At 54.1% G+C, this 124,950-nt stretch overlaps 5 protein-coding genes across 8 annotated transcripts; 2 read left to right on the plus strand and 3 right to left on the minus strand.

Annotated features, from left to right (window-relative positions):
- The first annotated feature begins 8,508 nt into the window (after positions 1–8,508).
- On the plus strand, positions 8,509–46,707 carry EDRF1 (erythroid differentiation regulatory factor 1). Of its 2 annotated transcripts, none has more exons than XM_058671408.1 (25): positions 8,509–9,006; positions 9,969–10,177; positions 11,136–11,202; positions 11,770–11,895; positions 14,290–14,414; positions 14,659–14,815; positions 17,597–17,698; positions 17,925–18,046; positions 19,156–19,267; positions 22,738–22,885; positions 23,202–23,310; positions 23,605–23,716; positions 25,966–26,241; positions 28,291–28,362; positions 28,622–28,772; positions 29,829–30,017; positions 30,185–30,385; positions 32,620–32,838; positions 35,116–35,339; positions 35,993–36,151; positions 36,310–36,459; positions 37,554–37,707; positions 39,560–39,687; positions 40,861–41,012; positions 46,550–46,707. In XM_058671408.1, exons 1-25 carry the CDS (start codon positions 8,662–8,664, stop codon positions 46,704–46,706), a joined length of 3,966 nt encoding a protein of 1,321 aa, XP_058527391.1. In that variant the 5' UTR covers positions 8,509–8,661; the 3' UTR covers position 46,707. The 2 variants fall into 2 exon arrangements, with proteins under 2 accessions (XP_058527391.1, XP_004580241.2); XM_004580184.2 differs by having other exon boundaries at positions 8,510–9,006; positions 46,547–46,707.
- A 1,856-nt stretch (positions 46,708–48,563) lies between these two features.
- On the minus strand, positions 48,564–54,954 carry MMP21 (matrix metallopeptidase 21). Its single transcript, XM_004579745.2, has 7 exons — positions 54,788–54,954; positions 53,750–54,311; positions 52,942–53,081; positions 52,546–52,687; positions 51,224–51,481; positions 49,647–49,819; positions 48,564–48,863 (listed from the first exon to the last, which is right to left on the minus strand). Exons 1-7 carry the CDS (start codon positions 54,947–54,949, stop codon positions 48,564–48,566), a joined length of 1,737 nt encoding a protein of 578 aa, XP_004579802.2. The 5' UTR covers positions 54,950–54,954.
- A 3,828-nt stretch (positions 54,955–58,782) lies between these two features.
- Positions 58,783–71,573, minus strand: UROS (uroporphyrinogen III synthase). 2 transcript variants are annotated; one of them, XM_004580183.2, is made up of 10 exons: positions 71,449–71,573; positions 68,872–68,959; positions 68,672–68,755; positions 67,718–67,814; positions 66,252–66,326; positions 63,622–63,696; positions 61,814–61,894; positions 61,286–61,371; positions 60,383–60,481; positions 58,783–59,004 (listed from the first exon to the last, which is right to left on the minus strand). In XM_004580183.2, the coding sequence occupies exons 2-10, from the start codon at positions 68,932–68,934 to the stop codon at positions 58,867–58,869; spliced, it is 798 nt and encodes a 265-aa protein (XP_004580240.2). In that variant the 5' UTR covers positions 68,935–68,959; positions 71,449–71,573; the 3' UTR covers positions 58,783–58,866. The 2 variants fall into 2 exon arrangements, with proteins under 2 accessions (XP_004580240.2, XP_058527652.1); XM_058671669.1 differs by lacking the exon at positions 63,622–63,696.
- Positions 71,574–71,895: 322 nt separating this feature from the next.
- On the plus strand, positions 71,896–85,773 carry BCCIP (BRCA2 and CDKN1A interacting protein). 2 transcript variants are annotated; one of them, XM_004579744.3, is made up of 7 exons: positions 71,896–72,068; positions 75,482–75,556; positions 79,518–79,598; positions 81,846–81,935; positions 82,487–82,674; positions 84,282–84,456; positions 85,508–85,773. In XM_004579744.3, the coding sequence occupies exons 1-7, from the start codon at positions 71,910–71,912 to the stop codon at positions 85,676–85,678; spliced, it is 939 nt and encodes a 312-aa protein (XP_004579801.2). In that variant the 5' UTR covers positions 71,896–71,909; the 3' UTR covers positions 85,679–85,773. The 2 variants fall into 2 exon arrangements, with proteins under 2 accessions (XP_004579801.2, XP_012780941.2); XM_012925487.2 differs by having other exon boundaries at positions 85,511–85,773.
- DHX32 (DEAH-box helicase 32 (putative)) lies at positions 85,738–120,990 on the minus strand. The gene is made up of 11 exons (XM_004580182.2): positions 120,628–120,990; positions 109,869–110,062; positions 105,432–105,804; positions 98,255–98,500; positions 97,071–97,170; positions 96,816–96,974; positions 90,483–90,674; positions 88,874–89,023; positions 87,729–87,916; positions 86,691–86,872; positions 85,738–86,213 (listed from the first exon to the last, which is right to left on the minus strand). The coding sequence occupies exons 1-11, from the start codon at positions 120,904–120,906 to the stop codon at positions 86,054–86,056; spliced, it is 2,223 nt and encodes a 740-aa protein (XP_004580239.2). The 5' UTR covers positions 120,907–120,990; the 3' UTR covers positions 85,738–86,053.
- Positions 120,991–124,950: the final 3,960 nt, after the last annotated feature.

The raw sequence follows: 124,950 nt of genomic DNA on the forward strand, positions 1-124,950 counted from the left end.
CAAAACAATTCATAACACCCACCCTGAAGTCCAGCAAACATGAGCCCTCCCAACCAACCCCCCACGAGAGAAGGTTCTCGCATAGGGGCACACACGGCCTGTCTCTTCCCTACCTGCAGACCATTAAAAGAATGAGATTTGTAATGTAGATGAGGCCGGTACTTTGGCCCAGTGTTGGCAGACAAGGGGAAGATTCCAGGGAGAAATGCCATAGCAGCAAATGAATATAAATGATGCTTTTCCACTTGTGCGCTTACAAAACGCCTTTTGTACCAGGATCTCAAAGCCGCTCCAGGAAGCCCGGTTTTGACCAGCGTTTTCACGCAGGGGCAAGCGGGAATAGTCAGTCGGAGCTTGCCTTGTCGTCTGTGATAAGCAAGAACCCAAAGTCTGGGGCTGTTTGAAAATGCCGTGCTCTTGCCTTCTGGGGAGCGAACAAACGTGCGCAGATGGGTACTGACATCTGTGGGTTCCGGCTCCACTTCCTGGCAAGAGAAAAATGTAAATAAATATGTAAAATATGTCGTGTGTGGCTAACACCCGTGGTCTAGCCGGTGGGCACCACCGCCCCGCCCAGCGCTCACAGTGGTGGCTTCTGCCCCCAGAAACTTGTGACAGCAGCTCACCCAGGCAGTGGCTGTCCCAGAGGAGGTGCCAGAGCCATGCCCAGGAGAGTAGCCTGCTGGGCAGCTTGGATGTGTTCCCTCTGTTCTCGCCATCCTGCATGAACTTCCTTGTAAAGATTAATGCTAAGTGGTGGGACTCTGCACAGGCCTGGCCTTGTCTGGGAAGGCAGAGGGAGCCCTCCGGCAGGGTCCCATGGCAGACTGGTCTGAAGGTTCCTACAGGGACTGCTTTCCTCGTCACCCTAAGCTTAAGGAGCAAAGCAGCACCCGGGCTCCGGCCATTCAAAAGGCAGATGCTGGGGACTTGGGAGGCTCCTGGGGTTCTCCAGACCAGCTTCCCACAATGAGACGCGTAATGTTTCTGCGGAGCAGTGATCCCTTACAGAGGGCCTGGCCCTGTTCCACTCACAAAGGGCTTATGGAGGAATCAGAGTTTATCATGTGCCCGGAAAGGAAACCGCCCTATGCAGGCGAAATGATTCCCAAACAGCTTCAAATACCTTGCCTAAACGTTATTACCCCTCAAACAGTGATGACTCATAATTGGCCAATAAACAAGGCTGCGGAGAGTGGTGGCCAAGAGTCTTGCTATGACATTAGGAAAGTGCAAGCGTTTGGCCTTGACCGATGTATCCAGGGGTCTCTACTCTCGTGATGTTCAGGTACAGCCAGCTAATTTGTTCACTGACACCTCACTGACGCTGACTTAGAGACTGCCACTATGTGAAACAGCCTTTCTAACAGTGGTGGCCTATAAAAACTTTACAACTCAACACCATCAAAAATATTTCTAGGGCCCAGCACGGTAGCCTATTGGCTGAAGTCCTCACCTACACGCACCAGGATCCCATATGGGTGCTGGTTCAAAGCCCCACTTCCCATCCAGCTCCCTGCTTGTGGCCCGGAAAAGCAGTCGAGGATGGCCCAAAGCCTTGGAACTCTGCACCCATGTGGGAGACCCGGGGAGGCTCCTGGCTCCTGGCTTCGGACAGGCACAGCTCCAGCCATTGTGGCCACTTGGGGAGTTAGCTAGTGGATGGAAGAGCTTCCTCTCTGTCTCTCCTCTCTGTATATCTGACTTTCCAGTAAAAATAAATAAATCATATATATATATATATATATACACACACACATACATATTTAATCTTTCTGAACAGGTAACCCCAACACATTTATTTTTGATGTACTAACACATTGATGTAAAGCACCAAAGTAAAACAACCTTAATATGAAGCAAACAATATTTTAAAATATTTTCACTTCTTGAATACAAGCTAATTCTGTTCTCCCTATTATTTTTTCTTAAAAGATTTATTTTATTTTTACTGCAAAGTCAGACATACGGAGAGGAGGAGAGAGAGAGAAAGCTCTTCTGTCCAATGATTCACTCCCCAAGCAACCGCAATGGCCGGTGCTGCGTCGATCCAAAGCCAGGAGCCAGGAACTTCCTCCAGGTTTCCCACACAGGTGCAGGGTTACAGAGACCAAGAGCTACACAGGGAGATGCTCCATCCTCTAGTTCAGTGTCTAAACAGCCACAGTAGCTGGGCTGGGCCAGGCTAAAGCCTGGAGCATTGTCTGGGTCTCCCACGTTGGTGCAGAGGCCCAAGGACATGGGCCACCTTTTACTGCTTCCCCAGACACGTTAACAGGCAGATTCGGAGCAAGGTCCATCTGGGACACTCGCACTGCAGGTGGCGGGTTAATCCGTTACACCACATCACTGTTCCTCCCTCATGCTTTTCAAAAGAAAGTAAAGAGTTGAATAGATTTTTATTCTTTAGACTCTCAGTGGCACACTTTGTGATATAAAGATTTGAAGTTTGTTTCCAAGTTAAACTTTACACTTGATTTTAACGGCTCCCATAATTAATTCATAAAGATTAAAAAGAATTGGAAATGTTCCATGGCTTCAGGGCTTAGCAAGCGAAGCTTCTCCTTTCATTTGTGCCTGTGAAGGATGCAAAGATTTTAATTGAAATCTGGGTCCATTTCCCTGCTCTCGCAGCCCGTCAGCCTCTCAGAAGACAATTCAAAACCGCAGTGAGCAAAGCGGTCCTGAGCTGCTTGTTCCACATGCGATTTGTTTTCTCAGACGTGAAGAGGAGAGGTCGATAGACTGTTGTCATGGAACTAAATTGAAGACAGGATGTGTAACAGATAGGAGCCAGGAACCACCCTGCTGGCAGCTGGGAATAACAGTGAGTCCTGCAGGCCTCCTTGGCGGTCAACAAATCCCCTGGCAGTTGGCAAAGGGGTCAGTCTGGGCACGCTGCACAGGCCAAGCAGTGGGATCCAAGGACACAGCCAAACGCAGGCAGGATTTGCCCCCGACCCTGCCAGGGTGGCCACTGTGGCCAGGGCTATACCGCCTCGGCCCTCCCTGCAGCCTCCCCGGCCAACCCCAACTCGCACCATCGCTCACTGGAAACTCCTCAATACACACACACACACACACACACACACACACACACACATACGCAACACACATTTGGCAATAAAAAAAAAATCTCAAAACGTTGGAACGATTTCCAAGCATCTATTTCCAAATAAGCTTGCTGCGCGGGGTAAGATTCTCTTGAGAATCAGGTCCTTCCTGCTCATTGCCAGCACACCACCTTCAACTGGAAGGAAAGGATTAAGTCTGTTTCTGTGGCACTTGCTTCTAAGTAGCATCCTAATGACAGCTACTTGTCATCACAGCAAGATGAGAAAAACGTGTGAAAATGCTCTTTTAGCAGAAAACCCAGCCACTCATTTGTACTGGATTCTTGTGAGAGCTTTGACACAGAGGGTCTGTGCTCTTGGGGCGGGGGTGGCAGTCAGATGTTTCTAGATCATTCCAAAAGAGATTCTCCAACGGCCTTGCTCTTAGTCTTCACGTGTCACCACGGGCCTGGCACGCAGCAGTAGCCTGTCTGGGCCGCTAGTCGCAGGCGCTGGACTACACAGTGGTCAAGGCAAGCAGGCCCTCCTCAGGTACTCACCCCTTCATCTCTGATCCCAAGTGTGCCCATAAAAGGCGGCAGTGATGCTTGCCAGCTGATTCACAGTTCATCACCATGCCAACTGGCAGTGTGTCCAGGGCGGCTGCTTTACCAGCCAGTGTCTCTAGTAAAGACGGCATGGGCTACTCTTGAACGGGACATGCACGCATCGGAGACATTCTCGTTTATGTTTCCACGAGACCCTGGTTTAACCTAGCGTCCTGTACTTTACCTGGTAGGCCTAGGTGCAAAGCTCTGAAATCTGGGCCACAGAACTCAATGAGCACGCCTCAGCAGGAGGGCTGGCATCCCTCTGCATACTGAGTTAGTAACACTAATTGCCTTTTGCAGATTTTAAAAAGGAAACAGCAGCTCCAGCTCCTCCCATAGCCCCTAAAGGATTCTCTCCGGAGACCGCTGGCCCAGGGTGTGTGAGGGACGCACTGTGACTAGCAGGCCGGGCGCCTGGGCACTGCTTCAGGATGCCGCGTGTCTGGAGGTGGCAGAGGAGCTGCTTCCCCCAGTTCCAGGTGAGCCGGAGCTTTCATAAGCCACCCACGTCGGAGACCTGGCCACCAGCCCCAGCTTTGCTACCTGCTGGCTTTTTTGTTTAAGAACTTATTTTTATTTGAAAGGCAGATTTTACAGAGAGGAGGAGAGGGATCTTTTATTCGCTGGTTTGCTCTCCAAATGGCTGCCGCTGCCAGAGCTGAGCCAGGGACTTCTGCTGGGTCTCCCACACAGGTACAGGGGACCGAGACCTTGAGCCATCAACCACGGCTTTCCCAGGACATACGCTGGATCAGGACTGGAACTGGCACCCACATGGGCCACCAGCGGGGCAGATAAGAATCAGCCTGCCACAGCGCCACCATGCCAGCCCCTCCCTACCAGCTGTAACGGTGTTCAACAAGTCGCTCCAGTTCTTTGTTGAACTGTGTTACTCTGAACTAAAGAGGAGGGGAGTGGCTCCAAAAGTCTCAAATCCCTTTGCCAGCTCCGAGTCCTGGAGCAGGAATCTGAATCTGAGACTCTGCCAGGGCGCAGCAAGATGACAAACAGGGCTGGGTAGGTGGGAGACATTTGTTTGGGGTCCGAACTACAGTGCATCAGAGACACCAGACCCCAGAGGCTGCCTGAGCTCAGAGGGGCAGAGCCGGAGCAACTGTGGGTGCACTGGACACCCCGACTCTGAGCATTTATGCAGTGCATTAACCTCACCCACGTTTGGCTGACAGGCTCTCAAATGCTGCTCTTTGAATGAACTCCAGGTCGGCTGGGGGCTCATGGAAATCCTGCTGCGTGCTGGGGGGAGTTTTGCAACCTGAGAATGTTTCACCCAGGAATTGCTTTAGAACAAACTCTGTGTCAGCACCGACTTCAATCATTAGTGACGTAGACACTGCAGGATGGAGTCACTTCATCAAACGTGTTTAGCTTTGATTTTGGAGATTAAATTTTTTGGAGTCTACGACGCCATCTTGTGTCTCAAAAGCCTGAAAGGCAATTTGAGAAGCCCATCAGCCTGTCGTCCTCCCCACACGGGAGGACTCCCCACGCTGCGCTGGGTCGGCTGGCGTGTGCCTGTGCAGACAAGGCAGGGAGATAACCACAGGTGATCCTCCCGTAATGTGACAAGAGCATGATCAGGACGCACATGCTGGGGAAGAAAGGTGGGGGGCCGTAGGATAAGCAAGGGGAGGGGTCAGGAGACAGCACCCTGAGAGGTGGGCAGGAAGACCTCAGGGGAGGAGCGGAAATGCATTCTGGGTAGAAGGAACACACCAGCGAGGACGCACTCAAGGAGCAGGTTGCCGGAGTGGGAAAACCATGAGGTCACTGAGCAATCCCTTAACAGAGCATAGGCCGCTGGGGAGGCAGGCATCACGTGGCACTATCTGGGACCAGGGCCAGGATCACTGTCCCAAGGGGCCCCCCGGCCAGTGGTGACGGGCTACACCGAGTGCAGTCTAGGGATGGCGGCAGGAGCAGGCTGGCAGACACTGGCACAGTGTAAGATTGAACACAAGTGTCTTACAACCTAGAATTCTGAAATTATCCATGTTTTCCCACAACATATTTCAATCACTTAAATGAGAACAATAATACTTTTTTGAAAAGCTCATGGCATTTAAAGTGTTTCAACAGAGAAAAAGAAGAAAAAGTAGAAGTGTTTAGAGCTAGAAGTTTGTATCAACGCTATAGAGCCCAGATGTGCCCAGCCTCTCGGCCCTGGAGGATCAGGCCCCTTTCCTAGCTAAGCTGCTTCGGTGCCAGCCCTGCCCGTGGCCAGACACCTGCTGGGGTCCCACCTACAACCCTGGGGGAGGGGAGTCCTCTCGTGGTGTGGAGTCCCTATACCTTTTCCTTAAGCCTTGTCACAGGCTGTCCCCAGCATGGCTGTTCACCGGGCATCCTCTTCACAGCACTGGGCACCTCCTGGCGCAATGCTTTCCCGTGCTGAGCTGGACAGAAGCTGTCTCCAGCACCCCTATTCTCTCTCTCCTGGGGCGCTGGGAGGGAGGGGCTTTCTGGGACATTCTCTTATTTAGAAGTAATAGGCTCAACCTGGTGCAATAGCCTAGTGGCTAAATCCTCTCCTTGCATGTGCCAGGCTCCCACATGGGTGCGCGTTCATATCCCGGTGGCCCCACTTCCCATCCAGCTCCCTGCTGTGGCTTGGGAAAGCAATGGAGGACGGCCCAAAGTCTTGGGACCCTGCACCCACATGGCGGACCCAGAAGAGGCTCCTGGCTCCTGATCAGCTTAGCTGCAGCAGCTTGGGGAGTGAACCAGTGCACGGATCTCTCTCTGTATATCCGCCTTTCCAACAAAATTAAGTAGTAGAGTCCTGCAGACTGGACCACAGTGATGTTTAAATCCTCCTGTTGAAACTGCACCAGCCAGGCTAGAGTAGAAGAGACAGACATCCACCAGAGCCCCCGAGTTCTCCCGGCTCACGTGCTGGCGCTCCCCACAGCCTGCCGGCAGCCCCCACCAGAGGCAGGCGCACTGAACACTCAGCCACCGCCTGCCAAGCCTCCCTCGCAGGGGACTCCTGCGCAGGTGCACGAGCGGCCCGCTGGCGCCCCCCACCCCCGTGGCCATGACCCTGTGTGCACACAGCTCCTGGGGGGCAGCTCCTAACGCCCCAGCAATCCCAAGAAGTCTACTGCTGCAGGAAGTGAATTTTTTTTTAAGATTTTATTGTTATTGGAAAGCCGGATATACAGAGAGGAGGAGAGACAGAGAGAAAGATCTTCCATCCGATGTTTCACTCCCTGAGTGAGCTGCAACGGGCCGGTGCGCGCCAATCCGATTAGGGACCAGGAACCTCTTCCGGATCTCCCACATGGGTGCTGGGTCCGAAAGCTTTGGGCTGTCCTCGACTGGTTTCCCAGGCCACAAGCAGGGAGCTGGATGGGAAGTGGAGCTGCCGGGATTAGAACTGGCGCCCATATGGGATCCCGGGGCTTTCAAGGCGAGGACTTTAGCAGCTAGGCCACGCCACAGGGCCCAGGAAGTGGATTCTTACGTCACAATCCAATAACAGAATTACATTGTGTCACATTTTACCACATTACATTTTATTATAATAACCAAAAAACACAAAAATTAGAGAAACCCTTAATGAATAAATCTTCAAGTGCTTCATCCTGAGATGTTTTTGTAGACCTGGAATTGCTTTTAAAACTGGGGTGTTAGGGCCTGACGTGGTAGCCTAGTGGCTGAAGCCCCTGCCTTGCACGCACAGGGATCCATATGGGTGCCGGTTCATGTCCCAGCTGCTCCATTTCCCTTCCAGCTTCCTGTTTGTGGCCTGGGAAAGCAGTCACGGACGGCCCAAAGCCCGTGTAGCCGACCCAGAAGCTCCTGGCTCTTGGCTTCAGGTCGGCGGCACAGCTCCAGCTGTTGCGGCCACCTGGGGAGTGAACCAGCAGACAGAAGACCTTTCTGTTTCTGCTTCTCTCTGCAAATCTGCTTTTCTGATAAAAATAAGCAAATCTCTTTAAAAGTCTTTTACTTAACTGGTTTATCATTTTTTACTCTTTCATATCCTCAGTAAAATTTTTAAAAAGATGTTCTCACTCTGAAGACAATTATCTAAAACATGTATACACAGATTTTTTTTAATTTTGAAAAAAACTGGGCTGTTACAATATTTGGCTTGAAAAACTTATCATTTACTATACAACACACCAAGTTTAAATATTCTTGAATATTCCTGGGAAATGAGTTAACGGGTTTGTGCTGCCCCAAGACCAGATCTTGGGACAAATTCTTCAAAACAATAACAAGGCATTCTTGGAAACAATTGGTTGAAAAACACAAAAATCGTAAACACCAGTACAGGAACTGTACAGGACGCTGCCCTCCGCGGGTCACTGCCGCACTGATTCAGGGCACACCGCACCTCTGCAGGCAAGCCCACGCGGGCTCGGAGCGCACCCTCCCCGGGAGCCCTGCACACACACCCCGGCCAAAAGCTACCCAGGCAAAACGCACTCTCACAAAAAACCTCTCGCATCTTAACGCACAGCCAACGCTTCCCAAAAACCAGACGTTTTGGGGTGAGGCGGCTGGTTCGGTGGGGCTGCAGCGGGAGCCCCGCATTTCCCGATATCCAGCAAGCAGGCCAGCTCCCCGGGCCACCTCACGCCGCCAGACGCCGGGACCCCCGACCCCACAGACACCCCCAGCGCCGTCCTCAACCCCACAGACACCACAGACACCCCGAGCGCCGTCCTCAACCCCACAGACACCCCGAGCGCCGTCCCCGACCCCACGGACACCCCGAGCGCCGTCCCCGAAGCCCCCGACCCCAGAGACTCCCGGGGCCGCATCGCCATTGTGAGGCCGCGAGGGGGCGCCCACGTGAGCTGGAACCACGGCCCCGCCCCTGGGAACGCCTCTCGTTCCCGGGGCCCCGGAAGGCCGGCCAGGAGGGCTGTGAACATCTCGTTAACGCGCAGAGCGGAAGTCCGAGCGCCCCGAGTTAGCCTCCCGGGCTCTATAACCCAGGCACCCACAGCCACCTGCCCCTCACGATGAGTGACGTGGAGGGGGTGGAGCTTGGGTGTCAGATACCGCGAGAAGGAGTCCCCAGACGCGGCCCTGAGTGGCGCAGACGCACTACAGCTCCCGCCCGGGAGGTGGTGGGGGCGGGACCGCTCGAGCAAAACTCGCGAGGTTGGGCGGCTTGCGAGCCCTTCCTGTCAGGGAGCGGAAGTGCGGCGCGGGGCGTGTGTGGGCCCCAGTGGCCGTCGCGGTCCTCGGCACCGGCCATGGGGGACCCCAAGGAGGCCGGAGCCGAGGCTCCGCCGCCCGGGGCCGCCGCCCGAGGAGGACTTGGCGTCTTGTCCCAGGGAGAGTCCGAGGAGCCTTGTTCCCAGGTAAGCCCTGCGTGGGGCGGGGCGCGGTGTCAGGGTCCCGGTGCGCCCCGGAGCCCTCGGAGCAGGTGCTGGCTGCGGCCGTAACAGGTGTCCGCGCCCGTGCCGGGCTCCGAGGGCAGCAGGCAAAGACTCGAGCCTTCCCAGGCCGCGGAGGGGACGGCGCGAGAGACCCCCCGGGAGACTTAGAACAGTGACCCCGGGCCTCGGTGCGGGGGGCGCCGCGACTGCGAGCTGGCCTGGGGGTGCGGGGAGGCTGTCGGTGTTCCCGGGGCTGCGAGCTGGCCTGGGGGTGCCGGGGAGGCTGTCGGGGATCCCGGGGCTGCGAGCTGGCCTGGGGGTGCGGGGAGGCTGTCGGGGTTCCCGGGGCTGCGAGCTGGCCTGGGGGTGCGGGGAGGCTGTCGGGGTTCCCGGAGCTGCGAGCTGGCCTGGGGGTGCCGGGGAGGCTGTCGGGGATCCCAGGGCTGCGAGCTGGCCTGGGGGTGCGGGGAGGCTGTCGGGGATCCCAGGGCTCCAAGCTAGTCTGGGGGTGCGGGGGAAGCTGTCGGAGGGGCCCTCGGGGCTCCCCGCAATGCGCAGCCTTCAGGGCCCTCCGAGCCTGCTGGGGGGTCGGGAGTCTGTGGACACGGCGCTGTGGCTCTCTGACACCTGCAGGCAAGTCCTGGAATGCTGGACGGCTGGTTGGGTTCCTGACAGTACGGGGCCTCCTGACCCGCCCGCACCCTCCCCGGGCTGGGCTGCAGGCAGGTGGCGCGGGCTGGCCGAGTCCCGGGGCCGGCCATCGCCCTCACGTTCCTTAACTTGCTTTTCTAAGTCCCGGGAGGAGACCGGTCATATCCCAGTTGAGTCAGACACGGGTCGGTCGGCGACTTGTAGCATATGCTTCCGGCAAAGCCTGGTGCGTGGGCTCTGGTTGTCTTTTTATAAAGGTGATACATTTTTCTTTCATTCACCATGGTAATTAGGGAGCAGCTTTGCTGCTTGGAGGCAACGAAGTGAAGAGCCGGGCGGTGGTGAAGTACTCCTCCGCCCCTCCACGGCCAGCCTTCGCGCGCCTGGAGGAGAAGACAGACCTGAAGCTGCCCCCTGCCAACTGGCTGCGGGAGAGCGCCCAGCTGGGGCCCGCGGGCACCGCCGTCCTCGGCCACAGCAAGAAAAGCAAGCCCTTCTCCAGGTAAGCCGGACGCTGGCCTGTTCTCGCTGCCCGCGCTCAACCCCGGCTTTCCCTTGGAGTTGTGATGCACGCTGCCTTGGTGAGATGTGTTTAGACTGTTTCTCCAAGTCCCTGTTTCCCTGGTGTGAGGACTGTGTTAAGCTGTGAAGGCCTCAGTTGTACACGTTTCTTTGAGTGTAGCTGGTTAGTGTGCTTGTGGCAGGAGCCTGCAAGAGCAAACCAGCCCCCCATCTGTCCTGGGGGTCCCTCCTGGCCCTGGAAAGTACAGCCTGGTGGCTGGGCCCTCCAGGGAGGTGTTAATGGGTGTGTTCATACAGGCCATTTAAGGCACCGGGCAGGCCGCCGGCGATTCACCTTCAGATGTTTCTGTAGAACTCAGAGGAGCTACAGGTGTGGACGTCACCCTAAGTTATGTGTGCTGCTTGTTTGTAGCTTTATTTGTAGTTTTTAAAAATAGAAACAACCCCAAATATCTTTTCAGATTAGTACGATTAAATGTTATGAGGTGATGTGCATGATAATTCCATTGGCTTGCCACGAACACCTTGCTGAGTATGTTATATGTTAATTTCTCACCTGTTAATTGCTTCCCAAGTGAGAAAAACAAGCTGAGCAAGATCAACTGCTTGCTTGTGGCTGGGGCTTCCCAGTGAGGCCTGCCGGAGCGTCCTGGCTGGAAAGGAGCTGCAGAGCAGGGGAACCTTGTGTGTGGCCTCCTCGGGCGGGCTGCCACGCATCTCTGCGAACGCTGTCCAGGACCGAGTGCTGCAGAAGGAAAGAATGAGATAGAATAAAGCGCTGCTCTTCTTGGGGAGATGTTTTGGGTTTTGATGATGACTTTTAAAATGTCGTAATGTTTTCTTCTCATGATCTGTTTTATCGGAGCTGGGAGCCACTGAGCCTTCCTGACTCAGGTGCTAAGACGCTCTGTGTCCTGTGGACCTTTTCTCTCCGCTAGCTTTGGCATGGCGTACGACTTCATCGACTCCGTAGGCAACGACGTGGACGTGGTCTCCGACTCGGAAGTAAGTGGCTGCTCGGCTGCAGTGCAGCCTGGGGTGCTGCTGTGCTGGGCATTTCATATCAAGCTCTGTTTTGCAGAGTTGAGAAATGACGTGTTAAGGAAAGTTGTGCCTCCATAGGAGGCACTGTGCCCAGTACTGCATGGTCGTGGGAGTGAGTGCTGGCGGTTCTGGCTCAGTGACAGTGAGTGACGTAGCTTCTGGGAGTTTCTGCATGTGTTACAGCTGAAAAATAAAAATGGCATTTCCAGTAAAGTCTGTTGGTCTTAGTGGTTGCTTTAATCTGATAGGTTGGCAGGGTAGGTCAGTGTAGCAGTGTGACCTCCACACACGTCACTTGAGACAGTTCTGTTGTGTAGGAATCAGTGTTTCACGGCCTTTCATGTGACCATAAGATGACTCAAAGTCATCATGGTTCCGTGTGTGTGCTGTCTGCATGAAGCTCTCAGTGAGAGGGACTATGTGTGTAACCAGAAGGCAATAAAATTGTGCTTGAAGTTGAATGGAGTAGAATTTGAAAGCTTCCACATCACACTAAAAATGTCTTTCGGACCCTTTTTTTTTCTGCAGAACATCAAAAAGCTGCTGAAGATTCCCTACAGCAAGTCCCACGTGAGCTTGGCTGTGCACCGCGTCGGGAGAACCCTCCTGCTGGACGAACTGGACATCCAGGAGCTCTTCATGAGGTCATCACAGGTGGTAACCAGAGTGGACGTGTCCTCAGAGCACGCTGCTAGCACTCCAGGACAGCGGGGGTAAAGGCTGGCTTGACAGAAAGGCCTGAGGAGCAGTGTAGTTGAGGACTCCCGTAAAGGAGAAATGAGACCCGGGGCTGGCGTTGTGGGGCCGTGGGTTCTGCCGCCGCCTGGCACTCCTGCCTGCCGTGTTGGAGTGCAGGGGGCGAGTCGCTGCCCTGTGGCTTCTGGCTGAGGCACACTTGGGAAGCAGCAGGCAGAGGTGCCGTCCTGGGTCCCTGTCAGCTGTGTGGCAGATTCCCAGCTCCTGGCTGCGGCAGGGCATCCTCACTTCTGCCTTTTCTGCACCGCATCTCTGTGCTTTTCAAATAAAAATAAACTGTAGTGACAACTTGTACTGAAATTTTAAAAATAGCTTTAATGAAGGAAAGATGAGAAAGAGAATGGGGAAGAAAACTCTTATGAGCTTTCTTTTTTTTTTTTTTTTAAGATTTATTTTTATTATTACAAAGTCAGATATACAGAGAAGAGGAGAGACAGAGAGGAAGATCTTCCGTCCGATGATTCACTCCCCAAGTGAGCCGCAACGGGCCAGTGCGCACCGATCTGATGCCGGGAACCAGGAACCTCTTCCGGGTCTCCCACGCGGGTGCAGTGTCCCAAGGTGTTGGGCCGTCCTCAACTGCTTTCCCAGGCCACAAGCAGGGAGCTGGATGGGAAGTGGAGCTGCCAGGATTAGAACCGGCGCCCATATGGGATCCCGGGGCGTTCAAGGCGAGGACTTTAGCTGCTAGGCCACGCCGCGGGGCCCCTTATGAGCTTTCTTAAGGAAAATAACGAAACCAGTGGAGAAGCCTGTTAACTTTAAAATTAGTAGTTTAAGTTTTTAATGAATTTTTGATGTCTCCATTGTAGATTATGAAAAAGTGGTTACCAGGAAATCTGAAAAATGTTAACTTTCTATTAGTAGATAATTGGAATTAATTGATTTCTCTTTTAAAAAAAAGTTTTATTTGAAAGAATTACAGAGAGAGCTGGAGAGACTGAAATCTTGCATTGCTGAGTCACTCCCCAAATGGCCTCAGTGGCAGAGCTGCAGCAGGCTGAGCCGTGACTGGGACACAGGCGCCCTGACACTCCAGCAGGGGCCGGCCAGGCTGAGCCAGGACTGGGACACAGGCGCCCTGACACTCCAGCAGGGGCCGGCCAGGCTGAGCCAGGACTGGGACACAGGCGCCCTGACACTCCAGCAGGGGCCGGCCAGGCTGAGCCAGGAGCCTGGGACACAGGCGCCCTGACACTCCAGCAGGGGCCGGCCGGGCTGAGCCAGGACTGGGACAGCCGTTCATGTGGGATGCTGATGTTTCACCTGCTATACTACAATGCCAGTCCCCGATTCTCTAAAAGCCTGACTTTTCCAACCAATTATCTCTAAACAAGCGTTTCCCCTCACGTTCCCCCGATGGAGACTTACCACTGTATTTCTCCAGGCTTACTCTTCATGGCTACATTTCATTTTATGAACTGATGACCAGTAGAGTTCATAGTTCTGCCAGTGCATGAACTGTTCCAAAGTGTTCAACAAAGGGAAATAAGTGAACTAGATTGAGCTGTGGCAGGATGGACTCCCTTTGGGGACCGCAGTTCAGCCTGTGCTCAGACAGTGTGTGCTGGACACGGTCTCGGGACTTGCTGCTTTGCATTTCCCGGTTGGGAGTTAAACACGCCCCGGAGCAGGCGTTTGGTGCCGCGGTGAGGGCGCTGCTTCTCATGGCCACGTTCAGTGTCAGAGTGTCCGAGCTAGTCCTGGCTCTTATGAGGCCCGTGAGATACAGCAGGCCGTGGCCACGTGCCTCGGTCCTGCCACCTACACCGCCCTCAGTCCCGGCCTCGTCTAGCCTCGTGCTGCTGGTTGGGAAGTAAACTGTCTCTGCCTTTGAAATTAACAACCACCACCACAAAAATCAGTCACCCAGATGATCTCGATGTAGTGTGCAAAGCAAGGCTTGCTGCAGCCTCAGAGGCGTGTCAGAAAGAGGCCCCGGGCATCTCTGTTCACCAGCGCAGGCCGAGGAGGGAGGACCTGCCTTGCTAACGAGCGGCTGTGTGAGGGGTGAGAGACTCGGAGGATTGTGGCAGACTGGCACGTGTGGTGACGCAGCCCACGTTCACTTCATTCCCTAATGCCAGGCGCTTCGACGTGTGTGTGTCTGGTGATTTTGTTTTTTGTAAGAGTTGGTGGTATCATTTTATAAGCATGTAAACTGATGTTTGTGAAAGGCAGATGTTTTCCTGTGGTTAAACAGCTGGGCGACCAGGTGCGGCTGAGGTGGGATGGGTTACAGATACCCTGCCTGCACGTGCACTGCCCTGAACAGCCGCCCGTGTTTTTCAGACTGGTGACTGGACGTGGCTGAAGGAGTTCTACCAGAGGCTGATCGATCAGAAGTGGCAGCGGAAGAAGAAGAGCAAGGAGCACTGGTACCAAAAGGCCATTCTGTCCAAGTTTTTATATTACAGGTATTGGGCTCTTGTTTATCTGTGTGAAGAAGAAAAATGCACTTGCCGCCTGAAGTGTGCTGTAGAGCTAGCAAAAGTAATAATTCCGGTCTCACCAATGTGCTGTAGTTAATGTTCATCTTTATCCCTTTTGTGCAGAACACATGTGTGCTTGCTTAACTGTGTAGTTCCGTGTGCACAGGTGGCTAACCACGAAGCCCTGGCAGTTTCCTAACACGGAGGTTTCTTTTTCTGACCTGGCCAGTATCAATGGGGATGGAGCCGCCCAGCCTGTCCCACCTGCCACGGAGCAGCAGGAGTCGTCCAGCGCTGACCAGACGCAGGACCCGGAAGGGGCTTCATGGCCTGCGCCCTTTGAGATGCCTGCCTCAGTTTCTGAAGACCCCAGTGCTTCCCGCCAGGTTGGTTATTGAGTAAGCGCGCGGAGGAAGACAAGCCCCTTCACTTCTTTTAAAAACAGTAGATGAACAGAAACTTACCAGCTTCAGGCTCCCAGGAAGGGTTGTTTGTCTGTTTCTTACTTTCTTGCAGAGTTTTTAAAGTATTTTCACATAGCTTAGCAATGTTTCTCAATATTGGTTTTGCAGTTGCTAGAGTAGTACAGTGTGTTTTGAGCTTTACGTAAGGAGTGAGTTTTTGTGAGAGGTTGAGATCGTAGAGCTTTAGTCGCCTGAGAACTGCTGTGTTTAGCTCACAGTCGCTCACATGCCTGGAGTGCTCAGGTGTTCTGGATGGATGAGACTGCGGTCAAGCCTACCTGTGTGTTGTCTGTGGCGTGGCTTTTTCTTCTTGCTTGTTTTTGCTCTTAGTGCTTCTGCCGTAGAATAGTAACTGGGTGTACATGATGGCCTGTTTCAGGGGAAACCTAAAGGAGATGAGAATAAAGTTCTGAACTTGGTGAGTCACATTTTCTCTTGTTGCTGTGTGTTCCCACATGGTGAACACTGGTCGTGAAGGTCGTCTCCACAAATTACACACGTTTAACTTGATTTTAGTGGACTTGGAAATAGTTAAAATTTTTCACAAAACTACGTAATTTTGAAATTTTTGAAGTGAGAAAACTACGAAAAAGGAAAAGTCGCATACAGTGGTCAGCAACAAGAGATGGGCTGTTCTGTGATTGAGAAGGGCGTGGCGGGTCTGGGCGCTAACACTGTCCTGTGTCATGACTGGAGTAATTTGTTATCAGTCATTATACCATATCAGTCGTTTATGCCCCTTTTATGTGTGCTTCTATCTACGAGTTTTTGTTTTTTTTTTAATTCATTTAGTATTTCCTGATTTGAACCCCTCAACTTCCTTCCAAATGACACGGAGCAGGAACACTGCTGTCCCCCCAGCTCCCTGCTGCAGCCTCTGCCCTGCCCTTGCCTTGCTAACGAGCGGCTGTGTGAGGGGTGAGAGACTCGGAGGATTGTGGCAGACTGGCACGTGTGGTGACGCAGCCCACGTTCACTTCATTCCCTAATGCCAGGCGCTTCGACGTGTGTGTGTCTGGTGATTTTGTTTTTTGTAAGAGTTGGTGGTATCATTTTATAAGCATGTAAACTGATGTTTGTGAAAGGCAGATGTTTTCCTGTGGTTAAACAGCTGGGCGAGTTCACGTGAGGGTGTAAGTTGAGATCTCTGACGTGGGGGCTTGTACTGTGCAGTGCTCCCTGGGTCCAGCTGTAGGAAGGCCTGTTTATATTTGCAAGCTATCATCTCATTCATTCTTACTCTTTAAACTGACAATACTGGACTGAGGACCCCTCCCCCCCCAATGAAGCAGTAATGGAGATGAAGCTGGTGCCTGCGGTCCAGCCTTGAAACCAGACCCTTCTTGAGAGCATTGTACCTAGAGCCCAGGCCCCACTGCAGAGGGAACTGGAGCTGCAGTTCCTGGGAAGGGGTCCATAGGCTGAGTTCTTGTCTGAGTAAATACATACAAGAAGAGATTGGAGTTCTCTTCAGACTCCCGAGGGAGAACCAGACCCCGCCGAGATGCCGAAGGCTCCTGGGAGCTTGTCATCGCACATGCGTACCTTGGGGCTTGACATTCAAGATGTAAAGACGTGTTTCTTAATGGTTGGACAATGTAGTAATAGATTTGAGTTTACCCAGCATCCAGAGGAGTGCTTTCTGGAATGTATTGCCCAGAAAGCAAATGGCACAGTGCCCTGAGATGATGATCTAGGGGGCACAGTGTGATGTAGGCTTTCTGCTGCAGGACCATCATGGCAGCGAATGCCAGTGCTCTACAAACAAGTGTGTGGTAAGCAGCGTTTTCAAACTCGACTGAAAAGTTTTCACTGAGTCTCACAGAAACTAGTTTTCTGAGAAGCACATATTAGGAAATGCCAACTGGAGGCTGCTGAGGGGAAGGATCGCTCAAACGGTGGCCAAGGTTTTATAAGAATTTTTTTAATATTTTAATTTTTATTGGAAATGCAGATATACAGAAAGGAGGACAGACAGAGAGGAAGATCTGTCCGATGGTTCACTCCCCAAGCGGCCGCAACTGCTGGAGCTAAGCCAGTCCAAAGCCAGCAGCCAGGAGCTTCTTCCAGGTCTCCAACGCGGGTGCAGGGTCCCAAGGCTTTGGGCCGTCCTCTGCCGCCTTCCCAGGCCACGTGCAGGGAGCTGGATGGAAAGTGGGGCTGCAGGGATTAGAACTGGCGCCCATATGGGATCCTAGCACATTCAAGACCTTAGCTGCTAGGTTATCATGCCGCACCCAGAATTTTTGAATTCAGTAGTGGTGAGATAGGCTGAAAGACTGAGGGATGATCAGATTCACCAAAAAAGGGAATTGAAAGCTTCATTGCCCTTTAAGGTCTCAGGGCGGTGAGGTGCCTGGTAGCTGTGGTAACTGCACGCTGACGCGAGCGCCGTGTGGGCTCGATGCTGGCCTGACTCCCAGGCGCAGGGCAGGCATGTGCATCAGTGTGGATGTGATCCTGCTGGACCAGGTCAGCTGCAAGGGTCAGTGTGGGCTCGATGCTGGCCTGACTCCCAGGCGCAGGGCAGGCATGTGCATCAGTGTGGATGTGATCCTGCTGGACCGGGTCAGCTGCAAGGGTCAGTGTGGGCTCGATGCTGGCCTGACTCCCAGGCGCAGGGCAGGCGTGTGCGTCTGTGGATGTGATCCTGCTGGACCGGGTCAGCTGTAATAGTCACTCCTTTCCTTGCGCTTTTCACAGGGAGCTGAGCCTCTTGAGCCCTCATGCGTAGTGGGGCATGTGGCCTCAGCGCCCAAAGAACAAAACCTGACTACTTTGTTCAGTGATGGGGAGAACGGTCAGGTATGCTCTCCACAGCGCCCCCAGGCCACCGGTCACATGGAGCCTCGCCTGGGGGGACGGGCAGGGCAGCCGTCCCGGGCAGCCGTCCCTGGGCATCCCTGCGGTCTCACTCCCCTTTCACTCGCGCTGCCTGTGCTCTCTTCTCGCTTTTCTAGTGTTTCTGTGGATGCGGGGAGGGGCTTTTGCATCTGCTGTTCATTATAATCTTTCCTGTTTTAAATCACAGGGCCTTAAAAATGACTTTGTGCGAAATATCCTGTGGACGTTTGAAGACATCCACATGCTGGTTGGCTCCAACATGCCCATCTTTGGAGGTGGCCGGTACCCAGCGGTCAGCCTGCGCCTCAGGTGAGCATCTGCCGCTGCGGCCTGGGGCGTCACTGTTTCCCCGGCTTCCGCTTTTCTAGTCGGACACGCTCTTCTTTTTCTAGATGTTTTGTTTGTTTTTTTAACCTTCTCTCCCCTGCCAATTGAAATGGCCACAATAAGGAAGAAGCCACTGATGCGGGGGTGGGTAAATTCTGTCAAATTAAACTGCAGAACCACCTGGAAAGTGCAAGATCTGGGAGTGGGAGTGAGCCCCGTAGGGAAATAGTGGGCACCTCGCTCTTGGGTTGCCACTCTAACTGGTGAGCATGAGAACCAGGACTGGGGCAGGCATGGCTAGACAGTGGGACTTCCTGGCACGTACATGTGTGGGCTGGATAGTGGGGCTGGTTGGGTCGAACTAAGTAAGCTTCAGTGCCCATTGACATGATGAGAGCTGAATGGGATGTGGGATAGCTGGACCAGTCTGCTGTACATACTGGCAAGCACGGGAACCAGGGCAGGGGGTGGGCCTGGTGGAGGTTATTGTGAGTCCCTGACTAGACGGCCGCCCCCATTGGTGTACCTGAAGGTCAAGTGTGTGGTGGGTGGGATCGGGCTGGGCTGCAACACCCATTGGTTTGTGTAGAAGACAGGGCTGGAGGCAGAACTGACCCAGCAATTGCATTTGTGGCTTCTCCCCTTATCCCTGCCCTTCTTCCAGATACACGAAGGGGAAAAAAAAGAGAGAGAATGTGGAAATGATGGTCTCACCCACCTTCCTGTGGCCTCGACCCTTACCACCCTAATTAACTATGTAAAATCGTCAAAGATTATGTGAATGTGGGGAAGGCGCCACTGTCAGCAGGTGTTGAAGTCTCTGAGCTGTCTAGACTGGATTGGGGAAGCTCTTTGTCTGCCATGGGCTATTTGGGCATTTATAATGGATATTCATAGGCCATACAAAGTTACCAGCTTGGGGCTGGTACTGTGGCATAGCGGATAAGGCCACCACCTGCGTGCCAACATGCCGTGCGTTCCATAGTGCTGGCTCCTGTTAGCAAAAACAGATCAAGCTTAGGAAGGAAGGCTGATCATTGATTTCAGAACTTCCTAATTAAGCCAATAACACTAGATGTGCTTATTTGTAGGGATAACAACAAACCAATTAATGTGCTCACTGGGATCGACTATTGGCTGGACAACTTGATCTGCAACGTCCCAGAGCTTGTGATGTGTTTTCATGTGAACGGAATTGTCCAGGTAAGAGACTCTGACTCTTCCATTGTTGCAGCAAGTACTTCCGCCTTCAATGCGGAAGTGTATTTTGCAGAGATAGCTCTGAATAAACTGAAATCTCGGTATCCTGATGCTTACGTGGGAAACATCAGAATTCTAGTTGCCACAAGAATAGAGCTTTACACGTAGATTATATGTAAATATACACAGACATGCCCATATACGCACACAAAGGAAACCTACGTTTGTAATCATAGGACTATAGTTTTAGTTCCAAGCAGCCATAGCTGTTATCTAGGGCATGTATTTGGTCAGTTTGGTCGCATTTTGATGGGAAGTGACTGCAGAAGACACTGGGGGCAGGAGGTGGGGGTGAGAAGGGCAGCTCCCGCAGAAGGCTGGGGAGTCGGCAGGGCTGGAATGCTGCCTGACATCTGGAGGTGGGAGCTGGATTGTAAAGGCACGGTGTGAGCAGACGCGATGCAGGGCTGCAGTGGGCAAGCACATCACGGGGGGCACTGGAGTCAGGGTGGCAGTGTCCGGACCGTCTGATGTGCGCAGGTAAGGACTTGGACTCGGGTCACATGGTGCAGTGAAGACTTTGCCTCTGCAAGGTGGGATCTGTTCTGTTGGATTTTTTTTTTTTCTTTTAAAGATTGATTTATTTATTTGAAAGGTAGAGTTAAAGATATCTTCCATTCTCTGCTTTACTCCCCAAATAGCCATGACACTTAGAGTGGAGCCAGGGCAAAGCCATGAGCCAGGAGCTTTTCCAGGTCTCCGTGCGAGTGCAGGGCCCAAGCCCCCGTGCCTTCCTCCGCTGCTTTCCCAGGTGCAGTGGTGGGAAATGGAGCAACTGGGACTCAAACAGGTGCCCTTGTGGGATGCCAACATGAGTTTTACCCACTGTGCCACAGTGCCAGCCCTGTTTAGTTGGATATTAATCCAGAGCTCACAGACGGGACAGGCAGACCAGTGGGTCGTTGGACTGTGAATGGGGCACTGCACTACAGAGGAAGCATTCATGATTAGCCTTGCTAATAGGAGCTGGCACTTGTTGTTTGTTTCATTTCAGACAGACTGCTATATGTTTACATGCATTAGCTTTTTTATAAAAAGATGTGTTTGGGTTGACGGTTTTTGTGGGTTTTTTTAAGATTTATTTATGGTCTGGCGCAGTGACTCAGTTGGCTAATCCTACAAGTGCCGCTATCCCATATCCACACTGGCTCATGTCCCAGCTGCTTCACTTCCCATTCAGTTCCCTGTCTGGGAAAGTGGTTGGAAATAGCCTAAAGCCTTGGGCCCCTGCACTCATGTGGGAGACCCTGAGGAAGCTCCTGGCTCCTGGCTTCAGATAGGCTGAGCTCTGTTGCAGCCAAAACCAGCTAAAGGTTTGTTTGTTTGAAAAGCACAAGTGGTCTATGGCCATACTACCCTGAACGCACTAGCTCTCATCTGAGAGGCACGAGTGGGGTGGGGCAGAGGCTAATCCTCCACCCTGTGGTGCCAGCATCCCAATGGGCACCAGCTCGTATCCTGGCTGCTGCACTTCCTCTCCAGCTCCCTGCTTGCTGCCTGTGAAAGCAGCGGAAGTGGTCCCAGGCCTTGGGACCCTGCACCCCACATGGAAGACTAGGAAAAAGCTCCTGGCTGCTGGCTTTGGATTGGCTCAGCTGTAGCTGTTGGTGGCCATTTGAGGAGTGAAGCAGTGAATGGAAGACCTTCTGTGTATCACTACTTTTTTATGTAAACTCTGCTTTTCAAATAAAAGTAAGTCTTACTTTAAAGAAAAGAAAACACAATGACAGCAGGGCTGGAGGAGGGGCGGGGAGGCGAGCAGGAGAGACACCTGCGTTCCGGTTCAGTCCCCAGCGGCTGCAGCAGCTGTGACGGGACCACATTACAGCCAGGAGCCACGGGCACCACGGGCTGCCACGGGCTGCCACCGGCGTGGCCAGGCTAAAGTGCTTGGGTCTTCTCCCCTGTTCCCTGGCACGCTAGAGTACTGGATCCAAAATGGAGCACTTGAAGTGGTATCCCAGGTGGGACCTAACCTGCTGGACCACCGTGCGTTGTCTGGTCTGGTCTTCTTGGCCTCTGTTGTACTGTTACTTCCATTTGATGGAGAGAGAAGCTGAGCGTCCGGGCGACAGTCGCACTGCGGCATCAGGACTGCCAGAGTACAGCTTGTGTCTGGGGCCAGGCTTCTAACTGCGCTTCCCCCTGCGATTCTTGCACCTGCAGTGTGGCCTCTGAAATAAAAACACACCTGTTTGGGCATCTGTGCACCGTTCTTTTCAGAAACTTTGTGCTTGATTCTGACTTGCAGTCTTTATTGAGAACACTGCTAGACTTTGCCATAAATGGCAGTGCTGGGGGGGCTAGGTAACGTGTGAGTAGTGGGAGTGGGCTGCAGAGACAAAGGGCGGCCATTAGAGAAATGCAGCTGGAAATTACCTGAAGCTTCACCTGCCTGTGTCCTGTTGAGTCCCATCACGCAGGGAGGTGTTAGACTCAAACATCGGAGGCTTCCCCTGGCTAGGGGCAAGGGAAGGAGTGTGGAGAAGGGGCCAGGTCAGCCGCAGTGTGCGGTGTGGGGGAGCTAATCCTGGGGCTCTCCATGGCCAAGATGGAGTAAAGCGCACTTAGGGACATGTACATAGAGACAAGCCGAGCAAGCCAGCGGCGTGACTGGGCAGCCTTTACTTCTGTTATCACAGCTACCTGCTAGGCCACACCTCTCCCCCCCAGAGAAGTGCTGTCCTTAGCCCAGGAGGGGACAAGTGCCTTCTGGAAAAGTGTCCCAAGTGAGTGTCAGCCCTGACTTGTGTCAGGACGGAGAACAGCCAGACACACAGGAAGTCTTTTTTTTCTTTTTTTAATTTCTTTTTATTGGAAAGTCAGATATACAGAGAAGAGGAGAGACAGATCTTCCTTCTGATGATTCAGTCCCCAGCGGCCACAACAGCTGGAGCTGACCCAATCCGAAGCTAGGAACCAGGAGTTTCCTCCGGGTCTCCCAAACAGGTGCAGAGTCCCAGGGCTTAGGCCATCCTCATCTGCTTTCCCAGGCCACAAGCAGGGAGCTGGATGGAAGCAGGGCCACCAGAGTTGGAACCAGCACCCATGTGGGAACCCAGTGCGTTCAAAGCAAGGACCTCAGTTGCTAGGCTACTGTGCCGGGCTGTACATGAGGTCTTAAGGTTTGCTCTGTGCGGTCTACCTTCACTTGCCGTCTTTGAAACCCTTGGGGTGGAGAAGCAAGCCTTGAACACACTTGGTGCCTAGCCTGCGCACTCCCTGAGGGTTGCTCCTGCAGCGTGGCACCGGCGCAGTGGGGGTGCTCCGATTGCTGGGGGGCGTGGGCGCAGGTCGCGGACTGAGGAGCTTGGGCTAGGGCTCTGCCGCGTTTATCTGCTTGGTGGCTTTGTAATAAGCAGAACATTGCTTTCTCGATAACCTGTTCAACTGCCTTCCATATGTGTTCACAGAAATATGAAATGATAAAAACAGAAGAGATTCCCAATTTGGAAAACTCTAATTTTTCTACAAAAGTCATTAAAGATATCGCACAGAATATTTTATCATTTCTGAAATCTAATTGCACTAAGGAAGGACACACCTACTGGCTCTTTAAAGGTAAGCGGGTTCCTGAGTGGGCGGCGAGGGCCCCGGCGGCACCCACGCAGGGCCACCCACACAGTGAGGTGTGCCTGTGGGTGGCGAGGGCCCCAGTGGTGCCCACGCAGGGCACCTACACAGTGAGCTGTGCCTGTGGGCAGTGAGAGCCCCGGCAGCGCCTACATAGGGAGGTGTGCCTGTGGGTGGCGAGGGCCCCGGTGGTGCCCACACAGCAGGGTGTGCCTGTGGACTGTGACGCCCCAGCGCCCACGCAGCAGGGTGTGCCTGTGGCCTGTGACGCCCGGCGCCCACGCAAGCTGTGCCTGTGTTTCAGCCAGCGGCAGTGACATCGTGAAACTCTATGACCTCACCACCCTGTGTGAAGAAACTGAGGACAAATACCAGAACCCGTTCACCATGCCGGTGGCCGTTCTGCTGTATAAGTGAGTCGGGAGATGTGGACATGGCCTTGCGGGATTGATGGCGTGCGTCCCCTCACTGGCCAAGCCAAGTCGTTTGAATCTGCTGTCATGGCAGTAGGGAAGGAGTATAGATACACAGACCAGACAACACTCAGCTTTTTTGGTAGAAACTGATTGGGGGAGGGAGGGATAAAATTTAATTTTCGTTTTTTCTTGTAGCCTTTTTCTGTTGAAAGAAGCAAAAGCATGCTTAGGCTTGAGTCTTGGCAGAGAATGAAGAGCAGAGAGTCAGTTTGATGTGAAAATATCTTTTAGGGTTGCTTGTAACATGATGATGAAGAAGAACCAAAATAAGAAACACTACGGGACCATCAGAACATTGCTTCTCAACTGTGTGAAGCTGCTGGACAAAAGCAGGCATCCTCAGGTAAGGTGGGTTCGCGCACTGAGGGCGGGAACTGGGCCTCCTGCTACCGAGGTGAGGCAGCCCTGTGTGCCCAGGAGGCCTGCCGTGGGGAGGATGGTGAGGCGGCCCTGCTCGCCCAGGAGGGCTGCCGTGGGGAGGACGGTGAGGCGGCCCTGTGCTCTGAGGAGGCCTGCCGTGGGGAGGACGGTGAGGCGGCCCTGCTCGCCCAGGAGGCCTGCCGTGGGGAGGACGGTGAGGCGGTCCTGTGCTCTGAGGAGGCCTGCCGTGGGGAGGATGGTGAGGCGGCCCTGCTCGCCCAGGAGGCCTGCCGTGGGGAGGACGGTGAAGCGGCCCTGCTCGCCCAGGAGGCCTGCCATGGGGAGGACGGTGAGGCGGCCCTGCTCGCCCAGGAGGCCTGCCGTGGGGAGGATGGTGAGGCGGCCCTGCTCGCCCAGGAGGCCTGCCGTGGGGAGGATGGTGAGGCGGTCCTGTGCTCTGAGGAGGCCTGCCGTGGGGAGGACGGAGCTCACGGAGGCAGTGAACCCTCCTAATGTGTTTTCTCTGCCATTTCTGCCGGGGAAGCCACCGGAGCTGCCAACACTTAAAATGTGTGTCCTCTGGGTGGAGACGAGAAGGTGGTGTGTGTGTGAATGCTGTTCTAGAATTTGTACAGTGATAACAGCAGAGCTCTTTTGGATAGTAGGAAACAGCATATCCTCTAAAGATCCATTGACTTGAACAGGCCTTGTTATTGATTTTTAAATATAAATAAACCTCATATGCCCTACTTTAAAAGCATCTTTTTTTATTAATTAATTTATTAGATTTATATATTTTATTGGAAGTCAGATATACAGAGGAAGAGAGACAGACAGGAAGATCTTCCATTCACTAGTTCACTCCCCAAGTGGCCAAAGCTGAGCTCATCCAAACCAGGAGCTGGGAACTTCTTCCGGGTCTCCCACGCAGGTGCAGGGTCCCAAGGCTTTGGGCCATCTTCTGCTTTCCCAGGCCACAAGCAGGCAGCTGGATGGGAAGTGGAGCATCTAGGACACAAACCAGTGCCCATGTGGGCTCCCGGCACATTCAAGACGAGGTTTTAGCCACTGAGCCGTTGCGCCGGGCCCTGCAAGTAAAAGCATCTTACAGAATATCCCTGGGGGCAGGTGCAGAGCCCCACAGTGAAGACATCTTCCTCCCAGGCTGGAGGGCCTGGGCTGAGTGTGGGCTCTAGGGGACAGTGGGATGGCTCGGGCAGCCGGCTCCCTGGCAGCGTGTCGGGGACCTGGATTGACGTAGAGCTCCCAGCTGCCTTCGGCTCAGCTTCCGGCCGGGCTGCTGTTGGAAGAGAAGCTCTCGCGCTCATGTCATGGTCTGTTGAGCGTTTCCTCCTCAGTCATGTTCCCCCTAGTTTTGTACCGTTACAACCCCCGGTTGTCTCAATTTGATAATGGCAGTTTTTATATAGCTATTGTTTTCTTAGGTGAATTGGAAAAAATTACATAGGATATGCAACTTGAGAGAGGTAAATTTTAATTGTCACTCTATCTAGTTTGAAAACAAAGTTCATCCTAGAGATCGAACTTGGAAAAATAAACATTTTCCCAAAAATGGTAGACCAGTTTCTGCTTTGAATTTCTGATTGCTGGCTGAGGGGTGGTGCTTTATAGAGCTTGTGTGGTGTGTGTTGAAGGGGGAGGGCTGTGAGGACTGGGCGTCAGGACAGGTGGCTGCTGACGGCACGTGTCACGCCTTCACAGCTACCGGAATGGGCTTCGGGGAGCTAGCACAGCTTCCGCCCTGCCATCTGACATGGAATAAGGAATGGTTGCCTGTATAAATTCACCATCCAAAAAGGTGAATGTGCCAGTGTTGTGACGTAGCACGGGAAGCAGCCATCTGCAGTGCTGGCATCCCTCGCAGGGGCCCGTGCAAGTCTGGCTGCTCCCCTTCTGACTCGGCTCCCTGCTGACGCACCTGGACAAAGCTCGGGAGGAAGGCAGTTACTCAGGCTCTTGGCACCATGTGGGAGACCTGGCTGAAGCTCCTGGCTTTGGCCTGGCTCAGCCTGGCTACCTCAGCCTTCTGGGATGAGCTAGTGGATGGCACAGTTGCTGGTGCTGAGTACTCCCAGGTGTCAGTCATGAATCTTTGTAGTAGAAGCAGCATGTTTGCAGATCTCTTTCTGAAATTTGTTGATAAAATCAGTTCACTTGAAATGGTTACAGAAGTGTTGCTTATGCATGCTTCTTTTTTTTTCTTTTTCTCAGATAATTGCTTCAGCCAATTACATGCTTTCAGAACTTTTTCAGTTGGATGAACCTAAAAAGGAAGAAAGTTCAGAATCCCCATTAAATGAGAATTCTGATGAAAGTTACAGTGAGGAGGAGGAGGAGGAGGAGGAAGAAGAGCTGCCGGACAGCGATGAGAACGGATCCTACAACAGCAGCGCGGACCCATCTCATGATAATAAAGCGGTAGCCATCATTAAATCTGTGGGAGAATTGTCAGTGCCAGAAAAGTACAAATCCATCCATCAAATCAGAGTAAGCACCTTGGGGTTTGCGTTTAAGTCATGTCCTTGGAAAACCAAGCAATTGCTAATTGAATATATTAGCTTCTCCGACAACGGCACTCCTTCAGCCGTGAGCTCTTGGTGGCCCGGCATGTGGGCACTGTTGGGCAGTGTTCTGAGCCTTGTTCAGAGTTGGCCCCGTGCAGCTGGCTCACGAGAGCCAAGGCTTCAGTGGGCAGCTGTGTGAGCTGCTGTCCGGCCGTGAATCTCCACGCAGGGAGTTTCCAGTTAGGTGTCTCCATCAGGGCATTTCTCGGCAGTGTCTGGGTTGCTGGGAACCTGTGGAAGTTGTTGGGGAATCTAGAGTGGAGTGGCGGAGCCGACGGTGTCCGGTGCTGGACAAGGTAGTGCTCCCTCTGAGCGCGGGCATGTTTGCCCCATGTCGTTAGTCACTGGCTCCCTGAGATGAGCTCCAGGTCAGCAGTCCACAGTTCTGACATCCTCCAGAAGGGACGTGCAGCGTGTTGACAGGTTCCCCCTCACAGAAGCTGCCGGAGCCTGGCTCTGGGGTGGGGGACTGTCTTCTAGCTAGTTTTGACAGGACATTTCTGTTACCCAAACAGTGCCTGTCTCAGCTTTCTGCCTTCACTTTCTGCTTTGATTGGCTGGCATGCCCATGTGAGCACCTGCGTGTTTGCTGTTGGCCTCTGCATGGGAGACTTCTGCCCCCGTATCTTGTTGGCCTCTGCATGGGAGACTTCTGCCCTCATATCTTGTTGGGCCACTTTTTGCTTTCTCTTTTTTAAAGTGTCATTTATTTAGAGTTACAGAAGACTCCGCGATGGCCGCAGCTTAGCCAGGCTGAAACCGGGAGCTTCAGCTGGGTCTCAGGTGTGGGTGGCAGGGACCCACCCACTTGGGACATCCTCCACTGCTTTTCCCAGGCCATTGACAGGGAGTAAATCAGAAGTGGAGTCCAGGACATGGATCGTCCCCTCCCCCCTCCCCCCCAGTGGGATGCTGGCATCGCAGGTAGTGGCCGTGCCTGCTGAGTCATAGCACCGTCCCCAAGAGGACCTTTTTGTAGCCTCGAAACTTGAGTAAGATGCTGCCTCCTCAAGAAGGCTTGCTGACCACGCTGCCCATGCATGCTCTGTTGTCTCCTTGAGGAGCCGTCTGTCCCAGGGTCTCTTGCCGGAGCATTTTGGGTCTCCTGTGGATCGGGTCTCTCCTTCACCCCCCACCCCCATATCCTGGAGCGTGTGCTCAGGAAATGATAGAGTGCCTGTAGGAAGAAGTTGGCAACTGTCCAGCTAAGTGGACAGTTCTCTTGAAGCTTAAATCCTACTGCAGAGCGAAGTTTATCTTGCCCAAAGTGTCAAGGACACAAGTGATACGTATTTGGGAAGCTGCCCTGTGATGTGGGCCCTCCGCTGGGGCTTTCCACAGCTCACAGGTGGAAGGCCAGTGTGTGGGTCAGGTAGCATCGCTCCGCTCAGGCAGCGCTCACTGTCAACAGTGCAGCTGCTGTCGCCACAGAAACGAGTCTTTGGTCAGCATTTCCGTGTCCAGGGTGGGTAAGGTGCTGTGCAGGCAGTCAGCAGAGTTCCTGGAGTGCCAGTTATGCTGCGCTGGCCACTGCCGCATGTGCCCGGCCGCCTGTCGGCTCCTCTGGCAGGAGAGTGCCCCACAGAGGCCCTTACACGGAATCCTGCTTGGTGGATGGATCATTGACTGCTTTGCTCCTTCTTACTGAAGCAGGTGCATTGTAGTGAGATCACGGGTGATGTGTGTTAACCTACACTAAATTGGTGACACTGATAACTGTTACCAGGTATCGGGGCTAGTTAGAGGAGTTGCTCTGACCAGTTAGCTTGGAATAATACATTTGGTTAAAGCATTGCTACTCTAATTGCTGCTCTTTGCCGTCCTGCATGCTGGGTCAGGTACAGCAGGAGGACCCTTGACCCTCCCGTCAGGCCTGTCCTGAGCGCATCTCACCGCTGGGGCTTGCGGGTTGGGCTCTGGTGGACGGGCGAGCGGGGGGCACACTAAGCATTGTCAGTGTTTGTTTCTGAAGCCCAGCTGCACGTTCCCGGTCTGCCATGACACAGAAGAGCGCTGCAGGCTCGTGCTTAGCTACGTCCTGGAGGTGAGTCTGGCTGCTCCTGGTACGCACGTTACCCTGTGGCGTTTGGCGGTTATTCTGCCATGATTCCTTTTGTTGAAACGTAAACCAGAAATCAAATTAATTTGTCACAGACATTTCTGATCAAATGTTCTTTTAAAATGTTTGTTTCCAGAATGAAAATTCTCTTAAATGTACTCCCTTGTCCAGATACTTCCTTATTTTACTTCTCAGTGCATCTTCATTGAAGGGTATAGTAAATGGTTTTCCTTTTTTTAAAAAGGGTTTAAAATCTGTAGATAGCAGCATCAAAAAAGAAAGTGACCTTCCGGCAGCTGACCCCAGCACCCCAATCCCACTGAAATATGAAGATGAATCCACGAGGGGGGGTCCTGAGGGGCTGGAGAAGCAGATGGCCTTGTTTCTGGATAAAGGTGAGTTGAGTGGACGTGCACGTGAGGCCTTCGTTAGAGTAGCACGCTGATGCTCAGCCACAGCCGACTTCACCTGAGCCAAGGCATCAGTGACATTGAAGAGGGACATTATTGAGTGAGCAGGAGAGGGGAGAGTCGTTCACAGTGCAAGACAGTGGACAGAGGCCACGGCCTTCGCATCGCTGTTTCTGTGCCTGGCTGAGTCCTTGGCCCTTGAGAGCACATGTGATGGAAAAAGCCATGATGGGTTGGTTTTTTTTTTTTTTTTAAGATGTTCTCTTTTTTTTGCAAGATTTATTTATTTTTATTGGAAAGGCAGATATACAGAGAGGAGGAGAGACAGGAAGATCTTCTGTCCGATGGTTCACTCCTCAAGTGAGCGCAACAGCTGGAGCTGAGCCAATCTGAAGCCAGGAGCCAGAAGCTCCTCTGGGTCTCCCACGTGGGTGCAGGGTCCCTAGGCTTTGGGCCGTCCTCAGCTGCTTTCCCAGGCCACAAGCAGGGAGCTGGATGGGAAACAGGGCCACCGGGATTAGAACCTGCAACCATATGGGATCCTGGCGTGTGCATGTGAGGACTTTAACCACTATGCTATCGCGCCGGGGCCGATGGGTTGGTTTTTAGGTAGAGGGTTCCTGCAAGAGGAGACAGCGGCCATGAGAGAGGAGAGCAGGGGTCTGTAAAGAGCCAGTAGCAGCTTGAGCTGCGAGGCAGCAAGGAAACAGGGAAGATGACGCAGTGTGGCACAGGGATAAGGCTAAGAAGCTTTGCATGAGGTGGGGAGAAGCCGTCCTCTTCTGAGGAGGCTGGTGCTCCCCAGGGAGCTGGGCCCGTGTCGGCTGGTGGCAGTCCCGTATTCGCCCGTGGTGGGGAGCGCAAGGGGACATGAGGCTGCGGGGGTTCCGAGCAGGCCCCGGAAGCAGTGCCGTGTTCCTCCGCCGTGTCAGACTGCTGAAGGGTCGTGTGTGGCAGGGTCCCTAAGTGTGACGTGTTCTGTGGAGTTGCGATCTTGGGAGGCCTGTTTAAGCCACAGCGTCTCTTCTCTCCCCGTTGCAGTGGGCTCCCTGCAGAAGGGCGGCTGCTCCAGTCAGTCTGGGATGATCCCTGGCTCTTGGCAACATAAAATGAAGCTGCAGCTTATTCTCAAGTCTTCCAAGGCCTACTACGTGTTGTCTGATGCTGCCATGAGTCTTCACAAGTACGGAAGGGCGCTCCGCTACATCAAGCTGGCCTTGCAGAGCCATGGTAGGCACCGCCTGGAGGAGGGGGCGGCGGGCACTGAACCCGCGGGCCTGAAGGTGTTATCACACTTCATTTGAAAAAGACTCCCTAATTGTCTGCTGCCGGTATTCCCGCTTGGGCGTGCGTCCTGTCCGAACGGCCCTGTGCTGTCTCCCCGCCCCGCCCCACAGATACGTACTGCTGCCTCTGCACCAACGTGCTCTCCGAAGTGCTGCTCTTCCTCTCGCAGTACCTGACGCTCTGCGGGGACATCCAGCTGATGCTGGCCCAGAACGCGAGTAACCGAGCCGCCCACCTGGAGGAGTTTAACTACCAGACCAAGGAAGACCAGGAGATACTGCACAGCCTCCACAGAGAGTCCAGCTGTCAGGGTAGGCCCGAGAGCATGGCGTGGGCAGGCTGGTGCCCAGGGAGCTGCACCGTGTGCCTGTGTGTGTTGGTGTGTGGCGTACACGGGCTGAGACCCAGGGAGCCGAACAGCATGCATACATGTGTTGGTGTGTGGCGTGGGCTGGCATGGCCCAGGGAGCCGCACAGGGGTGGGTGGGTATGTGCGTACATGCTGCTGTGTGGCGTGGGCTGGCATGGCCCAGGGAGAGGCACAGGGGTGTGTGTGTGTGTGTCTGTGTGTCCACGCGCGCTGCTGTGTGGCGTGGGCTGGCATGGCCTAGCGAGAGGCACAGCATGCATGTGTTGGTGCTTGCTGGTGACCTCGAACTGAAGATCAGATCGGGTTTGAAGACAGTTGTGTATATCTGCTCTCTTCCTTAACTTTTTCTAGATAACATTTTAGTCAGTTACCCGAACCATGGGTTTATCTCACTGTTTGAAACCGAACAAAGGCAGTTTGGTCCAGCGTGTCACTCCGTGCCCAGGCAGTGAGGGCAGTGAAGGAGACGACGCTCCTGTGGGATTTGAGGACTTGCTGTATTTCCTTCCACTGTCGAGGCACTAGGTGTCCGCCTCCTGAGAACCGTGGCTGGTCCTTGGCTGGAGGAGCGAGGAGGCAGGAGGGGGACCATGTTGCTTTAGTCGTGCCCTGCTCCTCTTGGTTAAATGATTGCTTGAAAACAACTTTATATCTTATTGATGCATCCGAAAGCCAGAGCTAGAAACTGGTCACTGCCCGGATGGCCACAGCGCTGGGCTGTGCGAGGCCAAAGCCAGGGTCCGCCAGGTCTCCCCCAGGGTGACAGGGCCTAACCACTGCGCCATGCTCTGCGCTTCCCAGGCCGCTAGCAGGGAGTGAGGTAAGAGAATCTGAGACTTGAACTGGCACCCGTACGGGATGGCAGCATGGCCCACATCAGCTTTAGCTGTTGTGAATACACCGGCCATTTTTTAACCTTTCCTTCTTTCTTTTTTTAAAGATTTATTTTTATTGGAAAGGTAGATTTCTAGAGAGAAGGAGAGACAAAGATTTTGCATCTGCTGGTTCACTCCCCCAAGTGGCTTCTTTGCATCTAGGCCATTACTCAGAGCCTTAACCTTTTTTTATCATACTAATTTCAATTAAAATATTTTGTGAGGGCCCGGCACAATGGCCTAGCGGCTAATGTCCTCACCTTGCACACACCGGGATCCCATATGGTCGCAGGTTCTAATCCCAGCAGCTCCGCTTCCCATCCAGCTCCCTGCTTGTGGCCTGGGAAAGCAGTCGAGGACGGCCCAAAGCCTAGGACCCTGCACCCACTTGGGAGACCGGAAGAGGCTCCTGGCTGCTGGCTTCGGATTGGCTCAGCTCCAGCTGATGCAGCTGCTTGGGGAATTGATCAATGGACAGAAGATCTTCCTGTCTGTCTTTCCTCCTCTCTGTATATCTGACTTTCCAATAAAAATAAAATAATCTTTAAAATATCTTATGAATGCTGATATATGAGTGAAATTCTCTGTGTTTGAATGTTACCAGTGAAGAGTCGGATCCCCCTCCCTGGCTGTGCATCAGCTCCCTGCGGTCTCCACTAGGTGGCAGCTTCGAGGCTTGGAGGCCTTGGCAGCTTCTTCAGTGACTTCAACTGAAGCTTGGCACTTTTATTTCCAGAATTTTTTACATTCACTTTGGGGCAGATGTTTAACCACCAGTTGGGACACCTGCACTCCCTAGTCTAGCTTCTGTTTATGTCAGCAGGTTATGGTCAAGGGCCCTGCCGCCCCATGGGAGGGGGACCTGATTGAGTGTAGCTCCTGAGCTTGGCCTGGGTCAGCTGAAAAGTCTGTAGCAATAAACAAGTGTACTTGGGCAAATCTGTGTCCTGGGATGGTTTCATATTCATAGAAAGGAAAATACTGTCTTTAATCAAATGTTCACACCCCAAACAAGGCCGTTTGGCAAGTAGGGATTGTGGTGGCCTCTGTGTGTTTGCAATGCCTGGTCTTTTCGGTTGCCTGACTTCTGAGTGCCAGTGTCACGTGACCTGTGCTCGCTGACTTCTGAGCGCCAGTGTCACGTGACCTGTGCGCACTGACTTCTGAGTGCCAGTGTCACGTGACCTGTGCGCACTGACTTCTGAGTGCCAGTGTCACGTGACGTGTGCTCGCTGACTTCTGAGCACCAGTGTCACGTGACCTGTGCTCATGCTGCTTGCTTGCTTTTTTTCTCTGACAGGATTTGCATGGGCAACTGATTTGTCCACAGACTTGGAAAGTCAGCTTTCGGTTAGTTGTAAATGTTACGAAGCTGCTAATGAAATTTTGCAGTTTAGTGACTTAAAAAGCCAAAATCCAGAACACTACGTACAAGTATTGAAGAGAATGGGAAACATCAGAAATGAAATAGGGGTGTTCTACATGAACCAGGCTGCTGCGTTACAGAGCGAAAGACTGGGTGAGTATGCTGTTGTATTCTTCCCTTTTCTAATCTGTTTGATTAGAAAATTATGTTGATTTTGTACAGGTTAAACAAGGAACAGGTGACCCTTTTGGGGCAGGGTGGGCCTTAGAACTCACTATTAAATTCTCAAGAAATAAAATTAGAGGAAAAATCAGTTCTTTTTCCCTTGGGATCCATCACATCAGTGTCTCCCCTTCCCACGTTGGCCCTTCACCGGGTCAGTCAAGCAGATGGGACCACCAGCCACTGCAGGGTTGGCTGGAGAAGAGAGAGGATGAGGCGTGGTCCCACTGCGCGGGGAAGCCAGGGCTCTGGGACACTGAGGAGTCCCCATGTGACACAGCAGGCGAGTTGGGAGGGCTTTTCTCTGCGTGTTCCTGGTGTTTTTCCCTCTTAGAGCCTCAGTCATGTAGGACTCTGACAGCGTCACCTGAGCTTAGTCACTGGCTGCCCTTGAGGCGCAGAGCATTGCGCCATGTCTTGTGTTGCCGGCATCCCATGAGTGCGAGTGTGGTCCCGCTGCTCCATCCAGTCCAGCTCCCTGCTAATGTACCTGGGAAATAAGTGGATGGTGGTCCTGTCTTTGCACCTGCAGGGGAGCCCCAGCGGGAGCTCCTGGCTCCTGGCTGTGGCCTGGTCCAACCCAGGCAGTTGGATTATTTAGGAAGTCAACCAGTGCAGGAAGATGTCTCTCTGCCACTGTACCTTTTTTTTTTTTTAAATATACTTGTAATTTTTATAATTTTTGGTTTTGGTGGTGTTTACACAGTTAGGGATGCATGCCCATGTGGACCACCAGTTAGGTTGGGGAGGATCGAGGAATGGAGGAAAGTGGATGAGACAAGTTTCCAGTGTCCTTTTGTTCATGTATCTGGTGAAATGGGAAGAGGGGTGCGCTCAGCAGCCCAACCACATCACTGCCCTGGGATGGGGACAGCCACCTGGTGTCCCGGGGTCCCCATGGGTGTGAGATGCTGTTGATTTTGTTGCTCCAAGGCTGAGCAGGTCCTTCTAAGGTCCACTGGCTGACCCAGTCCACCTTAGAGTCAGTTTGCCCAGCTACTCGCTGTGCAAGCTTGGCTGGGAAAGCTGTCCAGTTTGCTCTGCCCTCCATGGTACTAAACGTCCTGTGCAGGCCTCAGTGAGCTGGTTGTCATGTCCCCCAAGTTCCTCTGCACGGTCAGCAGCAACCAAGGAGACGCAGTTCAGCATATGCACTCCACAGTCAGATGACAGGTCCTGTCATAGATGGAGTTTTGAGGCCAGTGGTCCAAGCCCGTGTCTGCCCTCCTTATCTTCAAAAAAAAAAGGCAGCTGTGTTGGCATACTGGTATAAGTAACTGAGATTTGGCATTACCCAGACCCAGAATGCCCATCAGTTATTAGCCGATTTTCTTTTTTTCTTTTTCTTATACATTTTATTTTATTTTATTGGATTACATTGCATTATGTGACACGGTTTTATAGGCACTGCGATTACCCCCTCCCCATGGTGGGTTCCTCCACCTTGTTGCATTACCACAGTTCAAATTCAGTTGAGATTCTTTCATTGCAAGCATCTACCAGGCAAAAAGTAAGGCATCTTATTGTCCAGATAAGTTCATCAGTTTCTTGGGAAGACCGTCTCTGGTCTGAAGGTAGAGCCGGCAGAGTGGTTTTGATAGTTCCACAGAACTGTATTGCTGCCACTCTCACCACTCCAGGCACGATGCGGTCGTTGGAGAATCCACTGATTGATATGGCCCATCATATAGTCTCCAGTTGCCCAGTCTTTTCATTGCCAACATATAGCTGAGGTGGTTGATTGACTTGTTCTGTCCTGTCATTTGATGTTTAGTGTTCAGAGACTGAAAGCTCGATTGGGGGATCCCAGTAGAAACTGTGTGAGGTGTTCCCAGACCAGATTCTTGTATGTGCTAGCAAGCACAGGGCCCTATTAGCCGATTTTCTTCCAGCGGTGTAACACTTGCGTAGATAAAAGCAACCGAGACAGTTGCCCACATCTGGTGTCATTCTGCCTTTTTTTTTTTAAACAAATAAACAGTTAAAAATAAAAGAAAGTGGGATTTCATTAGCTCCTTAAGGTCCCATTCTAAACCAGCCACCCGCTAGGTGCAGGGGTTGAGCCTGGACAGCCCTTGGAGGGCCTGTGCTGCTCTCTGTACCCGCAGGTCGGCCGGGGTGGCGCCGCCGTCCCGCTGCGTCCCCTGGAGTGGTGGCGGGCCCACGGATGGCTGCTTACGTCATTGTTTCCTTTCTTTCTTTGTGAAGTGAGCAAATCTGTGTCTGCTGCCGAGCAACAGTTGTGGAAAAAAAGCTTTTCTTGTTTTGAAAAGGGAATTCACAACTTTGAGTCAATCCACGATGCCACCAACGCTGCCCTCCTGTTATGCAACACAGGAAGACTCATGCGCATCTGTGCCCAGGCGCACTGCGGCGCCGGGGGCGAGTGCCAGCGCGAGTTCTCGCCGGAAGAAGGCTTGTATTACAACAAGGTAACGTGCTGGTGCCTCTTGGCCAGCCCTGCACCCGGCTCTAGGAAACTGGAATTGATTCAGTCATGGTGATCGGCTTGAGCGATTGCTAAGGCATCCAGAAATGGGCCGGCGAATGGAAGGAGGGGCTGGTGGAGAGGCCGGAAGGAGTGGTTAGGAAGATGTTTCAGTAAACTGTATGTCGGACCCGGGTCGGTGTGAAGCACATGAAGGCTGATGAGTGGAAAGCGCACCTGCAGGGATGAACGTGTGAGGAAGAATTCCTGAGACTCACGGTGGCTTAGCACATTACGCTTCTGCCTGTGCTGCTGGCATCCCATGTGGGCACAGTTCAGCTCTACTCATGTACCTAGGAAAGCAGCGGAAGATGGTCTGGGTGCTTTTGGACCCTTGCACCCATGGGGTGGGGCAGACAGGGAAGGAGGAGGGGGAGGGAAAACCTCCTATACCTACAGAGAAAAATGCACCTGTATGCATTGTTGGCATGGCTCAGAGGACGTTAGCCAGGGCTGGGCTTGCCCAGGCTCCGATGGGAGCGTGCAGCGGCTGCCAGGCTGTCGTGGCGCTGTAATGCTCCCGTCGGTCACCTGCCTCGCAGCACTGTCCTTCAGTGGGCGCACCCACAGTCACTCACCCTCGGTGCTCTCTCGCAGGCTGTGGATTACTACCTGAAGGCGCTGAGGTCGCTGGGCACGCGGGACACTCACCCCGCCGTCTGGGACTCGGTCAACTGGGAGCTGTCCACCACCTACTTCACCATGGCGACTCTGCAGCAGGATTACGCTCCTTTGTCGAGAAAAGCCCAGGAGCAGGTAATAGACCGGCTCACTCCAGAACAGGGCCTCGCTTCACACTCCCTTAGCAAACACTGAACAGCCGTCACCGTGTGCGCTTGAGCAGTATTTAAATATTCAGAGAATTCTTAGAGTCATTTATTTATTTTATTTCTCCCCCTGGGAAAAAAATAAAGATTGAGAAGGAAGTCAGCGAGGCTATGATGAAGTCGCTGAAGCACTGTGACCTGGACTCGCTGTCGGCGCGGCAGCCGCTCTGCCAGTACCGAGCGGCCACCATCCACCACCGGCTGGCCTCCATGTACCACAGCTGTCTGCGGAACCAGGTACGGCCGCCCACCGCGGCCCAGGGGCTGGGGCTGCTGCCATCTGCACGTGTGTCCCGGGCTGCCCTTCACACGAGCAGGCTGATGGGTTCTTTCTGCTGTCACCTACGTATGTTAATGCTCAGCTTGCAAGTTAGCATTGCTTGAATGGGTTGTTTGGACCTCTTACAATGAAAGCTGCACATAAAAACAGAAGACACATCCCCCACCAAACGGAGCAACTAGGGAACCCCGTGTTCCTTCCTGGACGCCCATCCATGTGAACTGCGGTCCTGAATTTTCCAGGGGCTGAGCGTTTGTGTGTGTGTGTGTTACCAATAAAATAACGTGGAAGTTGTGTCTGCGTTTGTGCTTTGTGGCTTGGACTATCTTGTTCGTGCTGGTGTGCTTACCACCTGCCACATGACACAGTTTTTGGATTCATCCATGTTGGCACACAAAGCTATTTTCTGGGCTCAGTGGTGTTTGTTAAGTGAATATATCATGTTTGTTTAATTATTTTGTGATTACCAAGATTCTGGGCAATTCCAAAATTGACCTTGTTAGAAGTAATCCAGCGTCTACGTTACAGCTGAGTCCTGGGGTCAGGGCTGGAGGGCTTGGCGTCGGAGAGCTTTGTTAGCCTCTGCTGGGAGTCGTCAGCTGTCCCTCAGTGCTGTGTTTGTTCTTGGCCCCTTTCTTGGTTGGTGCCAGAGGGGCTTCATTTACTTGTCAGTTGCCCGTTTGCCGAGTGTGGTGGCCTGTGACATCCAGCTTCCTCTGGAGAGAATTTATCCCCTCGTGCCAGAGGTCTCCCCTCCAGAATTCAAGTTTGCCCAGATGGCCTGATCCCCGCTGGCAAAGGGAAACCTTAGAGAGCCATTGCAGCTCAGTGGGAAAAAGCTTCTGGCCGGTGACGCGGGGACAATTGGATATGCGTGTGCGGAGGGTGGAGTTGGACTCCTGCCCCATGCAGTGGCCAAAGAATTCACTGAGAGCTGATCTAAGACCTAAACGTAAGAGCTGAGGCAGAGACGCGCGTGCCCGCTCCTGTGCTGCGACCCTCTGGGTGTCTCGGGGCTGCTGGGGAGTCGCTCACTGTGTTTTGGCTCCAGGTTGGCGATGAGCACCTGCGGAAGCAGCACCGCGTGCTGGCGGAGCTTCATTACGGCAAGGCTGTCAAGCTCTTCCAGCTTCTCAGAGACGCTCCCTGCGAGCTGCTTAGAGTGCAGTTGGAAAGAGTCGCATTTGCAGAATTCCAGATGACCAGTAAGTCTGCTTTTTATCCCTCGGGCTTAGTGTTGGACTGTCTTAGTGAGGCAGACCTGAGGTACTCTGGGATGTAAGTAGGACTGGCTTTTTGTTGTTTCCAGTTAAACCATAGTTAATTTCCTTGGATGGGACCAGAATTTCTGCACATTTTAGATTTTTTATAGTTTTACTTTACTTGAAAGCCACGTTTACAGAGAGAAGGAGACAGAGAAAGATATCTTCCATTTTCTGGTTCACTCGGCCAGTACTGGCCAATCTGAAGCTGGGAGTCAGGAGCTTTCTCTGGGTCTCTCCCATGGGTGTAGGGATCCAGGGCCTCAGACCATCTTCTACTGCTTTCTCAGGCCACCGGCAGAGAGCTGGATCGGAGGTGGAGAGCTAAGACTTAAACCAGTGCCCATGTGGGATGCTGGTGCCAGAGCCTGAGGACCAAAGCGCTTTTAAAAGTTAGAGAAATGTACTGGATGATGAGTCACCAGAAGTGCTGGATTGTGTGTGTGTCCCCTTATTTGGAAACAACTTTGGGGTCCAGTACCATGGCATAGTAAGCTAAGCTTCCTGCTATGGTGCCAGCATCCCACATGGGCACCCATTCAAGTCCTGGTTACTCCCCGCCCCCGTCTGCCTCCTGCTTGTTGCCGTGGATAATCGCCAAACAGTGTCTGGGGGCCAGCCAAGAGCTGTCTTTGTCTCATTGCAGTTTGGAATTTTTCTACTGTATTTGTGCTCCTTAGAGAAGCCGTCATTGCAAAGAAATGAAATGCTAGGAATAAAAATATTGATTATTAGCATCTTGGAAAAATAATGTGACTGTTCAAGGGGTTTAGCTGCGGGGGCTGAGGGCCTTGTAAGCCACGCTAAAGATGCCTGCATCCTGGTACCTTCTGCGACGTTTGGTCCAGTTGTTCTCCAGTCTGTGTGTGACCGGGCCAATCTCCCCAGCGCCCGCATGGCCGCTCTAACACAAGGCACATGGACAGTCAAAGCTTGTTTTCTGGATGCCAGTCTATACTCAAGTCTTACTCAGCAATGACAGTCAAGATAACAGGTTGTTCTGAAAGTTGGGATTGTGCTGTAAAGGAGGTAGCAGTTACTGCCTGCCCACCTACAGAGGCCAAGGTTGGGGTCCCCAAGGACACCCCGAGGTTTGATGGTTCATGAGGAGGACTCTCACCCAGGCTATTCTTGCCATGGCACTTTTCACCAGGAAAGAACAGAGATGTTAGTTGGCCAGGGAAGAGGCAGGATGGGTGCCAGGGGTCCTCTTGCACTAGTCATGGACAGCACCCCTCCCCCCAGCAGTACGGGACCATGATCCTCCAGTGCGTCAAGGCTCACACGAGCTTTGGTGTCCCGAGTTTATGTGGAGACTTGGTCCCAAACGTGGCTGACTGCCCACAGGGCAGATGAAGTCTTGCTGTTCTCATGAGACTCGCCACGAGAAGATCTCAGAGATGACCCGTGTGCCCCAGAGCCAGACCTGTGGGCAGAGCACACAGCTGGCCGCAGCCGTGGAGGCCCGAGGAGGTCAGGGGCACGGGGCTTTGCAGCAGTGGCAGCTGTGGGTGAGGAATGCCAGGAAAGCGTGGTCATCTGTCCTGTGCACAGCTGGGAGAAGTGATTGTCGGCTATGGTGGGTGGGCTGCAGGCTGCAGACTCCACTCCAGCCCCTCTAACCCGGAGCTGCAGACTCGGGCTCCATCCAGACAGCTTGTCTTTTCTCCCTCCATCGCGCCGTCTAGACTGTGCGTGTACCTCAGGACAGTCGTCAGCAGACTGGACTTGAGGAGGACTCGGTGCCCTCGTGAACGCCCTCTGAGAAATGATGCTTCTGTGTCTGATGTGTTAGGTCAGAATAGCAATGTTGGAAAGTTGAAAACGCTGTCTGGAGCTCTGGACACGATGGTGAGGACGGAACCCGCGCTGCAGCTGCTGCGGGAGGAGCTGCGGGAGGAGCTGCGGGAGGAGCTGGAGCAGGTGAGGCGGCGCCCTGGCCTGTGCTCCGCGTGGCTTGGGCTGTGTGCGGATGGGGTGTGCGGATGGACACGCTTGTGTATGTACTCCACGTAGAAACGTTAATAGTGACTTGTTAATTTGCATAGTGAAGTTATTAAACGCCTTTCATTGTTGTTAAGATTTATTTATTTTTGGGCCCGGCGGCGTGGCCTAGTGGCTAAAGTCCTCGCCTTGAACGCCCCTGGATCCATATGGGCGCCAGTTCTAGTCCCGGCAGCTCCACTTCCCATCCAGCTCCCTGCTTGTGGCCTGGGAAAGCAGTTGAGGACGGCCCAATGCATTGGGACCCTGCAGCCGCATGGGAATCCCTGAGGAGGTTCCTGGTTCCTGGCTTCGGATCGGCGCACACCGGCCCGTTGCGGTTCACTTGGGGAGTGAAACATCGGACGGAAGATCTTCCTCTCTGTCTCTCCTCCTCTCTGTATATCTGACTTTGTAATAAAGTAAATAAATCTTAAAAAAAATAAATAAATAAAAATAAAAACAGGAAGAATCCATCTTTCTGGGTCTTCCTACTCCTTTAAAAAAAAAAGATTTATTTATTTTTATTGGTAAGGCAGGTATACAGAGAAAAGGAGATACAGAGAGAGACAGAGATCTTTTGTCCACTGGTTCACTTCCCAAATGGTCACAGAATGACTGGAGCTGACCCGATCTGAAGCCAGGACCTTCCTCCAGGTCCCCTACGCTGTGCAGGGTCCCAAGGCTTTACGCCATGCTCAACTGCTTTCCCAGGCCACAGAGAGCTGGATGGGAAGTAAGCAGCCGGGACTCAAACCGGTGAAAGGCCAGGACTTTAGCCAGTAGCCTTCTGCACCAGGCCCAGAACGTAGGTTGCTTTTTTTTTTTTGCAAGATGGAAGAGGTCCAGGCCCTTTGATCATTTTCACTGAACTTGGTAGCAGCAGGGTGCATGGTGAGTGGGCTTCGGCAGGCTCCGAGTCAGGACATTGTCCTTCGGGAGGCACCGTGTTGCTTTGTTTTGAATATAAATGGCTGTTAGGTGTGAGCATTCTTGCCATGTGCTGGTCAATCCAAGTGGTCTTACATGAGCTGTCTGTGAGAAGTTGGCCGTGGGCGGGACTGTGTGCTGCACTAGACCGTGGTTCCATGACTCGGCACCTGCCGTCTGCAGCCCAGGCCCGAGGAGACGGCGCCCGCTGCCGAGGCGGCCCCTGCGCTCCGGCGGGAGGAGGTGACGAAGCTCCTCAGTATATTCGAGTCTCGGTTGTCGTTCCTTCTGCTTCAGTCCATCAAGCTGCTGTCTTCAACGAAAAAGAAAACAAGGTAAATTTAGTAATTATCTGTGGATCTTATTTTAGAAAGGGTTATGTATTTAAAAGGCAGAATATCAGGTATCTTCATCTGTTGGTTCACTTCCCAAGGGAATACAACGACCAGGGCTTGGCCAGGCAGAAGCCAGGGAGCCACCCTCATGTCCCAGGTGGGTGGCGGGGCCCAGGCACTTGGACCAGCAGCAGGGGTTCGGGCTGGCACTCGGCCTTGGGGTGCCGACATCCCATGCAGTTGCGCCTCATCCATTGTAGCACACAATGTAGGCCCCGGATGGAAATTTCTTTCCTAGCATCATACCTTGAAAACACGCCAGGATCTGTACCGACAAGTAAAGATGGGCTGTAGTCTCTCCGTAAGGGCACGATTAAGGATTTAAAGTGTGAGGCTTGACGTGGTGGGACTCGTGTCCATGGAGCTTGCTGCATTACTGGGGCTCCAGATACTCCGGACACGCAGTGCTGCCTGAGGGGAGTGCCCTACTGCTTGAAGAGGTGAGTGAGCCTGGGCTGAAGGTCCTACAAGTTTCCAGGAGCACTCTGAACCTTGTCTTTATTTTTGAAAGGGAGAAACATAAACACACACAAAGAGCTCGCATTTGCTGGTTCATTCCTGACGTCTACAGTGTTAGAGCGGAGCCAGGCTGAAGCCAGGTCGCAGGAGCTCGGTGTGTCTCCCATGTGGGTGACATGTGACAGGCAGTTACAGAGAGTGGCTTTAACAGCCACGGTGCTCCAGGCTGAAGCCAAAGCCCGTAGCTCCATCCAGGTCTGCCATGGGGGCGCAGAGGCCCAGGGACGTGCTGAGTACATCAGCAAGAAGCTGGACTGAGCGGAGAGGACAGAGTTCCGATGCGGTGTGATACCTGTGCCGGCGCCCTGGGCAGCAGCTGAGCCCCGCTGCCCAAGCCCGGTGCCAGTCCCGGTTTTCTGAGTTTTCTTTGACTGTATGGTGAACTCAGGCCTGTCACTGTCATCTTTCAGTAGACCGTGGGGGGTTTCTGCCTCTGATGCTCCCCTGAATAGCGGGGTACAGTGCCTCACCCTGCGGCAGATGGGCAGTGCCCACACGGAATGAGGAGCACTGGAGCACAGGGGACTCTGCTTCTTGGCCTGCTGTTCCCTGTCCACGTCCTTCTCTGTGGCAGCCCTGCACACCCAGCAGCTGGACAGCCCTGGTCCGGGCTCACGGCCTGGCCCAGCACAGACCAGGGGTTTCTGACGGCACCTGCTGAGTGAGTGGAGGAACAGCACTGGCTGCCACCCCCACAGGGCTGAGGTGGGCCCTTGCTGAGCCCGAGGCCGCCCCCACAGGGCTGAGCCTGGCCCTTGCTGAGCCCAAGCAGCGATTTGCACTCTGGAAACAGCAGAGCACACCGTGTGGAGCCGGGCCAGGGCAGGAGTGCAGGCAGCATCCCCTCCTGGCGGGGACTCGGAGACTGCCCATGAGGTCCCTCACGTGTGTGAATAACCTGCAGTGTGTGCTCAGCTGAGAGGCTCTGGGACCTGTCGCCCCTCAGTGTGAGCCTTTCCCACACGGGGAGCCTTGGTGTGGTTGGAGCTGAGAGATGGCTCACCACTTACCCTCTCGGGAGCATTGGACAGGGCCAGCACTGTGGCATAGTAGGCTAAACCCCGCTACTCTGCATTTCTTAAAAACAAACAAGAAAAAGACCAGGCACATTGACAAATACCAACCACCTGTGCTGGTACCAGAACAACCCAGCAACACCGCACTAGGCCTGGCACTCACCTTTGGCTCTCCTGCTCCTGAAGGAGATATATTCGGAAGGCAGTTCGAGGGATCTGCAGGCTGAGTTCCCTAACGGCCGCACAGCTGGTGCTGAGTCAGGAGCTTCATCCAGGCCTCCCACGCCGGTCCAAGGGCCAAGGACTTGGGCCATCTTCCCCTACTTTTCTCAGGTTGGATTGGAGGTGCAGCAGCTGGGACTTGAACTGATGCACTTATGGGATGTTGGCATTATAGACAGCAGTACAGTCGGCTGCACCACAGCCCCATCCCTTAGCAGTCATCTTCTATGAAGTAATTTTTGGTTTGGGTTTTTTTCCCCCCTTAAGATTTATTTATATTTGGGCCTGGTGCGGTAGCCTAGTGGCTAAAGTCCTCACCTTGTACTTAATGAGATCCCATATGGGCGCATTGTATCCTGGCTGCTCTACTTACCTTCCAGCTCCCTGCCCGCATGTGGGAGACCAGGAAGAAGCTCCTGGTTCAGCTCAGCTCAGCTCTAGCCATTGCGGCTAGATTTGCTTAGAATTGCACAGGAAGTCACTGAAAACATCGTAAATGTACGATCAGTGTGAAGCATTTTTAAGACTTGTTTATTCCAGTGCAGTAGCCTAATGGCTAAAGTACTCACCTTAATGTAAAAAAAAAGTATTTGTTTACAAGGCAGAGTTAACAGATAAATGTTTTAAGTTTTGTTTGTTTGTTTGAAAGGTTTTTGAAAAGAAAGAGATACTGAAAGATCTTCCATCCACTGGTTCCTTTCCCACGTGGCCTCAATGGCTGGAGCTGAGCCAGCCCGGACCTTCCCCCAGCTCTCCCATGGCTCCTGGCTTCAGATCGGCTCAGCTCCAGCCATGGGGAGTGAACCATCGGATGGAAGATCTTCCTCTCCTCTCCGTATATCCACCTTTCCAATAAAAATAAATCTTAAAAAACAAAAACAAAACTGCCGGAGTCCAGCTCCAGCCGAGAGTTCGGAGCTCGGGAAGGGTGCGTGGAGTCGGCGATAAAGAAAGACACAGACACTGACACTTGATGCGTTCTCACCACAGCCCAAGAAAAAGCTGTCCTTTTTATTTACTCAAAACCTCACAAGCTTCTGCACAAGCAACTAATTGTTCTATTTTTTTACTTCATGACTAAGGGGGCATGTACAGACATTCGGTCATTCCGTCTGCACTTCAGGGCTAAGCAGGTGTCCCCAGAGATAATTCTTCAAAACATTGTATTCATATTCTTCAAAGCAAGCCATTATTCATTCTGTAACAGTAGCCATGGAGCAGCAGCCAGGACTCCAAGGCCAAGGCACATGCGATTACCTGCTAATCAGTAGTACATTCCTACCACATTTCTATTTCTACATCTTGCCCATTATTCGATGGGAAAATAGTTTACAAGGGAAAAAATATAATTCTAAAAACAAAAATTACAAATATTAAATCCCTCTACAACTATAGACCCTGCAACCCCATAAATAAAACAATAATCAAAAGCCCTTTTCTTTAATAAAAGCATCCTTAATTCCTCTAGCTAAAAATTATAGAAGCAGCTAAAACAGCTACATTTTCTATGCTCCAAAAAATTGCAAAAACAGGCTAGCCTATAAAATAACAATAACTATACTTATTGTCACAGCAATTTCAGCTCTCACTCCCATCACTTGCATTCCCGTGGGTCCACTGGGTGCTACCTGACTGGCCAGGCCCTGGAAAGGAGGCAGATCCGCCTCACCTGTGACCTTCTGTCTTCCTGCTGCCTCCTTGCCTTGAACCAGTCATTATTTTAGAGCAGGGCACTCGTGCAGTGCTCCCAACACAAAACCATAGATGAAGTGGCCTAGTAGTTTTTCCTGTTTCTGTGAAAGGCTGGGATAGTTTCCAGGGGGAAAGACCCTGCGCAGGGAGCGGTACGTGCTCGGGGGAGAGCTGTCTCAGGGTCATGGTTAACCTTCGGACTCAAGGCCAGGACCATGGCGTAGCACGTTAAGCCACTGCCTGCAACATGGACATCCCGGATGCAGAGTCATGGGAGGAGTCGCACTGCTCTGCTTCTGACCCAGCGTCCTGTGAGCGTGCCCCTGCCGCCCACGTGGGAAAGAGGGAAGGAGTTCTTAGTTCCTGCTTTCAACCCAGCCCAGCTCACACTGTTGCCACCATTTGGAGAGTGCGTTAACAGATGACGCAAAGATCTCTGTGTGTCTCTCCACCTCTGTGTCTCTCTGCCCTTCCAATAAGTAAACTTTAGAAAAAGAAGTCAGAGTCTGTCACCTGCCCCCTGTGGGCGGCAAGGTGTGCCCGACCTGGGGCACACAGCTGCAGAAGCAGCTGCCAGCTTTTGATCCGCACAAGTGGTGGCAGTACAACATGAGGAACACAGCATTTGCTGATTTGCCGGAGTCAGTCATTTGAGTCATTGACTAGCGGTTCATCTCACAGTGTCCGTTCTGATGCTTACAGTCCTGAGTGACCTGAGTGGTTTTATGTTAGTGGAGGGTTTTCTGATATCTGGCTTATTAAGCACATTACCCGGAATTCTGTTGAGGAAAAGATCAGTGTTTTTGTGCATGGTTCCTGAAGGCCCATTTAAGTAATTTATGTTGGTTTTCTAAATATCTGTTTAGTATGACACTTTAATAACGCTGTGTTGATGGGTTTCCAAATCAGCAATCCTGGGTATTCGTGTCTCACTGATGGACAAGTGAGAACCTCGGTGCCTTCACTGGAGAGAATACCTTTGCCTAAGGTGAAATTATTTCACTGCAAATTGATGTGTGTTGGGGGTGAAAGCGACTCAGAGGGAGTTGGAAGGAAGTGCAGTAAGCCCTGCCCCTACACAGGCCTGCACCTCGGGTCCAGAAAGCTTCAGGAAGGCACTTGTGTCTGGACAGACGGCTTGGCTTGGCGTTCTTTCCTAAACAGTACAGTGCAGCAAGGATTGACACTCATTTACCTGGTCCTGAGTTCTGCCGTAATCTAGAGATGGATTAGGGACCCAGAGGGATGTGCACCTGCCATGCCATCCAACGTCGGAGCTGAGCACGCTGGGATTGGGCCTGTGGGCTTCTGGAACCACCCCTTGGTGGACCCTGAGGGTGACTTACGTGGGTTTGCTTTTTTCTGACTGCTGTTTCCTTCCTCATTGTAGTGAAAAAAAAAAAAAAATAGAATAAATGGGGCTAGATTAAAGGATAATTTTTTTTTTTTTGCATTTTTTAGATTTTTCACTTTTTTTTTCTTGAAGTGTTGATTGCAAAGGTAAATTGTAGACCCTGTGTCTGCCCATCTGAACTGGGAGGAAGCCTAGCTGGTTCCGGCTGTAGAGCCGTGTCGAGCTGTGGGCTCAGGTGTCTGCCGTGAGCCCGCGGGCGTGGCTTCTTGCCAAGAGCAGCGGGAAAGCGAAGGCGCCTCCAGCTGGGACTGCCAGGATGAGTTCCCTTTGGTCCCAGGTGCTGCAAATCCGTGCGTGCTATTTCCAAGAGCTCCGTGAAGAGCGCTCCCGGCCCTGTGTCCCAGCCCACTGTCCTCTGTTCTGTGGTTCTCGACGGTACCACCCTGACAGTGCAAGCTGCTTGGAGGCACCGAGCAGCGGCTGGCATGTGGTGGCACTCGGGGTCACCAGAGGGGTGAACCGAGGCCCGCCGGCAGTAGCCAGAGGAAGGAGGATGTTGAGGGCATGTGCCGGGGTGCCTGCTTCTCTGCAGAGTGGCAGCTGCTGAGGGGTCTTGGGAGTGCCCGTGGATGTCACTGCGGCCTTCATCTGTCCTATCTTCCTGACCCTAGCAGTAACACCGAAGAAGACGGAGCCCTGAAAACCAACAAGCAGATCTATTCCCAGCTTTTGAGAGCGACCGCCAACAAAAGCGCGACGCTTCTGGAGAGAGTCGACGTTGTCGTCCACCTGCTGGAGCAGCTCGCTCAGGGTCGCAGTGCCGGGCAGTGACTCGAGCCGGGCCCGTCCACTGCGTGCTGTCGGTGCCTTCTGACCGAGGCTGCTCCGGCCACTGGTGCTGTGTCTCATTAAACGGAGGGAAGTGTCACTTCACCCGGGTCAGCCTGGAGACGGTCGTCCCTTCTCACACAGCTGGGCTTGAGCTCTCTGGCTTTCCTGGAAGTGCTAAGTCAGAACCAAGCAGGAAGCGCCCCGCGTCGATGTCCTTGAGACTGTCTGGCGTCTCCATAGTCAAACAGCTGCTGTCCAAGTGTGTTAAGCTTCATACATTTAAGACAGGATTATTTTGGATAAAATGCTACTTCAGTCAAGAGGACTTTTATCCGGTTGATTCTACAGGGTCACAGAGTTGAAGTAGCTGTCCGGGGTAGCCGTGTGCCCTGTGGGCCACCCTGCGCTGGGTCCTCGCAGCTGCCCGGGCAGCTCCCAGCAGGGCCACCCGGCCCTTGACTTTGTAAGACAGTTGATCCGGAATAGGTACTATCTTTTTCTTCATCTTACACTGAAACTGTGAATAAGGTAAGAAAACTATTTTGAATAAATAAGCTATTTATTTAAGATGTCTTGGTATTTTTCCATTTTGCATTCTTCATATTATGATTTGAACTCAGTTGAATTAATAAATTACAAAGATCAGAACATTTAAATTTGTGCCATCCACAAATTTCTTGCTAGAATGCTCTGCTCGTCACTTCGGGCCAGTCGCGTGTGCCTGCAGCGGGCCAGGCTGCCTTTGTCTTTCCTGATCGCTGAGTTTCCAGAAGGGGGAGTGCAGTAGATGGGTCGGTCTCTCGGGTGTTGGGGTGACACTCTGGCATGGGGGACCTCGGCACGAGTACAGGCAGACCTCCTGTGCCAGCCACCCTCTGTGCAGGACATGAACTGGACCAGGAAGTAGCTAGCCAGAACTGGTTTTAAGCTGGATTTGAGACTTTGAGAGGTTTCCACCAACAGTGAGCTGACCTCCCACTGAGCTTAGCCAAGTTTCCTGGCCATTTGTCCTCCTGTTTACTGGGCATTTACCTTGCATTGCCCTTGGGACGGTTTGATACACTTGAAAAATTAATCATGGAAGTGTTTAGAGTTCTATAACTACAGGCTGTAACCCGGAATTGGCAGTGTCCAGTTTCAGGGCCAGTACGTCAGCCTTCAGGTAGAGCTTGGCGAGGCCATGCTGCCCTCCAGAGATGCTTCTCCTCCCAGCCCCTCCTTAGCCCAACAGCCCTTCAGTCGAGAAGAAAATTTGTTTTTATGCCAAAAAGTTTGCATTTGGTAACTGATTTTTATGCTGAACACTGTAGCCCTCACCGGTGAAGTGCCACAAGGGCACGTGAAGTTCTTTGAAGCAAGAAAACACAGCCTTGTGGTATCTTCCCTTGTCAGAGCAGTAACCGCACGGTTCCTTCAGGAGAAGAAAATGCCTTTTAAAAAGGAACTTACTGCGTCTAAGGCCTCAGCAAGCTGAGCTGCAGTGATTTCTCTAGAAGCAATGGACCAGTGGCCTGGTCGTTGAGCTTGCTGAAGTTTTGTCAGTTAAGTTGATGGGCCACATCTTGTCTTAACCCGTGACTTCAAGGTTTTCGTTTGGGTGGAGTGTAAAAAGCCGTATTACAGGCAATGAGCCCGGGGTGCAGGAGCAATCCAGCTTGCACTCTGCCCTATTAATTCTGTCTTCCAAATAAATAAGTCCTTAAAATTAAAAAAGGAGGCGGGGCGCGGGGCTGCCTTGAGCGGCGACGGGGCGCGGGGCCATGCTTCTCCTTCTGCGCAGTTTGGATGTGGGGAGCTGGTGCCTGGGCTGCCAGCAGTCTGGACTGGCCTCTGAGGGCCCGGGCCCCGCCGTCCTCCTCACATGTTCAGTGTGGAGCTGTGGACGTCACAGATGTCAGGCCACGCCCCTGAGATGGGCCGTTTGGGAAGCAGGCCGTTGGCAGGCAGCCGGGCGTTATCTTGCCTGTCCCTGTGGTTCAGCACTCTCCAGTAGGCATCGCCCTTGAACAGGAACAGGGAGCCCTGCGCGTAGGAGTAGTAGGCCGCGTCGATGGCCCGCACGGGGTGGTTGTGAGGCACCACTGCCGGGAAGGCCTCCGTCATCCTCATCGGGTAGGAGCTTTGAACTCGATTTCTGTTGACATCGAAAGCAAATACCTACAAAGCAAACGGGGCTGTAAGGCACTGAGGGGAGTCCGTGATGTGGACGGCCAGGGTGTGTCTGCTTGGGTGTGAGGGCGCTTCAAAAGAAAAACAGTGGAAAATGGAATTAAAAGATTGTTTCGGTACAAAAACATTTTTAAGTCTGAAATCCAGGCATAGTGCTTCCAAAATATCCATTTTCCATGAACTTTGGAGACCCTGTGTATGCACGGGTGTCAGAAATCTTGATACACCAAAATGGCCTGCAGTCGCATCGTCCGGAAGTGTTTGAAGAGAGTACCCCGTCAGCAGCGAGGACAGGAGAGCAGCTCGAACACTTGTCTGAGGGGGCCGAGCCACTCGAGGCCCACGGCTGCCCCGAGGCTCGCCCACGCTGGCTCATGGCTCTCACATGGCTGCCCCAAGGCTCGCCCACGCTGGCTGATGGCTCTCCCACGGCTGCCCCGAGGCTGGCCCACGGCTGCCCCGAGGCTCGCCCACGCTGGCTCATGGCTCTCCCATGGCTGCCCCAAGGCTCGCCCACGCTGGCTGATGGCTCTCCCATGGCTGCCCCAAGGCTCGCCCACGCTGGCTGATGGCTCTCCCATGGCTGCCCCAAGGCTCGCCCACGCTGGCTGATGGCTCTCCCACGGCTGCCCCGAGGCTCGCCCACGGCTGGCCCACGGCTGCCCCGAGGCTCTCCCACGGCTGCCCCGAGGCGCTCCCACGGCTGCCCCGAGGCTCTCCCACGGCTGCCCCATGGCTCTCCCACGGCTGCCCCGAGGTGCTCCCACTCACCAGGGCCTCCTTGAAGAAGTAAATCTGCTGCTGCCGGCGATCAAAACAGGCGGCATCCAGTGGACTCGGGATGCCAGGAAATCCTTGGGAAATTAACTCGGGGTAGCTTCTCCCTTGCTGGTCCTGCGTGAGCGCCTGATCCTGGTCGCTGTCGTATCTCCAGTACCGGTGTCCTGAGAGCCAAGCAGGATGTGTCAACATGGCTGGCACATGACAGATATGTGACAGATATGTGACACCCCAGTAAGCCACGTAAGAGGTGTTCCAGAACCACATGGCGTCTTCCCTTTCCTTGCCAGCACCGAGTTGGGTTGCTGAGCCGTGTCCTGGTCTAACTGGTTAGAACTGGTTAGGCCCTCGTTTCACAGAACTCGGATTTTCCCTTTCTCGAGCACGTTAGAATCCCAGTTCCATCGTCCCTTGCTTTTACAACTAAGGAAACAGAGCCTGACCCCGCCCCCCCAGCCAACACTATGCCAGCCTGGGGAGCCGTCCGTGCCGTCTCAGCATCCGGAGGCTCACTTGGGGCACCTGGCTTTCCTGATCGGTCCCTGATCCTGGAAGTGTGGGCTGCAGCCAGAGCTGCGACACTGCTCACCGCTCAGAGGACACCTCAAGCTGGCCCTGCATCGGGAGGTGTGCCAAGGACAGTCCCCAGCACACATCACCCTTACTGGAGCTAAGGTGAAGTTCTAGGCGTTTGTTAAGCTCCAAGGTGAGAGGCAGCTCGCACTGGGACTGTTCCCCTGTGACCACCTAATTCTGGAATTCGGGCCTGTGGGAGATCCCAGTGCGGGACATTTTCAGCCACTGCAGGGTGTGTCTTCAGCCCCCAAAGGCCTGAGCCCTGCGCGTGTGCTGTCGGGCGGTCGCTCCGTGTATCTGGGCAGAGCTAGTGATGCCCAAGACCAGACACGTGATGCTTGTGGGGAACTTTGCACCGAGAGTTTTTCCTTGTGATCTGGTTGATCACCGTAAAGCAGTTCAGAGGAGTCACTGCATCGGGAGAGGGTGGCGTAGCAATAGCCGCGGCAGGGTGTTTGGCTTAGCAGCCCCTTGGCTTTCACTGGTTCCGTGCCTGTGCGCAGAGCTAGGAACAGTCTGTGAATCAGGGAACGCAGTGCAGGACAGCCCCCGCCTGCCCCCCATGTGCTCCCCAGGACCCCAGCCACACCTTCCTAGCGAAGCATCCATGGGAGCCTGTGCATACTCGGTGCCCTGGCTCATGGTATGTCCGAACCATTCCCAGCTCCTGGCCGCCTGAGCCCTTGTCCTCCTCCCGCAGCGTCCCTGGTGCCCTTTCTGCATTGCTGGGCCCTGTCCCGCACCCGATTGCAGGTGGGCGCAGAACCCCCTTGGCACCCCCCAGCAGATCTCCAGGGCTGGTTGAAGCCTTTGCCGGGGCAGGGCCCTCACCGGGGGCTTCCTGAAGGCCCTTAGCCGGATCCCTGGCGGGAGAAACCCGGCTTCTGAACTCCAGCTCCCAAGCTTTCAGCCAGCTCCAAAGCGGTAGCTCCCGACACTGCCGAGGAATACTTGCGCTTGCTAGAACTGGGGAGGCCGTGAAGAATCCTTACCTTTAAAGAAATAGCGCTCATCTCTCCTCCACGTCCACACGTGGACGAAGGCATCAATGCCCTGGGCGGGGATCCCGCGCCAGCCGGCCTGGATGCGGCTGGGGTCCCCGTAGCGCGTCCTGTTGTTCCGATTCTCATACAGCCAGTACCAGCTCTTGCGGAAGAAATACGTGCTGAATCTCACGCGCACCTCCCCGTACTGGGTCCTCTCCTTGTGAATCCAGTCGAAGACGGTATCAAACGATCCCTGACACGAGCCTAAAACACAACAGAAGAATCCGGCCTGGTGTACCAGGGTCTAAACCCCAGCCGTCTCCCCCTTCCTGTGTGGCCGGATGCTAAGGCTGACAGGGTAGATGGGGGTGACAGGATGGCTGAGCAGCCGGCACCGGGGCTCCGGGCTCTGCCCTGGCCAGCCCTGATCCCGTAAGTTGCTCTGGCTTCCACATCACTCCTCCAAGTGTCTCCGTTTGCATGCAGGGTTGTTTGGGGATGACTACCCTCCCGTGGGTGAGCTGACGCCTCCATCAGAGAGGAAGTGTGGTTCCGGGCGTGATTGCCACTAGAGGGGTCAGTGTGACCCGGTTTTCACAGGCTGTGAGGACTCACGTGCGAGCAGAACAGGAAAAGGACGTTTCCATGAGGGGCCAGGAAATGCAAAAGAGGAGAGACTTCCTCTGCCAAGTCACTTGTCACTTTAATTAGATAGCCGATAGGGTTTCAGTTATTAATTAAAGCCTGTCCTGGGCTGGCGTTTGGCACAGCTGCCAAGCCCCCTCCTGGGCCACCTGCCCTCCCCCCCCCCGTGGGCCTGTTACTCTCCGGCTCCGTCACTTCCCCTCCAGGAGGCAGCAGATGACGCCCAGTGCACAGGTCGCTGCCACCCAGGAAAGAGGCCCAGAATGAATCCCAGCCGCTGGCTTTGGCCCGACTGCACCCAGGCCTGGCTTCGTCTCAGAGAAGAAAAGCTTCATGTTGGCAAGGCCACGCCAGTCTTTGCCTTGGGGTGGCCGTAAGCCTCCAGCGGCTGCCAGTGCACATCACTGTGGACGCTGCTGCGCGGGTGAGAAGCCCACTGTGGTCTTCCTGCCCAGCATCCCTGCCCTGCGGTGTGTGGAGGAGGACGCACCAGGGAGGACCCGTGGCGGCACCGTGGTGTGGCCTGGGCACATCCGCTTTCAGCTACAAGACTTGGTCACAGAGACAGCGGGCAGCTGCTCAGGAGTGACCTTGGAGCTGAGCAACTTAGCGTTCTCTGGGTGGGCAGCTGGTACAGTGGACCCTGGCACCCCTTGGGAGCTCCAAGTGGATCGTGGGCTTACCATACAGCTTCTGAATAGCTTTCCTGTCCGACCAGTCCAACTCAAATGCAGGCTCTTGGGGGGTGTAATTTGGCTGCATTACAGAGCCTGTCCTGTAGGTGTGAGGCAGGCCAAGGACGTGGCCAATTTCATGGACGGCCACCTAGAAAGGGGTTGTGCGGCATCAGTGCCAGGCCTTGCGGTAACACTGGAACCAGCCCCTGCACTGCCAAGGGTGGAGGCCAGCCTGTGCCTCCCACAGACATGTGCACGGTGAGACCCAGGGCACCATTGCCAGAGCCCAGGGAGCATGCTCGGAAGCACAAGGACACATCCCGGGGGGCTCTCCCTCTGTGTGGGCCTTGGCCCAGGGTGCCTGCCCTCCACACCTCCCTCAGGCAGCGTGGTGACCCTGACCTTGAGCAGGCTGATGCCCCTGTCACTGGTGGGCGGCGTGAAGTGCTCATCATCGTCAAAGTGGATGTCACCCAGGCGCCAGGCATGCGCAAACTCTTGGCCACTCCCATCGAAAACCCGTGGGCAGCCCAGGTGCCGGCCTGGCAAGGGGAGAGGGAGGAAGCCACGGGGCATGTGAGCATCTAGTGCACAGAGCCCCTCACAAACCCAGCCGGCCCAGACGTGAGCTGGGGGCCAGCCTTGTGGTGGCAACACTGTGTTGCTGAACAGTATTGGCGGAGTGGGAAGACAGGGAGATGAGAGGTGCCAGGGGCCGCGGGCACTGAAGGTGCACAGGTAGCATCCTCCAGCTGGCCGCTCGCTGTGAGGCCACACAACCTGCTCCCTCTGGGAGCTGTTCCTCTTAGAGACCAGCCAGGCCGCCCTGAGCCAGCAGCCACACACAGTCTATGGATAATTTGGGGTGCTCGTCCAGCCCCACATGGCCCCCTGCCTGGTCTCTCACCCTTTCTCTGCAGGAGGACGGAGGGGCAGGGATGGAGGGGTGCTTTTCCGGGCACACCACGTGCCCCTTGGGGATTGTGCCCGGGACAGCCTGCTGTGGAGCAGAGGGTCTGGCCTTGGTGTCTCGTGCAGGCGCTGTCCCTTTCCTGTGAGTGCTGATACAGCGGGTGGGGGAGGGGCTCAACTGCAGGACACGCCGAGAGGGCGGAGCCGGAGGCAGCGCAGGTGACGGGAGGAGGGGCCCCACCGGGAGGCAGGAGCCTGCAGTGGGCAGGGGTGGCTCCCACACCTGCACCCGCCTTACCTCGCCCAAAGCCCAGCTTGATGTCAACTGTGGCCCCAGGGCTCGTGAGGTCTTCCCGGAAGTCCAGGGGCGTCACCTCACTCCACATCCTGAAGGCCAGTCTGAAAACTGACCTCTGCTCGTCCACGGACAGCTGGCTGCTGTAGGCCTCGCCCAGCAGCCTCCAGCTCAGCGTCTTCTTGGAGAAGATCCTGGCGGCCCCACCGGCAGGGGAGTCTTCCCGCTGCCTGCCTGGCCCGGGCAGCAGCATTTGCAAGAAGCGCTTTGATCGGGCTTTGGGCTGCAGGCTCTGTGGGGTTGGTGAGCCCAGGGGGGCTGGTGTGGGTGTGAGTGTTGAGGGAGCCGCAGGGGGTGGCTGCCGTGTGTCGGGGACACCACAGCGTGGCCTGTTCATGGCCGCCAGTGTGGCCGCATCCAGCTCCCCGCTGGCTGGCAGCGCATTGACGTGCTGGAACCTGCGCACAGCCTCAGCCAGGGCAGTGCCCACAGGGGCCTCCGGCAGCTGCTTGGGGCTGGGCGCCCAGGCTGAGGGCACTGACCAGCCATACCTGGACAAAAACCGCTGTGGGAGAGAAATGCACCTGGATTTGTGGGGCTGCCTCCTATCACCCTGGTGATTGTCCTGCCCCAGGAGGGGGGGATGGAGGGCCTAAGGCAGACCCAGGAAGGCTCTGCAGGCCATGGGCTCCCCACAACTCCCCCCTGCATGGAGGGCAGCTCAGCACCGTGTGCGGGGTCCAAGGCCCTCATGAGGCCACCTGGCAGTGGACAGCTGCCACGTGCCCTGAGATGGGCCTGGCATTTTAACCTGCTGTGTGTGTGCCAGTGTTAGCACAAGTCACCCTGGGCTGTGGATGCCCTCTGGGTCCAGCACGGGCTTGTCCCTGTCACTGCGGGAGCTGTGGAAGCCGCTCTTCCCACAAGGCCCACCTGGCCCGTTTTCTGCGCCATCTGGTACCTGGCGTACACACATGCTCGCCTACACACATGCAAACACACATACACGACGTGATGCCGCTCTCCTTGGGGCCTTCCTACCTGCGCAGCACGGAGGTCTGCAATGGGCTTGGCCCGGTGCAGGGGAGACGGCTCCAGGTCCGAGTGGTCCCGGCTGTGGAAGAGCATCTCAGGCTGGGCAGGCCGGGGGGTTGCCAGCCCCCAAAGCAGCAGGGTCAGATAGAAAAAGGAGGCTGTGAGCATGGCCTGGCCGGAGCTCTGGCCTGCCTTGCCGCGTCCCCGTGAGTCCTTCCTCTCTGCGTCCCCGTGGGCCCTCCTTCCTCGCCGCGTCCCCGTGGGCCCTCCTTCCTCGCCGCGTCCCCGTGGGCCCTCCTTCCTTGCTGCGTCCCTGTGAGCCTTTCCTGCAGAGCAGAGGGACTGGGCCCTTTTATAAGCACTGGTATCCGAGTTCCACACATTTCTCACCTAACTGTGAAGTGTGCCGTCCAGGAGGCCTCCTTTGAAGACTGCAGGCCACCTGTCTAGGTAGTGCGAGAACTCCTCACCCCTCCAGATCACACGTGCCTGTGGATCCCAGCTCCATGTTGACATGCTGGGCAAGTATACTGTCCCAGTCGAATCGAATCACCGGGCCTTGCCCTACATCCTGTGAGTCTAGACACAGACGTCGCCCCTCCAACACGCACCTGACGGGCCCCACGTGGCTTGGTTTGGGTCTTCATTGGCTGCTTGCGGGTTTTTACACGGCTCCTCAAACCTTCACTTTCACTGGCCATTTCAGGATCTTAAAAAAAAAAAAAGATTGATTTTGAATGGGTTAGAGCGAGAGAGAGCTTGTATTTTCTGCTTTGCTCCCCAGATGCCTGCAACAGCTGGGATTGGGTAAGGCTGAAGCCAAGAGACGGGAACCCCATCTGGGTCTCAGATGCGGGAAGCAGGGGCTCAAGCACTTGGCCCATGTTCTGCTGCTTTCCCAGGTGCATTAGCAGGGAGCTGGATGGGAAGTGGCGCAACCGGGACTTGAACTGGTATCCGTAAGGGATGCTGGTGTTGCAGGCAGTGGCTTCACCTGCTATGGCCCCAGGGTCTCTTCATAAAAAGAATACACAAATGGGCCCGGCGCAGTGGCCTAGCGGCTAAAGTACTTGCCTTGCATGTGCCAGGATACCATGTGGTCACCAGTTGTAATCCCAGCTGCCCCACTTCCCATCCACATGAACCGGTGCTCATATGGGGTCCTGGCATTTGCAGAGGAAGGGTTAGCCAACTGAGCCATTGCACCGGGCGCTATAATGAACCTCTTCAATTACAATAAAGGGAGAGATGACCTGTGTGGGTACGTATGTGTGTGTGTGTGTGTGTGTGTGTGTGTATGTGGAGTTGTACACAAGCCACAGTCTCCTCTTCCGCTGCTCATAATCATGGCACCTCTCTTGCACTCCTAAATGGAGGTTTTCACTGTCTTGGTGAGGGATGGATGGTTGTCCCATTCTTTGGGTTGTGGGATTTTACCCGAGGTTCAGTGGAGCCACGTGACGATGGAGAAGCTGCTTTGGGCCACACAGCCTCTTCCAAGTCCACTCCTCAAGGAGCTGCGAGTCTCCGGTGTCCTGGGACACGAGTGCTGCTCCCGCTCTCACTGCAGCACGCGGATGCCTGCGGCATGGGCCTGGCCGGGTCATGCCGCCCACAGGGCTGGCCTGCTGGGAACGTGCAAGGCAAGACGTTGCCGGTCGCTGCTGGTGGGGCACAGAGTGACCAGTAGGTGGCAGCTCGGGAGAGTGGGGGCAGAAGGCCACCCTCGCTGCCGGCTGCTGTGCTAGGCGAGCAGGTGAAGCGCTTCTGCTGGAGTCTGGGGCTGGGGTGGGTCTACCTGGCCTGACAGGAGCCTCCGGTGAGGTATACAGCCCAGCCCGGGCACAGCTCACCCTCCCCTCTGGCCCTGCCTTTCCTGGCAGCCCAGGTCAGGAGTGAGGGGCACGCATGTCCTTGTTTTCACTGGGGTCCCGGACGGCTGCTGGAGCTCCATTCTTTGGTTTGCATTCTGGGAAACAAGAGGCAGGGTGGGGCCAGCTGTGGGCCCATCTCGTTTGTCTCCACCCCGGTGGCTGCAGCTTAGCCCCTAGCCACAGCTGCCTGCAGGGGAAGCTGGGAGATACACTTCCCCCAGCTGGCGTGTCCTCTGCTCATAGCCAAGGGTGCTCAGGCCAGGTGGTCCAGCCCTGCCATCCCAACCCTAGTGACATGTGTCATGTTAGCTTGCCGTCTGAGTCTACAAACCACACAGTGTTTTCATGGTGTTACCTCACAGGGTAATGGCGTTCACAGTTAATACTCCTGGCACAGAGCTAATTTTGATTTTTTGAAAGATTTTATTTATTTGAAAGTCACAGTTTTAGAGAGTGGGAGGGGAAGACAGAGATCTTCCATCCTCTGTATCACTTTGCAGAAGGCCACAGTGGCCAGGGCTGGGCCAGCCCAAAGCGCATGGCTTCCCCTGGGTGGCTCAGGTGGGGACCTGGGTCACCCTCTGCTGCTTTTGCAGGCCACAAGCAGGGAGCTGGAGGGGAAGTGGAGAAGCTGTTCTCAGGATCCATTCCTCGGCCTCCTTTCCTGCAGGAAGGAGGAAGGTGCCGGCCACGGTGCTGCACGCCACCGCGGGGGCCGGGGTCCTCCCGAGCACCGATGCCTCCTATGTAGCAAGGACTTCACACTCAGCAGCGGAGTCTGGCAGGCCAGGACCAGCCCGTGGGGCACCAGTGTGTGCCATGGTGCAGGTAAAGCACCGCCTGCACCCCAGTCTTCGACACATGTACCTCAGATGGTGGCCCAGGTCTCGGGCTCCTTCCCCCATGGAGGACAGAGGGCTGCAATTCCTGCCTTCTGACTGCCAAGGAATGAGCCAGTGGATGGAGACCTGTCTCTCCCTCTCTAATTCTGCCTTTCAAATAAATGAAGAAATCCCGAAAAGAAAGAAAATCCTGTGGGGTGACTCTGTCCATGACCCCACGGTTTTTACTAAGAAACCAGGGGCCAGCCCTCCCCCTGCGGGCCTGCCCTCCCCCTGCAGACCAGTCCTCCCCCTGTGGGCCAGCCCTCCATCTGCGGGGCCAGCCCTCCACCTGCGGGCCAGCCTTCCCCCTGCGGGGCCAGCCCTCCCCCCATGGGCCAGCCCTCTACTTGCGGGGCCAGCCCTCTACTTGCGGGGCCAGCCCCGTGGTTCCTTCCCTGCTGCCGGGATCTGACCAGGAGGCTGGGGAGCTTGGCTTACCTGGACCTGGTGCTTACACGCTTTCGTTCCTTTCACATGTGTGCTGGCCCTCATGTCACGGGCTGTGTGGTCCTGATCGCTGACCAATTGTGTGGTCCGAACCAGTCAGCCTACTTCTTGAGCTCTTTCCAGAAAAATGGAGTGACAGGGAAGGTCCCCTCATCAGGGTTGCTCAGAGGAGTACGATGCCCAAGGCCCCTGCAGTGGACGGGGTGTGGTGCTGCTTGGCCTGAGGCCTCACGGTCCTTCCTAGAAGATGGGTGTGAGTGTGGCACTCAGCTCTCCCCGCACCAGCCCACGGGGGTGTGAAACAGAGACGGATTCCTTCAGCCCAGTTCCAATTCTGGGCAGACTTTCAGAAGTGGAAACAGCATTTGAGGACCCAGTGTCGGTGCCTTCTGCAGGGCATGGCATTGCTAGGGAGTGTGGCCTCCTGGTTTCCAGGACACTGCCTGCCCAGCGCTGTTTCCCAAGGCAACAGTCTCACTGTGCTGCCTGCATTGAAGCCATCCAGAGCTCAGGGGGCTGGCCCTGGAAGGTCCTGTCTCAGAAGAGCATACCTGCTCCCCATTGCAGGTTCCATGTCACACACGAGGAAGTCTGCCCACCAGCAGGAGCAGGTGTGCCCATGTTCTCCTGGCACTGGCACCCAGAGCGACCCACTGGGAGTGACAAGTCACACACGGGGAGCATGGCGGCCAGGAGCTTTATTGGACTTCCTCCCTGCCTGGGCACACGGTGTTCTCAGGGTCTGGAGCTGCACGCACCGGGCGAGGTCCGAGCTGGCGTCCACGGACAGGCACGCGGGTGAACCGCCAGCCCGAGTCTGTCGCCATTCCCGTCCTCCGTGCAGTTCTACTCTGGGTAGCAGCTGATGGTGTTAAGTGGTTCAACAGGTACCAGGCTGCTGGAGTGCCTTCCGCATGCCAGCAGCCAGGGCTTGTGGGGTGGGGCTCTCGGCGGTGCAGCTCACGTGAAGGCCCTGGGCGGCCAGGGCGCAGGCTGTGGTGGGGCCAATGGCTGCAAACTGCAAGGAAGGAAGACGAAAAGCTGCAGTGCCGCCTGAGACAGAGCCCACTGCACTGTGCTCCACCATCTCACCGCAGACCCAGGGCAGCCACTGGGTCCCGGCTAGGGCAGGGGTGCTGACTGGCTCCCCCAGAACAACGAAGCACTCAAGATCAGGACTCTGGAGCAGGAGGTCGGGGCATGACCCGCATCACTGTCCCATCTCCTCATCAGTGGAAGAGGCGGGCTCCCAGATCTGGCCACTGAGGTTATCTAAGGCCGCGCTGCAGGCCAGGGCCGCCAGGGGCTGCACTGCACTATTACGGTGACTGCAACCCAGCAGCTCCCCAGCATGGCCTCTGGGACAGCAGGCACCCAACCCTGAGCAGGTACCACGTGGTAGCGACATGGCCAAGGCCCCACCTGATGCTTTATTCTGACTCTAGCCCACCCCCAGTGCCTCACAGCCTCTCTGCTCCTGCTTTCTCTTCTAGAAAAAGGGCCTAATCACTGTTAGCCACCAGGCAGGAGTGCAGGTAACAGGAAGCCAACACAGCCTCTGCAGAGAGGACGTGGGCCTTTCCCCACCCCTCTGGATAAAGGGGTGGCGCATGCAGCGTGTGAAGCATGCTAGATGGCCAGGACCCCTCCCAGGACTCCTCTCCGTCTTGCCTCCCAGGAACCAGGCCGGTATTAGACACATGCATCTCAGGACTCGGTGGCCTGAGGCGAAGCTGCCCTTGCTGTCAGCAGGACAGAATGGGGAAGCAGCTGTCCTCCTCGGACAGAGCAGAGCCCTGCCTCACACCACACACAGGGAAGGAAGTGAGAACACGAGGCGTAGACAGAGCACAGTCGGGAAGATGGATGGGGTGATGGCTTCTTAGCCACAGCATCCGAAGCACAAACAGCAGAAGAAAGAATGTATCCAACACGTTGGTGTGCTGCAAAGGATCCTACTTCAAAGAGATACTCCACATGACTAGTCACTAGGGAAACCAAAGCAGAACTACACTGACAAAGGATTGGTACCTGCTGGGCCGGCTGTGGTCACAAAGACACAAGTCAAGTGTTGGTGAGGGTACAAGGAATTGCAACCCTCACACATGCCCAGTAGGCATGCAAAATGGTGCAAGCACTTTGGAAAGGTTGGCAAGTCACCTACATGTGAAACGAAGTTACTATAAAGTCTAGCAATTCTACTCTCAGGCATAAACACAAGAGGAAAGATGTTCACACAGAAAATTGTATTTGTAATGTCCAGCGTGGTTCACAATAGCCCCAGATGGAAATCTGCATGTCCACCAAGAGACGGGCAGGAAGGTGGGACACGGCCTTTGCGCTGCACAAAACCTTGGGATGACCTGTGCGGAGTAAACAAAGACCCAAGGCCTCACCTTAATCCGCTCCATGCTGTCACCAGACAACTCCCGGATGTGCTCGAGACTGTATTTAACGCCTGAAGGACTGAAGAAGGTGATACTGGCTGGGATGCCCTGTGGGAAGAGGGAACGGTTGGTCAGTCTGGTGCCCGAGGACAGATGACACTGCTCCAGCTCCCACAGCCGGGAGCCCGGTGCGTGAGCCAATAGGTGTGGCTCAGGGTTGATGGTGGCATTCCAGGCTCCTTCCAGGCAGAACGCTGGGAAGGGACTTCTGAGAAGCCAAAAGCCTGGCACTGCTGCCTGGCCATCACGCTGGGCCCCCAACCCGGGGCCATGTGCTGTGGGGGATGCCTTGTGCCCAGCATGCTGTATCAGGCCTCTTGGAGTCAGGCAGTGGTGGCACCAGCTCCCTGTCAATGCTCCAGCCCCCGGATGTAGAGCAGTTAGTGGCCACGTGGGCCCGTGGCTTCCCCGCACTGGGTCTGCCCCAGAAGAAGCCTGCTCCAGGCGAGCAGGGGAGTGGCTCGAGTGTTAAGGCTGCAGGTGCCTCTCGGCCCAAACAAGAGCTCTCTCCATGCTCCTGCAGTAGGATAAGGAGGGACCCTGGATTCAATCCAGACTCTTCCCAGGGTGGGCCCCCCCCCCACCCCCTCCCCCCCCCCCCCTCAGCCCCCACACCAAGGAGACCCGTGGGAATACCAAGGCCCGCACTGACCGGAGATCTGCATGTACTTGGCCTCTAGACAGAAAAGAGCTCTGTGTGCAGTGGTATGTTCTGTTTCCTTTCAGGAAGAGGAGCCCCGTGCTCAGTCACACAGCACAGCACAGCACAGCATGGCACATGGCCCATCTGTGCGCTCACAGGCTCCCCAGCAGGCCCCGACCCTGCCCACTGTCTCCAGGGCCATGACTCACCTGCTTGCAGTAGTAGCTGTTGAGGTTCCCCTGGATGCCAGGATGCGGAATAGTCTCATAGACAGTTATGCTTTCCAAGGGGAGTCCTGGGCACAGAACGAGCAAGCAGGCGTCACTGCACTGGGAACATGACAGACCCCACCACCTCAGAGCGCCCTTGCCAGCAATGCCTCCCCACCTACAGCCCACCATAGACCGAGAAGCCAGGGGCAGGTCCCTGACAGCCCTCTGCAGCCTGCTCAACACTGGGAGCAGCTCGTGGCCAGGTTTACAGATGAGAGAGGCCTCCCTCGGAGGGTCCCACGTGTGTGAGTCGGTCCACACAGGACTGCCCCTGGCCACTCCATGAAGCTCGCGCGCGCGCGCACACACACACACACACAGCTCATGGTGCTGGGAAGCCAGGTGCACAGGCAGCGCTCGGAGAGCCCATCAGAGCCCAGAGAGCTCGGCTGCTGGCCCCTGGGTCTGCGGCCCAGTCGAGGGAGTCCATCTAGAGGAGGGGTGCAGCTGCTGCGTCCTGGTTACCTTTGTCCTTGAGCATTTGGGGCAGGACTTCTCTTTTGAGGGTGCCACAGGGAAACAGAAGAGGCAGGGGCCCAGACTCCTCTGTGAAGAAATGAACAACTTGGCAGGAAGCCTTGCACAAAGTCAGGGGCCAAGGGCCTGTATGGGGGGAGGGCAGCTGCTGGGGGAGCTGGGGAAGCAGCCCTGGGCCCCGGGCCCCGCTCCCTGGTCTCAGTTCCAGAAGCTGTGCCCGGGAGCAGCAACTTCGAGAAGGGTGCATGCAAATCCTAAGAGGTAAATTGGACAGAGTGCAGAAACTTTCCCTCCACACACACACACAATCCCCCTTCCCTGCCGTACACCCTCCATGCAGGTGCACACTCTTCGACCTCCCCATCCTACAGTGACCGCCTGGCTGTGGTCAAAATTTACAGGGCGGCTTCTGCCCCCGAGTTAACTCTGAAGGGCAAACAGCAGGCCTGGCATGGACAGAGGGGTGGCGGTGAGAGGCAGGAAGCTGGGAGTGGCCTTGCAGCCACCTCCAGCCAAGAGCCTGCCAGTGGCCACTAGGCCAGGAGGCGCACAAAGGGCCGAGAGGACAGGCATCCCAGAGATCCGCCTGCTTTCTCAGGGCCCCAGCCTGCAGCCCCATGCTCTCTGCAGAATGGTGACAACAGCATGCTACGGGAACCCGTTTGCAGCCATCCCATCCTGCAGAACTGGCAGGCGCTCGGATGCCAGGCCCTTCCCCAGATGTGAGGGCCAGGAGCCAAGCCTGTCTGCCCCATCTCTCCAGCAGATGCAAGCAGCCACTATGGGTGCTAGCCAGCCACAAACTCCCAAGGTCTCTCTAATGGCCGCTTTGGTGTCTGCAACCAGAAAAGGGGGCCCACCACGTTCAGAAATGCGCCCAGCACTGTGCCCACCCAGCTAGGCAGGAGCAGGGGCTGCGCTTTCTGGGACGAGGAGCACGTTTCACGCACTTGCAGGTGACATCCCAGACAGGTGTTCCAGACAGTCAGATGCTGCTTCCCCAGGGAAGCCTCGGCATCTCTCCACGTCTACACGAATGTTTCGGATGGCACCATCTTCCCGGGGCAGGTGTTACAGGCCAGCAGGAAAGCTGGACGGCCAACTTTCTGGCCAGTGTATTCCCCAGGTGTGCGAGGAAACCCAGGAAAGTGTCCTTTCCCGCGTATCTCCTGGACCACGCTGAGTGGACACCAGTGGGATGGCCATGTGACACTGTTGCCTTTTGCTCTGCACCTGCCAACGCACAGTGGACAGCTCGGGGACTGGGGAGGAGGAATGACTCTATTCCCTTGGGTCTCCTCCTGAAAATCAGTGCAGCTCAGCTGGCCTGGAAGCAGGAGCGGGGCTGCTGGGCCATGAAGGTGCTGGTGGGCCTTCCCCAGAACCAGGAGGGACCAATGCCAGGGGTACAGGCCAGCAGCACTGCAGGCAGCTGTCCCCAGGGCTCAGCCAAGGCACAGATACCCAGGGTGACCCCTCAGTGCCAGGGACACGCCCAGCATTCCCTGGGGGAGGTTCCTGCAGGAGACAGGGAGGCTGCGCTTGGGAAGGGGACTAGTGAGGATGCAGCCCGGGCCCTAGTTTTGTCCTCAAACAGCACTTAGTGACCCGTGCATGTTCTCCAGCGGGAACAGGAGACATGAGCTGTGCTACGTCTCCAAGAACACAGACACAGATCGGTGACGGTCAGAGCGCTTCACACACTGCTCAGGGCACAGAGGCTGCTGGGTGGCTGGCAGGGAGAGCCACAGACAGCAGACAGACGGCTTCGTTTGGGCCGAGCTTTTCCTACTTACGGGAACAAATGTACTCCGCAAGCTTTTCTGCGTTCCCACAGCGTCCTCCGGCTGCACGCAGCCCGATTTGACTCACTGGAAAACACAGAAACGCGTTTCTTCATGCGCTCTCCTCCCCCTCCTTCCTTCCTGCTACGTTTTCATGTGCTGCTTCCTCCAGGGCTGCGTTCTGAGAAACAGGTGCTTGGGTGATGCCATCGCTCGGTGAGCGTCACGCAACAAACCGACACAAGCCTTCAGTGGCACAGCCCATGCCGCATCCTGGTGATATGGCCTACTTCTAAGAACCACCAAGAGCCAAACACTGTGGGATTAAATCAACATAACAATGCAATCAAGACAGTGAGCCTGAGAGAGGAGGCTGCCATCAGCAAGTCACACTATTACCAAAACACAGGAGGACACTCTAAATAATGATCACGATCCTACACACACACCAGCAACACGTGCCAGAAGTCCTAGGTAGAGTGATGACGTGTGCTCTGGTTTTTCACACCTGCCGGTGCAGAGGTCTGCGAATCCGTCATCACCCCGAGTGACACAGTGCCCTGCTGATGGCACCAGGTCAACTTTCAGTTGTGCTGTGATCCGGGAATGTGGGTCATGTGGCCTGCAGTTGCCCAGAACGCACAATGTGGTGACTGTCTACAGGTGCACACTTCACCAGTCATACCAAGTCTCCTCTGAAACGTGTCTGCTCAGACTACAAAGGTGCCAGGTCCCGGCCCCTCCCCTCCTGAGTGCGGACCATGGAGTGGGGACTCCGCTACCTTCTTCGAGCTGAGCTCATGCACCAGGAGCCTAGAGGACTGCGCTCAGGGAGGCCGCCTTCCTGCCTGCCAGCGGTGGTGGTGAGCACTGGGGAGCCAGCGTTTTGTGGAGCTCTGACCTTGCAGGGAGATGTGGCCAGCCCCTGGCCAAAGACAAGTGTGGATGGCCAGGGGCTGGCTGAAGTGGAAGGCCGCCAGGGACGGTCCTCTAACAGGCTGCCAGCAGGGGCCCAGAGCTCCGAACTCTGTCTTCACAGGGAGGGGTTGTCCTGGCCATGCTCATGAGCTTGGCAAGAGGCAGTGGAAGCCTGGGCTCTCCCACTCTTATCCAGACTGGTACCACATGCCCGCTCTGCCAGGGATGCAGACGAAGGTGCCAGGGCTGGCTCACAGGGGTGAGGAGACAGGTGTTACGTGCCTCCCACCTACGAGTTATTTTGGCAATCGACAAACAGCAGTTTCAACATCAACACCATCAGCTTCCACGTACAGGTCATGGAAAACATGCCAATCAAAGAGGACAAGCCACCCTATCCTGGCACAGGGTCCTCGTTTATGCTGCAGGGCCAACCTAGGCTGGGCTTCCTCCCCGTGCGTGCACCTGTGGACTGACTGCTCAGTTACGGGAGGGGTTGCCTCCCAGAGGTTTTCCAAGCTGCACTTTCCTCATTTCCTTTCTCCTTGGAGAATGAGTCTCTAGAACTCAGAACACGTGCCCTTGCCCTTCACAGTTCAACTGGTTCAACAGCGAGCAGCCTGAGCGTGCGGCCCCGCTGCAGGGGCCGCCCCATGACTGCGCGATCCCCATGACGGCGCGATCCCCATGACGGCGCGATCCCCATGACGGCGCGATCCCTGCTGCACTGTCTACAACGCGCTTCTCGCTTCTTGTCCGACAGCAGAGTGAGCGGCAAGGCTGCTGGATGCCAAGCAAGGGCCGCGACGGCGGAGGCGGGAGGTCTGCCGTGTCAGCCGGAATCTACAGCACACAGATCTACCTAAGGACATCTGTCAATCTGCTCCCCACCTGACGGCTGGCTTTCAGGCTAATGAACCAGCAACTGCCTGACTTCCTTCCTGCTTGGTCACAGACAAGAGAAAAGGACAAGCAAATTGTGAACTGGTTCCAGCGGGAAGAGGCAGGTGCCCTGGCAGCCCAGCCATGGCCCGTCCGGGGCTGTGCTCGGGCCCTGGCGCCCAGGGGTGCTAAGGCGTCCCTTGCAATCCGCCCTGAAAATCCCAGCTGGTTTCCTGTCCAACTTCATCCTGTTGTCTGCAAAATGCGCTTTTACTATCGGAATTATTTTCACCCTCAGATTATACCTTCCCTCAACATTTTAAAATTAATTTAGACAACTGAGCCATTGTGAGATAGTTCATAATTGCTGAGTATCATTTTAAGTATTTAAAATGTTTCAATGCTAATTTTTGGTGAGTTTATTTTCACTTCTTTGCTTTAAAGACAATACATAAATTCAAGACTGCTCGGGCAAACGCAGAAAATATTATGAAAACCAGCCACACCACCACCACCTGCAGACTTAGGCTTTTTTATTGTAGTAAACTCACATAACAAATCACTTTAACCATTTCTTGAGTGCATAATAGGATTAGTGAGACAAAAGTTACAAACATTTTAATCAAGGTTTTGAAGATATGCTATTAGGTACATCAAAAGATGTAACCAATTTTTTAATGCCATTTTTAGTAACACTTGACTATATTTGCTTAGTCGGTCCTTACCTTATCAATAACATTGTAAATCATTACATATAAATAAGACTTTAAAACTGCACTACAGATGCAAGGGGACAAAACCCAAGGCTGAGACACAGCTGGGCTGTTCACCGGCTGCCTTACCTAGGGAAGCAGTGGCGTCTCCCACCACGTACACGGGCCTTGCCTTCCACTTCTCTCTCAGGGACCTTTCCCAGGCTGCAAAGCAAGACATTGCATGTGAGCTGCGAATGGCACGGGGCCACCTGATGCATGAAGCCCAGGGTGGCTGGTTCACCCTGAGAAACCCACGAGCAGAGCAAGCCCTTCAGCACCAAACGTCAAGAGCAGCATCCCAAACTAGAAGCCCACTGCGGTGCTCTCCAGGACTGCTCAGCCAGACCCACGGCCTGACTGGACCTGTCTCTCAGGCCGACCGGGAACTTCTGCTGTTGTGTCTTGGGGAAACAAATATGACTTGAAGAGCTAGTTTGTATGGTGACAAAAGAGTAAAAAAAAAAAAGAACCAAAAACCTAGGCTTTTCAAAAGCGGCTTTAAGAAGCACGCAGCTGCCCAGGAAGGGACACGCGGCTTTCGGCGGAGCAGCCATCTGGCGGCTGCCATGACACCAGACTCGGAGCTTGTTACCTAGCAGGTCAGAGGAGAAAGGCTGCGTTTCAGATCCATTACCACGTTCACGCAGAACATGACCAGGTGAAGACAAAACAGATCGCACAAAGGCACTAACAGCCCACTAGGCATCTGCCACTGTTTCAGCAACAAGGAAGCAATCCTCCCTGCCTAAGCCTGATGGCCGTTCTCTGCCCTCAGCCTGTCCTGCCGACGCCTCAGGGAAACTCCTTCTGACCGCGTGATGTCCCACCTCCTTTCCCAGCCACAAGGTAAGTAACATTTATAGAAACACTCTCCACAGCAGGTACAAATTCTCTTTCAAGCTTCGTGGGGAATCACGAGCACAGTGAGTGACTATCCTCCTGAACGTGGGCGTTTTCAGGCCAGTCACCCCCTTTCACCTGTAACTGGGAGACTGGGCCGGGCAGCTGGCACTGCAGCTCCCGAGCCGGGTGGGACACCCACAGTCCAGAACAGACTGCTTTGGTTCAATGCGGACCCTAAAGCAAGTCATGGCACTGCACGCCTCGAGCACGTGGTAGGGCGACAGGACAGTGAATGTCAAGGACGGGTCATGAGCAGGCCCTCCGCCCATCAGTGAGTAAGCTGTGCGTGCGTGCATCCACCCTGGAGCAGCGACCCGCAGGCCCATCCGTGGTGGCCAGAAAGAGGCGCTAGGGACGGCAAAGTCACTAAGTGCCTGCTGAGCCACCTTCCCGTCATTCCTCAAGAAAAGTGGGCTTTAGCCCGTTCTCAGAAGAAAATCATGCCTGTGACCTTCTGAGGGCAACACGCGTGTCCAGCAGGCTGTTTAAAGGACAGCGGAGGCAGTCCCCTCGCGTGTCTGCTGGCACTCGGCACAGGGGAAGCAAGGCTGTGACCCAGCACCCCCAAGTCATTTCTGCAATCCATTGTCCCAAGGGGAAGAACAGGTATAAATACAGGTCCCGTAGCACTCCGAGCAGGCAGCTCTCACCTTGTGCCTTATTGCTTTGCTCCAAAGACAACTTCACGGCTTCCACTGCTCGGGGACTCGTGAAAATGAGGCCCCCAAAGTCTTCAGGATGACACAGCTGCACGGCAAGGGCAACAAAGGTACTCCGTCACAACCTAGTGTGACCCACATCCCAGTGCGTTACCATGGCGGCAGCCAAACTGGATCCTGCCACCCCTCCGGGCCTCTAGCCACCCAACACTTACAGAGCACCTGCTATATACTCATGGAGTGCCTGCTCTGTGCCTGGAGCTATTCTAGCTCTCAGGACACACAGGCAAACATGCGCACAGCACGTCTGCCAGCAGCCCCTGGTCCAGCACACAGGGTGAAAAGCTGCCTGCGGCGGGGAGCCCTGTCTCAGCCTGGGACAGTGATATGGCGTGGGTGGGAAGGAAGAGCTGAGCTGCATCTGTGACAAACCTGTACTGCTCAGGGTGTGACATCAATCCTGAAGGGCTGGCTGCAAGACAACCTACGGAGTGTTTGTGCTGGGACAGGCTGTCACGTACAGCAGACTTCACTGTCTCTCCCACACATGGCCGCAGGGCTGCAGTTGTGGCTGGGAACCCTGGATTTGAGTTCCAGCCCCCACGGCTTCCTTGCTTGAGGCCTGGGCTGCATTGCACAATTAGGGGCCCCACTGCTATGTGCAAAACAAAAAAATCCCTTTCCGGCTGGCTTTATGAGGATGGGGTTGGAAGTTGCCATTAGAGGCTGCAGGTGAAAGGGACCCCCGAGAGCAGCATGAGGTTGGTGCTCTCTCACACCCTGCCCTGCTTTCTGGACCCTCTCTCTGGTCTATGGTCTCTCTGGAGGAGGTGGGAGATCGGTCAGTGGCCTGGGGTCAGGGAAGGCCGTGTCGGGCAGTGGGAGATGAGCGCAGCAGGTGCAGTCCTGGCCAGGGCCGGCAAGGTTCCACCAGGCAGCCCTCACCTTCTCTGAGAGACTAGGAAGACACAGGAACTCAAAGGCCAGGACGGGAATCAGCGTTGCTTCAAGTCCGTGCAACCCCAATTCCTGCAAACGACACAGTATGGCATGAAGAGCAAGGAAATCAGGTCTTGCCAGCACCCCCGGACTCTGCCAGCAAGCAAGCTACGGGGTTTATGGGTCAAGGGTCTTGGGCCACTCACCTTGACATACGGATCCTGGCCGCAGTCATCCTCCTTAGGGTCTTTCAGTAGAAGAACCTTCATGCTCGCCTGTGGGTCCCTGTGTGAGCTGAGACAGGGCAGAGCCAGTCCTTACTGAGCGTGCCAGCTCCTGCAGGAAGCAGTGCTGGACGGGCCTGGGCGGGAGGGGAGGACGCCGAACTGCCTGCCTGAGACTGTCTCTCCCTGTGCTCCGGGCCTCGTTCCCTCTGCAGGCCTGATAAGGCTGCCGAAGGCAAGTGTGCTAGCGGCCGATAGCCCTTGGAAAGGTGGGTGACAGCCGCCCGTGACAGCCAGGGGCCCCCACCCACCATCTCTGGCTCGTGGAAGAGAAGCAGTTGTAAACTCTGGGCTGGACTGGTGACAAACACCTAACTGGGCACCTGAAAGTGGGAGTTGATGAAAAAAAATTCACTGCCCAATGGACATACTAAGTCGCTCAGAAAATTACAACAGGAAGTAGCTACATCAAGCTGTTCTCAAGGGTTATGATGCAATCCTAACCCTGGAAGACATGGTCACCGTGTCACAGAGGGTTCACAACCTTTGTTCACATATCACTTCTAAGAATATGCACTAAGGCCACACTGCTAACACGTAAGTACACAAGGATAAGAAGGTAGGGTGCTTGGGCTGGCTGCGTGCACAGCTGCAGCACTGTAACGGAGTAGGATGACGGCTGAACACAGCGGCGCGCTCACATGAAGCCATCAGCTCCAATTACACACACGTAATCACAAGTACTAAGAACAGCAGGATGGAGGATTTACACACTTCGTGATATACACACACACATGACAGACACAGCAAAGCACCAGCAGTAAATGTGGCAGGCGAGGAGGACCCCGTACTTCTGTCCCCAGTGTTACCTACACGTGAACAGTCAACACCCAAGGCTCCTTGCCCACAGGGAGGGAAGGCCTTCCCCACCACCCAGGTCTCAAGACACCTGCCGGCCATCGCCTCAGCGACACAGAGGACGGGCTATAACCCACGCACACCACTAGCTGCTGCACAGACCTGCGGAGGCCAGCGCGAGTCCTGCTGTGGTACCATTGGCAGGGGCCGTGAGGGCTCTGGGAGCCCGTCCCCCAGGCCCACGACTTGACTGTGTTTCTGGAAAACTGCAGTATCCACAGAACATCTTGGGGAAATCTGGCTCAAATGAGCTTCTCTGCACTTAACAACCATACCTGGCTGAACAAATAACAATTATGCATTAAATGCTAATTCTTGCTATCCTGAGGTGTTGGCAGAGACCTGGGACTTGGGGGAAGGGCAGCTCTTGCTCGAATCATGTCCTGTTACTCAAAATGCACTCCTGTGTTTCCGAGGCTATCTCAGTAAAGCTTTCAGACTCCACAGCCAATCTCTCAAGGAGGGTCCCTCAGGCCGTGACATACTGCTGGCTTCTGTGGTGAGGCCAGCTGACTGGGTGAGGACCCTATTGGGGACAGACGCATGGGTTAAGCCGTTTGCCACACACTGGTCTGGGATGGTGGGACCAGGCTGAAAACGAACAAGCTGCTTCTTAGAACTGCACCTGAATTGTTTCAGCTTGTCCAGCTCAGTAAACCAACACACACCTGCCACCAGCAACTGCTGTAGGAGAAACCAGGAAAATTACAGAACCCTTCACAGCCATTTCAGGACACACTCCCACTGTGGGAGGGAAGCACCTGCACCCCTGAAAACAGGGAAATTCCCCTCCCCCCCACTGGATTAAGGTCAGTTCACTGGGAAGACAAGCTGGACCCCACCACTACACTTTCTGGGCCCTGCTGCTCCGGGTATCGGCACTGGCAAGTCTTCGTTGGGCCCGACTCAGGGCATTGCAAGGTGTATGTGGGCTCTCCAGGGCAACAAAACCAACAAGGGACACGAGTAACTGCTTCTGCAGGCACTGGCTCACACACTGATGGAGGTGGGGACGTCCCAGCATGTGCTGCCTGCAGCCGGGGACCCAGCAAGACTGGAGTGACGTGACAGCAGGAGCACCAGGGGAACACGGGGGAGCCATGTCCCGGCCTCAGCAGCCAGGGGCACATGGAGAGACACATTCTGGCGAGAGCACCCTCTCATCCGTTGCCTGGCAGTGTAAATGTCCCAATTCCATTGAACTTCAGACTTAAAAAATCGCCCAAGTGGTCAATGTCATCTCATGCGTCTTATACAACAAAAGATATAAGGAAATACTCTATCATGGTCTCTGAATCGTTTTCTTTTGATTATTTTGAAAGGGGTGGGGAGAGCAAATTTTCAGCAGTAGGCTCACTCGCCAACGCCTGCGGCAGCCAGGGCTCCAGGAGGGTCTCCGGGGTGGGCGCCAGGGACCCAAGCACTGGGGCCACCACCTGCACGGTCCCGCGAAGCCAAGAGGACCCCGGGCACACGCCCACAGGCCCACCTCCTGAAGCAGCTCGTGTTCGGTGTGTGCTTTGAAAACCCCTTCTGATCACAAGCAGGGCGCTGCGGGACGGGTCAGGGTCAGCAGGGGCCCCGCTGTGTCCCTGACCTCTGGGGACCTCACTGACCGGTCCCGCGAGCAGCGGCACCTACCTCGCGGGCCTGAGGGCCACTGCCTGGAGGTCGGGGACTGGGGCCGCAAGGGTGAGGACACCGCGGTGCGATGGCCCCTCAGCATGCGAACCGCGCGGCCCCCCGAAAAGCCTAGCGCCGCTGCCCGGGCTCGGGGGGGCGCCGGGCGCTCGCGCATGCGCCGCCTGCAGGACTCCGGAAGGAGGCAGCGGGCTGCCCGGGTCCAACCACCAAGTGAAGGGGAGAGATATGTTAGAAGGAATGAGGGAGGACGGAGAGAGAAAAGTCCAGAATGTTACTCCAAAATGCCGGCGGCTTTCAGCGCTCGTGGATGTGGAATCTGTCATGGCTACTGGGGACTCTGCGCCGACATTTTTTGTCATCTCCCACCCCCTTGGACGGGATGGGCTAGTCCGGAAGTCGGCTGCAGGAGAGATGCGCAGGCGCAGTGTGTGTCGGGGGGGGGCGGCGGAGTGACGAACATGGCGTCCAGGTGCAAGCGGCGAGCCGTGGGGAATGGGGTCCCTGGCGGCCCGGCCCAGCGCGACGAGGAAGAAGAGGAGGATGAAGTGGAGGAGGAGGAGGAGGACGATGACGACAGTGACGAAGACGAGGAGGAAGACGATGAGGCCATTGGCCAGGTGAGAAGCACATGGCCCCCAGGTGCAGGTTGTCGCTTGGGGCGGTGCGTTCCCTGTCCCTGCGGGGTGTCAGGGCGGCTGCCGAGGCCGAGCTCGGTCCTGGGGCCGCTCCAGCTGCTCCACGCGGCCGCTCCCCGAGGCAGCCCGCACCGTGCCTCGGCCGCTTGCCTGGAATGCCGTGCAGTACTTCCCACCTGGAACAAAGTGGAAATACGTGCTAGTCTGGGCTCGCAGAAACCAGCGCTTCTTGCGTTGGCCGCCGTGACTGTCACTGATGGCCGCGTGGGGAACAGGAGTGGGAGAAGGAGGTGTGTGTGATGGGACCCGGGCAGGTGTGTGAGTGTGGAGGAGAGGCTGGCCTGTGGCCGCTGCAACGCCAGTGTCCCCTAGGGGCAGCAGGTGCAAGCCCAGCGTGGCGTAGCATGCTTAGGTCTGGGTGAAGCTACGGGCTCCTGGCTTCTGCCTTGCCCAGCCGCCCTGGAAGCTCGCTCTCCCTGTGTCTGTGTAGCTCTCCCTCTTTCCAACTCTGCCTTTGAACTGCAAGCAGCTCGTGTACAAGTCTTGGTAGCTTATAAACAGAAAATATATTTGTGTGTGTATTGAAGACTTTCTTGGAAAGCGTAACTCAGCTTGTGGCTGCAGGGACCCAAGCCCCTGGGTCGTCCTTCACTCCCTTCCCAGGCACATTAGCCGGGAGCTGGATCAAAAGTGGAGTAGCCGGGACTTGAGGCAGTGGAGAGGGTTGGTCTGTTACAACACAACATCGACCCTTCTCATTGTAGATTTTACTCCCTGATATGTGTGACTTAAATATAAAAGAGAGGTTGCCTGTCCACCTGTTCATCTGCCCAAATAGCTGGTGCTAAGCCAGGGCGGAGTCAGGAGCCGGGAACTCTATCTGGGTTTTCCACCTTGGGGGCAGGGACCCTCGCACTGGAGCCATTACCTGCCGTCTCCCAGGGGATGGACGTTAGCAGGAAGCTGGACGTGAACCCAGGCACACTGCTGTGCCAGACGCTCACACCTGTCTGGCTCTGTGTCCCAGACGCTCACACCTGTCTGGCTATGTGTCCCAGACGCTCACACCTGTCTGGCTATGTGTCCCAGACGCTCACCCTGCCTGGCTATGTGTCCCAGACGCTCACACCTGTCTGGCTGTGTGTCCCAGACGCTCACCCTGCCTGGCTGTGTGTCCCAGACGCTCACACCTGTCTGGCTGTGTGTCCCAGACGCTCAGACCTGTCTGGCTGTGTGTCCCAGACGCTCACACCTGTCTGGCTGTGTGTCCCAAGACGCTCACACCTGTCTGGCTGTGTGTCCCAGACGCTCACACCTGTCTGGCTGTGTGTCCCAGACGCTCACACCTGTCTGGCTGTGTGTCCCAGACGCTCACACCTGTCTGGCTGTGTGTCCCAGACGCTCACACCTGTCTGGCTGTGTGTCCCAAGACGCACAGGGGCCTCCCCTTTCCTCATTTGCCGACGCGGTCACTTGTCCCCGGCTCACTTCCTTGGTGTAGCATCCATGAGAATTGTTATGGAAATTGGGACTGTGCCTCACGGGTGATGGGCAGTCTAGAAGGAAGGGACAGGGTGGGGCGGCTGGACAAGTAGCAGTGCTGAGTGTTAGGGAATTCAGCAGAAAGCTGGAGCAAGGAAAGACGTGCTCAGCTGGGCCCCGACCTGCAGCTTGGGCTGCCGTGCTGCCTGGAATGCCTTGGAGAGTGGCCTCAGCGGGAAGGGCAGGCGCTGGGGGCTGCACCCGGTGAGCTGTCGGGGAGCCAGGGGTCCTTCTTGTGCCTTCTCTCTTCATTCCTTTGTTGGTTCTTGTCTGTATTTCTGCTCTAGAGCCAACAGTGACGGTGCTCGTTCTGAAAGAACACTGCTCGCCTGACAGCCCAGGGAGGCCCACATGCAGGGATGGGGTCTCGAGTCGGCCTGCTTGTCCGTTGGGGGTCTGCTGCTGCTGGGGCAATCCATAGCAGAGTGGGGAAGAGGTCCAAGGCTGCTTCCCCAAGAAAAAAAAACTCCAGGAGAGCATTAGTTGAAGTATTTTCATTTGTTTTTAAGATTTATTTTTGTGATTTGAAAATAGGCAGAAGTACAGAGAGAGGGAAAGAGAATCTTCTACCAGCTGGCCTACTCTACAGCTGACCAGGCCAGGTCATGTTGAAGCTAGGAGGCACAAGCCACCCCAGGTCTCCCACGTGAGTGCAGGGCCCATGCGCCAGGGCTACCCTGTGCTGCCTTCTCAGGAGCACCAGCAGGGAGCTGGATCGGTAGGGCACCCGCGACTCAGTGGGCACCCATATGGGCTGCCAGCATCAGAGGCGGAGGCTTAGCTCAGTATGCCACAGTGCCAGCCCCCGAAGAATATTTCTGAGGGATCTATTTAAGATGTGCATGGCACCAGCTTGTTATTTGGTCTGATCCCGTTCTGAGTGTCCACTTGATCCTGTGGGTTTTGCACGTGGTATGGCTGAGTATGAGTGGCTGAAGTCTGAGACAGCCACGCCCTGGGAAGTTGGCCAGCCCAGGGGACGCTTCTACAGACCATGGCGAGGCCCCGCTGGGTCTGCCTTCTGGCCGGGGTCCTGCAGCTCAGAGCCAAAAGCCTGAACTCGGGGTGTTCCTCACCAGGATCGAGTTGGGGTTCTTGGCGGTGGGCGTGTGCAACATGGAAAAGCACCTGAGGTTTTGTTTGAGACGTTGTGATGTAGTTTATTTCCAGGTGTTTTCCCTTCGATTTTGCTGCTTTGCAGAGCTTGTTGAGGGAACCCAGTGTGGAACCTTCTATTCCCTCATGCTCACTGTAGTCCCTCCTGCCTTTGGGCTGCCCTGGCCCTCTGCTGCTCCCTGTGCCGGAGCCTTCCTGACTCGGACCTGGCTGCCAGCTCAGGACAGTGTGAAGGCACCCTGTTCCTTTGCTTCACTGCACCTGTGAGTGTAGCTAAACTTGCTGCATCTTGTGTCCCTTAACCCCGTTTCCTGACTGGACCGTGTGCTGTGTGCGGACAGCACCAGGCAGGTGGCTGTGTGTTTGCTGAGTGAGGGAACAGAAGCTCAGATCCTCTGGCCAAGCCAGACTTGAGGCAGTTCTAGAAGCTTCTGTAGCAGGTTCTTTCCCACCCTTTTGTAGTCTGGTCAGTAGCTGCTGTTCAGGTTGTTTCTGGACCACGCTTGTTTGCCATCTGAACAAGCTTGCTCCGAGAGTCCTGCCCTGGCTGCGTCAGGCTCTGGGCGCTGGCAGGCCTGGCAGCGCGGGCCTGTTTGGAATCCAGACACGCGCAGTTCTTCAGGTCTCTTCTCTGACATCTGTGTAGATGAAATAATAAAAGCTGGGAAGAACAAGCAGGAAAAAGAAGAGTTCAAAGTAGGACATAATGCCTGAGGCGTGTTCTCTGTGGTTCACAGGAAGTGAGTGTTGACTTTGAAGCCTACTGCATCTCAGACATGGACTATGACGGGATTAAGAAGTTGCTGCATCAGGTACTGTCCAAGCACGCACCTCTCCGTCAGGGGTGTCCAGGCCGTTCGGCATGCCGGCCTGGCTCGTCTGCCTGCACGTGGCCTCTGTCTGCTGCTTGTGCCTTGCCCAGCAGGTTTTTTTCCAGACTGTCTCCTCTGTCTCTGTTTCCGCTCTGGAGCTCTTCCTCTGGGGAATGCATTTTTTTATTCTGTAATCTTTTTATTTAATTATTTTTATTTATTATTTTTTAATTTCTGTTTGAAAGTTGGATATACAGAGAGGAGGACAGAGAGGAAGATCTTCCGTCTGTTGACTTGTCCCGTCCAGCAGGACAGTCAACGGGGTCGCAGCCACCTAGGAGAGAATGAAGGGACAAGAGACACAAAGAATGGACAGCAAGACAGTAGGTCTGATCAAGCTGTCCGTTTATTGATTTCAACTGAGGGTTTTTATATTCTTCAGTAACTAAGGCTCAGGGAGGGAAGGAGAAACTGGGACGCAGGCCATGGTCTCAAGACCGATTCTTGAGCAGCCACCATATCAACAATAGTAACCAGCATACCAACAATAGCATAGGTAATCAGTGACAAGATGTTGGTAAGCACAGCATCAATCACATTCTGAAACAGTTGCTAGAAACAATTGAAGCTAAGCGTGTGATTAGCTTCATAACTTCTTTCCCAAGCATCTAGCCAACCGGGGGTTTTCCACTGTCCCATAGGTCTATATGCAAAATGGCTTCAGTGTGGCTATAGTGCATGGCTCCTGACATTGACTCACGCCATAAGTGGCCACGATTGGAACTGAGCCAATCTGATGCCAGGAGCCCATGTGGGCTCAGGGTCCCAAGGCTTTGGGCCGTCCTCTACTGCTTTCCCAGGCCACTAGCAGGGAGCTGGATGGGAAGTAGGTCAGCTGGGACATGAACCAGCGCCCATGTGGGATCCTGACATGTGCAAGGCGAGGACCCTAGCCACCAGGCTACTGTGCTGGGCTCTGGTGCATGTATTCTTGTGGCCCTGTGCTGATAGTGGATCTGGTGTTTTCTCTGGTTCCCCTGCAGCTGCCTGCAGTCTGCCATTGCAGAGTCCGTCCTGTGCTCCCCTGCCTCTGCCCCCATTGTGCTTCCTCCACTGCCTGACCTCTGTCCCTCCTGTGTCATGCTGGCCGTGTGTCCGTCTCCCCGCCCCTCCTCCCTTCTCTCCCCTTCTGTCCTTCCAGTGTCACTGCCAGAACTGTCTCTTTCCTGAAATATTGCTTTTTTTTTCTTGATATATATTTTATTTTGATAATCTTACATAGTTGATTAGGGTACGAAGGGTCAAGGGTTATAGGAAACTGGTAAGACCATTGTTTCCACACTAATATAATTTTTTTTTTTTAATCTGGGGTCAAGGGAGAAACCAAAGGAGAAGCCCCACCCAGCCTCCCACCCTCCCAGGTCCCCAAGGTGGGGCGTGCTCTGAGGGTCCTGCTCAAGCAGTTTGGTAGTTCAGTAGTTCTGAGTTGCTGCCAGTCTCCCGTTCCAAGCATGATAAAATCTATTCAGAATCCACTGACTGACATAGTCTCTTCATGGTTGAGGTTCTGAGATCAGTTCAGTTGGAGGGATCTCCAAAGAAACCTCGTCTGATGTGATCCCAGACCTGATTGTTGTGTGTGCTTGCCAGTACAGGGTCCGGCACAGTCCGTCGCCCCAATCAGGTTATGCGCATGCTGGTTGTTGCAATTGCTATGTAAGTTCTGTTTCCAGCCCTGTCTTCCATGCGACCCACTGGGTGTTGCAGTCCAGCCCGATCCTGCCCACTCCATACTTGGTCCTCACGCAAACCAGTGGGAGCTGCAGCCTAGTTGGGGCGACTCCCCATAACCCTCACCAGGCCTGTCCCCTACCCTGGTTCCCATGCTTGCCACTATGTTCAGTCTGTTCCACATCCCATTTAGCTATCGTACATGTTAATGGGCATTGAAGCCGACCAACCCTACTATCCAGCCCACAGACATACTAGCAGGTGCTGTTCTGTCTAGCCACCCCAGCCCCTGTCCTGGTTTTTGTGCTGTCTGGTGGGAGTGGTAACCCAAGAAGAAGGTGCCCACTGCCTCCCTTCTAGGCCACTCTCACTCCCGGATATGTACTCTCCAGGTGGTTCTGGGGTTTAACTTGACAGAATTAGCCCCCAGTGCCAGCCTGTGCCAGCTGATGCTGCGACAAAGCCCAACCAACCCTCACCCACTCTAATTTATGGTTATACCAGTCAGAACAGTCAGCCCAGCCTGGCTTTTCCCTGATCTAGCTCACATGAGGCCCACGGGTGTTGTAGCCCTGCCTGGTCTGGTCTGCCCCCATCCAACGCGTACTCTCAGTGGAAGTGGCTGTCCAGCAGGGGAGCCCACATTCCCCCTACCGGCTTTGCCCCCTCCCTCCCTGGTTCTCACATGTGCTGGTTGGGCACTGCAGCCACATCTGGTACGGCTCACCTCACCTTGGTTTTCCCTAATGTGCACTGGTATGTGTTGCAACTGAACCTGGCTTGACCCGTACTCTGTTCTGGTGATCGAATTTGTCAGCGGGTGAAGTGAACGGGTTCAGCCTGGTCTGCCCCTGACCGATGCCAAATGTATGCCGGTGGGTATCTTTCTCTGTCCTGGTCTGGGTTGCTCCCTATCAGGGTTCTTGGTGCTCACCTGCAGGGGCTGTCCCGACAGAGGAGTTTCCCAAGCTCATCCTTCAGAACCTCTCCCTGTGCCAGATCTTGCGCATAACGGTGGGTCCATGAGCCAGCCCTACTTAGTCCACCTCCTATCCTGGCAAGAACAGTGGCCTTTCCTTACTGGGTTTCAACCCATTCCCATTCCTACTGTTGGATGTTTCAGCCCAACCAAGGCTCGTCCATACCCAGACACAGCTCACACATGGCTCAGTAGGGGCAGAGACCTAGCCTAGTCTGTCCTTCATCTACCCAGGTCCTCCAGAGCACCAGATGGTGCTGGAGTCTAGCCCGGTTAGGTGCGCCCAGCCCCAGTTCACACTTGTGCCAGGGGATACTGCAGCCATATCAAGACCAGAATGCAGCCTCCACTCCGGCCCCTGCACTCCAGGTGCAACCCCAACCTAGCAAGGGCGTACTTACACAGCTCCCCAACCGGGTCTATTCCCAGCCCTGCAGTGGTTGCTCTGACCCAGTTGGCTTAGCCCCTCACCCGTCTCAGTCTTTGCCTTTGATGCTGTGGCCTAGTATTCCTGGCTCATGCACACTAGTGAGTGTAAGAGCCTAACTTAAGGCATAACCTGTGCTCCATCCTGATATCTGTTCTTCCTTGTGAGTTAAGGTTTGCTCGGCCCTGCCCGGTCCGCCCCCTTCTAGTTGCTGCTCGGCCCACCCCACATCCGGTTTTAGGATGCACTTTTGGGTGCTGCTGCCTTGACCTGCCTAGATTGTTATCGGTTCCTTTACCTGTAAGTGATGGCGGGTTCCATGGTCACCCCTAGCTCAGCCCATCACCACCCCAATGTGTGAGCTACCCAGGGGACTTGTATTTCCACAGGGTTGGGCCCACACTTCTCCCACAGAATCTACCCCCGGATCTGGTTCTCTCACGTGCTGGTTAGTGTCTTGACCCTGCCAAGTGTGACCCATCCCCTGTTCCACCACTCAGTCAGGTACTGGCACCTAGCCCTGCCAGACAGGCCCCCAGCCATAGCTTTCGTGTGGACTGGTGTGTGGCAGTCAGTGATGGTCTACGCTGGCAGCCCGTCTCAGGATTCCCATGTGGCTTGATGAATCAGTCTGGCAAATAGAACTTATGGACTCTCCCCTCCAAACCCTCAATCTCCTGGTTTTCTTTGTCTCCTTGGCATTGCTGCTGAGTCATCTTGATCAGCTCATTGAAATCCCTGATTTTTCTTGAAACAGGGAGTTAGAAGTTTTATGGGACGTCATGCTTTGATTTTGATGGAAAAGAATGTTTTTCTGCTTGCAGCTTTTCCTGAAGGCGCCTGTGAACACCGCAGAGCTGGCCAGTGTGCTGATCCAGCAGAATCACATTGGGAGCGTCATCAAGGTAAGCCGGACACTTGAGTGGATTCTGGTCACCTTGGCGTCCTGTCCTGTTGAGCTGCAGGTGGAAGGCGTGTGGCCGGGGCTGGGTGGGAAGGCCGCTGGCAGCGAGAATGGGTGTGAGAGGAAGAGGGCTTGGCTGCTCACAGTCTTGGCGGAGCAGCTGAGGCGAGGAGGGGCGTGCAGGTGTGTGCGTTTTGAGTTTGAGTTGCAGGACAGACACGGAGCAACAGCTGGAGATGGGAGTTTTCAGCAAGGAGGTGAGTGGGAGGGCCCAGGGTGGGCAAGGGGCAGGCACGTGGTAACAACAGCAGAAATTGGATGAGCCAGAGTGAGAGCTGTGCAGAAGGTTGGCCGGCGTGCAGGAGGTGGAAGGGAACAAGCACTGGAGAGCGTTCCCAGGAGGGCGTCGCTGTCAGAGTTAGAGTCTTGGCTTTGCTGCTCTCGGGGGCCTGTCCAGTTGCTGCCCAGCACACTGCTCCCAGCTCAGTGTCGGGCAGAGCTCTGGGCACACTGCGGAGGACTGGTGTGCTCCAGTTCTGGAGCCGGAGGAGTCTTTCTGGAACGACTCATGTGATTAGCAGGTTGTGCGGCTGTCCTATAAGGTTCTCTGGGACTCTGAACCTAGGTTCTTCTCCTCTGGGGCTCCTCTGCCTTGAGGGGGCAGGGTCCAAGGGCAAGCCACCTAGAAGGACGAGGCGGAAGTGCTTGGGTTGGGGTACTGTCACTTCACTTGATGAGCAAACAGTTCTCTAGGAGCACCACATGGGAGGAGTGTCCGGGTTACCTTGTTGGAGAGAATGGGGGACAGGACACGCCCCCGGGGCCGTCAGTGGCTGATACAGCCTCCCCAGCACCTGGCATCTTCCCGTTTCTGCCCGTGATGCCAGCACCTGGCTGACAGGGTGGGTGGGTGGAGCGGTGAGTGGCCAGGTGCTAAGAGCAGTGTCTGGCCCGTGGTCAGTGTGTGTGGCTGTCACTGTGGGTTGGATGTCTTTTTCTTATTCCTGCACCTGCTCTAGCCTGTTCGGGGCAAAAAAGAAAAAAAAAGAAAAAAAAGAAAAAGCTCGTGTCAGTCTGTCCTGCCTGCCTCCTCCCCTTCGGCGATCTCACCGTCTTCAAAGCCAGGATTCTGGAATTGTCTTCTCCATGGCTCCTGCCGCCTCTCTCTGGCTTTTATGCACTGTCTCATTTGAGACAGAAGACAGCTCCTGTCCGCTGGTTCACTCCCCAGATGCCTGCATTATTGGGTCTGGGCCGGACCAAGGCCAGGACCTGGGAATTCACTCCATGGAGACATGGATGACAGAAACCTGACTAGTTGAACCAATCCCTGCTGCCTTGCAGGGTGTGTTGGCAGGAAGCTGGACTCTGAACCCAGGCACTCCCTCCAGTAGGTGGCGCGTAGTCCATGCAGTTCCTTAACCACTGTCAAATGCCTACCTCGAACTCTGGCTTAATTCATCATTTCCTGGTTTTGCCTTCTTGTTGTCTTCCTGCCTGCCTGTGTGGTAGGTGTGTGCATGGTCACGGTCCAGGCTGGCAGGTGCTCTGGCAGCAAGGCCTTAGGAGTGACTTTTTCTTTCTTCCTTCCTTACTTTCCTTGAATTTGATGGGCAGAATTACTAAGAGGGAGAGGTAGCGATTCCATGCTCGGATTCACTTCCTAAAGGCCTGCCAGGGTAGTTACGGTCAGAAGCCTGGAAGTCAATCAAGGGCCCGAGTTATTTGGGCCATCTTCCACTGCTTTTCCAGGCTCCTGTGCTAGCAACAAGCTGGATGGGAAGGGAGGCCGGCACCACAGGTGGAGGCTTAGCTTGCTGGGCCATGAGTCTGGCTCTGAGAGGACAGTTTTGTCGCCTGCGGAGAAGCAAACAGAGGTTGGCTCAGCAAATTCACTTAGAAAACAAATCTCAGTGCCTTATTTTGTGAAGTTTTCTTTTCTTTGGAGTCATGTGAAACAGAATTTGGCAAGGGGAGTGGCTAAGGAGTCAGGTATAGAGACAGAGAAGGGAGGTTGTCCGGAGTGTACAAGGCAGCACTGGTGGGAGGAGGGTGGAGGGTCCCGGGTGCTGAGTGTAGACAGCTGGGAGGACAGCAGGAAAACAGCATCTTGCCTTTGGAAAGTGAGGAAATAAATTATAAGACATTGTATATCATTGTATGTCAGATTCTAAGACATTGTATATCATATTCTTTCTGAATTTGAAATTGAAATATAAAATGTAAATATTTTTTCTTCGTCAAATAGCAAACAGACGTTTCAGAAGACAGTGATGACGATATGGATGAAGATGAAATTTTTGGCTTCATAAGCCTTTTGAATCTGACGGAAAGAAAGGTCAGTTTCACCAGTGGTATTGGGATGGTTCTACCTGGGCCAAAGCCACTTTTATTTCCTGCATGAGGAAGGTTGTGTTCGTGTCATACAGTGGTAATTATGAGGATATGTCCTCTTAGAAGATCTCACGGTCCACTGTGGGGAGTGTCCCCAGCTGCGGTCAGCTGCCACCTGCCAGGCTTGTGGTGGGCAGGGAGCCGCAGGTCCTGCGTGAGCCCCCTCGGCTGCGGCCGCCACTGGCACAGCTCTGTTGGCTCACTGAGGATTCCTAATACAAAGTAAACCAGCTTACCCTCCCCAGAGTCAGATGCAGGCTGCTTTAATCTGCTTCCATCTGTGTGGGATGGGCTGGAATTGCTGTTGCACTGCTCTGTTAATTGAAACCCTCTCTTAAGCACTGACCCGGGGTGCTCACTAACCTGTGGTTACTGTGGGAAACAGTCATCGCTGAAGACAAACAGGAGCCTTGAGGCGGGTCAGTGAGGCTGCAGATGCAGGCTGTCCTGTGGGTGCAGCCTGTGATCACAGGAGGCGTTCTCTCTGCTTCCCAGGGTACCCCGTGTGCCGAGCAAATCAAAGAGCTGGTTCTAAGCCTCTGTGAAAAGAACTGTGACAGGAGTGTGGTCGCCCAGCTGGATGAGCTGCTCAAGGACCCCAGCAAGCCCGTGGGCCTGCTGCTGAGCGAGAGGTTCATCAACGTCCCCCCACAGATCGCCTTGCCCATGCACCAGCAGCTACAGTAAGAGACTTCGGAAAATGCCTCGGCCCCGCCGTCCCCTCTGACCCGAGTTCTGCCCTTGGCTGAGGCTGACTGGCGAGAGCAGAGGAAGAAATCACCTGGGAACTGCACACACCCGTAACATTCAGCTTTTTGAAGTTTACATTTTTTGGTGAAGATAAATGGTAGTAAAATAGATAAGTTTCTTTTTCAAAGTTTTATTTCCACTTTATTTGAAAGTGAGGCAACAGAGACATTCCCTCCACCTGTTTCCTCCCAGATGCCTGGAGCTCAGCCTGGGTCCCGGATGCGGGCAGGGACCCAGGAACTGGAGTGGTGTGGAGTGGCAGGACGCTGGGCCAACAGTGGATGCGCCGCCCGACTGACATTTGGCCTTCATAGGTTTTTGTGTAACACATGACAACAGTTACAAAAATAGTAAGATTCCCAAATTCCATTTATAAATTTTAATGAAGCCATAGTCTTTTTTTTTTTTTTAAGGTTTATTTATTATTTGAAAGTCAGATATACGAAGAGGAGAGACTGAGATAAAGATCTTTCATCCACTGATTCACTCCTCAAGTGGCCGCAAGGGACGGAGCTGAATCTGTCCGAAGCCAGGAGCCCAGAGCCTCATTGGGGTCTCCCACACAGGTGCAGGGTCCCAAGGCTTTCCCAGGCCACAAGCAGGGAGCTGGATGGGAAACAGCTGCTGGGATATGAACTGGCGCCCATGTGAGATCCCAGCACATGCAAGGCGAGGACTTTAGCAGCATTTACACTGTACCTGGCTCAAAACCATAGTCTTGATACTTGCTGCTGGTTTTTGGGATGGTTGTTAATACAGAAGTTATAAGTTTCCAAAGTATTTTCAGGAAGAGCTGTGAAATCTAGCAAAGGGAGGCACCTAAGACCCAGCCCCGGCTGCACAGTTTTCCTTCTTTGATTTCCTGGCGCCTGTGTGTGCTTCCCTTGGACAGCTGGGCCATGGCAGCGCACTCTGGGAACCTGGGGTTTGCCCCTTGTCCTGTGCTCACGGCTCCTGCTCGCCCTTCGTGCCCTCTTGTGCCATTAGCTCCCCTTCCCCCTCGTTTCGTTTTCCTGAGTAACTACAGCACACCTCGGTCTCACGGTGGGCTGCTCTTTCCCAGTCCCTTTGGATTCTGGTATGTTCTGTTGAGCAGCAGCAGCCGTGCAGGGCTCTGTCCCTTTCTGATGAGCAGCAGGAAGCTGTCCTTGCCAGTGCATGGACTGTGGTGCACTCAGGGCATTTCTGTGCAGTTTCTTCGCTGGATCCATCGTCATCAGTGACTCGTTTGCTGCTGCCACACCTGGCTGTGGCTCTGCCTTTGTCGGTCAGTTAATGTTCTTGCTTTAAAAATTCAGATTCTTACATTTTACCTCTTGCATAGGCGGAGCGGTGACCCCTTCATGGGACACCCCTCTGTGGCCCGAAGTCCAGCAAACCCCAGTGCTTCACACATGACCAGGCTGCTGGCCCGCTCGGCAGGCCCGGCCACCAGAGCCACCTGAGCTGCCCCCTCGTTTCCCAGGGCGTGCTGAGGGCTTTGGGGTGTGGTGTGTGCAGCTCCCCCTTACTCAGCCAAGGAACGTTCCGTGTCTTGCAGGAAGGAACTCGCAGAGGCGGACAAGACCAAGAAGCCATGTGGGAAGTGCTGCTTTTACCTGCTGATTAGTAAGACTTTTGTGGAAACAGGACAAGGCAATTCCAGAAAGAAACGGAGCAACCAAAAGAAAGAGGAGTTAATGTTTGCAAATGCAGAGGAAGAATTTTTCTACGAGGTAAGACTACACTGTTTGACATGTTTGAGATTTAAAGAAGAATTTTCTCAGATCATCAAGATTTGTTGTTCTCCCACTTGATCTCCAAGTACAGCTTTTGTTTTTTGTGTCCCTGGTGGCTGGCAGCTAACCCAGTGCCTGGCATACAGCCTCACGAGGCTGCAGGGGAGGATGCGACGGTCACCTGCTCACACACAGGCGGCAGGCTGTGCTCGCTGCGCTTTGCGGTGGACGTCAGCCCCTCTGTAGTGTGGACGCGGGGTGTGAGTTCACGCAGCCGTCAGTGTTGGAGCTGCTGGGCCCCGAGTGTGCGTGCAGGCCTGCTGGTGGGCTAGTTCCTGCCTTCCTTGTCATGTACCATGACGCATGGCTAAATGCTGGGGCTCCTCCTTCACACACCGTCCTGTCAGCGTATCCCTGAATGGGACGCCAGTACATCCTGCTGACTTCCGCTGAAGACGGAGGCCCTAGAGCTTCACTGTGTCCTTGTGTCCGGGAAGTAACTGGTCGAGATAACTAAGCACATGCGTGTCAGCACCTCCAGGGGCCCAGTTCATGCCTGTGGAGTGTGTGTTCAGGGAAAAGCTGGGAGAGTGACACAGAGCAGCACTGCGAGGCTGCATCTTGTTGTTAGTCGTCAGTTTTAGCGTCTCCTGTCTGTCACGTGACCCTGTGGGATGCTAGCAGGAAGCTGCTCACCTCCTGCAGGGCCCATCTGCTGAGTGGCCTGAGTGCCCCATTTAGGGTCCCGTCTGCTGAGTGGCCTGTGTGTCTGCCTGAGTGCCCCATTTAGGGTCCCGTCTGCTGAGTGGCCTGTGTGTCTGCCTGAGTGCCCCATTTAGGGTCCCGTCTGCTAAGGGGCCTGTGTGTCTGCCTGAGTGCCCCATTTAGGGTCCCGTCTGCTAAGGGGCCTGTGTGTCTGCCTGAGTGCCCCATTTAGCTTTGCCTCCTTTGCTGTCAGTCTGCTAACATGCTAACATAGTGCTGTCGTGGGGCTGACTGGGCCTGCTCTTGGCCTGGCTCTCTGACCCCGGTGATGTGTTTGGTTTAGAAGGCGATCATCAAGTTCAGCTACTCCGTGCAGGAGGACAGCGACACTTGCCTGGGAGGCCGGTGGTCTTTCGATGATGTTCCCATGAAGCCCCTGAGGACTGTGATGGTGATTCCAGCGGACAAGATGAACGAGATCATGGACAAGCTGAAAGAACACTTGTCTGTCTAGCCCGTTTGCATGGGCCGGGTTGAGCTCGTCCTTGTCAAAATTATCAGAAAAGTCAGTGCAAGTTTACTGAAAAGCTCATGACTTTATTTAGAGTCCTCTACAAATGTAGGGTTCTACTCCATGTGTCTGTGACACATTTACAAAATAGCCTTTTTTAAAATTTCAGACAGATTGTGGATGGGTGATTAAAAACTTCCAATAAGAAGAAAAGCATGGGATAGTAATTTTAAAGAATTCAATAAAACTCCTCTTTATTTTACTATAGCAAGTCTTACTTCCTCCAGACTGTCCCGCAGGGTGGGACTCGGGTGAGTGCATGTCCCTGGCGTGCCAGCTGTGGGGAGGGCTCCGCTGTGCTCCTGTACCTGCTGGCAGTCACTGGATGGCACATCTCTGTTCCACAGCCTCGGGGCACTTCTCCCCTTCCTTCATGGCTGGCATTGGGGACAGGGGATCTGTGACCTGCCGCAAGATGTCCTTACTCTCACTGGGAGGCAGATTACTGAAGTAGTACTGTGGTGCCAGCTGCATAAATCTGTTTAAAATAAAAACAGGCGGTGGGGTGAGGGACAGCACGCACAGCAGCCCTGCCCAGTGCCTGGAGGATCTGCATGGAGAACTGCTTCCTGCTGGCCGTGCAGCCAGCCCTTTGGTGTCTAGGCCGCACTGCCTCCCCTGGTGTTGGGCTGCTGACCCTGGGGGCGGGTGGAAACCTGTCCTGCCCACGGAGCCCTGCTTCTCCCTCACATCCCTGGCCCTGCCCCACCCCTGCAGCTCCACTCTGGTCCTCCAGGTCAGTGCGATGTTGTGTTAGGTACACTGTGCTTTTTCAGACAACCTACACTGTCTTCTCTGCTGTGTAATCTCAGAGGAAGATGTTTCTTAGCTATCATCTTGGAATCTAGCGCACAGTGGGAACTCAACATTTATGTATAAACTTTACAAATGCAGTGGAGTGAACTCCACATTTGTATTAACCCCACGCAGCCCGCTGCTCGTTGCCCGGACTCACAGCTGCGGGGAGATCTCGGAGGTGACGCGGATGTAGTTGTTCTCGGCTATGCTGAACTTGTGAAACAGGACCCACTCGGGCATCTGCTTCGTGATGGAGTAGCCGGACAGGGGGTGCAGCTGAGCCACCTGCTTGTGTGTGAGCATCAAGTAGTTCCCTGAGCCGTCAACGTCCCGGGCGATCTGAAAGGCAAAAGCCATGTGGAGATGAAATAAAAATAATGTTGGGAAAACGCTCCAAGCTTTAATACAGAATAGCTTCCTGTGTTCAGATGGAGGATATACGCTACACACCCTTGAGGCAGTGCTCGGCCAGTGCGGCCTGAGGCTCAGGTTTTAGCCTTGAGTCTTCGCGTGGCACCTGCCAGTTGCTGGGCTCTGAGTGCTTTACCCTGATGGGCAGCTGGTTCAAACCTCAGTCTGTTTTAGGACTTTACGTCTTCCCTGAGGACACCCTCTCCACTAGGGAGCCTTGGGGTCCATGGGGACCACCACAGCACTCCTGCTGCGGTGCAAAGAGCACCTGTGCTTGGGGACGACCGTTCATTAGTGCTCACGACGGAGAAATGAGGGGCTTCGCTCTCCGGCATTCTCGTCACCCATTCAACAGCTCACCTGCACACAGGTGAGGCGAGGGGCTGAAGATCTGTAGTGAGAAAGTGAATGTTCTGGCTTGGCCCTCGCTCCTTTCAAATGAAGCACAGTTAGACACCGGGTCCTTGGCAACATGGATTTCCGTTTTACTTGGGTGGTGTAAGTACTGTTCTGCAGGATACCACAGATTTGGACAGCACCTGCACTGAGCCCAGCAGACAGCTTCGTCTCAGTGACCGAGCTTGGGTCCTGTGTGGCTCACCTCCATTTCTGTGGCCGTGCTGATCACGCGGCTGCTCGGACTCAACCTGCTCTGCTTCTGGGACTGCCTGATGGAACCGCTGGCCTGAGTTGAACTGACCTGACAGTTCTTTTCATATCGATAAGGCCCCCGTTCCAAGGGAGAGGTGGCTGGCCGGAGGTTCTGGCGACACGAGGTTCTCACCTGCATGAAGTAGCCAGACAGCAGCGCTTTCTTGATGTTCAGGCTGTTCTCCACGGAGCCGAAGGCAGGCTCTGCGTAGGGCAGCTCGATGCGCCTGATGATCTCCAGGAGCTCGGCCCGGATGACGTCTGCCATTCTCAGAGCAGCACAGTTGAGGAAGCGATCCTGACACCACTTCTCCACGCAGTCTGGGGGAAGAATCGGCTCTGCTCAGAGATGGGGTTACAATGGGGGCGGGAGGTGGGGGGAGGCAGGCAGGACAGGGATGTGCAGTGGCTGCGGGAGATGGGCTCAGGCTATGCCTATGCTGGCCGGGGAGGTCTGCAAGCCCAGCCGACCAGGGACGGTGCCCTTGGGGCTGCAGACAAGGACCGTGCACCTGCCTTTGCTGGTGGCTACTAGGCCTTGGTCTCATGGGGCAGCACTAATGAACAGATTTGCTGTCTAAATCCTTTGGTGCATGAGTGCATGAAAATGTTTTTATTTTCTTCAGCTCTAAGAAAAAGTTCATTAGTAGCCTGGTGTGGGAGTTCCGTTAGTTTAGCTCACCTATCCTAGCTGTAACTTTGGTAAATATTCCGCCTTGCCCTGGGAATGCCCCAGCCTGGCCCTCAGCCTGATGTGCAGCACCAGGAGCTTGCTTGCTCTCAGCGACACCACCAAGTTCCCCATAGACTTCCTAGCAGCATTCACACACACTCCCCTCCCCCAAACTGTACAAGCACAGGACACACCCTGCTCTTTGCAGGATCAATGTATTTTTCACTCCAACTGCCAGAGCCAACCAGGTCCAAGCTGCTTCCGGGAAAGCACAGCTGAGGAAAACTCTGGTTGGACGTGGGGGCTCCCTAGCTGCCCTGTCAGGGAGCAGCCAGCACTGCTCATGCAGGGGCTTCCGGTTCCTGGGCATCCCACGCTCCACAGGTATGGAAAGCACGTGGGTTGGCTCTCGCCGGCGGCACTGGGCTGCTGAGCTGGCATCTGTCTGTGCCCCGGCTCACTCCGTCTTGCGGGTGGAGAGCAAGGCTGCAGCAAGGGGCCCCTGGAGCTGGCATCGGGCGAGCAGCAGCTCAGAAGCACTCGGCCTCAGCTGTGTACCAGGGGGAGCCGAGCAGAGAGCCCGGGCGTCCCAGGCATCTACTCACGGTCACTGGCAGAGTAGAGGGCCGTGTCCTGGAAGGCCTTGTAGATGTTGATGAGGGTGAAGTGATCTCCTTCGGGATGTAAGAACGTCCTCCAGCACATCAGGGCGGCCTCCTCGGCTCCGTGGGGCACGTGCAAGAAGCAGTTCGGGGCTTTAAAACACGAAAGGTCACGTGCTCAGCAGTGACGGAGACACGACATGCCCGGGAGGGGTGCTGCCGTCCAAATAAACCACTATTCCTGTTTCCTGGGACATCAGGTAAGCCTACAGTACATGTCCTGATTGTCCCCCCTTCCAAGGTTTGCCCAGGAAAACTGCAGTTGCATGCAAGTTGGAGCAGGGAGGCCCTGGGGTGCCCACTGGCCCAGACTCGGGGGGCATCAGGACAGTGTGGTCTGTGCTGCAGTGAAAGAGGAAATGAAAACCTGGATGAATGAAGCCATAAGAAATAATAATAAAAACCATGTGTCATTATTTGGACCAAAACCCTGTATCCACACTTTATTTTGGTTTGCATGGATTTCTTCAATAAAAGCAAACTTGGTAAGTTTTTGCAAATCTGGTTAAGAAAGTCACTGGAGTGGGTAACCGATGTCACGGTGCAACAAGCTCAGCTGCTGCCTGCAATGCTGGCATCTCCCGTCAGAGTTCTGGTTCATGTCTCAGCTAGTCCACTTCTGGTCCACCTTCCTGCTAATGTGCCTGGGAGGGCAGTGGAGGGTGGCCCAAGGGACTGGGTCCCTGCTGCCCACGTGGGAGACCCAGATGAGCTCCATGCTTCTGGCTTTCTCTCCTCCCTCTCTCTCTCCCCCTGAAACTCTGCATTTTTTTTTAAATATTTTTATTGCAAAGACACACAGAGAGGAGGAGATAGAAAGATCTTCTGTCCATTGATCCACTACCCAAGTGGCCACATGGATCAGAACTGAGCCCAGAGCCTCTTTCGGGTCTCCCACGTGGTTGCAGGGTCCCAAGGCTTTGAGACGTCCTTGACTGCTTTCCCAGGCCACAAGCAGGGAGCTGGATGGGAAGCAGGGCCGTCAGGATTGGAACCGGCGCCCAAATGGGATCCTGTTGTGTTAAGGCACAAGGACTTTAGCTGTTAGACCACCACAAGCCTATTTTTTTTTTCCCATTTAAGATCATTCTTGGGGCTGACAAGTTAAACTGCTGCTGTGCCCAGCCCGGCCGTCTTGGGGGGAAGCCAGTGGATGGAAGATCTGCCTCTGTAACTCTGCCTATTAAATCAAATTTTTATGAAAGATTTTTTTTGAAAGCTTTACTTTCATTTGAATAGGACAGCCAAGAGATGGCATCCTCTGGTTTACTTCCTAAGTGGCTGAGCCAGGAGCCAGGAGCTGCTTCTGGGTCTCCCACGTGGGTGCAGAGGTCAAAGGACCTGAGCCATCCTCCAGTGCTTCCTCAGGCTGTGAGTGGACCCACACTGGCACCCACACAGGATGCCAGCATCATAGGCAGACGGCCTATGGTTCTAGCATTTTCCCCTTTGAATCCACAAAACAAACACTTCAGAAGCTTAAGTAAACTGACCAGTGTCTCTGTTGGATGACCCTTGAAATATAATTTTACAAGGAGTCATTAAGGCTTACCTGTTACCATGGCAGCAATTGTTAGCATTTCATCTACACAATCAAATTCACACGATGCCAGGATGGACCTGGAGAGCTGCGGGTCCAGAGGAAACTCCGACATAATGATTCCAAATTCAGACAGATTGCCATCGTTGTCCAGCGCTGCCAGGTAGTCCAAGTCTTCCAGAGCTTGCATCAAGCTTTCTGGGGCTAGGAAAGAAGCAGCCAGTGTCAGCCCAGCCCCAGGAACAGGGACTTGGCTCTTCAGGAGGCAAAGACAGGCAGTGACTGCTGAGAGAGGAACTAAGCAGGTGAGGGACGACTCCCCAGGCTGGGGTGCAGAGGAGCCTGAGGAAGCAGGTGAGCTGGCTTTCTGAGGGCACTGCTCACAGCCCACTGGCCTGGGAGCTGCACAGGGAGGGGCCTCTGGGGGAGCACAGTGTCCAGACAATGGTGTACTGGCTGCTGCATTACCCAAGGAGCCGCCCCAGGGGCACAGTGCCCTTGCAGCCATAGGGTGGCACCTGCTCCCACCAGCCCGATGGAAGATCTCCTGCTGTGCAGTGCGTAGGGTACGACACATTCCAGTGCCAGCTTACAGAGGGCCACAGAGCCTCCCAGGACAATGCCCGAGTCACTGACAGGAACGCGGGAGTGTTCAGTGCCACCAGTAGCAATGTGCTGCCTCTGGCATGAAATGCAGGGAAACACATGTATGACGATACTGATTGATGACAGATAGGAAAGAGTGGCCAAGAGTGGCCTGCCAGTGCGCAAGACTGGTTTGAGCCATCCCTTTCTCCTTTGCATTCCTAAATTACTGGGGCGGAACTTACTATGCGTGCTTCTTTTCCTAAACAGTCTAAGGCTTCAAAGCCACCCACTCGAGGCTATGTCTGATGACTATCGGGATTTTTGCTGGCTTGTTGGGCAGCAGCAGGGACTGCACGGAGCAGTGGACATGGGAGGTACAGTGCTGCCTGCTCTGCCCAGAGCTGCAGGATTTACGAACCCACCACACTGCTTTCATCCGCCTCCATTCCAGCAAGCACAAGGTGGGTGGGAGATGAGCCACCGGACCTGAGAGGCAATGTCGCCAGTCTGCACCTGGTAGTTTAAAGTCTTAGATAGTAACATCTTATTTGCTGTCCAAACGTTGGCCACTAAGCTATTTGTCAAAATTTCAGGCAGACCGAGGACCTCAACAGCTCCGTCACAAACTCTGATGTCGCCCGATGCCCCACCAGGCTGCTGTGCTCTGCTCTGCCTCTCCCATTCCAAACCCAGCCAGGGTCAGGATCGCAGGGCAGGAAGAACTCACCCCAGGGAAATCTGCAGGAGCCTCCGTAGCCGCCCAAAGCCCAGAAGACTGCTCTAGACTCTGGGTGTCCCAACTGTGTCTGATTTTCCCCACATTCTAAAATTGAACAGATCCAACCTTTCCAAGGTGCTCCTGGCCCCCACCCTTTTAATGTCCTTTGAGAGGCAGAGAAAGACACCATGTAGTTCACTCTCCACAGATGTCTGCAGTGGTCCCGGGGAAGAGCCCAGCTCAAGCCAGGAACTCGGCTGTGACACCTGCCTCCCAGGTCTGCATAAGCAGGAAGCTGGAGTCGGGGGCCCCAGGCAGGCAATGAGCCCAGGAACTGCAAGGTGGGGATGCGTATCTTAGCCACTAGCTAAAGGGCTAGTCTAACACCCACCTCCCCAAGGCTGCCCTTTGACTTGTCTGGCACGGAGCGGCAAAGGTGCTGGCATGGAGCACTGGTGCTCCTCTTGTTCTTAGGGACCAAGATCTACCCAAACTGGCAAAATGGAATTTGAGAAGGCACCATCCTGGGAAGGGAATACAGGGTTCTCCTGAGAAGGAAACTGCAGCACTCCCCAGTGAGCCATGGCCGGGAGGGCAGGGCTGATCTGGGGCAGGAACACTGCAGCAGCGCGGGAGCAAGTCCAAGCAACACAGCCACACGTCATCATCGGATCAACAAAGCTACTGCATTGCAAGTGACAGGATCTCTGCTAACTGCCCCAGTGAGCATCTGGCTCGAGGCCTAGGCTCTGTCCCCAAAGGGCACTGAGTGCGCATTTGTCAGGCCCTGGGGTTGAGCTGCTGGCTGCACACAGAAGTGGCAATAGGAATGACTTCATGATCTGCTCCTGGCTCTAACAAGAGCACAGTGAGGGTGCTCTTGGGTCTATTGTACCAGAATGACTGCAGACCACAGTGATGGAGCAGTAACAAATAACCAGGAGGACTGGCTACTGTCCGCTCTGCCTCGGAACATCCCTCCCCAGTGGTACCGCAGCATCACCTCCGCAAGGCAGAGGCCTGAATGCGAGTTCCTCATGGAAGAGCCGTGGAAGTGGGAGCCGTGATAAACAAATGGCACACAAGTGTTTCCTGGGATTGTGTCACCTGACTGCTGCATTCTGAAGGCAGTCTCAAGAGGAAGAAAACATCATTTTTATGAAGCTTTCCACCAGCAGCAGCGGTGTTCCCTGAGGACCAGCTGGCTGCAAGGTCACACACTTCCCCCTCGTCACTGCTCAGTCACGTATGGGCTCCTTCACAGTTCTGTGCACTTGCTTCCAAGGAACCCCAGCTGCCAAGCTGTCCTCAGCAGAGAGGCTGCTCACAGGCAGAGAGGTGGTTTGTTTGCAACAAGCCTAAGAATCCTGCAGAAGAGGGGCCCACCCAGATGCCAGCTCTGAGCAAGAGGTGGTCAGACCAGGATTCTCGGGACAGTCTCACAGGGCCTGTTTCCTGTATCCTTAAAACACCTGCCAGGGCTCTGCTCCTGGTTCCAGCTTCCTGCCTACGCACACCCTGAGAGGCAGCAGATGAGGGCTCGGGCCGTTGGGTCCCTGCACACATACGGGAGACCTGGAAGGCGTTCCGTGCTCCTGACTTGGGGCTGACCAGCCCTATCAGTGGCAGCAAGCAGAGCCCTAGCAGAGCCCTGCGCATCTGCCAGGCACCTTCCTAATGATGCCCACATCGTGCCCAGAGATAGACTGAAGCAAACAGTGGGAGGGCGTTGTGTACCCACAAGTGAAGAGCCCATGGAGAGAAGAAATGAGAAGAGCCGGCCCTGGTTTCGAGGACACCCATGCTGAGGAGTCCTGAGCCTAGGGAATACGAGCTTCTGAAGGAGGCGAGGAAGAGGGGAAGGGCCAGCTGCCATCTCCTTCATCTCGAAGGTCAGGTGCATGCCCCTGGGCATCTGCCCAACTCCTTGCCCTTACAGGGCTTTCCTGTGACTGTCTCAGCGCACCTCGTACTAGCCTAGCGTGATGCAGGAGGGCAGGCACTCTAACCTGATTTCACAGCTGAGAAGGGGCAGGGTCAGCCAGCTGCTTCACCTGCGAAATGAGGACCTGGACTCAGACCTGCTGCTGCAGCAGGCCGACACCAGTTTGCATCCTAACCTTGATCAACAGGCACACTGAAACAATGGGCTCATTTAGCTTCGTGTACTTGAGAGAAGAGAGTCCTCCATCTGTTGGTTTACTCCCTAAATGGTTGCAACAGCCAGGGCTGGGCCAGGCTGAGGGCAGGAGTAGGGAACACATTCCAGTTTCCCACACGGGTGGCAGCAGCCCAAGTGTCACGGCCAGAATCTGTCACCTCTGCCGGAAACTGATGTTTCACACCAAGAGTCAATTTTTTCCTAGCAGGGAGTTGGAATTGGTTGGACAGCCAGGACTGACACAGGCTTTGGAGGCACTGTGGATGTCCCTGGTGGTGTCGCACGCCCAATGCCGGCCCCAGCGACCTGCATGAAAGTGGCAGGTGCTGTCAGCACCTCACGTGGCCCCGAGGCCAGGGTTCCCGTCCATGCAACCTTCAAATGGTGTCTCCCTGGCTGGCTGAGTGTGAGCTGGCTGAAAGGCCTGCAGCCAGTAGGGCATGCAGCCAAGTTGTGGGCAAGTCACAGGGTGACTGCACGGCCAGCCTGCTTCTCTCTCCTTCTCTGAGCAGACTGAACTTTGAGGTCCTTCTTGTGAGTTCTGAAGCAAAGCCTTGGTTCTCAGTGACTGATAAGCATGTGCACACACATCCCTGGTCTGTTTGCTCACAATTTAGGAGTTCAGCTTGCAGAAACCATCCCAGCAGGCTCTGCACCTGCACTAGAGAGAGCTCCCGCAGGCCCTGGGAGCCCTCTCCTCCTAGGGCCAACGCTGGCCCATGCAGACCCAGCAGGCTCTGTGCCTGCACCAGAGAGAGCCCCCGCAGGCCCTGGGAGCCCTCTCCTCCTAGGGCCAACGCTGGTCCATGCAGACCCAGCAGGTTCTGTGCCTGCACCAGAGAGAGCCCCCGCAGGCCCTGGGAGCCCTCTCCTCCTAGGGCCAACGCTGGCCCGTGCAGACCCAGCAGGCTCTGTGCCTGCACCAGAGAGAGCCCCCGCAGGCCCTGGGAGCCCTCTCCTCCTAGGGCCAACGCTGGCCTGTGCAGACCCAGCAGGCTCTGTGCCTGCACCAGAGAGAGCCCCCGCAGGCCCTGGGAGCCCTCTCCTCCTAGGGCCAACACTGGCCTGTGCAGACCCAGCAGGCTCTGTGCCTGCACCAGAGAGAGCCCCCGCAGGCTCTGGGAGCCCTCTCCTCCTAGGGCCAACGCTGGCCTGTGCAGACCCAGCAGGCTCTGTGCCTGCACCAGAGAGAGCCCCCGCAGGCTCTGGGAGCCCTCTCCTCCTAGGGCCAATGCTGGCCTGTGCAGACCCAGCTGCACTGTCCTGCCTTCTCGAGTCCTCCGTCTTGCCTTAGGTGCCACTCCTGGCAGTCTGTTGTGGATTCATTCCTTTTTTCACAAGCCAAGGAATCACAGAGCATGCCGAAACCAGTGGTCCGGCAACCAGCAAAATGAGTTCTGAGTTCAAGTCCAGACACAAAGACGGCAGCTGGTGTAGTCTGGCCCATACCAGCTGGTTCCACCCAATTTCCATTTAGGTGCCATGGCCTTCCCAGGATAACAACGGCAGTGCTGGGGTACTGTGCCCACTGAAGTGGTTAGTTAGTCCTAAGTTCTGACCCAGATGCCGCTTGAGACAGAATGTCAGGGAAGCAAAAGGGAAGCTGACTTGAAGAGCAAGTCCCTGTCGAGTGGCCTGTTACCAGCCTGTAGCTTGGTCATGCCACATTCATTTGCACATGGCTCACAGCCCCTGAAAAGGGTGGCCGCTTTGCTGCGCTGGCAGCAGCTGCTAGCATCACACGCTCTTTGCTTCCAAAACTGTGAGTCAGAGTTAACCCACAGTTAGGGTTTCCCTGAGCACAGCAGAAAACGGTTGTATGGGTACTGGTGGGAGACAAAATGCCCTCTGTCCTCAGTTCCCAGCTCTGAGACCAGGGGGGTGGCATAGCAAGCAGGGAATCCTCCCACTGCACCGCGCCGCTCGGCTCTGCTGCTGGAAATCGCCCACACTGTCCCTGCCTCTCTTCCCCTGCCCCGTCCTGAGCAGGAAGATGCCTGAGCTGTTGGCTGTTGGTGATCCAGCAAGAAATAGGCCACGGGTGAGAGTGGCGCAGCAGTTGTCACAGATGAAATCTGTTTCTCTAGGGGGAAGCTTCTGGGACAGTTTCCGCAGCTGGTTCATTTATGATGAAACCAAGCCAGCGGAAAATGGAACACTGTCAGGTTTGTACAAGTAACTCCTCTTTCATGGCGCTCACTGGGGTATTCAGACTGAAACTCCCTGGAGAGGCTGTGGGGCAAGGACCACCAGTGTCCCGGAGACACTGTGGCCAAGGCGTGATGGTGCTCAGTGTCCTAGGTGGCAGGAGATGGCGCTGGCCCTCAGGCTGTCAGTGCTGGGCCTCCAGCTGTCTGCAGCAGCCCTGCTCCGGCGACAGGCTGCCTGTCTCTCCCGTTTAGATCTCAAGCATCTTTATGTGACCCTCTTGCTAGAAATGGCTGATTCAAATTCCACCCACCGCTGAGACACTAGGGAAAGAACAGATCTAAACTAGCCTGTCTTCCTACGTGCCTGGAATTCTTACTGGCAGCGTGTGACCAAAGGACCCCAGAGCAGGCAGTGTGACGCCACCTGGCCTGTCCATGGGGCGGGTCAGGTGGCACTCCCACACACGCGGCATACCTGGTCTGTTCACGGGGCTGGTCAGGTGGTACCCCCACACGTGCGGCATACCTGGTCTGTTCACGGGGCTGGTCAGGTGGCACCCCCACACGTGCAGCATACCTGGCCTGTTCACGGGGCTGGTCAGGTGGCACCCCCACACGTGTGGCATACCTGGCCTGTTCACGGGGCTGGTCAGGTGGTACCCCCACTTGTGGCATACCTGGTCTGTTCACGGGGCTGGTCAGGTGGCACCCCCACACGTGTGGCATACCTGGCCTGTTGAGGAAGTTGCCATGGCCCAGGCCTGCGATATCTATCCTCTTCATGAATAGCACCATGCTTGTCAGGTTGGCTTCCTGCATTTCCGCTGGCTTCAGGGGCCTCATGTCCTTGGAGGCGAACTCCTCAGCATACAGACAGAAGAGCTTACCTGAAAGAAACCAGGAGCAGGGCTCAGGTGTCACACCCCCCTGCCTCTGGCCTAAGCTCACGGAACAACACGGGCGTTCAGCGTCCTGAGAGCTACCTGAGGAGGACGAGCCCAGAATCTGCTTCCGGATCTCTGCCTGGCTCTGACTGATGGGCTGTGTGACGAGGGAGGTGGCTCGGATTCTCGGGTTATACACCTGCAAGTGGAGACAGTGTGTCCGCATCAGCAACCCCGGGCCCAGTGGGCCGGCTGCGAGCCCCTTCCCGCTCAGTGGCACATGGCAATCACCAAGGGTCTGCATGGCTGGGACAGACACAGCAGGTGTTCTGCCGGAGGAGGGGAACACAGTCCCTGCTGCTGTCACGCCCCAGGCACGCACTGGGCAGTGCCATGTGGCTGACATGACTCTCAGTGCAATGCTGGAGCCTCCAACGTGTCGTGCACATCCACTGGGGCCTCAGTGACCTGCTGTTTCAGGCATCGTGGCCATGGGAAGAGAGCAGCCGCGACCCACCATGGCTGAGCGGCAGGTGAGGCTCTGGGCACCCTGACTGTGGAGGGAACCATGAGCACCAACCCTAACTGCTTCCAAGGCAGCCTTCATGGCCACAGGGACTGCTCTGTCCTGGTCAGCGAGCTGGCCACTCAGGAGGCTCACAGTTTCCTGTAGGGATAAAAGTCACTCGACATCTGACGACAGTAACTGGATGGATAACCAATGCGTAAAGCCATGGCTTCCGCAGGCTCCTCAGGACTGGCCCCTTCTTCTTCTTTTGTAACTTATTTAATAGTAATAAAAAATGCATGAATAAGATCAAGGGGTAAAAATTTTCTCACATCAGTTAAAAGCTTAAATTTGCTAAAATTAAAGTCACTGATTTTAAAACTCATTTTAGTCATAAGACTACAAGAAGGGACAAAATTTTAATTAAGGGGCTACCAAAAATGTCTGTCAGATGTGCCCAGAATTCTTTCAGGAGTCACAAAATCTGTTTTGCTGGTCCCTAACCTGAAGACACCAGAGCGACAGGCAGGAACATGGCCTCTGGACGTGGCTGTCAGGCTGAGCGCGCGCCCCTGCAGTGCCAGTTGGTTTCACCGGGGCCCAGGAACCAGGAACGGGGCGGCACTCCTCCCTGGCTGCACCAGTTCTTCCTCACACGTGTGACCTCAGGGCACAAATACCACCTTCCTCTTCGAGCCCATCAAAGGGTACGGCCCCCAGCAACGGGTGCTCGGCTCTCGCCCACAGCCTGCTGGGGTGGTACAGCAGTACCTACCTTCCTTCTTTCCACACCCACATCAATAACAAATCTGACAGTGTTGCTCCAGACCAAGGACTCGCCGGGGCTGGTGGTGAGCACCACTTGCCGCTGCGAGGCCTGGCCCGGCCTCTCCGCCTCGGCGGTCGGCTTGAACGGCGCGCATTTCTCTCTTGGGTACAGGGGAACCACCAGCAGCTCTCCGAGATCCGGGCTCAGGTGAGCACCTTGCTCACAGACGATTTCATAGGCTTTTTCAATGTCCTGCAACAGCGAACAACAAACATCCTCCATGAGAAAGAAGGGCAACACACACAACTTCAAATAAAAAGTCTGAGTTAAATGAAAGTTGAGACAACACTGCGACAACACTGCATAAGGCAAGCAGGAGAGAAACACCTGTGCTGTGGCCTGCCTCTCTCCTTTCATTTTGAAGATTTATTTATTTCAAAAGCAGAGTAACAGAGAGGGAGGGAGAGACATATATGTAAAGCAAGAGAGAGTGCACATCTTTAAATAAGAGGAAGAACGGATGAAAAAACTTGTTAGAGAAGTCAAATATAATTCATTCACAAATTCACTGCTTTTGGTCCAAAGCATTCTTCCTCCTGCGAAATGTACCATTTTTGCCTTTATGTATTTATCCTTCCGTATTTTCAACTTGATGCAATTTCACATACCTGTTACCAATGGCAAGTAAACCTAAAACTTCCCACATCAGTGACAGCCCACTCTTTTAAAGTTTTATTTACTTGAAAGGCAGAGTGGCAGAGAGAGAAACAGAGAGCTCTTCCATCCACTAGTTCACTTCCCAGAGACCCACAGGATTAGGCCTCGGCCAGGAGCAAGGCGCTCCCTCCGGTGTCCAGTGTGGGTGGCTCCCTGTCTGAGCATGAGCAAAAAGCTGGATCGGAAGTGAGGCTGATACGCAGTGCAGACGCCAAGGGGCAGCTAACCCCGCTGCACCAAGCGCACACGCCTCATTGTCCTTCCAGACACTCCGTGGTCGACACACCGGCATCTCAGCGCTGCAGTAAAGCGGGCAGAGACTGCTCTCTGCTATTTTCTTGTTTTCATGATTCTGACACTTAAAAATACTCTTTTAAGCTGCCTGTCTTTTGCGGTGAAGCCACCAGCTGGGATCCCTGCACCCGCATCAGCCCAGCTCGGCACCCAACACCGACCTTTGGCTAGCAACTGCAGTGGGGGCAGCCGCTGAGGGCTCAGCTCGCTGGGCCCTGCCGCCCACGTGGGAGACCACATTTAGCCTCTATCCTGGCAGCTTTTCGGTCACCTGGCGAATGAACTGGGGATGGGAGTTCTCTCTCTCTCTCCTTTCAAATAAATAACAATAAATACAAAATCTGCAGTGCCAAATACGTTAAGGGAAAATTATCATTTGCCACACTCCTTTACACCAGCACCTGGTCCAAAGGCTGCCAGAGAGGCATTCCAGGCACACTGCACCTTTCAAAGCACATTTTCTGTGTTTCTGAAACAAAAATCTCTTGCTGTGATTCACACTGCCTTCAGTATTTCCAAAACTACCTCATCAAGGGTCTAACCACACTCACATGGGGGAGCCCTATTTATCACTCATTAGGTTCACAAGAAACCTCAGAAAGATGGCCTACCCGCCACTGCAGGACAGACACCAGCCCCCCCCACTGCAGGACAGACACCGGGCTTCCCCCCCACTGCAGGGCAGACACCGGGCTCCCCCCCACTGCAGGGCAAACACCGGGCTCCCCCACTACTGCAGGGCAGACACGGGGCTCCCCCACTACTGCAGGGCAGACACGGGGCTCCCCCACTACTGCAGGGCAGACACCAGCACCCCCCACTGCAGGACAGACACCGGGCTCCCCCCCCACGGCAGGGCAGACACCGGGCTCCCCACCCCCACTGCAGGGCAGACACCGGGCTCCCCCACCACTGCAGGGCAGACACCGGGCTCCCCCACTACTGCAGGGCAGACACGGGGCTCCCCCACTACTGCAGGGCAGACGCGGGGCTCCCCCACTACTGCAGGGCAGACACCAGCCCCCCCCACTGCAGGACAGACACCGGGCTCCTGCCCACCACTGCAGGGCAGACACCGGGCTCCCCCCCACTGCAGGGCAAACACCGGGCTCCCCCACTACTGCAGGGCAGACACGGGGCTCCCCCACTACTGCAGGGCAGACACCAGCCTCCCCCACCACTGCAGGGCAGACACCGGGCTCCTGCCCACCAAGCAGGGCAGACACCAGCCTCCCCCACTACTGCAGGGCAGACACCAGCCTCCCCCACCACTGCAGGGCAGACACTGAGCTCCCCCACCACTGCAGGGCAGACACCGGGTTCCCCCACCACTGCAGGGCAGACACTGAGCTCCCCCACCAAGCAGGGCAGATACCGGGCTCCCCCACCACTGCAGGGCAGACACTGGGCTCCTGCCCACTGCTTACTCCCCAAAAGCCTGCACATCAGAGCAGAGCCAGGGGCTCTATCCAGCTCTCCCAGTTCTTGGGCCATCACCACAGCCTAGCAGAGCCTACAGCAACAAGAAGCTGGATGAGAACAGGCAGGTGCCAACTCCAGGCAGCCCGCGGTAGGAAGTGTGCCGTCTGCAGCATGCCCAGGGCCACCCCAATCACAGACGTTAGGATTGAATTCCAGTCTCTGCGTCTCCAACTACATCATGTGCAGAAGGGGACAGAAAATCGGCCTAGACAGAGCAGGTCCCTCAGGTTCTGGATGTGGGTGAGCCTTCTCAGGCAGGTCAGGGAGTGTGCAGCTGCTGAGCTGGCCGCATCAGCAAGCCCACAGGGACTGCTCTTATGCCCTGCTCTGCTTGCAGCTGGCTCACTTGGCGCAGACTGCTCCAGTAAGTGATCAGGATGGCTTAATCTTAGGAACAAAAACTTGCCAACGGCATGGGAGACCAAGTTGGAGTTCTGAGATCCTGGCTGGGCTTGATGCAATTGTGGCCGTTGTGTGCACTGGGGGAGTGAGCCACAAGATGAAACAGTTTTCTATATCTCTGCCTATCAAAAAGAACAAAAAAAAAAAAAAAAAAAAAAAAAAAGAAACAAAAAAGAATCAAATGTGTCTGGCGTCTGGTTTCCAGCCTTTTGTCAGTCGCATAAGCACCAAAGGAAGACACCATAGGCACTGGCCCTGCTCCCACAGCAGAGTGATGGAGGCCATGCAGTAGGTGTGTATAACACGAAGGTGTGAAGAGAACAGCTCCCTGACTGGCAGGGCCCGGGGAGCTACCAGCTGCTTAGCAGGGCTAAGTGGATTCATCTCTGACCACCTTGACGCAGTTTTCACTCCCCTTCGCATGGACACTCAACCACCCCACTATGTAATCTATTGAGGCATTGTCTGCCCCTGTGAGATGGCTTTTACAACCAATGTGAGCTTAAGAGTTAATGTTACTGAGGATGTCCTGGTGAGTGGGCCTTTAACTACACACAGGAGTATAATTAAGTCCGTGTTGTTTACCCATTGCCAGAAAATCTGGCCCAGATATTTATCATGCTTTCTGGGGAATGGCTTGATAAGAGGAACCCTAAAAGTTATCCTGTTACTGTGACCCTAAAGGTCATTCTGCTATGACAAAGAATATAGTTACTATGACCCTAAAGGCCATACTGCTATGACGAAGAATATAGCTACTGTAACCCTGAAGCCTATCCTGAAGCCTATCCTGCTAAGGCAAAAAATATAGTTACTGTGGTCTTAAAGGTTAGCCTGTCCTTGCAATTCTTTAGAATATAGAAAATGTAGCTGTTTTAGTTGTTTTCATAAATTTTTAGCTAAAGGAAATATAGGGTGATTTCACTAACATCATAAAGAGATATTTTTGATTATTGTTTGATCACTTATGAAGTTGTAAAGCCTGCAGTTGTGGAGGAATGTAATGTTTATAACTTTTTGTTTTAGATCTTCATGTTTTTTCTCTCTTGATGTATTTCTCCCATTTAGTGATAGATAAGTTGTAGAACAAGAATTGTATTAGGAGTGTATTACTGCATAAGATGTGTTGTCTACTGAAAAACTCTTGGTTGCAACGTTGGTATGGATAATGCCTTGCCTAATACTGAAACAATTTGTAGAATTGTCTTTGGGAACACTCGCTCATCCATTGTAGAGTTGAAACTTAAATAGAGTAACTTAGCTCATTGCTAACTGCAATTCTTTCCGCTGTTATTTCCCTTGCTTTAACAAACGGTGAGCTTACAGACCTATGGCCAACTAATGTCAATAATCCTGATCCCCATAGAACAAGGCCCCAGTCCTTTTAACTCATACAAGATAGGGGTCTGGTTGATACAGATGGCGCCTAGGTTATAGCCCAGACCTGAGGAGAGCAGATGAAGACTGGCAAGCCAAGATAAGCAAGGAATGTGGAATCCTTCCTCAATCCTTCCTCAGGAAGTTGTAAATTGTGCCCCCCTGAAGCTGTGTCAATCTGCCCCTAAGAAAAAACTTTGTACTGCTTTTGTATAAATAAAGCGGACAGCTTTCTCGTTTTGTCCACTACGATCAAGGAATCTGGTGGTCCGTCTCCTTCTTTCTCTCTTCACGCCTCATCCACGCACCCTTCCCGAGTTCCGAACCTCGGCTGGAGCTGGACTCCGGCAGCAGAGAACCCCAGGGCTACACTGACCATTCCCAGCAAGACTTCTAACCTGCTGACACCTCCTTTGTGACAGCTCATCATTTCACAATCGTCAGTCTGGACACAACTGTTAAGTCTCAACTTCTGTTTCCAGGTTAAGAGGTCACAGGCTGAATGACAGGTCACAGCCCAGCCGTGTGGCCACTTGGGGAGTGACTCAGTGCATGGATTATTCTCTATCACTCTGCCCTCAACAGATGAAAGTGTATGCCATAAAACAAAAACTGGCCATTAGTAAACGTCTCTCGGACCACCTGGGTTGGCTCTAAAGTTTATGTAGAAATCGGGAGAGCTTCAGATGGTCCACAGCTCTACCATGGATTTCTGAGCAAGGCCAGTCTTCCCAAGAGACAAACCCCGGGACCATACACAAGGACCACAGCTGGCAAGGATGGCCATGAGGCAAGGCCCTTCATGAGCCAAGTCGCGGGCTCAGGAGGCGGGGTGGACGCAGGCGCACCTGGCAACTCTGTACAATTCAGAGCTGATGGAAAGCAGCATCCCCAATGCCTGGCTTCTAGGTGAGGCCCTGGCATCCGGGCACTGCAGTGGGGGCCTGGGGCCCCACCCTCTGAGTCTCAGGACAGCAAGGAGGGCGCCTCTTGTGCCCACTGCCCACCAGAACCTGGTCAGTGGCAGCCCCCAGCACTCTGGATTTCACCCGGCACCATCGTTCAGTATCGCCTTTCCTGCCCAGCCTCAGGAGAGCTCACCTGCTTGGCAGAACTGCACCAGGAGAGCTCACCTGCTCGGCAGAACTGCACCAGGAGAGCTCACCTGCTTGGCAGAACTGCACCGACGAAAGCCTGAGGGTGCAAGGTCCCTGTGCCATCGCTGCAAACACCACAGGCCACCCTCCTCAATGTGCTTAGTCCACTTTGTTTCCCAAACAATCCGTTTTGGAGTTTCTGCTTCTCTGACTCGAAGGATGACCGCGCATCCTGTTCATCTCCCCTCTCCTCCTGGGGCACGGGCAGATGCGCGCGCATCCCCTTTGCAGCCAGTTGACCGACTCCGAGCCTTTCTCCCACTCTTACCAGCTCCCCTTTCTGAGGCTCCAGCCCGCTGCACTGACAATCCTGAATCCTTTCCGTGAATCCTGCGTCCTTATGTTATGACTTCCCTTAGGACTCAGCTGAAGATTTTTTTTTAAAGATTTATTTATTTTTACTGCAAAGTCAGATATACAGAGAGGAGGAGGGACGGAGGAAGATCCTCCGTTCTATGATTCACCCCCTAAGTGACCACAAGGCTGGTGCTGAGCCGATCCAAAGCCAGGATCCAGGAACTTCCTCCAGGTCTCCCACGCGGGTGTAGGATCCCAAAGCATTGGGCCGTCCTCGACTGCTTTCCCAGGCCACAAGCAGGGAGCTGGATGGGAAGCAGGGCTGCCTGGATTAGAACCGGCGCCCATATGGGATCCCAGCGCATTCAAAGCGAGGACTTTAGCCGCTAGGCCACTGTGCTGGGCCCTCAGTCGAAGTTCTTAAACCATGCCAGCACAGGCAATAACAGAATAAATCACAGTAATAGTTGTAAGATTCACTGCTCATAAGAATGAATATCATCTATATATACACAAAAATCTGATAAATATGCTGTAGGTATACAGACTGAAGCCTGCAACGCCGGGCCTGTCGCCCGTTACCCTGCCTGGAGTAGACCCGATACTTCTCTTTGGGAGTGCATGAGCCCCGGGGGACAGGGTTCTGACGCACGGCTGTGTCTGTGTTCAGCTGGCAGCTCAGCCCCCTAAAACCATTTCCGCTCTGGTCTCTGGCTAATCACTAGGACCACCATGTGTTTGGGTCATGGTCTACATGCTTTCACTATCTGGGAAAATGGGGAGGAAAAGCAGGCCAGGACTGAGCCTCCGAGAGGAGCGGTCAGTCGGGTTCTGCAGACCCTGCTGGAGAGGGAGGAGGGGAGCACAGCGGCCAAGACAGAGGAGCTTGCGCCCTGAGCAGTGGCGCTCGTGTCAGGTGGCTCTTCCCAGGGAACATGGTATCCGAGGGCCAACAGAGGGCAAGGACACCCTCGTTCCCACCTCCCACCGCACCCCAAGGGCCACTGTGGGGACAGCTGGGTACTGAACTCTGAGCCAAGTGCTCAGCCGCTCCCCTGACCTTCACCAGACGCACCACAGCACATGCAGGAGGCCCACAGCACCTGCAGGAGGCCACAGCACATGCAGGAGGCCCACAGCACCTGCAGGAGGCCCACAGCACCTGCAGGAGGCCCACAGCACCTGCAGGAGGCCCACAGCGAGCTTCCAGGGCTGGGAGCAGAGGGTGCCGGGGCACCCTGCGGCACAGTGCTGCCTCTCTGTTGCCATGCCAAGCCACCACCCTTGTCCCTCTTCAGGCACACGTTTTAATTACCTGCCTGGTTCTTGCGAAGATTCACAGAAGAGTGTGACAGAAGCCAATATTTAAGCAGCTAATTAACACGCACAGATCTGAGTGTTTTAGATTCCCAAATAAACACTGGGCTATGGGGCCAGTTAAGACACAACCCACTTACTTGCTCACACGCCAGGAAGACGACAATGTCGCCCTTCTCACCCGAGTGGTGGATTTCCAAGACCAGGCTCAGAATGGTCTGGAAAGTGTCCTGCTGGGCCCCGCTGAGGTACACCACCTCCACCGGGTGCTTGCCTCGGACTTCGATGAGAGGCACGTCTCCATAGTAGGAGCTGAGCTTGCTGAGGAGCAGCGGGGAGGAGTTGATGATGAGCTTCAGTTCCGGCCGGGCCAGCAGGACGTCTTTGAGAAGTCCCAGCAGCACCTCCGTGGCGATGCTCCTCTCGTGGACGTCGTCTAGGATGATGACCCCATAGCTGCCCAGAAAGGGGTTGGACATCATTTCTCTCTGCAGCATGTCATCGGTGCAGTACCTGCAAAGCAGCAACGGCAAGGTCAGGCCACGCCAGCCCCGAGTCCCGCCAGGCCTTCCCAGCAGCAACAATGCCTCCCCCACCCCCGTCTTAACTGGTGTTTCTGATGCTCTGCTGGAGCCTGGATTCTCCCAGACTAATAAAATCTACAGACCCACAACACAGACAAACATACATGAGTAAAATATGCACCTGCTGTATGTGTTCACACAACTCTCACCCCCAACATCAAAGAACAACCAAACCAAAGCCACTTACAAAGCAAACACCTATTTGAGGCCATCGGGGAAGAGCAGGAACCTCTAGCGATTTGCATGGAACTTCCTGGTAGTTCTATTTTGGGGGTGGCCCCTGGGTAGGCATAGCCTCATCTCCATAGGAGAGAACATTCCAGGAACAGATGTGGGTAAAGGTCTGTGAGAAGCAAGAGTCGCAGGCCAAGAGCAAGCGCATGGGAGTGGGCTGGAGGGCAGGCAGTCCTACGAGAGGGACAGCACTGCTCTCTGCAGGGCGTGGGGCTGGCCTCTACTGGCATCAGGAGGCACATGGGCTGTCTGAAGCATGACTTCACTGAATTTCAACGGGGTGGAGTTTGGGCTGGGGTCTGAGTATCCTCCACTTTAATGGAAAACTTGGCAATGCCATGGTGTCAGGTGTGTGATGGGACTGGCATGTCAGCCATGACTGTTTTATTATGATTTACAGGTCATCACGGGAGCATGGTCACACTGGGCACCTACCCAGCGATGGCCCCAGCCCCTGTGGAGGGAGGAGGTGGGCTGGGCTAGCGCAGGGAGCTGCGGCACACACACTGCAGCTACAACACCTTGGCTCTCTTTGCTTGCTACTTCCCTTCCCACATCTGCTCTTGGGAATCATATTTCTTTCTTTCTTTTTTTTTTTTAATTGAAACGTCAGATACACAGAGAGGAGGCCAGACAGATGGTCAAAATCTTCCATCCGATGGTTTACTCCCCAAGTGGCCACAATGGCTGAAGTTGACCTTCTACACAGTGGTTCTGAGACTGTAATTTGCTAGTCAGGTTGACCCCTGCTGGCCCAGAGCACAGCTTAGATTTGAGAAGGGGGGTGTCTCATGTCCCCTGGGACTGATGTAGAGTGGCCACAACTGCTGTGTAAGCAATTAAGTTTAAGTTGATCACATGCTTTAGATGTAACAGGCAGGAGGTGACCCTGGGACCAGCCCTGAACCACACCATGGCTCCTAGCCTCCAGCAGAAACCACTAAGAAACCACTGAGTGTGGGAGTATTCTTGGGGATCCTGACAAGTATCCAAGGGAGAAAGAAAAGGAACAAGCATTCAGTAGGCTCCAGGGGACTCCGGGTCAAGTGGGGGTGCTGTGACTTCAAGGCCACAGCACCATCTCGTGTTTATCAGGAAGGAGGCCCAGAGAGGTGCGGTCCCTCCGGGGCCACAGCCAGGGTTGCTGTCTGGGGGTCTGTGTCTCCTGGGGTGAGCAGCCTCAGGGCCGCCTTTCTCTGCTCCTGCTCTCGCCCCACGATGTGCCAGATGAGCAGTGGTAAGTCGCTGCTTTTCTACCACTTGAGGAAACATCCCGATTACCACAGCACTCCACTCCACACAAGACACAGACACGCGCAGATCCTGTGTGCTGCTCAATCACCGACCCAGAGGCATGGCGACTACTGTCATTCCAAAACACCTTGTTCTAATCTGTGCTACTTCTTTGGCGTAGAGAAATAAATCTCCACTCCCCTTTCAGCAGAACTCATCTACGCCCCAAGAGACGGACAAGGCGGCTGTGTTCCGGCAATGTGCTAGAATTCGTGAGAAACATGGGACAGTGACTTCATGGAAAATCCACTAGTGAAAAACTGGGCAAATGGAGCCTCTATGATGGACTGTGTCAATCACTGGATTCTTCAACGACCTCATCGTGCTTGGAGTGGCGAGACTGGCAGCAATTCAGAACTGTTGAACTTGAGCAAGAATCTCGGAGCATGTCCCACATCTGGGACCTGGGGTGGGTGGGAGACTGGGTGGGGTTCCTCCCTCAATATCCCCCTTTACCTCAGATACATGCAGGAAACAATATGGAAATAATAGTCTTACCCACTTTCCTGTAGCCCTTGAATCTTTTTATCCTAATTAACGTAAAGATTGCCAAAAATATAATTAAAAAATGGAAAAAGTTAAAAAAAAAATCCACTAGAATGGGCAAGAAGGCCTCCCCCATCACATAAACACTAACGAATCACAGAGCTTGGTCCTAAAACTTACTTATACATCTTCGTTTCATTCCTACCTAACACAAAGAGGAATATCTTACCTTTATGTTAGTAAGTTACTGTGTATATAAAGCTTTAAAAAGTGCTGGCATGATGGTGTAGTGGCTAAAATCCTTGCCTTGAAAGCACTGGGATCCCATACGGGCGCTGGTTCTAATCCTGGCAGCCCTGCTTCCCATCCAGCTCCCTGCTTGTGGCCTGGGAAAGCAGTCGAAGACGGCCCAAGCCTAGGGACCCTGCACCCGCGTGGGAGACTCAGAAGTAGTTCTGGGCTCCTGGCTCCTGGCTTCGGATCAGTGCAGCACCATTCATTGCGTTCACTTGGGGCGTGAACCATCGGATGGACGATCTTCCTCTCTGTCTCTCCTCCTCTCTGTACATCTGACTTTGTAATAAAAAAAATCTTTAAAAAAAGTAAGAAAATAGGAGCTAGGGAATCAGGCATTCGTAATTTTTAATTATCTTAATATTAATTAAGGAAAGAGCTGTTAAAACGTTTCATTTGAAAAATAACTACATTCACAAGTTCTTCCCAAAAGGTTCCACAGTCCAATGGTGTATCGCAGATATAAAATCAATGCATCAACTTTAGACCCCCAATCAGAATGATCATTTAAATAAAACTGAGATCATCTGAACGACTGCTTTAAAAGGGAATAAATACAGAATGAGTCTGCACCTTTTCCCCCGGCACGTGTGGGCCCGTCCCACTTGCTAGCTGCTGAGGAGGGGCTAAGCTTCAGAGAGCTTGTCGCATGCTTCTGGTCACCCACGGACCAGCGCACACCAACTCCACGCTGGGGAGACCAGAACTGCACCAGCGTGCCAGCAGCTGGCTTCGGCAGCCCAGGGCGTCCCTACCACTGTCAGAGAGCCACACACCCTGCATGGAGCAAGTGTGCAGAAGCCACCCTGGCCGGCTGGCCCAAGCCGAGCTTCCTACGTGCTGGGCATGGTATACAGGCAAGCCACACGAGCAGCCCGGACTCCTCAGCCGGCCCCTGGATGGGCAGGTGGCATCCCGGGGGCTGCTGGACAGGTACCCCGACCTGTGGGGTCAGATGTTAGACTGCCTGAGGACCACTGGGCCAGAAGCATGATTTTTGTCTTCTTTTTTCTACTTGTCCTTTTTTTCTTTGCGTCAAGCTTTTGAATACTTATTCACAGGAAATCTCACCACAACTCTGAACAACCACCAAGAGATTTACCCACTCGCAGCAAGTGCAGAGCGGGCTTTGGGGAGCCCACACAACCCTGAGAACGGCAGCTCGACAGTTGCAGCTCTAAAGCACCGTCACGGAGGGAGACGGCCAGCGCTCGAAAGCCCACAGGGAGTTTTCTCATTTACAGCATGGGAGAGCTGGGACCCTTGTGCAGCCTGAAGGAATGGGACAAGCCCAGAAGAGACACGGGCATTCCAAGGCACAGGGAATGGTGGACATGGAGGCAGACGCGTGTGGGCACCCAGAGGGACGGGGCCCACAGTGGTCGCAACAACGATGCAGAGCCGCCACGAGGCAGTGTTCTACAAGTAGAATTTGAAGCCTTTTGGGGGCCAAACTCACAACTTGTACCTTTTTCCTGAGGATGATGGGAGTCGTGGAAGAAGCTGGGATGCACAATTTCTGATGTTAGCAATACGAGAAAGCAACTGGTCTGTCAGCCAGGTGACAGAGACCAGCGGCCATTACTCACAGACGCTGGACACAGCGCAAGGGTCTGGCTCTTTTGGGACTGCAGCACCCACACCAAAGAGTCATCAGGGTAGCAGATGAAACTTCCAGAAACCAACCTCAGGATCGTTTCACTGGTACAGCAGTTCTCAAAAGGGATCACATAGCCAACTTCGTGACCAATGTTAACGTCCATCTCATCGGCTACCCGCAGTGCAAGCTGAACCGCAGTCTGCTTGTGGACCTGCGTGCATATCACGCCCCCGTGCTGGTAGTGGACGGAGAGGCAGTATTCAGCACACCACTGAGGAACCTTCAACGGGAAAGAGACAGGGTCAGCTCCCGCTGTGAGCACAACGGCAGACGGGCCGGCTTACAGCAGGGCCCTCCGATCCACCACTGCATCCACAGTGGCTGCAGGGCAGCGCATCTTAGCGAAGCTCTGAACGCTCGGCAGCACGCACGGCTGTTACGAGTAAATGGAGACCAGACCAAACACGGGTTAGCGGGGGAGCTGTGCAACCGTCCACCTCGGTCTGACTTCGAGAGGGAAATAAGAATCAAGGGCAAAACAGGGATATTTTTCATCTAGCCTGTGTGTCTGCAAAGGCTTACAGATTTTTAGATGTTTACTTTTGTTCTGCTTGTAAGAAAGTCCCATTTAAAACGCGGTTCTGGTATCAGCTCCTGCCATTTCAGCGATGTAGATGTTAAGTGGTCTTTACATGAAAAAAGAAGTGACTCAATTTTAAAGATTTACACTTAAATCTAAATAATCATAACGTATATCTAGGTAAGCATACTTAACACTTCTCTGCAATTAAGAGCCAAAATATTCCATTACCTTATTATCTGACGACACTTTGAAATAAACCTAGTGAGATGACCAATCATCTCGATTTGGAAAGAGTCAACCACACACGGCTGCCCGAAGCCATTTCATTTTTAAAGCCCTTTTATCTGGACCCAGCATGATAGTGCATTGGTTAAAGTCCTCACCTTGAACATGCTGGGATCCCACCTGGGTGCTGGTTCTAAAACCAGCAGCCCCGCTTCCCACCCAGTTCCCTGCCTGTGGTCTGGGGAAGCAGTTGAGGACGGCCCAAAGCCTTGGGACCCTGCACCCGCGTGGGAGACCTGGAAGAAGCTCCTGGTTCCTGGCTTCGGATTGGCGCAGCTCCAGCCGTTGCAGCCACTTGGGGATGAACCATCGGACAGAAGATCTTCCTCTCTGTCTCTCCTCCTCTCTGTGTATCTGCCTTTCCAATAAAAATAAATAAATCCAAAAAAAACCTTTTATCTAAAACATACTACAAAAGCAACTGATTTTTATCAACCTCATTTGTAACAGAATGCCAGCAGAACCAGCGTGTTTGTTCATACACTGCAATCATAAGGCGCTGTCAATAAGCCACATTCTATTGCACACATTGTTAAAACGATTCTCCTCAGACTGTCTTAAAATATAACTAAGGTGTTTGGAAGTTGCAACATTTTGAATTATCTTCAGATTTACTAGACTCATGAAATTCTGGGGTTTTGATCCTCTCTGTAATTTGAAGAACAAACCTAACTTACAGAATGTATTAATCATTCCAAATGCTGTTTGATAACGTATCCCTCATGACTAACAGCACACAGCACTCTCTCTACAGTAAGACAGGTTCAAATCACAGCCTTTACTCAATGCCTGCTTCATTCGATGCAAGGCGAAAACTTAGGAGGCTGCTTTCATGAAGCCTGGACCGATGGCCAGACCCAGGAAGTCCAAAGCTGGGGCTGCAGGTCTAGCGCCCCGCTTACCTGCTCCACTCTCCACCATCCTAGGCTCTGGTGTACTTACCTGTAAAAGCAGTGGGCTGAGTGAGGGACTGCTCCCCGCAGGGCTCCCCGCTGCCCCAGGTGAGACCTTGCAGCACAGTCCTGGGCTGCTGGCCCTCTGCCAGAACTAATCCACCTTGCTAACTCAACATTCCCAGGACTCAAGAGATACTTGGTGAAAGACATGTTGATTTCTTTTCTTAATTTTTTTAAGATTTATTTATTTTATTACAAAGTCAGATATACAGAGAGGAGGAGAGACAGAGAGGAAGATATTCCGTCCGATAATTTACTCCCCAAGTGGCCGCAACGGCCGGTGCTGTGCCGATCCGAAGCCGGGAACCAGGAACCTCTTCCAGGTCTCCCACGCGTGGGTGCAGGGTCCCAAGGCTTTGGGCCATCCTCGACTGCTTTCCCAGGCCACAAGCAGGGAGCTGGATGGGAAGTGGAGCTGCCGGGATTAGAACCGGCGCCCAGATGGGATCTGGGGCATTCAAGGTGAGGACTTTGAGCCACTAGGCCACGCCGCCGGGCCCGACATGTTGATTTCTTAAACTGTCCAGACACTTTTAAATTCTTTGATTATATGTCACCTATCTTTAGTCTCCAATCTATGTCAGAATTCACAGAAGCTTTTGTCTCTGTCACTCCCTAGTAGTCAATTTTTATTGTTGCCACATCCTTGCTGTTTAAACTGACTCCCTTCGCTTCAGGGTCCACAGCTGGGTCCCTAGCCAAGATGTCAATCATCCGTCATGTGAAAATGCAAGGAAACTGCTTGTCTGAGTGAGCCTCCCATATCTAACAGAGGATCCAAAGCACGGCAGAGACAACAGCTATCTACACAGATGCAGTGTCATACTCTGTAAGAAGGGAGAAGGCCTGGGCTCGGGGCTCAGCCAGGGACCCACGTCATAAACTCGGGCAGCCTACACAGTGCCCACTAGCAGCCAGTTACACAAAGGAAGAGAGACAGTATCTCAGGACTTCAAAAGTACAAACTCCAACAAGAGCAGCATTAAGCTCTCTCTTCTGATGGCACTGGTGATAAGTTCTAACAGCCCGGGGGAGAGCCATCCGAGGGTCACAGAGGTGACCAGGGCCGAGGGGGAGGTCAGAGCTGAAATGGCTCTGTGGGGCACACAGGCCAAGGCCTCCAGCTGGCCCAGGGGCAAGCAACCTTGCAGAGGCAGCACAACCGGAAGCGGCCCTGTCTTCCAGTGTTCGGTGAGCATGATGCCACCACATTGCCACAGGAACCGGGAGACCTGCTGGCAGTGGGACGTTGCAGGGACTCTCACAGCATCCAGAGCCAGCGCTACGATAACCATGGAGCCTGTCCTTCTCCACAGTGAGAGTGGCCATTGAAATGACGGGGTGCCCCTTCCTGCAGCACCTGGCCACGCAGACCGCGCCCCCTCCAGCCCTGCTTTAAGGCCAGGCACCACTGTCCTGTGCTCCAGAATCCTCCAGGTTTCCAAGCTCCCAACCGTGCCTTCCTGACTGCAGTTCATGGAGCTCTGTCCAGGCACACTAATGTCTCACCCACACGCCAGCTCAACAGTGCCGTCTTTGGCCCTCTGCAGACAGCAAACCACTGAGGGAGTCCGCCCTCGTGCTCAGCACTGCACTGTCCACAGCACGTGCTGCGTTCTGGTGTGCCTGTTGACATCGCCCAGGCGGCAGCCGAGCAGGAGCCAGGGCTGCTGGCAGGGAAGCCACGGCTGTGGCCCTTGCTGCACAAGCTGTGCCTCCTCCCTCTCAGACAATGACAGTGACTCTAAGCCAAACTGCAAACTGAGCAGAAAGAAGAGAAACGCCAAGTTCTCGGTCCCGTTTTCTAGAACTCCCACTTTTCCTGATCTGAGTCACCACGGGCAAGCTGAGGCACACGCTCTGGAATGACTCCGCAGCAAGCCTCAAAGCACCGGCTGAGAAGACGCATTCCAGGACACTGCAGATGCTACACACGTCACATCACACCATGTCACATCTCGAGGAACTCCGGCGTCTGCCTGCTCACAGGCGTCGGGCAGGCAACTGCAAATGACTTTAAAGCACTAATCTTTTTTTTTTTTAAAGATTTATTATTTATTTTATTACAGTCAGATATACAGAGAGGAGGAGAGACAGAGAGGAAGATCTTCCGTTCGATGATTCACTCCCCAAGTGAGCCGCAACGGGCCGGTGTTGTGCCGATCCGAAGCCAGGAACCTGGAACCTCTTCCGGGTCTCCCAAGCGGGTGCAGGGTCCCAAAGCTTTGGGCCGTCCTCAACTGCTTTCCCAGGCCACAAGCAGGGAGCTGGATGGGAAGTGGAGCTGCCGGCATTAGAACCGGCGCCCATATGGGATCCCGGGGCTTTCAAGGCGAGGACTTTAGCCGCTAGGCCACGCCGCCGGGCCCTTAAAGCACTAATCTTTACTCAGCATAAGTTGTACAAGGTGGTTAAAAAAAATTGGCTTAAATATGAAATAAATAACCCTATTTGTAATGCAATTTGCCTGGAGTTTTGGCAATAGACACGCCCCAGATCTACATATTTGATCTAGAAGCTTCGTGAATTGAAGTGAGTAAACACTTTCATGATAAATTCATTTCATAATCTTTTCGGGTTCTATCAGCGCCTTCCCTAGACACGCTCCTGTGTCTGTAGGTGTCCTGCATGGGCAGTGGCACGGATGCCCTGCCGTTGCCCTGCCTTACCTGCTGCTGCCGGAGAAGGAGGCACTGGGCCTCCGCCCGGCCTGCTGACACAGGGAGGCGAGAGGAGTGCAGGCCTCGTCCACTGCAGGCAGGGACTAGGGGCCCACGCCACAGAAAGGCAGAAAGACAGCCCAGGGTCTGGATTCACAAGACCTCCAACAGGAACCTGCGGCCAGACCTGGGTCCGTCAGCGGTGTGCTAGAGGCCTCATGTGCACAAGCTCTCCTCGCTGCCACTGGGGCCAGAGGACATCCTTCCAAGTGCTGCCAGACCCTGTGTGTGTGTGTGTGTGTGTGTGTGTGCGCGCGCGCGCCTGTGTGTGGTTAAGCAAGAAGGAGGGCCATGTGGAAGATGACCTTGGCCAAGCACACCACCCCCTCTGTTATGCCTGGCACAGCCCTGTGCCAGTGGCCCCCAAGCCCTCATCTGGCGAGTCCGTGCTGCAGAGCTGCTTCCTCTTCTGCTTCCTGCTCTTAACGGTCCCCAGCGTGTGACATGAGCAGTGCCGAGGCTCCCCCAGCTCCTTTTAGGCTGGGACCAGAACCAAGGCTCCCCAAACTGAAAGCACCTTACTGCATGCCAGCTCCTCCAGCTGAGTCCTTCAGTGACCCCTCAGCACCAGGTGTCACACAGCCCCAGCCTGCTGTCACAATGCACACAGATCCGGGCACGGAGTGAGGGCGTCAGGCAGCACCCACTGGAAGTCAGTGTTGGGCAAGGAACAGGTGTCCTCGGCCACTCAGCTGTTTCATGGCACCTCACTGACCCACCTGCCTAGCGACATTTTGGGACCAACGCTGGAGGCAGAAGCCAGTAGCACAGCTCTGCGACTCCTCCCTCTCCTGCAGGTGTCTGCTCTGAGAGCCTCGTGGGAAAAGGCTGTGGGAGCAGGGGGGCTGTCCACCCCTCCCCACAGCAAGGACACCGCTGCCGCACAGCACCTCAACCACAGAACCCATGGACAGGGTGGCTCTGACCTGACTTGAAGTAGTTTAAATTTTTACAACTCGGGAATAAAAAAGTGTCACATAAACTCTGTAGCCAAGTTGTTAAATAAACAACCAGTGCTTCCAGCAGACACACTGGTTTGGAACAAGCCCATTTTCTCACTAGATTTGTGCTTATGCTGAGGATACACACTGCTGCCTATCTTCCTGCCTCCCCCCACTTAACAGAAAACCAAATCAATTAAAATGATAAATAAGTTAAAAAACACAAGCCTGGCATGATAGTGCAGTGGTTAAAGTCCTCGCCTTGAACACGCTGGGATCCCATATGGACACCAGTTCTAATCCCGGCAGCTCCATTTCCCATCCAGCTCCCTGCCTGTGGCCTGGGAAAGCAGTCAAGGACGGCCCAGAGCCTTGGGACCCTGCACCCACGTGGGAGACCCAGAAGAGGCTCCTGGCTTCAGACTGGCTCAGCTCTAGCCGTTGCAGCTGCTTGGGGAGTGAGTCATCGGACGGAAGATCTTCCTCTTTATCTGCCTTTCCAATGGAAATAAACAAATCTTTAAAAAAAAAAAGAAAGAAGAAAAAAACACAAAGGAAACCAGTGCCAGGCACTAATATAGCACACAGTAAAAATCCTCAGTTTTACAGATCGTGTTTGCTAAAAGGAAACTCATGGAGCACATATTTAAAAGCCCTTTTTTTTCCTTTGCATTTTAGTGTGGATTTAGCATAGATTAGCAATTCTGGAAACCAGCTGTGAGCACTGGAAGACTCCAGACAAGTAAGAGAAGGCTCTAGATGCCTAGAGCCGCAGGCATAGGGCGGAGACAAGCCAACCCTGCAGGCCACCCTGCATTTGGGCTGGCAGCCTCAACTCGGGGTCTCTGAGACATGGGCCTGACTTTCTACATACTGTTCTCCACTAGAAGGACGCAGGACTCTGCAAGGAATGGCTGCTTCCTGGCCTGGCACAGGGTGCACACATGTTGAGCCCGGCACAGCTCACTGCATGCGGAAGCAAACTGGTCAAAGGCCACGGGGTCAGGCCAGAAGACGGGCTGCTCGGAGGCTGCGGCCATTGGCCACCCCAGAGAGCACTTCACTAGAGAATGACTGACAGCTGTGGAATAAAAGGAAGCTAATGTAGCCCATGGACACAAATAAATGACCAGGTAAATAACAATGACGAAAGAATTTCAAATAATAAATGCAGAATGCACACCAGAGTGATATGAACCATCATTTGGTTACAGCTGGCATAATGACTGAACAGTAAAGCTTGCCAAAGGATGCTGACTCTGAGTGTGGGCTGGGAAGCAGCTTTGCCCCGTCTTAGAACAGCTATCTGTCAAATGCTGAGGGGGAGGTATCCTCCCTAAACAGCAGAGAGCCAGGCAGACAGCTGCTCAGCCAGCACTGACCTCAACCTCTCGGCCAGGGAAGAGTGGACTCGCTGTGCCTTCTGACGCAGCTCGCTGTAACCTTAAAGAACAGCAGAGCTGCCCAGACTGGGGGACCTCCCACAGCTCGTCAACTGGGAGTTGCAGGCCTGCAGCCCACGTTAGAGCATCCAGGCTGGCGTCCAACTCTGCTCCGGTTCCAGCTTCTCCCTGGTGGCCATCCTGGGAGGCAGCAGGCGGCGGCTCAGGGAGTCCCTCTCCCCAAGGAGGACATGGACTGAGCTCGGGGACCCTGGCTTGGCTGGTCTCACCTGGCTGCCACAAGTATTTACACAGTGAATCAACAGAGGGGCGCTCGCTCTGTCTGTTGTCCATTTGTCTGTAACTCTGTCTCACTGCTTCTCAGAGAGAGAGAGGGAAAGAGGCCTTTACTCTGAACACAACGCCAAGGTCGCCAAGGTCACCAAGGACACACAGACCAGGGCGGTGCTTCAGACTAACGGACACAGAAAACATTAACAGTGAACTGCAATGTAAAGTTGAACTAGAAAAAAAAAACAATTTTCTTATATATTGGTGGGAAATTGATGAATGCAATTCCGCAGAAATTATTAACACGCCCTCCCAACAGTACATTTCAGGCTCAGATGCTGACATGGGACTGTGCATGACTGTTCAGTGAGCACTCAAGGAAGCTTGGGGAGCTCAAAGCCATCGTGACCTCCACTTACTCAGGGTTCAGAGTAAAGACACACATGTCTGTGGTGGAAGGAAGTGGGAGGAGAGAATGATGTGTGCGGTACAGAGTTACATTTGGGGCACCTGCATGAATAATGAGAAAAATCTCATGACTATCTTTTTTTGTGAAATCTGAAATTATTACAAACTTTAAAAATGTTTAAACTTGCCGTTTGTCCATGGAACTCAGGAGACTTTACACTCATTTAGTTAACAACATTATCTTGATAAACAGAAACCATTCACTGTAATAACAACTCCTCCCAACAACCAATCACAATAAAATCTTAACACTAAAATACCAAGATTAAAAAATATCCACTGTCAAGTCCATGCCTGCTTCACACTGCATTCCACAAGCAGACGTCAGAGATAATAAGCACTGTGCAGGCTGCAATATTTATTAGCGGGGAAAATTCCTTTCATTCCAGCAGGAAGGCCAGACGTTAAGACACACTGTGTCATCCAAAGGCAAAAGACAGGTGACCTCTGTGGTCTGTCGTAATGCTTACATCACAACAGCCTTCAATTTCAGGGTAAAATATATATCTCATTTGAATCGAAACTCAATTAGAAATGCTTGTTTTTCCTACATACTGGGTACTGAGGGCGCAGCATCCTGAAATGAAGATGCCACCCTGGAGTTCACCTGTCTGGCACACTGGCTACCGGGAGAAACTGCAGACGTGTGAGGTCGGGGGTGGCCCAGCAGGTGGAAGCAGTGTTACCCTGCCCAGCAACCTTCCCTCTGTTAAAGGGGTCCCACCTCCCCGGTTCAGCTGACCCAGGCTCCTCCTCGCTCCTCCTTCCCCTTGCTGAAGGAAATGATGACATTGAAGCCTGAAGTTTACACCTCTTCCTTGAGGTCTACTCCAACCTTGTGTTCACTCATCTGGGTGTTCTCCCATCTCCACACAAGGTGCACCTGTGTGTGTTCTGTTAATCTGTCTTTTGTTACAGGGAATGCTAGTTAAGAACTATGAAAGACAGAAAAATTTACTTCTGTCTTAGCAACATTACCCTGATTCATAAAAGAAAAAGAAAAGCTCACTAGCACTGCATGAGCAGGACCCTCGGAGCGCGCCCCACAGCGGGGACCTGGGCGGGTGGGAGGCTGGGTGGGGCTTCTCCCCCTCTCTCTCCCCTTACCTCAGACACAGAAAGAAAGAATAGTATTAATGTGGAAACAATGGACTTACCCACTTCCCTGTAGCCCTGGACCCTTTGTGCCCTAATCAACTATGCAAGATTATCAAAATAAAAACAAAAAAAGAAAGAAAGAAAAGCTCACTAGGGTTGGCAAAGGTGCAGTGCTGGCATCCCACACAGGCAGAAGTTCAAGTGCACTTGTGATCCAGCTCTTGCTAAAGCACCTGAGAAAGCAGCAGAGGACGGCCAACTGCTCGGCCTGCCGTCTAGTGAGACACAGGTGTCTGGCTCTGGCCTGGCCCAACCCACTGGGGAGCGAATCAACAGAAGGGAGACCAGCTTCTTCTCTCCCAAATAAAGAAATAAATCTTTCATAAAACAAGTAAGACAAGGGCGTTAGAATAGGGCAGCTCCAGCATTTTAAGTTCCCTCATTAGTAAACTAAAGCCCAAAGTACACACTAAAATGAAACTGGAGACTTCAGCAACCAGAGCTGCCAGCTAATCTCCAATTCTTTTTTTTTTTAAAGATTTATTATTTTTTATTACAAAGTCAGATATACAGAGAGGAGGAGAGACAGAGAGGAAGATCTTCCGCCCGATGATTCACTCCCCAAGTGAGCCGCAACAGGCCAGTGCGCGCCGATCCGAAGCCGGGAACCTGGAACCTCTTCCAGGTCTCCCACGCGGGTACAGTGTCCCAATGCATTGGGTCGTCCTCAACTGCTTTCCCAGGCCACAAGCAGGGAGCTGGATGGGAAGTGGAGCTGCTGGGATTAGAACCGGCGCCCATATGGGATCCCGGGGCGTTCAAGGCGAGGACGTTAGCCGCTAGGCCACGCCGCCGGGCCCTCCAATTCTTACCAACCCAACACGTGCTGTCTCCCTCCCTCCCGAGCAAGCTGGCGCACGGAGCCTCTTCCGGCCGAGTACTGCCTGACTCGGGCGCTAGTCTGTCTTCACACCAACAATATCGTTTTTTTTCTTTTTCTTTTTTTTTATTTGAAAGGCAGAGCTACCAAGAGAAGGAGACAGATACAGGGAGAGAGAGAGAGATCTTCCATCTACTCTTTCACTCACAAATGACCACAAGAGCCAGAGCTAGGTCGGCCCGAAGCCAGGAGCTAGGTGCTTCCTCCGAGTCTCCCACATGGATACAGGGGCCCAGTGACCCAAGCCATGCTCTGCTGCTGGACTGGAAGTGGAGCAGCTGGGACACGAACTAGTACCATATGGGATGTCAGCACCTCAGGTGCAAGCTTAGCCTCACACCCCTTGGCACCACGCCCACACATCTTCACTTTCAAACCCACACTGAGGTCTGTCATAACGCTAACCCTGTGCCCTAGACCCAGAGGCCCCAGGCCTGGGTCACAGCTGGTTATTTAGAAATAAGAATTTTTTGGTGCTTTTGAATTTTGGCAGCCACTTTACCAACAAGCACATGCACACATCCTGGTTATCAGACCACTGGGCACACAAAGAGAGGTTCATCCTTAATTCGCAATGGGCAGCAATGTCTCTCACATCTTTTATTTTTTAATTTTTTTTTCTAATTTCAGATATTTTATTGTGGAGGTTGGTATTTAATTTTATTATCTGACTTTAAAAAATTGAAAGCTAAGTAGACCAAATAAGGATTTTGATTTTAATACATCATGACTACTTTAGTTACTCTGTACAATTATAGGTTATGATTATTTAACACAGCCAGGGACTACAATTCCTTTTTTATCCTAGCATAATCCTGAAAACTTATTTTCCTTAGTAGTTGAGCAATTTTAAGTTCTTTGCCTTCCTAAAATGTCACTGCACTGATATTGAGCGAATGAGAATTATAGATATTTTGACCGTCATATAAATAATGCTAAGTCTCTCACATCTTTTAAAGTCTAATAGGTACAATGCACCAGTGAGAATGGATTTCTGCTTGCTATGAAGAGATAATTCAGTGGTACACTCAATAATAACCTAAGTATTACTGCAGTGCAGCCAGCTTTGGAACGCATGAAACTGAGTGACTTAGGGCTGCCCCTGAACTGTGAGTGCTGCCTGGTTTAGTGCGGTGGGCGACTGTGCTGTGACCAGCACGTGGGCGGGCAGGGTCACTCACCTGAGAGCTCTTGCCACATTTGGCGTCCCCTGAAACAATCACGACTTGGCTCTGCAGCAGGTTCTCCATAAAGGAGAACTTTTCTTTCCATATCGGAAGGTCCTCCCTTTCCTTGAGGAGCTTGTAGTAACGCGACGAGTACGGCAAGCCATCAAAAGGGTTCAGCTCCAAGTCCTCACAGGCCAAAACCCCTTCCTCGTCCCCATCGCTGGAATCCAGGGATTCTGGAAAGTAGCGCTTCTCCGGGGACGCGTTTGGACTTTCTAGCTCTGCTTCCATCCTGTCCCACGGGGGCTCAGGCGGCGGGCATGCCGCAGTCCTGCCGCTCAGTGACCCATCGCGGAGCGGCTGCAGGCTCGCTGACTCGCGTCCTGGGACTTCAGTCTCCACTGCCTGCTCCTCACCGAGCTGGCTGCCCTCAGCACTCCGCACGTGCCCCGACTGCCAGGAAACACTGAAAAGCAAACACAGAGCATGCTGTAAGGTAAGGCACAAATGCCGGAAGTAAGAATGCAGAGGCATGCAAGCCACAGAGCGTCGTCGCTTTCTCTTAGCCAACTATCTGCTGAAAAGGGCAGCTTCACTCGGGTCAGTGCGTGGGGCTGAGCTGGTGGCCATTGTTGCCCAGGCCGGCTCGGAGACCTATCTGGTGGCGGCCGGTGCCCGGTGCTGGGGCCTGACCCCCATTGCAGGCCTCTGCATCTGAGTCCTTGTGTGTGAATAGACAGCCCCGGGGGACCTGAGGGGGACTGTGAGGCTACCCAGTCACGTGGTCGCCTAATCCCAGCACAAAAGAGACGCCTGCCCCTATTAGGCATGCCTGGCCACAAGAAAGTCTGCAATTACTAAATTTTTTTTAACAGTCTAGTTTAAAGAAAAATGTTAGAGAAACTTTGCATTTAACATTTGCTTATGCCAGTTTGGAGAGTCAAGCCAGGGAAGTCAAGTTATTCTTTCGCTCCATCCGAGGTTTTGGCTATTCTTATTCATTAAGTCTTTTGTTAATTAAACCTGAACTCTACAGCATATTTTTTGAGATTCTTAAGACTTGAAAACCCAGGAATTTCCAAAGAAAACAACAACAACCCCCCACACACACACCTTTTATCCCAAAAGAAATCAGTTGTGAGGAAAAAATTTATTCCTTCCATGTCAGCTTCCGTTACCAACTACCAGTGATTAGAAAAAAAAAATCTAAATGTAACCAGCATTGCTCTTTCAAGCTAGTCTCTTTCAAAATTAAAAAAAGAAAGTCAAATTTGTAAATCACAGTTCCTGGTACGACATCACCAATCCATGCTTCCGACAGCACTGGGCTGCTACCGGCTGCTTCGGATGGGCTGGCTGGCGACTGGTGAGTAACAGAACCCTTCTCCAGTGGTCAGTGAGGGTCCAGGGAAGCCGTCAACAGCTCAAGGAGTCATCTAGAAGCTTAGGTTAATAAATGACGTCTCACCAAACACGCACAGGGTATTTTAAGGGTGAGAACAGCAGAGAGCTTGTGGATACACACACACAGGACAGGCAGAAGCCAACTGCCGGCCGGGAGAGGCACTTTCAATCCTGCGCAGGTGGGGTTCTCAGGAACTCATGTTGAAAGCCATGCCACATTAAGATGGAATGACAGGGGCATTCAGTGCCAGCACCCTAATGCAGGTCCCCGGCCTCTGTGGGGCAAGAAACTTCAGTGCGACATGACCAGACAAGCTGGGTGTGAGGAGCTGCAAGCGCCAGGGTTCTACCGGAAGCTCCCGGTGCGGCTGGAGCTCAGGATCGGCACAGCTCCAGCCACTGCGGCCGCTTGGGGAGAGGGAAGATCTTCCTCTCTGTCTCCTCCTCTCGGTATATCTGACTTTCCAATATAAATAAATAAATAAATCTATCAAAAAATTTTAAAACCTCAGCGCCATTTTTACCAAAGGCCAATGTTTCTGGGGGCAGTCCTCTTCCCCTTCTCACAGCTCACAGCTCACCTCGCCGTGTGGGAGCCCATTCTCTCCCCCTGCTCCTTGGAGGGCTGAAGTCTGTGACATCTCTCCCCTCTCCCTCTGAATCTGAGCTGCCCCATGACTCACTGTGATCCAGGAACCCAGTGATGTGATGTGGAATCCCTTCAGGGCATTCTCCTGTATGACACATGACTCCCGGAGCCAGCTGCCAATCTGTGGGACGCCCAGCCCACACAGAGGGGCCACTGGGAAGAGGCGCAGCTGGGCTTGCAGTCAACAGCAGCAAAAACCCCTACCCATGGAACGCAACCCGATGAAGCCCCTGGATGCCAGGGCAGCCCGCTCCCCCAAGGCAGTGAGCGCCTGCCAAAGTCCGGGCTGACTGTCCACTGCTCTCTGCGGTCAGATCCACCCACAGCTCCAGCTTGTCCTGCCTCCACAGCACCAGGCAGGAGGCTTCCCACTGCCATGTCACCCCGTGGCTGTACACTCCAACCCGCTCTCCGAGCTGGCACGCGACAAGCCAGACAGACACGTCCGACAGGAGTGTTTGCAGAGGCTGAGCCCACAGGAGGCTCTGCACTGGATCCAGTGACTGAGAAGGACTCCTGGCTGCCACACAACTTGGGTTTCAGATTTGGAGGGCGGAGTTGCTTAAATCCACATGAGGTTGGGTGTTAGGCCCTGTGACCCCAGAGATCATCAGTTCCCCTCACTCGTCCTGCGACTGGAGTGAGTCACCTTAATGTCTACTTCCCCCGCCCCACAAGAGAACTGAACACACACTTGCGATCCACGCCTCGGACTCTGACAAATTTAACAGTGCCAATCAAAAGAAGGAAGAAGAAATATTATAGTACGTTACAGGTAACTCAGAACCGAACTGTTCTGTTAGGAATAAGCCACATTTGGCAGATGCACAGGCGGACGGGGCTGTGCTCTGCAGTCTGGCCTAACTATCAAGTGAGCTTCAACAAAAGCAACCTGCTTCTAATTAGCCCCGTGAGACAGAACAAGGAGCTGCTGTAGGAAGAGGCCACACCCAGGCTTTCCATCGAAGCTCATGGAAGGGGCCAACATTGTGGCGCAGTGAGTTAAGCCGCTGCCTGCAACACTGGCTTATGTAGGAACACCAGTTCTAGTCCTGGCTGCTCTATATTCAACCAGAATCCCTGCTCAAGAGTCTAGAAACAGTGCAAGATGGATGGAGTGCCTGGGCCCTCCCTGCCACCCACAGGAGAGGCCTGCGGAACCAACCCCGCCACTGTGCTCAGACGTAGCTGCTGTGGCTACTGAGCGGGGCTGAACCAACAGAGGAGGAGCTCTCTAATTCTTCCAAATAAATAAATCTTTATCGTAAAAAAGGTTCGCATTGCCTTTTTAAATTTGAAAGCCAGTTCCGTGAGCTTCCCCCCGCTGGTTTGCTCTGCCCAACAGTCAGAGCGGCTGGAGCCCCTCTGGAGCCAGGCTGGTTCCTAGTGTTGCAAATTTCTGGGTCTCCCCAGCACCTCAAACACTCCCTTGGTGAAGTGAGCTCTGGGCTCTGATGGGAGCAGCTTGGTGAAAGTTCACGTTCACCCACGCACTTCTCCACGTTCTCACTGCATCGGCTCAACATTTCCTTCTCTCTCGTTCTGCGTTTATCGTATACTTCCTGAAGCAAGGTGACTTGCTGAGCCATCTTTGCAACTCCAGCAAGACAAGGTACAGGTTTGCACACACTAAATGATCAACAAACTGTTACTTATAAGCTCTGGTTAGAATGTTTCACAAGAGGGCCTTCAAGGAATCTCAAGTGCCAAACCACTCTGCAGGATGATGCCCAATTCCCCTGGAAGCACTGGTTTGTAGCAAGAGGAGAAGGTAAACGAACTCACAGCTTCCTTCCTCAAGAAGTTTCATTATTACAAAAGTCAGGTACACTAACTAGTTTAGTGGCATATTCTATCTGTATTCTGGCACAAGCACCATAGCAATGGCAAACCAGTATGACTGGTAGTGGCCTGCAGACCACACTTGGAGAAGCTTCACTTTACACAACTATTAAACTAACAATAATGGTGACAACTGTATCAATTAGAATTCACAGAGTGCTTACTGCATGCCAGGTGCAACACGCAGTACTCACACAGGTTATTTCACCTATTCTCTCAGGAATCCCAGGAGGGCTTGCTCGTTTATTTCCACTTCTCAAATGCAGGAAGCTTACTCTGGAGATTCAGCTAATGTATGCAGCTGTGGTAAAGCAGGTGCTTCCACTCAGGCAGTCCGACCCCAGCTTAAGCCAGGCCAGTGCACAGTGGCTGCTTGGCCACGTGACGCTGCTTCCTGACTGCGTCCCAGCAAGCAGGATCCCGTTACACCACTGTGGGAG

Source organism: Ochotona princeps, chromosome 13 (genome assembly GCF_030435755.1).
Source record: "Ochotona princeps isolate mOchPri1 chromosome 13, mOchPri1.hap1, whole genome shotgun sequence".
Classification (NCBI taxonomy): Eukaryota; Metazoa; Chordata; class Mammalia; order Lagomorpha; family Ochotonidae; genus Ochotona; species Ochotona princeps.

What these genes read in the sequence shown, in the direction of transcription:
- EDRF1 (XM_004580184.2), top strand. Translation starts at nt 8,662, where the DNA reads ATGAGTGACGTGGAGGGGGTGGAGCTTGGGTGTCAGATACCGCGAGAA. An exon ending in CACCTACTGGCTCTTTAAAG is followed by an intron (nt 22,886 to 23,201) that starts GTAAGCGGGTTC and finishes CCTGTGTTTCAG; the next exon opens with CCAGCGGCAGTGACATCGTG. An exon ending in AATCCATCCATCAAATCAGA is followed by an intron (nt 26,242 to 28,290) that starts GTAAGCACCTTG and finishes TTGTTTCTGAAG; the next exon opens with CCCAGCTGCACGTTCCCGGT.
- MMP21 (XM_004579745.2), bottom strand. Translation starts at nt 54,949, where the DNA reads ATGCTCACAGCCTCCTTTTTCTATCTGACCCTGCTGCTTTGGGGGCTG. An exon ending in CAGACCTCCGTGCTGCGCAG is followed by an intron (nt 54,312 to 54,787) that starts GTAGGAAGGCCC and finishes TCTCTCCCACAG; the next exon opens with CGGTTTTTGTCCAGGTATGG. An exon ending in ACTTCTTCAAGGAGGCCCTG is followed by an intron (nt 48,864 to 49,646) that starts GTGAGTGGGAGC and finishes TTTGCTTTGTAG; the next exon opens with GTATTTGCTTTCGATGTCAA.
- UROS (XM_004580183.2), bottom strand. Translation starts at nt 68,934, where the DNA reads ATGAAGGTTCTTCTACTGAAAGACCCTAAGGAGGATGACTGCGGCCAG. An exon ending in AGACGCCACTGCTTCCCTAG is followed by an intron (nt 63,697 to 66,251) that starts GTAAGGCAGCCG and finishes TGTGTTTTCCAG; the next exon opens with TGAGTCAAATCGGGCTGCGT. An exon ending in ACAGCATGGAGCGGATTAAG is followed by an intron (nt 59,005 to 60,382) that starts GTGAGGCCTTGG and finishes CCTTCCTTGCAG; the next exon opens with TTTGCAGCCATTGGCCCCAC.
- BCCIP (XM_004579744.3), top strand. Translation starts at nt 71,910, where the DNA reads ATGGCGTCCAGGTGCAAGCGGCGAGCCGTGGGGAATGGGGTCCCTGGC. An exon ending in TTAAGAAGTTGCTGCATCAG is followed by an intron (nt 75,557 to 79,517) that starts GTACTGTCCAAG and finishes TTCTGCTTGCAG; the next exon opens with CTTTTCCTGAAGGCGCCTGT. An exon ending in AGGAAGAATTTTTCTACGAG is followed by an intron (nt 84,457 to 85,507) that starts GTAAGACTACAC and finishes TGTTTGGTTTAG; the next exon opens with AAGGCGATCATCAAGTTCAG.
- DHX32 (XM_004580182.2), bottom strand. Translation starts at nt 120,906, where the DNA reads ATGGAAGCAGAGCTAGAAAGTCCAAACGCGTCCCCGGAGAAGCGCTAC. An exon ending in AATGTGGCAAGAGCTCTCAG is followed by an intron (nt 110,063 to 120,627) that starts GTGAGTGACCCT and finishes TTCCCGTTGAAG; the next exon opens with GTTCCTCAGTGGTGTGCTGA. An exon ending in AATTGCTGCCATGGTAACAG is followed by an intron (nt 89,024 to 90,482) that starts GTAAGCCTTAAT and finishes CGTGTTTTAAAG; the next exon opens with CCCCGAACTGCTTCTTGCAC.